The sequence below is a fragment of the Melopsittacus undulatus genome, chromosome 11 (genome assembly GCF_012275295.1).
Source record: "Melopsittacus undulatus isolate bMelUnd1 chromosome 11, bMelUnd1.mat.Z, whole genome shotgun sequence".
Classification (NCBI taxonomy): Eukaryota; Metazoa; Chordata; class Aves; order Psittaciformes; family Psittaculidae; genus Melopsittacus; species Melopsittacus undulatus.
Genome location: NC_047537.1, coordinates 3,650,527 through 3,794,705, shown reverse-complemented (window position 1 = coordinate 3,794,705; position 144,179 = coordinate 3,650,527). Strand labels below are relative to the sequence as shown.

At 47.3% G+C, this 144,179-nt stretch overlaps 1 protein-coding gene across 6 annotated transcripts; it reads right to left on the bottom strand.

Moving 5' to 3' along the window:
* Positions 1 to 39,156: 39,156 nt before the first annotated feature.
* Positions 39,157 to 108,687, bottom strand: MVB12B (multivesicular body subunit 12B). Of its 6 annotated transcripts, none has more exons than XM_034067476.1 (11): positions 101,058 to 101,131; positions 95,619 to 95,730; positions 94,446 to 94,568; positions 89,507 to 89,614; positions 86,679 to 86,775; positions 83,601 to 83,730; positions 83,167 to 83,289; positions 69,751 to 69,848; positions 48,796 to 48,851; positions 47,759 to 47,818; positions 39,157 to 43,863 (listed from the first exon to the last, which is right to left on the bottom strand). In XM_034067476.1, the coding sequence occupies exons 3-11, from the start codon at positions 94,554 to 94,556 to the stop codon at positions 43,777 to 43,779; spliced, it is 870 nt and encodes a 289-aa protein (XP_033923367.1). In that variant the 5' UTR covers positions 94,557 to 94,568; positions 95,619 to 95,730; positions 101,058 to 101,131; the 3' UTR covers positions 39,157 to 43,776. The 6 variants fall into 6 exon arrangements, with proteins under 6 accessions (XP_033923367.1, XP_033923366.1, XP_030902335.2 ...); XM_034067475.1 differs by lacking the exon at positions 101,058 to 101,131 and adding an exon at positions 100,680 to 100,755; XM_031046475.2 differs by lacking the exon at positions 101,058 to 101,131 and adding an exon at positions 98,514 to 98,685.
* Positions 108,688 to 144,179: the final 35,492 nt, after the last annotated feature.

Here is a 144,179-nt window from a genome sequence, read left to right as displayed (position 1 = left end):
TCTGGTAGCAGCACTGTCATTGGGAATTTCATATTTTAGGCTAACTGCTGAATAGCTTTGGAACAGCTTGAACCTATCCCTGACCCAGCCCTTTGCAGCATCAAGACACTGAGGAGAGGGAAAAGATGAGACCAACAGGAACTATGAAGATGCACGGCAGGAGCAGGATGCCTCGCTCTGTACACACACAGCACACCTTCAGAGCTGACCCAGGATTCACTATACCTCTTGCTAAAGATAATCAGGAATAGGATTATTTTACATATAAGCACTCACTTCTCAGTGCCAGTTGCCAACAGCTGTACTAACCCTACATAACTTTGAAAACCCAACAGATCCTATACTCATCCACTCTGCTGAGGCAGACCTCAAACACCGTGGATAACCAGTGCACACAGGTAAACACTCATCCTCCTGAGCAGCACAGGATTCATTCTATTGCAGTCTACATTGCCCTGTGTGGTAAAACAGGTTCATGGCTTTTTCCAGCTCCAGGCTCCCTGCTCTGCCTTCTGCACTTGGCTTTTCTTAGGAGAGATGGAGATTTTACCACTCCAGAGATGCACCAGGCACTGCATGCAGGGCTGGACCCTTACACCAAGGAGGCTGCAGAACAGTCCATGCAGAGGACCTTCAGCAGCGACCAGAGGAGAAGCCCTCCCTCCCCCCTTCCTCTTCAGTTACTAAATCTGTTTAAACTATGGGAGAGGGGTGAGGAAGTGAGACCTTTTGGAGAAGCCACATAGCTGTTTGTTTTCCTTGGGGGTTTATATCAACACCGGTCTTGACATTTTGCCTCTTATTATGTGTGGCTCTTTAAAGGGTGAAATAATATTTTCTTTTGCTTGAGAAAAGGACAAAGTTCAGACAAAGCGTTCAACCCAAAATCATTTTCTTCTTTCCCAACAGTTTACACATTGTCTACACTATGGCTCTGTGTAAAGCACCACTCTGCAAACAAAGGAGACTGGCAGGGAGACGCTGCTGCCCAGGCCCACCCAGACCCATATGGACCCACACTGCTCATGTCCCTGCCTGCTCCATAGGAGGAGAGCACACCACAAACCCACTCTGGTACACTTCCAAGAGACCAACTTTAATAGGTTTCATAATTGACAAAGTGTGCTTTGAAGTTTTTCTCTCTTCCAGTCTAATATCCCTTCCTCTGGCAAAAACCTATTCCCAGCACAAGCTGCTTATCTGTGCACCCACAATGCTAAGGAAGGCCCCAGTCAAAGTGTTTAGTAGCAACTTGGTGGCATCTCTTCCACGATGACCAGAAACAGCATCCTATACCTTTTCCAGCTACAACCTAGAGCCACACAGCTCTGGAGGGGAAACAGAGCAGGACAGGGAAGGGTCAGGCACAAAGTTACTGCTTCTAAGCAGATATTACAGGATCAGTAGGCACCTTAGCCCATAGTGATGCTTAATTAGAGACAATCTAACTCCTGTGACTCTTCATCTTAATGCCAAAGGCAGCCAGAGAAGGCTGACAAGTCAGTGCAGAAACAGTGTCACTTCCTCTGCACCATGGAGGCATGATGGAAGGAACTGAGGATCAAAATTAATTTGATGGAGGAATTCATAAGACAAATATGCAAAGGACCTAGGCCAGAGGAAAGCAAGTTTGGGAAGGACGCTGCTGGGCCTCAGACTTTGGGTATCACCACGGGTCAGTGGGATGGGGCAGAGTGGAGGTGCAAGCAGGAGGGCTGTGGGGAGGAGACTGGGGCAGGGTGAAGTGGTCTGTGACTGATGATGCAGGCGGGAAGTCAGAGACAAAAGAAAGCTCATCTTTGCCACAGCATCCTTTGAACATACATCACACCACAGCACATTTATCTGTCAGGACACACTGCCTCTTCACATGCCCAAAATCTAATTAATGCCCTTTTGGCCATTATAATAACTCCTATTGCTTTTTGTAGACAGATTCTACTTTGTGAAAGATGCTGGAGTTCTCCTGTTTGATTACAGTCATTATAAAGCTAAATATAATGTTTCAACTGCAATATACTAATTGCTATAGATACAGAGCATCATGTTATAAACACGATACATTACTCATTTGCAGAATAATTTTACCCCACCATTTAATTGTAACCTAATAAAATCTGCATAGTGTGAAATCAAGTGAAAACAGACCCAAATAATACTCTGCAAACCTCTGGTAGTAAAATGGGATTTTTCTGTAACTCATGCATTTTTATTTCAGACATATTTTTTTTATTCAGTGTTCTCTTTAGGAATGTATTACACAGACAGTCTGAGCAATACAAGCCCATAAAACACATATCAACAGAAAGTTAGCCAATGTTTTATAGAGTCACATAACTAGTTGTGATAAGAAATAAACACAGGGGCTACACTGTGCTCTCTTGGTGGGATGGAAGGGGTTGCCCTACTAAGTTTCCTCACCACCATATAACCCACCCAAGCAACTCTATTACCTCAAAACAGCTGTTCAAATGCTGTAGGACATGCAGCGGACCTCTGACCCACAGGTGAAGAGGGAATGAATGCAAATCATAATTCCCCAATTATTTGGGGGCGAAATGTGACACTGGAGTTAGTGCTCACCAATCAGGTTAACAAGTTAGCTGAAACTTTATCTTTCTGTACTTAAATTACTGGGAAATCATCTCACTGCCCTGATTGAAGTGATATCGATGATCCCTTGTTTACAGAAGGGCTGCAGGGGTCGGATGCTGTCCCTACAGCATCCCTGGCCCCACAGCACTGCTGGGCTGTGGCTGTCCTGGGCATGGCCCTGGCTGCCCTCACCCCCCCAGCTTAGTCACTGCATCCCACACTTTGCAACCAGGAAGCATCATGTCTTACACATGTGGCAGCTGGAGCAAGCGTAGCAACACATCTCTGGTATTAAAGCCAGAGTGAGCCAAGTGGTCAAGTTCATCAGGCAAGTATCTACAGACAAAAGTAGCTTGCTGCTAGTGAGAAACTCAGCACTCTATGTCTCCAACACATCCATGCCCTCAGTCCAGGATCTCCAGCCTTGTTTGGGAATGGGCAGGCAAAACCGGGAACAGCTCCTAAGTACTCAGATGTAGCCACAGCTCTGCTGAGGAACCAAAGGCTCCTACACAACAGTGCTGGGATGGAGCAGCACCACACACACAAGAACCACGGGCACACCCCAGCACTCACAGAGCAAACCTCTCCTCCCCCAACAACTGCACAGTAATTTAAGGGCCCCGTTACAGCAGTAATGGTATTCTGGGTGAAGGCTGATGCTTCTTTGAGTTTAACAGCTTATGGTAAATATGGTGTATGTTGTCAGGGTAAGATTTATCCTTTCCTTTCATTCTACCAGCTGTCAAATGTGTTTGATTTTTCTCAAGCTTTGAGTGTAGCAGGAATTTAGCCAATAAATACAACTGATGATGATTTTCACTTCGGTTTCAAGCATCTGCCATTCATAACAAAGCCTGATTAAAAATGTAAGAAGATTATTTTTAGTTTTAGAATGTGGCAGAGCCTTGCTGCAAAACATGGTGTGAGGCATGAATAATTAACTTGGAAAAAATCAAGGTATATCCAGCCCCATAAAGCAAATGAGTGAATCCTCCCCGGAGCGCTGCCTGTGTCCTGGGTGCAGTTCAGGGTAGCAGACGTGCCTCCTGCACAACAGCCAACTCCTCAGCTCTCATTGAAATCTGTGCTTTTTCTGTGCCTGATTGGCAGCAAGTTGCAAGTCAGTGACTCCCTGCCCCGTGAACAACTTCAGTTTGGGTTTAGAGCCTATGAATCCTTTGGAAAGAGGAGGGGGAAATGCAAGAGCTGCTCTCCAGGTGGTGGCAGAAGCAGACAAGGCTGCTGGAATTCAGCTTTTCTCTCCACAGGGCTTGGTGGCTCTGTATAGAGAGAGGTTCCTCTCTCTGTCTTTCCCTATTTTCACAGGATGGATGTTAAAAAGAGCTTTTCCTAGAAGCTGTGCAGCAGGTAGGAAGCTGTGGCACAGAGCGAGGACTGTGCCAGGAGCCGATGTGCAATCCCATGGCAGGATGCAGGAGATGCTGGGAGAAGACAAAGGGTGTCTTCTCCACTTCACCACTCTGTTGGTGGCTGCTTTCATGCCTGTCATACTGTTTACTCCCAAATGTTAAATATAGGAAGAGGTAAATAATGAGGGTTGGTTGTTTTAGGGATTCACTTACTTTTACTCATGTTACAAAACCACCTCTTGTCTCTTGGAAGGAATTGACATTGACAGGACTGAATTGTCTGATAATAAATTTATCAAGATGTTAATGATCATCAGCTTCTCTGTGTACTACTTGGCAAAATCACTACAGGTCTTCCTATTAGCTGGAGCTGCTACCCATTTAGGGCTTGCTTTGAAATTTTATCTTTCCATCTTGTTTTCTGTTTCCTCCTTTTTTTTTTCCTTTTTCAGAGACCTCATCTGTTTGCCAGCATTCTCTGATCAACATCTCTCATGTGTTTCCTATTAAGGCTATGATGTGTCTAGCCATTTTACTTCTCCTGCCCTTTTAAGTGGTGTCAGTCTTTTTGCTTTGCTACTAGTTGCCTTTTATCTCTGCAGTCTCCAATTCTCAGCGCACATCATTACCTAACTCTTGAACTATCTTTCTCTTACTCACTATGACAAATCTCAGAGGCCTGTGGCAAACCCTTGCCAGGATGTAGCTAACGATGCTTGACCGGCCATCAGGAGAGGTGGCTTTCCATTAAAATTCAGAAACTCTCTGATTTTGTGACTTCAGCTGTGGATGTAGGTGTCTGCCAGGCATTTCTGCTGCTGGGCATCATCTGAGCATAAGATCTTTGCCAAACTTCAGCAAATGTCTATTGGGACCACAGCACAGAAACCTGTATTCCTCCTACCAGTGCAAGCTGCTGGTGGATGTGGCACTGAGGATGGCAGCTCTGCCAACCCATGGGTGCTCAACCCTGTCCTCAGTTCCCCAGACTCCAGGGTGTCAGGGTCTGCTCTATAGCAGGGTAGCACACTCAGCTAACTTGGGAACTCAAGATGCACCTGAAGGCTGGAGCCCCAAAGACCTTGCTTAAAAAGGGAAAACCCCATCAAACATTATCCAGGATTGATCAGGGGGTTCCTTATGGCCCTGTGAGCTCTCAGAGTGTGAGAACTGAGGTGCCTATTTTGACTAGTCCCTATGCTTTCATGATTATTGTTCTTCCAGGCTTTTTTTTTCACTGCTTTCCTGCATGGTGCACAGTGTACAACCACCTTAACGCCTGGCTTATTTATTTATATTTCACACTGCATTTAATTCAAAAGTGGTTGTCACTAATGATCCACAGACACCATCATCAAGCATCACATAACCTCAATCTGTAACTGACTATGGATAGTGTTATCCTACACCGTTACTAAGAATAGCCTCTAACTATAATAACCAAACCCCAGACTCCAGGGCTTCTCTCATCTCCAAAGACTGGTAATCTTTCCATCCCAGCTGTCACAGCCCTTCTAGCGGCATTAGGCTCTGACACTGTGCCAGGGACTGTCCCTGAGCTTGCGAGTGTTATCTGGTATACGCATGGACAGGATTATTACAGGGCTCATCTGTAGGCAGGGGACATACGTTACCAGCCGCTGTCTCTGCAAGTCCATGGGACCATGCCAGAGAAATCAAACGCTGGCATTCCCTGACTCCCAAAACAATGCAAGGCTGGGAACTCAGCTGGTAGCACACAGCAATAGAACAGGCAAGAGGCCACATGCATGGCCCCTCATGAGGCTGCTGGTGATGGACCCAAGGTCACCTTTCACAGGCTGGCAGAAGAGAACAGAAGGCTTAAAATCAGGATTTGAAGTTAACACAGCAGCTTTTCCCATGCCCTTTGAAAAGCAGTGTGCTCTCCTGAGTAGGACAGTGTTTTATAGCCAAGGTGCTGGATAGCACTTAGAATCAGCTAAAATTCAGTCAAAACATGGTTGGGTTTTTTTTTCAATTTTGAATTGAGAAAAAAATTACAAGAATATCTTCATTATGATAATTTCAGCATAAACCCATTTGTTTTTCTCACACTAAATTATAAATTAAAAAGGCATCTGAAATCCAAATGCAACAACAATTTTAGAGCTTTGTTTCTGAAGGAAATCATAAAAATCCAATCAGAACTGACATTTTCCACAATGAAATTAGTTTAAAAAAAGTATTTTGCCAAAACCCACTTCTGGCATTACTTTATTTCTAACAGCTCTGTTACAAATGTGATGCCCAATTCAGAAAATTAAGAGAAAGCATTCTGTGAACAAGTCCCTGTCATGCTTACACTGGTACCTCCCTCCCATTGGCATGAGCCAGCACTTTCTAAGCCCTGTGTGAATGACAATTGACGGATCTTCTGCTGCAGTGTCCCACTAGGGATGCACATAGAATCATAGAATAGTTACGGTTGGAAATGACCTTAAGATCATGCAGGCTCATGTGCTCAGAGCTCATTGCTGCTGTGGGAAGCTGCAGGAGAACCTCAAAGGTAGCTGCCTGACAGCAGCAAAAAGCTCGTGTTGCTCTGGGTTGGTAGCAGCTTATTTGCACACTTCATTCTGAAAGCAAAGACCTTCCTCTCTGTCCGTAGCTGTATTGGAATCCTGCCCCTGTAACTCAGTCACCAGTGAGGCTGTCACCACTTGTCCCGCAGCAGCATGGGGCCATGCAACACCCATGGGAGCCATTGCTGCAGTGTTAGCACACATAACTCTCAGCAATCTCCAGCTGCTCCTGGAAAGAGCTTCTGTCCCCTGTACAGCAGCACTGCAAGAGGATGAGCCTGCAAAACCCCATCGCCCATGGCCAGGGCTGACCTCACACCAGCATCTGTGCTTGCCATGGGGACCAGATCTGAGCCAGGCCTGCTCAATGCACCCCTGCCTCTGCTCCCCACACAGCCCCATGGAGAGGGCTCCTGGATGGGTCTGCAATCACACATTCCCAGCTTTGGGAGCCTTGGAAACCTCCTTTGAGAATACCCAGCACACCACAACAACGTGCATTGTCACCCTGCACCCCGCGCTGCCTGCTCCCTTCTTATGAGCTTGCCAAGCTTGTGCTTTAAGGATTCACAGATACTAAAGTGGTAATTGGAGTAAAAGCACAGAGCTGCTTTTGCTCTAGCTGGAATAAAATCCACTCATTACTCCTTGGAAAAAAACCCAAAGCTTTCTATTTTTATAGGAATAGGAGTAAGTGAAGTAGAAGGCACCAGATAGCCTCTTTGCACGGCTCTGTGTTTAGTGGGCAAGCGCCCTTAGTTTCACCATGCACCTGGGTGTGCAAAGCCTCTGGCATTTCTCACAATGCCACAGGAAGGGCTGCACAGTGACACCAAGGACGCCGAGAAATCACAAGACAGTCCTCATTTCTCAAGTGCAAAGTGAGTGATAACTGTTTCAGAATTCAGCCCTGTACGCTGAACCAGAAAGGTGTTCCAGCTCAGTTTTCCAGGGGGTATGAAAAGGATTTCCTGCAGTGTGGTTCATTCAACTCACTTTTCATAAGCTAGTTTTCAACAACATCATCCAAAAGCCATTAGTTTCATTGTATGTATCATGCAGGGTTATTTAGTAGGTCAGAAGGAAAATTTAAATGGACAGGTGCTTTAAATTACAAGATGGTGGAGGTGGTTAATAAAAAAAATACTAGAAAACATTGGTTACCTTATTTGGGGCTTGAAGTGGGTTCTGTAACTGATGGGCAAATGGCTTGGAGAAACACCGAGATCTGTCAGAAGTGGTAGGTTCAAAATGCATTCAGGAAATCAAGCTGCTCCCCAGAGATCAGAGCGCAATGTGTGCTTCCCAGACTTCATGCACCTTTAAAACTATTTATTTCCTCTTGGATATTTGCACCGTGGGGACAATTAATTACATGATGCAAATGTCCTTTATGTGTGACACAGAGAGAAACCTCAAAACACTTGTATTTCTTGTCACGACCTGAAAGGTGTGAGAACCGTGGTGGGCTGCCTCCAGGTATGCTGCAGCTGAGATGGGGAGGGAGCAAAACCATCTCTGCACTTGTGTCTTGGCTGCACAGACATAAGAAAGGAAGAGGAGACAGTCCCACGCTCAGGGTACTGTAGCCCATAACCTACCTCCATCCTGCTCAGAGTATCCGGCTTGTACTAAGACTGTGTAACAGGTTCTACCATCTAACAAGAATGAAGCAAAGGGTTTCTTGCAGCTGAGCATCTGTGGTGTGCACTGGCCACCAGTGTTACCCAAAACCCAGCAAATGACCTCATCAACAGCATATGGATATGACACATATGCAAAGGCAGAGAAGGGCCACGATACAGGGACATAGGCACACATGTGCCACTGTACACACAAATGATGCAACTACTCAGAAAATCCAACCAACATCAGTGAGACAGCTCAAGATGAGAGGTACTCACACAAAGGAAGAAAATGCAGGAAGGATGTAACAGGGAGATGATTTAATTATTCTATACATTGGAGGCTACTTATGGAGATGTCTACTGAAAGACTGGTGCTTGTAACTTGCTTATGTATACAGCATGAAAGAAGGGAGAGTCTGATTTGTATAAGCATTCCCCAACATCATCACATCTTATCTGATTCCTTTGGCTCAGAGATTGGGCTGGAAACCTAATGGGAGTCAACTGCTTTCCAAGATGCTTGATATTTCCTAATTATTCCAGGTTGGAAACATGTCAACAGTTAGAGAAGAGATGCTTTAGTATCTATTAATTCCTGGCCAGGTTCAGGCTGTTCCTCTGTTTCGAAACTGGGGGCACAGGAGGAAGGATGAAAACAATTGAGTTGTAGGAAAAACAGTACAGTAGGCAGTAACATAAATGGGCAAATCACTGAAGGCATGACTGGCAGGTAGCACAGCAAAAGGTCTGGGCTGCCCCTCTGTTGCTTTCCACCCTGACCAGGACAGCTCAGGACCAGGGAATCCCCCCAAGACGGTTAAAGGCTCACAAAACCCTTCCACACATGTGCCCTGCAGGATGCTCTCCAGCTTCAAATGCTATTCCCTTTATCTTTATTTGTCTACAGTTTGTCTCGTGGGACTGCAGAGAGGTTAGCATTTTTAACTAGTTCTGTTACTCGAACCTAACTGCACTTCAGCCAGCCTAAACCTTGTTAAGATCTAACCTTGAGGCTGTGCAGAGAGGAAGTCATGAACAACAGGAAATAAAAGGAACAAGCCCCAGTATTTATCTGCCTTAGACACCCTGGTGATGTAGCCTCAGATGATGATGTGCAGCCAGTGTTTAGGTTAAAGGAGAGGATTACTGTCTGAGCCCCAGAAAGCAAGGCTGCGTGTTCTGTGCTTCATTAGACCACTCATCCTGTGAGACATGCTCCGGACTGCATGACTCGCAGCCACTGGAAATTCCAGCTTTCTTCTTTTTCCTCTGCATCTTCCCCCCGTGTGCATAGTTTGCATGCCAGGGGATGAGCTCTCTGCCTGCATGCTTTCCTGACTCTTTGGTTTGCAGACATGAAAAGATTGAACAACTTGTGCCAAGGCGCCATGAAAACTTCTGAACTAATGCTGCAGGAGAACATGATGTTTTGGGCTTTGGTCTGGAAAAGACGCATGCATATTCTGATATGGCATAGCATGCCTAGTGTCATCTCCTTTCTAGCAAGAAAGGATGGAAGAATCTATAGGATGTCTTTGTTTCATGCAGTGCAGTGTATATATGTCATTATGCAGACAACACATACTTTAGAAATGGATAACTACATGCCACAAAAAGAACATGCATTCTGTATCTGAGAAAGCATAGTTTAGTTCGTTGTGGTGGGCCAAATCCCTCTGCTGTCTGCTTATTTGGGTTCTGATGGCACTGGTGAATTGATTTGAAGTTTGAACATACAGTCTAATTGTGAGATGCTAAACACAGACTTCAATCTTACTGAGATGTATTGCAATAAGATGAGAGGGAAAATACTACGCCATTGAGGATTGCATGGTTTTGTGCAATAAATATGCTTTAGAAGCCAAACTTCACTTATTTTATCCCTTCTAGAAGCCTATTGAAAAAACTGTGATATTAAATACTTGAGAAAGGCAGAATTTGGCCTGGAATCTGGATTTTATATCTGAGGTTTTTAAAAACAAAGGAACAGATACAGTAAAATAAAAGAGCCTCTTAAAATGAAGCAATAACACACACAATTTTCCAGTGAGTTCCTTCTAACACTGATTCTGACTTCCACTCTTATTGCAGAAAAAACAATTTCATTATTGCAATGAAGCCGGTCAGTGTTGTCAGAAACAAACTGCAATCTACCCTAGAACTATATTTGTTCCTAATGAAGCTTGAAAATAACATTTCCTTCCTAACTACTCAACTCTGGGGATAACTTTCCCACCTTCAGATTTTAAACATCCTGAATATAACTCCTACTTTTGCTTCCGCATCTAAATGTACTATCATGTGTCAGATCCCCAGATATCACCTACTTTAATCAGTAATTTAGTGCTGCTGTGAATACTGAAAACTTTCAGCTATGCCTATGAACAAGCAGGCAGTATGCTGGAGTTTGAATGCTATTTTAATGTTGGGTGTAACCTGAAGAGCTAATTCCTTTCTATGAGGTCTCACACAGCTGATTTCAGCACAGGGACAGATCCTGACTCTGTCTCTAGGGATGCTGTGTGGGCTGTGACCTGCTGGCTGCTCCTCACCAGTGCTGGTCCCATGGACTCAGGAAGCACTTTCCATAGGCTGGGAGCACATAGGATGCCCCAGCAGCAGCCCTATGGCTCAGCCACTGCCTTGCTGACCTCAAAGCTGCACCCTGGGAGTGTCCTCTGCTGTTTCAATCCCTTCCCCCCAATCAGATTTACACAATCACACTAGATGTTCCTACTCTGATCAAAGAGCTCAAGCTGCTCTCATGAGAACGGTAAATGAGGCATCATGAACATGACCAATTATCATGAAATTGGCAATGCTGTTGGGCAAACTCCAGCACCTGCAGCTGGGGTTGGCCTGTGCCTGTTTCCAGCACTGATGAACAAGCAAAGATGGAATGAAAAGGAAAGGCAGGGCACCCACAGAGCTGCCCCGTGCTGTGGTTGACATTACGGTTAAGGGGGGGAAAAGGGTGGCCCCTAAGGACAAAGCCAGTGGTGAGATCTGCTCCTGGTCCTCACCTATCACCACAGTCATGCCACAGCAGAAGTAGCCATCATCCTAACCCGTGAGCCCATCTGCCTGGCCTCAGGGCATAGAGATTTCACAAGCTTTTCATTAAATTTAGTGTGCAGGACTAAAACCCAAGCAGATTACACTTAGGCACAGATACTGCCCTGAGCAGCATCCTGACATGTTTCAAAGTGAGCCTAAACTAACACGGGATCATACATGGGTTTTGAATGTTTGTGGCATTTCTGTAGCGTGCTCGCAGTGTTTGTACTACTGAACTACAGCTTCCTTCTTTGGGGAAAAAAAGAATATCAGATATTTCTCTGACCTAACACAAGCAGAAAAACAAGTCAGATGCATTTTGCATCCTGATGGTATTTAACTGAAAGGCTCAAGCTATCAGGAAAGTGCAGGGTTGGGTCTGTTCACTGCAACCACCCAGCATGGATTCGTGGCTGAAAAGAGACCTGTTCTCTGGTCACTCTGCACCACTACAGCAGCAGGGCAGCTGCTTTGAGCTGAGAGACAAGGGATGTTAGAAACCATCCTGTCTGATAAGAGAAAGGGGTTTAAGCTGTCTCAGTTGGGGTTCAAACATGAACAATGAGGTTAAGTTTATGAAGTTTCACAGGTTAAAATCTGACATGGGAACTTTAGTGTGCAGAAGAGAAGAGAAAAACTCCTTAGTCTCTATATTTTCCTATGTTTTATCCTCAGAAAATGATCTGGAAAATCTAGCTTCAGCTTTCACTGATTTCTGCACTGATTTGGCTAAGTAACGCTTGTGTTAAGGTGAACCTGTGCCTCATCTAGACTTGAAACTACCACAGAAAAGTGTTTGCCCTGTCTTTTCTTATCAGTAGAAAAGCTTTGTTACTCTTACTACTGCTACTAAGTTTTGTCTTATTTCAGTGCATTCAGTGTTTTTGGTGTCCTCACTCTGCATGCCAGGTAAAAGTTGTTGAAACTTTGGTTAAATAGTTCGTTTTCCTTTTCTTTGATGTTGTTGTTCAAACACTGCATCTTTATGTTACACTTCCTGACAGAAAACATCCCAATTTTCACTAAACATTACTGAAATGAACTTGGATGAAGCCTTGGGTGATATGGTTTAGTGTGAGGTGGCCCTGCCCATGGCAGGGGGGTTGGAACTAGATGATCTTAAGGTACTTTCCAACCCTAACTATTCTATGATTCTATGATAACCAGCACTGCTCAAAATGCTGCATTTACGTTTTGCATTGTCACGTATCCAGTCAAACAGCCTTAAACAAAAGAAAATGAGTGCAAAGTGTTGCTGCTAATTTTCTGATTTTTAAAAGCAAAGAGCAAAAAAATTACTTCCTCTCCCAGTTTTCCTCATGGAAAAGGGAAAAAAATGAGACAGTTCTCCTTTCACTTCCTTTCTGTAAGTTTCTCTTCCCCACTAAGTATCCAAAAGGAGAAAACAAGTAAAAATAAAGTAAAAATTATTTTGAAAATAAGAAATTAATCCTTAATACAAATTATAGAGTAATAAAACCCTATGACAGAATTTATATTCCTACACAAGAATTACTTGAATGTAACAAGATGCTCTTAAAAAAAACAGTTTTGTTTGTTATGGCAAATGGTTAGATGGGGGTTTTGTCTGAACAATCATCTGAGGTGATTTTATTCTACACATAAAGCATCTTCTGCTTCCAAGCATCCTTTCCTGTCTGGGTGCCTATGAACTGAGTGGTCTGAGCCCTGCCACCCTCTCCCCCCCCACTGTGATCCTTCAAGTCCTTAGCACTGGATGACAATCCCATGATTGTGTCATGGGATGGAAAGAGGGTAAAAGGCGATTTAGAAGCAGGGAGCCAGCACACAAACCCCAGACAAGGAGAACAGCAGCTATCCTGTCAATAGCATTAGATGGACACCTTTATTGCACAAGAAAGCATCTTATGTACAAGAAACCTTGTCTCATTCCAGTAGTATTGCAACTGCAAAAATCACACCTATGAAATTTTATATTAGATGGATTAAGAGGATTTCCCTTCTGTAAAACCTGATGAGAGTAAATCTTGCAGTTTTATGGTGTTTACATGTGAATTTTCTGTTCTCTTGATAACTGTTTTCTTGCTCACAACCAGAGCTCAGACTTGCACTGAGCTGGCACATGACAGTCACTAAGTACATCACCAGCCTGTTGTGACTTAAGGCAGAAGCCAGCCCCAGGGCAGTTTGAGCTAGCAAAGTTCATCCAAGGAGGAGTAGCCTCAAATGAATGTTTTTCAATCTGCCTCATTCAAAAAGGCCCCCAAAAAAGTGAAATCCAGAGCCCTCAGACTTGGCTTTATGGATCAAGCTAAAAATAAACCCTAAAACTGAAATGAAGGATCAGGTGAAATCAGTGAATTTTGCCTGGTTTCCATCCAAAGCCACTCAGGTCATACCAAAACTCACACAGGTTCACCAAGAGCTCACCTGGTTTCCAGTTTCAGTGCCAAAGTTCTGCATAGCTTTACAGGAATCCCAATTAAACCCTGAGTGAATCCCTTGTGAAGCCCTAAGTATAATACTACTATATTCTGCCTTTTTTAAATGCCTATACCCAAATTACTGCCAAATCAAGGCATCTATAAGGATTGGAAACACTTCAATTATTTAAGAGTACATGCACAGTGGAGAGTCAATTAAAATCACTGACGTGGGGTTTTTTTGTGTTGTGTTTCCATTTGGAAGCAATTCAACTTGAATTCTAGCAAAGCCCTTCCGAGCATATTGAACTGATTTAAGGAGTTTGCATCCAAAAAATCTGAAATTTAAACAATGAAAAAAAAAGAGGTTAAAAGGCACATTAATGGTTGTTTATAAATCATGCCCTCAAATGTTAAGAAAACACACTACCTTCCTTAGGAGAATAAAAGAACATACAGTAGATGCACAGATGTGGGCAGGGGATTAGGTGAGGCCACTGTGTCCTCACTTCTCCCTATGGGGACAGACGGAAACATGGCCTTGCAACCAACCTGCTGGGACCCATTTTTGAGGGATACTTTAAACCCACATCACTTCTGCTATTCTAACATCTCATTTCCAGACCAGTTGAAAGCAAGCTCCACCAAGACAGAGCCTGAATCCAAGCAGATAATATTAGCACACCTGAACAGTGATTTTCTTTTTTCCCTTTGCGTGCACTTATGGAAAATGAAAGGGATCTGCTTTCATCTGCCTGAAAACAACAATTTCCTATGAAAGATCTTTAGCCCTGAGGGTGCTGTGAGTATCTCTGCCCCTCCCCATCAATATTCTTTTGCCTGCACAAATGCAAAAAATTGGGGCAGCCCCCAGGCTATTAATACTTCTCCAAAGGTTTCTCTCAGAACAAAAAACAAAAGCACAAAGAACGCCCCTAGTGACTGCTGCAGATTATGTATGGAAAATCCAGAGACTTCCCAGAATTGCTCCAAATTCAAAACCCCCTGGGGACACAAGCCTTGTTTTATAACTAGCACCGGAGCTGGTGACTCCAAAAGGGGTGGAGGCACACATGCAAAGAGACACGGGAAGAAATGGAATTGAGGGAATTCGCCCACAGGCTGTGAAGGGGAGGGAGAAAAGGAGGGACACGGGGAATGATCACAGACCTGCTCCGGAGCTCATGGCAGGTGATATCTGTGCCTTTTCTCACATCTGTTCCCCATGGGCACCATCCCTACTACTCTCAGGGCTGTACCAGCATGCTGCCAGAGGGACTGGGCAGGCAGGAGAGGTCAGTGCCTGTTCTGACAGACAGAGCAGGAACGAGGTGGATGTCAAGGGCTGCCCTTGTTCTTACGACTGGGAGTGTTTGCTGCTTCCAACAACTGTCTTGGTGCTGCTGGCACCATTGGAAATCAGGGACCAAGACTCCTGGAGTCCCAAAATTAGAGGCAGCTTGGAAAATGTGCCTGTGGTTAAATAAGTGACTCCCATGGCAAGCACAGCAAAGCCTCCATCTCCCACCTATGCCCTTCATGCAAACAGTTTTTGCTTACACACATCTTAGACTGCTGCTAGGCATTCTGCTGACACCTTTGTGTCTATTTGTGCATCCTGCAGAGCTGCTTAATTACCTTTCTAACAAAAAGCACTGATGGAAGCTTGTGGACAACTCAATGCTTGCCTTGTTCAGTTCTCTCTGTAAGTTTATTTCATTACACATGAGGACAGACACACAGGGAATCACCCCTGCACTGGGAAAAGGAGCCCTGTTCCCTGTGCATCCAACTGCTCCCCTCCTGTTAGGCAGCTCTGCCTTGCTCCTACTTGCTAGCGTTGTAGCAGGCAGGTCACCATGCTCCCCAAACCCCTTGCATCAGTAAGAACCACAGTACCTCCACATACATGTGCTTCTAGCGTTAACAAAACAGCTGCCAAGACCTCCAAATCCCTCCGGCATGGAGAATGCCATTACCAGAGCAGTCAGGAGACAGCTCAGCTCCCTCTGTCTGGCTACAGCACTCCTCTACCTCTCCATTGTGTTTCTCCACTGTCTCTGTGCTTTTCTCACAGCTTGATGAGTGGAGGAGTGACTTCCTTTAAGGTTATCCTGAACAGACCAAAGCTGCAATTCCCACCCTATTTCTTTGCTCCCATTTTCTCCCATCCCTTACCTTTCTATTTATCATCAAAAGAGGGACAATTATCCCCAAAACAATAAAACAGCAATCTGCAAACAGACTGTTTACAAATCATCATTGCAAACAATGGTGTAGTGGGCTACAGGCACCAGCAGACTCTCAGAGTTCCAAAGGGCTTCGCAGTGGGATATTCTCCCTTGTGATATCCCAAACTGGGCTAGCTAGGATTGAACACATGTAGGATGGGGTTCCCCATGGTTTCAGTACTTCAGGCGCATGTTTACTCTTGAGACCAGGCTCACCAACAGCTTACCAACAGCTCTGCTTATGAAGCAGTTGTTCATAGCTGGGATCAGAAAACAACTGAAAACCCACTTTGTGGTGGATTTCCTGGGAAAATCCCATGGTTTCTGAACAGGACATGCCTAAGCCAAGCCCTGAAACCCCCTGTGGTTTGGCATGACAAACAGGGACAGCTACAGCGCTGGGTGATGCTTCTGCATGTGCATGACCCCTACCAAGACACCGGGGCCATCCTGCTGTGCAAGAGCCGCGAGCAAACATCATGCCTGTGCTGAGTCTAGCACAGTGCAGACCTTGGCTCTTTAATCTGCTCCCCTCCTCCTCGCTGTTATTTATAACTGTTTAAAGCACCTATTGAGCCCTGTCTGTAAAAGGCCTGGGTGCTTTTTGATCATGCTATGAATCTTTTCCTCGCAGACTTCTCCTGGACCTATGCCGTTTCCCTGCAGAGCTGCACACACTTCTGTTCTTTTCAGAGGAGGAGTCCCAGGCGAGGATTACGGAGCTATAAAAGCGGAAGCGGACTGCTTGGCAGAGCATTCCTTGAGATTTGCCAGCCTAAGCGCACAGATGTTTCTCAGATGGGTGAATTTGGAAATGAAGATCTACGTGGCATCTGTCAAAGGGCTGGTGTTTCTGATCTGTGACAAACACTGCACAGGATCCTGTCTGTCCTGCCAGGCTAAGGCTGCACACAGCAGATCTGCCCCTCGCTAGAGCTAATCCCAAGTAATTTATTAATCTTCTTGTGCACACTCGTTTGTACCTCATAATTCTCTTGTCCATAATGAAAAATTATCTCTTGTTGCAGTTGTCCTTCCAGAGCCAAGGAGACCTGCAACAAAGGCACCCGAATGCTTTTTGGATGATAGACCACCCCTTAACTACATGTTTGTCTGTACAGTAATCCTCACTGTGCCTCAGGGCCTTGGAGGGAGGCGTTTCTGAATTGTAACTTTCTCAAGGAGTTTCTCACAGAGGAGATGGGCTGCTGCTCTGTCAGACCCCAGCATAGGAATGAATGAAGCAGCAGCACACCCAGTGCAGGCTGCTGCAGGAGATGGAGCTTTTGGGTCTCCAAACAGTCCCACACTTCCTCCTCCCAGTGGCCTGTGCCTCAGTGAGAACAAGACATTCACCCCAAACTACTCAAGTGGTGACTCAAGGTTGAACCACTGCTTGGGGCTGATATGGTGTTTAGGGTCCAGGGCAAGGGCAAAATGGGAACAACCAAGGAAACCCTGTGCTGCACCCACTATAGGATTTCCCCTTGGTTCCCCCACTGCTGAGGGTCCTGTAGGTCCTGTCCAGCATGCTGGGATGCGCATGGAGCTTCCATCCATGCCCAGAGCTGGTTTGCTCAGGGAGAGGGCAGCATCTCCTGCTTCACCTCTCACAAGCACAATGAGAAAGCTGCTTCAGTATGTTCCCTGCTCTGAGCTACAGACAGGGGCACAGCAGATGAAAAGGATGTACAAACACCAGAACACATTTGCTCGTTGCGAATCCCGAACCATAATTCTTCACTTTGGAGTATGCAATAAAAACCCAACTGCAAAGTGCTTACAGTTGTTGTAATATTCTGTAAATCACAAAAGAAAGAGAAAAGAATTAGGCTACAGGTTTCTGAGGAGTTATGAATAATGGATTGTCAGCCTCAGTTCAGGCCCATGCTAAAAGTCTTTTTAACTAATGCATTAACTCTTTCACTACTCCTGCAGATGAAAGCGTTAGGGTCACAAGATGTTACAACTTCAACATCCTGCTCTATTTCATGCAGATACATCATAGGTGCCTGCTGGACCCAACTCCCCTTTCTGCAGAGTGAGATTTCACATTTGGAGCTGATAAGAGTGTTAATTCATCATTAGAGTATTGCAGAAAACCAGAGGGAACTCAAGTGCCTACATAAAAGTCTGCCAAAAGTCATCAAATGAAGCAACCATGAGAAAGGGAAAAGGACTACTGGTAATCCCTCATAATGATACTCAGCCTGCAACATGCAATTCTTGCACAGAGGCTAAAATAATAATAAATAATTATCTATAATTGCTTTGTCCTCAAACAGTGCTGCTGAAGGGCTCCTGTGGTATACTTCAGAATGGCTTTATATCTGCTGCTGAGACAAATGCCCACAATCAGAATTCCAGTCCTGCCTGCGCCCTACCTGCATGAGCTCTGGTGTAGCCTAACACCACGGGCTGTAGGGGCAGTGGATGTGTCTCTGCCTTTGCTGGGTGAAAGTTTGAACAGATCACCCCCCCCCCCCCCCTTGGAGAGCCCAGTTCTGTGCCCTTGGCTGCAGTGAGGAAATGGGTGATTTCCTGCAGCAGGTGAGGAGATGAGTGCTTCCTAAGGTGACCTTGCCTGCTGCTCGCTGCTCGTTTCTCAGTGCTGGAAACCCCATCAGGTTCCTGAAGCCGCTGGATGCTGGTGTCCTGCACTGCAGAACCTGCTTGCTCCCTTCAGGAAGCCAAAAGGCAACCATGCAAGCAAGGGTGAGCAGGGGCCTGCTTCCAGGAAAGCATACCAGACAGCACATCTGATTTCAGCTGCACTGATTAACATGGATATGACTGTCTGCAGAGCATCTAGCAAAGACCAGTGCTGAGTTTCATTCATAAACACTTTTTTAAAGGCATAAATCTATCTGTGAGCTTACCAAGACTCACACTGTGTTCACTGCCCTCCTTCCCCACCAGTCAGGCTGAGCACTGGGCAAGTACCAGTAGCAGAGGTGATGTCTGCTTGGTACCACTTCCTTCCAACTACCCAGCACCCCACATATGCCTTCAGCAGTGCCAGTAAATACATTAAACATTAAAGTAGTATAATGGCAATAGTAAATAGTGTTTTGACCTCACACACTCTTTGATCAGGGGATAACAAACATTTACAAACAGGATTTAGTGAGGAACAGACCCTCCAGTGTCAAGTGCCTCTGCTCTAGACCACACTGTCTCACAGCTGAAGAAACTCACAATATGTTTTTATTTCTCTTATATCTTTATATCTTTGACCTGCCAGAGCTCATTCTGCAAGTGTTAAAAAGGACCACAGTTAAGCTTTGCAGGACAGATGTGGCTAACAGGGAGAGCTGCTCAGAGCCCCATGCAATAGAATATGGAGAGCTTGGAAAGGCCACCCCAACTTATAGGTCACAAAGAATGCAGCTGCAGGATGAAGTGATGACTCCAGCTGAACAACTGTCCCTGGTGCTAATTATAAAGTGATTTCTGATTTTGAAGAGTACTTGTACTGCTATTGTAAAGGCAGCTGGAGAAGCAGCTGCTTGGGCTGTTAAGGGCTCCATCAGTGAGGCTTGGTAACTTGGTACCTCTTGCCTGTATCCTCCAGCCAACAGCATCACCTGTTCTTGCACCTTTGGGAAAGGAGCAAAACTCTCCAGCTTCTGGCTCATTGATAGAAATGGGGATCCCGGCACATGGATACACTCATAACCGGGAGACAAACCCGGACTAGTGCTACGACTGCTATCAGGTGGCTTCTTCCATCAGAGCAGCATCAGCGCGGCTCCGCCGGGCGCTCGGGCAGTTCACCCGACAGGAGGTCAGAGAACGCCTCCAGGACCCTGCCGAGCAGACTGCAGAGGAACGCGCGGGTACCAGATCACCGTGGCTCGCTGCATTCGTTACTGGGGGCTATCACAACAGCCGGGGCTTCTCCCGAGGCCTCCACTGGGCCGGGGATGTGCAATGGGAGCGGGTGTCCCGTGTCCCTCCTCGCATGCCCCTCCGCCCATCACCGCTCTTCGCGGCTGCTCCTCTCCAGGAGCCCGCCATGGCCCAGCCGCAGCCGTCCCTCCTCTGCCACCTAGCGGCCGGTTCGCGACATGCACCGCGCCGGAGCTGTCACCGCTTTCCGGTCGTGCGGAACCGGGAGCCTAGGGATATCCCCTCCGCAAGACCGCCAGGGCAGGAGGATGCGGGAAGAGCAGCAGGAATCCCCCACCCTGCTGTTAGCTCCCATGGGAAGGCGAATTGAAGCTCTACCCACATCTTTCCCCCCGCACACGTTGGGATGAGGAGGGGCTGTGGTGAGTTATGAGCAGCACAAAACTATTCTCTCATATCACAGGTAAGAAAATCATAGTAGGACAAAGACAAAACTAAGACCACCCAAACCAAAGCTGCATGGAACATGTTCTGTTCGTCTGTGTTTAAGTTGCAGTTCCCTTCCCTGGCAGCTTTACAGGTTATGATATACAACTGGTACACAGGGAGATTTATGTACATCCAAATCTTGCCTCTCCTCCCTTCAATGCTCTTGCAGCCTCAGAAGAGGCCCTTTGATGCAAGATGTGTGTTATCACAGGGAGAATAGCCCTGTATCATGTTAGGAAACAGCTCACAATCTATAGGAGGGCTTTAGGCTCTTACAGGTCCCACATTGGCCTGGCTATGGTCGGTGCTAGAGAACTGCCTGGAAGCAGGAGATCCACTGAGGCCAGGGGGGATGGATGCCTTGTGCTGGGGGCTGAAATGTCTGGCTCCTAAAGGCTGCTGGTCTACAGAGCCTGCACCCAAACAGCTCTTGGTAAGCAGCTGCCCTTGAGAAGCATGTCCTGCTGGATTTTCATATCAGCCTTAGCATCCTGACCCCCTGAAGGGTCCCAGATCACCTCTCACCACAAACGAGTGACACAGATGGGAGCACCAGCATACAGCTATTGAGGGTCATGTTATTCTTTCATGCCTCATTTCCCACCAGAGTTTGGTGCGCACTGGACATAGGAGCTGAGGGGACCCGACACACATTTCTCTGGTCTCTACTCTTCCACACTGGCCTTTAACTTTAGTTATCATGGACAAAGTTAGACACAAACCAAGTCTCCTCCTCTTCTCATCCATCAAAGCACAAGTGTTAGTGTCCTTCCCTCAGGGATACCCCCGGTCAGATGAACACTAGGAAAGTCTAGCACCTCTCTGGCAGTAGGGTAACAAGATGCCTATCCAGCCAGATGTTACCTCCAGCCCATGCAGCCCCAGCTGCAGGTGCCAAACTGAACCTGCAGCAGAGACTGGGCAGAACCCACCCAGCAGCACTGAGGAACAGGTACTGCATAAAGCAATCTAATAGGCAACATATGCAATTATTATTATTTATACCATGCTAGAAGCATGCATGCTGTTTTACAGATTGATAAAGGGAAATTCTTTGCCACTGTGGTTTGCAAGTGTAGAGATGCTGCAGTGGGGATCAGTAGAAATAATTAGTACAGTTGATATAGGAGAAAGTAGAAACACATGTTCTGTCTGCAGCATACAGTACTCCCACTAAAGTTACGTTATTTATCTCTAGGTGCAGGTACAGAAATGTTCAAAGCCCATATTCCTAGCAAATATATCTGCTAGTAAGCACCTATGAGCTTTCATCCCTGTGGCTGTGTGGGCTCAGTGGTGCTGTGATCCCCTAAGTGAGTCAGGGCTGGTCCAGTACCTAAAGATAGTCGGGACACCCCTCTCTGTTTGTAAAAGGCAGGGATGGTATTTCACACTGGAAGCCAACAGCTAAAGCAGAACTCCAAGGAACATCAGACATGCAAACCCAAACTGATTTTGGGTTTAATTATTAGTACTTTTTACAAATTCAATGAATAAAATATTCCAAAATAAACCCTGCAAATGTCAGCAGCTGATGGTGCAGAGTTTAATCCAGCCTGGCTGTTAATATCCGAGTGACGCATTGGTCATTCTTATTCATTGTGATGTTCATTAGTACCTGGGGAATTCATTACTAAACACATACAGGTTACCTCCATTGTAGCTACTGGAAGAAACAGGCACTTCTGTCCTCAGTTATATATTTTACAACTGCAATGACATCAGTAAAAGGCATTTTTGGATGGGATTTCAAACTGGAAAGTCAAGGCAAAGCTTAGATGCCGCAGTTGTGAGAAACTGCCACAAATACCTTCAGCAGAGCTGGATATTAAAACCTGTGAGCTTGTTTGGTCAGAGCAAAGTAATAAACCACTATGTTCAATCACATTGGAATGCAAGGGCTGCAGTGAGCGCAGTGATGCCTCAGTGCTGCCATGCCCTTTCCATCAGCTGCTCCATGCAAACTTCCCAGCAAAAAATCTGAAGGAAAAGTGAATTCTCATGCAAAGAATACACAAAACAACGTTGCAAAGAGCAGCAATGACCAAAAACTAATCATTGTGACACTTCAGTATGTATGAGCGCAGAACAAGAGACCTGTTGCTGAGAGGCAAAGGGCAGCTGGGCTAAATTAGCTGAGCAAGTTTGAGTCTGGATAGTGTCATTAGGAGAAAAGCAGAACTATGCCATAAACTCTAATGAATGCATTAATGGATGGCTTGTGCCTCTCAAAAGGGGAAAAAACGGTTTAAATAAAGTTATTAACACAGCCCACCTGTGTTTGGCTCTTGGACTATGTTGTTTAAATAGCCCATTAACTCTTGGAGTAACTAATCTTGAAAGTGAATATAGCCTTTCTGAAGTAGACATTTAACTACATTCATATAATTCAATTAGATTGAGCATTCTTAGTCCAAAGCCAGTATTCTATGCTTTCATCTCTAGTAACGGTGCACAGCAAAGTTGGTTAATATGGTGTTAAAAAACGAGAATTTGTATTTGTAATGGTAACCAAAAAGAAATTGTTGGACTGAACCCTGAAATATAATATGAAATTAAAGTGGTGTGAGTTGGCATTATTATAATAATACAGATTTTAAGGTTTTATTTTATTCTAAAATCAGTATTACACAAGTGAGCCGAGTTTCATGGCTCTGCCTTAAACTCCAAAGGAAAAGTAATGATTTTTTTTTTTAAACTGATATGGAGACAAAGCTTTTTTTTTTTTGTGGGTACCAGAGCTCACATCAGTTCACAGACAATACCCTGGACTGCTTCTGCTTGGGCTTTTGGGGGGGGCAAGGGGGAAGAGGAGGGAGGTGAGGAAGAAGAAAAACAAGTCACGGCCTGAACAAGTTCATCCAGTTAATAAATAGTTAAAGCAAATTCATTAGGAAACAGGAATTTTATAGATTTAGTTAAAGGTTTCTTCCTATTTATGTCACTGAGAAATGATAAAATTCCTTTTATCACTCTACAACTTGTTAATGTTTTACCCCAGGACCACTTCATCTGTAATAAACATCTTAACAAAATATGCATCCCTAGGGAGGAACCGTTAATTTCCTTAAGGCCTCACACATGTAATAGGTTTTTATTGCATGCAGGTGCTTTGTGAAATTGCATTGACTTGTAATAAACGTCCAGTAAAGAGCAGGTAGCACCTAAAAGGGGGAAGTGTTTGTGCACCTGTCTGAGGAGAGACTTAACACACCCTAATCCTCCACGGGCTTCTTCTGACTGCACATCACCGAGACTCACCTTCTGCTGCCTCTAATCACAGCAAGGTAAATGCTTGGATTTTTACAGTTGTGTTTAGCCAGCTTAACAAATCAATGCTATGTGAATTTAATATATATTCAAAGATATTTATTGCTGCTTCAGCTAAAATTGCAGCATAAATTACAATCAAACACACTCTAAAGGGTAGGGGAAATAATGCATGGCAGATTTTCCTTTTTGTTTGTAGGAAGTTGTCTGTGTAAGGCTCTTAATGGAATTAATATGTTTTATTAAACTGTTCAGACTTAAGTATAAAGAAAGTTTAATATAATTCTTACAGGTAATAACATACCTCAGGTATTTCAATGAGGATAGCTTTGACTAAACTGTTTAATTCTGAGCCATTGTTTTGAACAAAGATGCACCAATTATTTTCCAGGGATGCTTATTGAAAAAGGCTATTTTACCTGTCACGGTACTTAACCAGAATGAAAATTGCGTTTCAATACATCTAGCAGCAGCATGTACCTATATTGAAGCTCTTTCTGGCTCAAACAATTGCTTTGCTGATTCTCGGTGTTCCATTGGAACACTCACAATACCTGTGAGCATGGAATTGCTCCCCCTCCTATCCTAGAGGGATGCGATCGGTATGGACAAGAGTCACAGAAAACCAGGGAGTCTGTGACTTTTTATCACCATTTGAGGCAATACAACAGATTTTGTACCTTTGAGGAAATTCTGAGTTAAGTTACAAAGTCCAGAGCTCACCCTGTTCTTCAGTAAAATCTCTGCTTATTTCCTTTCTCTCCCCCCTTTATTTTTACCCTTTCTAAATACAATTCCTCAGTGATGGGAGGTCAAGGCAAAATTGCACTAGAAGCCAAATAAATGGTTCTGGGGATCTCAAATAGCTTGGATTAGAAATCTTAGAGATGAGACTGGATCAAATGCCTCGGTCTGAAACTGCCAAGGCTACAGGGTACCAGAAGCCGCTTGCAAAGGGCACTGTTACAGTCACTTGATGCACCCCTTGGTGAAACGTAGGACAAACATTTCCAAGGGCTCCCGAGACACTTGAAAACCAAGTTTAGCTCAATTTTTCACCCAAGTGCATAGGAGAGCCTTTTGACCTGTAACAGGATCATTACTAAAACACCCAAGATGCTTTTTTTCCATTTCATATTTGGACATTTTGGAAAACATATGCAAGATTAAGAACTTAAATATTTTGACTAGCCCAGACAGAAGGACATGCACTCCATAGTCCAAAGCATCACCCGAAACATTTATTAATGACTGAAACATTTAAGCTCAGCAAAAGCCTGTAAGAATCTGAGAAGTATTTTAGGTGTGTGTTTAATTAAAAAAAAATACCTACTTTTCACCAACACCTTCCTGAACTGGGTACAGAATGTAAAAACTCAGCTGTGATGTTATTGAAGTCAAGAATAACAACAAATGAATATACTAAAATGAATTCTGACTTCTTGAGGGGAAGGTAAATTTGCTCTTTGCTGAGTTATAAGAAAACTATTCCTATTGAAGTGATTGAAAGAGACAAATTTAAAGTGAATAAATAATAAGGGGGAAAAATGAAGTAAAAATTATTTAAGAGCAAATACTGAAATGGTGAATTCTGAGGAAAATCTCCTGGAATTTAAAAGGCAGAGGAAAAACAAAGAAACAATAAGTAACCTCACACCTGAGCTAAGATGGCAAAGAAATAAATAGCACTGCAGAAATCAGGAAAGCATTTAAACACATAAGTCACTCATCCGCAGCCCCATTAAGCTGGCAGGGGCTGTGCACACACAGAGGGCTCTGCTAGAGCCAGGTCCTCGGCTCTGACCCCTGCTGAACACCACATGCCCAAGAAAGCTGATGAATTATACACACAGCATCTACGAGGGCTCATTAGAACATATTGCACTGGGCTGCAGAGGCAGGAGGTCCTGGTGTGCAGGGGATGGTGGGTGAGCAAATGGGGGGATGCTGCTGGGGTGCTGAGAGGCTTTGGGGGTCTTCTACAGTGGGTGATGCTGGGGATGGGGCTATGTGAAGGGGCTTGAGGGCTATTCACTCTGTATCTCGATGCATGTGGGGCACTGCTCTCCTGTCTCAGGCTCAGCCAGGCCAAGTGGGGAGAGCCAACAAGAGGTGGCCATTTGGGGCTTTTAGCCAGGAAAACCCACCAGTGCCGGTGATAGGGCTGGGGAAGGGGCAGCTGAGATGTACATCACTGTGCTGGCAGTCCCAATCTGTCCTGGGAAGGGATGAGTGGTGGAGCAGGGGGTGCTGGGGGCGACCCTACTCTCCCCAACTGGGATGGGTGAGAAATGACTCCCAGGGCTGAGCCCTGCTCAACTTGAGCAGTGTCCTGTGCTCAGTGTGGTGCACTGAGCCAGAGATAGACTGGTAGGACTTAATGATAAAAGGAAAAGAAAGCTTATATTGTCAGTAGGCAGCATTTGGGCATTTTTTCCCCCAAAAATGATCCTAAGAGTATTTCCCTCCACTTGAGCAGCCCCTGGAGGCATCTCCAGGCTGTGCCGTGCGGCTCCTCTCCTGCATCCAGCCACAGTGAGAAGAGCAGGCAGCCGACACCCCAGGAGCACTATGCGACATTTACTGTGATTCCTAGGGAGAAAACAAACCCCTATTCCTGCTGGTTGCTGGTTCAAACCCACCTCCTTTCACCGCACGCACACCCCCTTCCCCCCCCCCCAGGATTTCATTCTAAACCACTGCCACTAGAATGGTTGTCACGGAGCAAAGCAACGGAGCCAGTCCCAGGCCGGCGAGAAGGGCAGAGGTGGCTGTACCGTGTGCGACGGGGCCGAGAGCAGCAACTCGAGCTTCCTGTGGCTCTGAAGAGCTGCTTTTTAAAGGGGTCAAATAGTAGGAATGATCATCTTCAAAGAGAGAGGATTTATAGATGCTGCCAGGTCCCAGGCTTTGCCCATCGGGGCTGTGAGCAGATGGGTGCGCTTTCTTCGCTCCAAATCTCAGCTCTATATCTCATGGAGCTGGCCCCGAGAGCTGTGGTTGCTGAATCCCACTGATTGCCATTACAAATATTCCCTAGGAAAAGCTTGACGCAGCATCTTTGTTTTCCAAAGGGAAAATAACAAACCAACCAAAAACACAAACCAAGGAAAAGGCAGCCCCCCCCCCCCTCAGTACAGAGGAAAAAAATAGACAGGAGTCATAGAGGCAAATGTAATTAGGCAACATATGAGAAGATTCAAAAAAGTTCAAAAGAATATGAGAAAGGAAATGTATAAAAAGTAAATAAAACACATTGTTTAAAAATGTTTCATATTAGACTTCCCCTATAAACATTTTACTTTTTATTTTATAGATTTCATGCTATTCTAATCAACTTTATTTTTGTAACTTCACAACTGAAACTGTAAACCTTACAGCCTGTTTTCACATTTCTGGTGTGTCCTGTCAGTCTTTTATATCTCTCGAGATGGGGGGAAAATAAAGTCAATGAAGTGAGCCAAAAAAATTCTAATTTCAAAACTTTTATGGAAATTTCTGCTGAAGAAACTCAGGCACCACATCATGGAAAGATCATAAAGGTTTGGTGAAAACAGTTCCAACTCCCAGACAAATCAAAGACTAAATAGTTTACTATTGCTTATGAAGAGCATGTAAACTTGTAAAGGATATTAATGAAGGTGTAAACTCTTACTGAGGAAAAACAAATCTTTGCTGTAGAGGACTGGGGTATTAAAAGAAAGCAAACACAACACTTCATCTGCCATGCCTTAAACCTCACCAGAACATCGGAATTAGAGAAGCCAGGTAATCTAAAAACCAATTTAGAGATGCAAGGCTTTTGCTGGCCTGCAGTCATCTGGATGCAGGTCCCATCTCATCTTTACAATCAAAGAGTTAACTCTGATGTCCCAGCACACAAATAAGTAAATGTGGGATAATTAGGAAACAAATTCTGCAAACATCTTGAAAGGGGCTGGAGACCTTTGATCTTTATAGAAAAGAAAACATTACAATACAGTCTAGCTTTTGGGGTCTGCACACATTTTATACCAAGGCAGAGGATGGTATCTTTCTTAAAAATCAAGTAACACCTAATTCCATCATACCCTAATTATCTTAACTGATTTCATATGTCTAAAGGTATTTCACCAAAAGATTAGAGTAGAAAGAGGGACTGACAAAATAATTAAATATGCAATTTGCCAAGCTTGGGCAATATGGCTTTGAAATCACCTTTTCAGGAAGTTTTACAGCTTGTTCATTGACATATATATTGCAGCCTTCAGATTCTTATTTAAGCTCTTTTGATTACTTTAATGGATTAATACCCGAGTACCATCAATGTAAAGTCTAATACTCAAGCCTGTTTCTAATTTGCCAAAAGTTGCACCAGTTTCCTTTTGGTGTTATGATAAGAAAAAAAAATAATCTGTATCTTGATACATTTATTTGTTTTAAAACCCATGAAATTCCTTCTTCCAGAAGAGCTCTGTGAATACAGACATAGGCCTCTGTCTGGTGTCCTTTCTGCCTACATGAAGTGCTTTCAAGTTTTCTAAGGTTTTGGTGACCAAACCAACATCCACACAACCACCAACACAGAGTGGGTTTACCAAAAGAGTACAGAGTCACTGCTTTAATCCTTTCAGATTTATTTTGGGTGAAAAAGCTTGTAAATGAATTAATGTCTGCAGCCCTCACTGCTGCACCATTTGGAAGAGCACACATGGTAGCGCCTATCCTGGTGTCCCAGCCAAGACGTCCAGCTCCATTACCACTGCCCGATCTTCCCTTGTGCCCCAAGGATGCTCTCACTCCCAAAGCCACCACATCCTCTGCACAGGCAACACCAAGGCAGGAAGATGGCCTCGACACATTTCCAGGTCTGATTCGCAGCCAGCTGCAGGGAGGACATTTCCCTGCTCACAGCAATAACAATATTCCTACTTCTCCAAATCTTTAATGATGTAAAGGTTCCACTTAAGATCTGTGAGCTGCTAATAGAAACCATGAAAGCAACCAAAAGAGGTCAAAGCAAGAGTTGTCCAACCAAGACTCTCTGTTACTGGCCAAAGCAGAGCATTACATCCCATGGATGATCCTCCATGACCAAGGAGTTTCCCAAGACACAGGTGGGCTCTGCATCTAGCTCCATCAACTTCTTCCCTCCCAGCTCTCATCACAACCATTCTACTTTTCACAGTACAATGACACCTTCCTCAGCTTGCTTTGCACAGCACAAGATAGAAATGACCAGCATGTGCCTCCATAAGCACACAGCACATCGGCCATCTTGTTATCCGAAGAGCCAGGTGTGGCTCTTCCACCCAGATGAGGCACAGCAGGAACATCACTGAGTTGGAAGGCATTTTAAGGAAATAAAATGAAAATACACATCTGAAGAGCTCAATGATTTGGCCAGGGACATGCAGAAACATCACTATTCAAATGCAATTCAAGCATGAAGCAACCAATTGTGTAGCAGGGAAAAGGCAGCCATTTTCTCTAACACATGAGGCAGTAAAGCTCACTTTATCCAATTCACCCACCGAGGTTTCTCGCTCTGCCCTCAGTACACACAAACACCCATCCAGAATGCCTTGGGAAACAAACCTTCCCCTTTTAACACTTGTTTACCTTCCTGGGTACCCAGTTACCAGCCATGGGCACCCTAAGTATTCCTACAGCCCAGGCCAGTGCAACCAGGGCTGACCCAGCTTCTCCTCCCACAGCCCCCACCATCTCCAGTTCAAGGTTTGTGAAACCAAAAGGAAAACCAAGCTTTAAATACTTAAATAGACAAGAAATTCAAGCTTAGAAACACTCAAGACTCTGGGCACAAGAACAGGGAAAAGGCTTCAACCAATTCTCCAGAAGCCAACATGCATTCTTTAACAAAGAGCAGGTTTTGTTGAGATTTAACACAACAATCCAACCCAAACCAGCACAACCTTCACCTCTTCCCAAACAATTCCAACATAATTACAAACTTCCTCTGAAAGATGACAAAATAGAGCTGATACTCACAGTTTGGGAGAAGACGCAGGCAGCAGCAACCCTGACGCAGCCCCTCCAACACAGAAAATGGCGGCTAATTGGCCCCACACCTCAAGGAGATAACACGTAATGGCTTCCCAAGGAGCCCAGCTCCCCTTCAGGTGTGTCCAATTAGTGTCAGTCAGAGCCGCAGGCTCACACCTGATTCCTTTTCCTTGTGCATGGTCGCACTGGTTCAATGGGGCTCCGGGGTGCAGTGCTGCCAGTGCTCTTCATCCTCCTCCACACACAGACCCAGCTCCAGGTTCCTGGCATTGTTTTTCCATGTTTATTATTTCTCCATTTCACGTTATCATCTGAGGCCATCACAAATGACCCAGGATGGAGGAAGGGCACTTGCTGACCACAAACATGTGTGCTCGGCTCAGAAGGCTGGCTGTGCATTACTGGAAGGTCTCGGAGCAGGGGACAGGGCAATGGTGCTGGGCTCTGGTCTTTGCTGCCCATAGGGCACTGCTCTCCCTGCTGAGGAAGCAGAGGGTCCGCAGGGTGAGCACTGACCTGGCTTCTCCTCTTCCAGGGCAGTGGAATGGGTCTGGCTGAGCCCAAGGGAGGAAACTGGTCTGGGATGCTGGGATTGCCACCAACACAGGGTCTCCAGGGCCATCCACCTGCACCTCTTGGGCTGAGTCCCCATTGAGGGCAGCCTGAGTGTGGATGAGCAGGACCGGTGCTGCTGCCATGATGCTGCCTGCTGCGATACCCATCATTGCTGCACATGGGAGGCTCTGCTTGTGCCATGGCCTGGACAGTACAGGCTGCCAGCAGACTCCTGCCTTCAGGAGGGAAGGTGCAGATGGCTGGGAAAGCAGGAAAAGAATAGTGCTGCCTTGACACAGAGACACAGTTCAGGGCCTGTTTGTTTATTAGTGCCCATAAAGTTTCACCAAGTGACACACGTTAGGATTAAAAATATAGGTGATGTCAGAAATGCTCCCTGGAAGCCACAGTTCAGCAGACATCTTTAAAAATAACTAACTGAACCACAACTGAAAGACACCAAACTGACCCAATCCTTTCTCCTCTTTAAAATCATGTACATACACTATATTTCAGGGTCAATTTATCACAACATGCCCCTTCCTCACTGGTGCATAGCAAAAGCGAGTGCACAGGCATATTTATAGCACTCACTGCTTATCAGATGGTATAAATATGTCCGTGCTAAAATAAATCACGACGTGGATGTGAAGCTCAGTGACCCACGACAAGAAGGAAGTGTTGATGAGCATCCGGACTACGGAGCCTCTCCTGTGGGCATGGACAGGGTGAGTTCCCCTTGGCAGGGCAGATCAGGGGACTGGCCACCTTGTTTTCTTTTGTACTTGCATCAAGGAGCAGATGGAGAGGATTAAAAGGAGCCTTCTCTGTATTTTCTTATTCTGAGCATTCCCCTGTAGCTGTTTACCCAACTGCATTTTGGATACAATGAAGCTCCCCCAGATAAGGACTTGTCTCAGTTTATCCTGGTCAGGTCTTGGACCTGCCTCCTGTGATATTAATGGTAAGGCAGTGGTTGAGGCATGTCATGCTCCTCTGCTGAACTATGGAAATACTGACTGGTTCTCTTAAGCTTCTAGCTGTTACTAATTTACTCTAATCTCATTGGCACTGTCATCCACATTCTGAACATCTCTGCAGCCAAAAAACCCCAAGGAAACTTCCAGATAATATAGGATTACATTAAAAACCCCAACAAATTGGGTTCTTCATTAGATATTGCTTTTAGGAGAGTAGAATTTAGTGCATCCCCAGGTATAGAAATAGGCCCAGCAGTGCATAGGAGAGGTGCAGGGAGACTTTGGATTCAGGGTCCTTTCTTGCTCGATTGTCCATCTTGTGTCTCCTGCAGCCTTGGGAAAGGGAAGGTTTGCCAAACTGAGAATCCAAATGTATTGATGGGAAAACTGGTTTAATTTTTAAACAGCAAAAGATAACAATTCACAAACCAGCAGGAGGCTTAGGGCAGAGCTGCTGGCAGCGAAAAACAAAAGAATTACAGAAACTGCACATATTTGGCTGGTTAGGAAGGCAACTTAGCAAGCAAAAATACCAGCAAACCCCACCAAGACAGAGCTGCTATGTTTCCTTACAGGGACCATTTAAGATAATGCCCACGCCTGTGCCTGGACAGTTGGGGCCTTCTAAGAATAAACTGATTAAAGAACATTTTGCAACCTATAAACCTGGTGCAGTTTAAAAGAAGTCTTTTAACCTTGGAGGTCTTATTTTCCTTAATAAGAAGTTGGGAAAGCCCTTGCTTTCCCCAGTTTGATCAGCTCATTAACGGACTGACAATATCTCAGGAGCTGCTGATACTCAATGCTTTAATAATAACATCTGCTGACTTCCTCAGGGCCCTTTCAGAAGAAATTAGGTGCAGGTTTGCATGCCAAAGAGAGCAGGGATGTCATGAATCTGCATCCAGCTGGGAAAACCAGACATAGCCACACAGTCACCGCCCAAGCAAGCCCCGGCCAGGGGAGGCAGGTTTTGTCTCCCTCCCCTTGTACCAAAAGCATAAACCGGGATTGCAGCTCCTCCTCTATGGGCCCCCCAGCCCCGAGCATCACCCTGTGTGAGACCCAGGAGGGGGGAACCACCAAAAGGGCTGGTAACTGCTGTGGGATTTTTTTAATCTAGTTTCCTATGAAAACAAGGTTCCTGTGATCCCTGTGTGCTTGTCTGTCTGCCTGTCCTGCCCAATAACTTTGAACTCTTTTCTTTACTGATTTGAACCAGATTTCGCAGAGAGGTAGAAGTCTCAAGGATAATTAAGTTCCTAAAAGTTTCATAGAAGGAGGCATTTGGGCAGAAAGAGGAATTTAGAGTTAGAACAGGCAAGAAAAAGTTTGCATTAAGGGCTTTGAGTCCATCGTCTGGCTTCTGCTGCCTGCGCCAGGTCAGTGCCGGGAGACTGTGGGAAAAGTCTTATGTATAGGTGGGAAGAGCAGGAAATCTCTGTGTAATCCAGTTAAAAACCAGTCATAGGAAACCCCCCAGTGAAACAAACTGACCCTCACATATCCCCAAAGCTTGTCCTTGGGTTTTCCCAGCAGTGTGGCCCCAGTGATGGTTTTGCCCCAGTCAGTGCTGGACTCGTTAGTCACTATGAAAGAAAGAGGTGCATGTGGTGGAGCTCAGGCGTTAATTCTCTTGTTCATTGCAATCCATGTGGCTCAGCCCTTCTGCTCCCAGTGCTGTTGGAAGGAGGTGAGGTTACATTGCAGTGGGTTCTGTGCTGGGAGGTCATAGGTTTGTGACCTGGGGAGGTAAGAAAAGCATTGTTCTAGAATCACAACCTGGTTTGGGTTGGAAAGGACACCAAAGCTGATCCAGTTCCAACCCCTGCCACGGGCAGGGACACCTTCCACTGGAGCAGCTGCTCCAAGCCCCTGTGTCCAACCTGGCCTTGAACACTGCCAGGCATGGGGCAGCCACAGCTTCTCTGTGCCAGTGCCTCAGCACCCTCATAGTGAAGAAATGAGCCCAATTTAGCAGCAAGTCTTGGTGTGCTGTCATTAGGTCCCTATCCAGTGCATTTTGCCATAGTGTTCATGCTACATCCTCCAGTGCCTGCACCACACATCCTGACCAAGGCCTCAGGTGCTCCTATAGGGCACACTACATGAACAGCAATAATGGGCTTCTTGCACTACGTTCAGACACTCCTGGTGGAAGCATTTCCCTGGCAGGGAAATGACCTGAAATGACCTTCTCAGGCTCCCTCTTTTCTTGACACTTCAGTGACTCTGTAGGAACCATCCCCCAGCTTCCCACAATCCCAAACATCCCAAATCCCAACCCTTTGCCATGACTGTGGGAACAGCCCACTAGTGTGCTCCCAGAGGCAGGGCACCACTGCACTCCCCTCCCCACAGAGCCTCAGTTGTACCCTGACTACTCCCGTAAGTGCTTAGCAAAGACTTAGACTTGGGACCACACAGCCCTCCCAGGCCTCACCTGTTTCCCCTTTAGGAAGTTTTCCTAATATCCATATGGATTTTCCTTGTTACCATTTAAACCCAGCACTTCCAGTGCTCTCTAAGGAGAGGAGACCCATGGAGGATTATGGGCCCATCAACAAGGAAGTGTGTCCCTCCTCAGCCTCTTCAGCTGATGCTCCAGCAGCTCTGCATGTCCAGCATCATCCCATGGGCTGGGTGCCTCTAGGCCGGGAACATTAAACCTGCCACAGACCCACCCAAACCTGGCCTAATCGAACACACATGCCTGCTCTTGGAAACTAGTAAAACATTTTCAAGCTGAAAGGAAGATTTTGGTTTTTTGCTTGGCAAAATTTGGTCAGTTTGGTCAAAAAAACCTCTGTTCTAGACAATCTGTATCATTACTGTTCCACACCAGATTAGTTTAAATTATAAAGCTATAAACCATAAGCAAACCTCAGGCAGATTCATCTGATTGATGTAGGTGTGAAAGCTGTATAAGAGAGGAGCACAGCCTCTTCTTGTCCTTGCTGCAGCCAGGACCAGGCAATGCCAGGGAGCATGAACCCTGAACCAGGCAGGGCTGTGGCACTCAGCAGGGGTCCTGCAGCCTCAGAGGGCACTGGGCTCTGGGGCAAAGTCTTCTCCACCTCTTCTGTCCCTCCTCCATTTCCCAACTGCTGGATGAACCAGTTTGCTGATTTTTTCAGTGAGAACCAACAGTAAAATTTACTTAAAATTTAACTTTTTTTTAATATCCTCTAAACTACAAATTTAGAGGAAAAGGAATCAGTTCCTTAAGGACAGAGGTAACCCATGGGGTTTCACAGCAGCCTTTTGCTCATGGGGCTGTTTATGATCACTCTGTGAATGATCAATGTAATTCCCAGGGCTTCACACTGCACTGACCAAAACCAATTGTGTGGGAAACTGCCCAGCATTGATTATTCCTCCCCGGGATAGAACCTTCCCTGCTCCGTAGCACCAGGAATTCTGGACTGTGTATGAGAACTTGTGTTATCTGATTCCAGGTTTCTTCACTCACCCGTGTTCGTTTTGGAGGAACCCCTGAGGATTTGCTTTGGTCCTGTTGAACAATGGGTGTTAAACTGGGGGCCTTAAAACATATAACTGTAGCTAACCTGTCAGCTGAGCATACAGCATTTAAAGGCCCATTCACATAAAAGAGGATTACCTGGAGTTTGGTTTGGACTTCTTTTACCAGCATCCCATATTGGTGAGTGGCAGAGAGCTCCTTTGCATGTATATGCATAGAAAGCTACGATATAGAACAGTCTCTACCGTACGAGTTGGTGGGCAGGCTGTAAAACAGTATCTGGCAGAGCAGCTGGATGAATACTCAGTTTAATTTCAGATCCAACACTCACAAGTCAAACTACAAAGTGGTCCCGCTTGGGTTTTGGTTGAATTGAGTGGAATTCTAGAGGTCAAATTTCGTCCTCAGCAGAAGTTTGTCACGAGACTTCCAGCACTTCTGAGGGAAAAAACCCCAGCCTAGAACCCCGTTTCCTCCAGGGAATCGCACTGGGTTTGATCGGGCTTCTTCTCCTTGACACGTCGCCCATTGTATTAACTTCTGCTTTGCTTTAAAAAGAGGCATCTACCGTTTTGCTTCCCTGAAGAAGCTCATAATGTTATAATTCAAGTGTCAGGACAGATTAGGTTAAATGTACTGTATGATTCCCAAAGGAAAACAAACTTCCAAACATACTCTATTTGCCTTGTTACATGTCATGGATTGCATTAGAGCTGAACATGTAATTCTGTCGCCTAATGTGTTAAAGTTGGCATGAATTTTATTCTCTGTGCAAGGTGAGAAATTACTTAGCTAACAAAACATTTCGTTTCCCCCTCTTTGCGTTCCTGCTTTATGAGATTCTGAATGTGACATTTTCACAAAAAATCCCTGCACTTATTTGTGAAAAATGTATATTAAAACCAAAACACATCAAATGGAAAGAAATCACAGATGGTTTTATTCACAAGCAGTAGAATTAATGGCCTTCCCTACTCTTTATAAATATTGGAAGCAGATGAGTTCATTACTATTTCACTCTAATAAAGAAAACCTGCTTTATTTTGACAAGACATCTACTTATCTCATGTTTCTACCGAATAATAAATCTATTTGCTTTGAAAAAGAAAAGAAAGGTGATCAATAAACAAAACCCGGCCTGGAAAGTCTGTCAATGAAGAAAAACCAACCCGCCAAACATCTTCATCTGGGCGAAAGTGCAGAAACGGAATGTGATGGATTTTGAAATGTCACTAATTTCCAGCACAGAAAGTTTTGAGATGTTTACTTTGTGGTTGTCTTCAATTTTTACATCTTTCAACAAAGCAAGCAGGAAAGTGAAAACATCTGAAACGGCTTTGGAAAAGAAAAGAGTCAGCACAAGCGGGATAAAGCTGTGGGCTCCTTTATCTTCCAGAAATCTGCACACATGGAGCGGAGTTTAGGACTCCCTTTTTTTTTAACTCTGCATTCAAACACTTCCCAGGTCGCAATCCCGGCTACGCCGTTTGCCAGACCTTCAAAGTGCCATTGGCAGCCTTTCCTGCGCTGGGATAAAACATCTTACCCTAGGGAAGCAAAAGCTGAGTCATTTTTAACCCCAAACAACATTCACTGATGTGGTCATCTTGTTAGTCATGGAAATCCTGTGTTATTTCTATTTATGCTTCTTTCAACACTTATTAACCAAGAAGCGGGGAGGCTTCATTTTAAACTGCAGAAGATGTTTATCCTCTCCGGGGCCATGACAATCAGTTACATGGCTTATCCATCATTCCAGAGAAAGGAAAAGAGTTTGAGAAACTCCCCAGGCAAGTTAATTTTTAAAGCTGTAGGAGGGAGAGGGGAAAAGAAAACAAACACCACCACCAAGCCACAGGCACACAAAGCCCAACACAACCCTCTAACGCCGCAGGGACCGCGGCTGGCTCCTGCCAGCCCTTGCGCCTGCTGCTTCCCCCTTTGACAAAAGGAGGATTTCCCTGGGGCAGGAATGGGCAACCAGACACCTCGCTGGGGACAAACGGCTGCTGGGCACCAAAAAATCCCTTTGCAGATGAATTTAGTTTGTCCAACAAGGAACAAATGCAGGAGGATGAAGTGAAATATCAGAGATATCCAGGTGAAGGGCGAAGGATGGTTCAGTGGATGCATTTATGTTATCATAACAAAGGAAATGCTGTCCAGGCACTGGTTTGGCCTCTGATGGCACCGAGGAATGCAGCAGGTGAGGCTCTGGGTTTTCTTTCTGTCTGTTTTTATCATCTCCACCAATCTGTGTTTCTGAACATTAGGTCCATGCTCCACCTTTGGTCTGTGAGCAACGCACCTCCAGCCAAAGCACCACACAATATCTGGAGGGGCAGACAGGGAAGAGGGGGAAGGATGCCCTTGCTTCTCCAGGCTTTGAGCATTGCTGTTGCTCCTCATGATGGAGACCCCCTTCCAGCTCATCACCACTAAAAGCAGCTCTTCAGATTACGGCTGTTTTGGGAGAAAAACTGCAGAAACAGCACAGAGATTTGGTGAAGAATTAGAACATTTTAAAGTTTCAATAATTACCCCACAAGTCTGAGCAGCTGAATTAGGAAATGTGAAAAGCAAAACAAGGGCTAGGGATGAGGCTCTTCCCTGGCAGGCATGCCTGGAAGCTCAGCTGTATTCCCAGGCAGCGGATGCGCAGCCCTATGCCATTTCCCATGCCACAGATTCGAGCCCATGTCCAGTGGCAGCAGCTAAATAGGCAGAAGTGGCTTTGATGTCTGCAGGCATCACTTGCTTGGCGATGGCTCCAAGGTAGCTCACATGCCTGCGAGCTGGTGTGCAGGACAGGCCCACTCTGGTTTATGTCCCCCCTGCGCCGTTTCCTCCCTGGCTGGGATATTCAATCAGGTGCCGGTGACGGCTCCCACAGCAGCTCCAAGATGCAGTTCCTTAGTTTTTGGTGGAACAAGTGGTACTCACTTTGAAAAGGAGGTTATAAAAACATGTGCCTGAAGAGGATGTCGGGAACTTGGGTATTAATCTCCTTTAATTCAAAGGCCACTCAAAATAAGGGAGACAGAAATATTGGCTGGGGTGAGAGAAGATGCCAGAGGTCACATTGTACACCACCAGCTTGGGTCAAGTTCAGCAGAAAAGTTAGTACAAAGAAAAACAATTTTCAGTTTTAATGTTGTGCTATTGGCCTCTCTCTAGCTGAGAAGTCCGTTTCCCCTACCAGGGCTTACTGCCACTGGCCATGTGGGTACCTGTCTGCAATGCCACCAGCCCGGCAGCCATTGCAGCAGGATCCCATGGGAAGGGCTCTGCCAGCAGCACAGTCCCTGCCCCAGGTTTTGCCCTGTCCTGCCCATAATGAGGCAGGAACTTCACCCTCTGGCACCACAAGAACAACAGGCACCAGCTCGAGCTGAAGCTGCCCCAGCAGCATCCCTGCCCTTAGAGCACTCAGTGCTCGGCAGAGTGCCAGCAAAGCAGGGCCACGCAGGACACATCAGTCATAAAAGCACAACACCTCCCCTGCAACTCACACTTCCACCCTTAACTGCTTCTCTTAAAACACAGCTGTATTTCAGAGCTGATTATAAAAACCCTCTTTATTTCTGCAGAATCCCACTTTATATTTGCAAAACACAAGTCCTGAGCTAGGCAGAGCCACTTTCAGCCTGCAGCAATGCTCCCTCCCCATCCATGCACAGCCTCTGTCCCATCAGCTCCAAGCCACAGTGCTGCTGGGGTGCAGAAAGCCCTGCCTGCTGGGAGGAGGTGTTGTGAAACACCACGCAAGGTGCATGTTGCTGTGGTCTACTGCATGTGGCTGCAGCGGTCCATTGCTCTTCCCAGCAAGGGCCACCCTGAGCTGCAGTGGCACCAGCATCACTGGCATGGGGTGGCATGCTGGTACAGAAGGGCCAGGGAAGGAGCATCCATGCACCAGTGTGCACATGTTCAAAACAACACAGAAAGCTGATGCTGACAAGTCAAACCTGCAACGGCATTTCCAAGCTTTGAGGCCAACTCCATGACTTTAACTTGACTTCCTCCTAATTATACACAATGCAAATGTTGCAGCTGATACGAGTGACTAACGTTGTTAAACTTCACAGAGGATAAATAAGGTGTTTCACTGATGCTGCTGTCATTTACTATAGTGACATACTTACTGAGACATGTATTTGGGACATGGCCTGTGCGGATGCCACGTGTGGTCCCTGGCTCCAGAAAACGCTGAAGTTGAGCTATTTTGAGTTCTGTGTTTTGACTTTGCAGCACACCTTCTGAGAGAGACATTTTGGACAGACGTTCCAAGGCTTTTTGCATCTCATTTCCAAGGACAAAACCCACACATTACCTACAGGAGGATGATGCTGTCACCTCTGAAGCTGACCCCTCAGATCCATGGACAGTCTGTAGCTGCTTCAGTCAGCCAAGAGACCAGCCAGGGCCACAGGCGATCACTGCTGTTCACCAGGAAGTTGAAGCTTCACAGCCCCTGGTCCAATTCCAGTGATGCTTCTGCTCCCATTTCTTTATTCCTCCTGTGCCTGGAATCAGGTCCCATCTTTTGCAGCATCCTTGGCCTTCCTGGGCAGTTTGCGAGCAGAGGAAAAGGCATCTCTGGTCTTGGTCCTCACATCCCACCAAAACTGTGCAAGAAGGGTTTTAAACTTCTTAAACTCCAAATTTAAGACACAAAGCACAGAAGATAAACTGATTAAAACGAGTTTTATTTAACAAATTATATTAAGAATACAGACTAAGTTATCACACAATGAAACTTCCCTTTGTAAAATACAGGAGGGTCATCTAAAATAAATATAAAACGTAGTAACATTCATAAGATTAATGCACAGTAAATTCACTTCCAATAACCCAACAAAATGCATAGCATCTTAGAAAAACACTTTGCAACTGCATAAAAGGTTTCTCTGTTCCATTTGCAGGATGACATTTAAACCTGTCGCTGTTAGGAAACGATTTCACAATAAACAATCAGAATATCCAAACTGTTTGGTTTCCCTGTACAGAACGAATTGAGCAGCACCTTACTGAGCTTTTCCATGCGCAGGGGAGCACCCTCCCTGCTGCTGTCAGAGTGGGATGGCTCGGGATAACCAACACCGAGGCCGCTCTGCTGCTGGCAATTCCTGCCTGTTTGTCAAGGCTCAAAGGCTGAGGTAATTATGTGAATACAGCAAGATGCCATCGGGAAGAGCGAGATGGGCTTCCCAGGGAGCTGCTCTGCCAGCACCCATGGGATGTACCCATGGCCACCCCAGCCATGCTCCTAGGGATGCTTTGGGAGAGTGGCTGGGGCAGAGCCCATGTCACCTGAGGGCAATGGGGAGGCGAAGGCCAATGTGGGACCAGCTCCAAAGGCGCCACATCCCATTGTTCCTCCCCCAGGTTGATCTTTAGGGCTGCACTGAAGGTGCCCAGACCTGCAGACACATGCCCTTGCCACCAGTGTCCATATGGCACACGTCAGGCTCTTCTCAGGGCTCTGTGGGGTGTGTGGGCTCATCTGGAGAGCTCAGGGAACTGGGGGGACAGGGGTGGGTGTGAAACCAAACAAGCCCAATGCTACAGACCAACAACAACCTCTCACTACACAGGAGGCTCACGGGGGATCCTCTCCTACAAACACACTGCGGGCAAACTCGGTGACAGTCACAGGAAAAAAGCTTGACAAAGTTTATTCCTATGGAACTACAGCTATTGAGATGCTCCCCCAGGGAAAGCACCTGCTACGACTGTTCACACTTGAATTTTATCACAAAGTTCACACTCTACATTATTTTCTGGACTAATTTCTTGCCTTTCCATTGTTAACACATCAGACAGCACAGCCTGGCCTGGATGGCCCACGAGTCATCTCAATACGTGACCTGCTCTGTGCTGTGAGAAATCCAGGAGGCAGCGTGTCACTACTAATTCACATCAGAAGGTGTATTTTACAGTAAGCAAACCCCTCACTGCTGCTTTTCTGTCTCTGTTGCAGATATACGATAATTCGGCAAACGAATTTCTCCATCAGCCACAAGATTAAGATACCTAGAGGGTAGTTCTGTTCTAGAAATAGAGGCAAAGTAGCCAAGTACATCTGGTAAAGCTCTGCAGATCCACTTCTGCTGCTTTCCACTGACTCATCCCTTCCCTTATCCTCCAGAAGGTTTCTCCACAGCCAGACACCAACATCAGGGTCTCTGAGTGGTTACTGCCTGGGCTGATGCTACCACAGCACCTTTTGGACAGGGAGGGAGGGAGATGCAGAGAGATGCTGGTATTGGCTATGGCACATGCCAACAGGGAGGACTTGTGAGGATACAAGGACCAGCCTTGCAGTGAGTTGCTGTGAGTATAAAACTTAATGGAACAGCAAATAAAACCTGCCTGTGGAAACACTGACCTGATGCTCAAGACCTCGGGAATTCAGAGGTGCAATAAAAAAGCTTTCTATAGTGACTGGACTGAGCAGATGACACACACAGCAGCCCCCCTGCACCGCATGTCTCACTGGGCTTCCAAACACTGGCTCTAAGCCCTCTCCCTTTGGAAATGCCCAGCCTTCAGTAGCCAGTCTGAGACCTCAGCTGGCTCTCAGAAGCTGTAGTTCTTTGCTCTAAACACCTCTACTGCATTTGTACCACAAACACTGCTTTTGTACTATTCCTGCTTACAGTACAGGGTATTCTTGCAGTGCCACAGTGCAGAAACACACTGTGAAGATCAAACTGATCTCTCAAGTATCTTTGCAGATGCACCTCTGAAGCAGCTCAGCTAGCCCAGTGTAAGAAAAGTGAGAACCAACTATACAAATATATCCTGAAGGTTTCTTAGATGTTTGTCCCAGCTGCACATCCCGTCAGTGTTCTGAGCCATCCAGTGTTTCTTGTAGGTACTGAAGAGAAAGCTGAGCTCACCATCTCTAGGAAGGCTGAGCAAACATAATTTGCTATAAACATTAAAGCACCAATTTTATCTACTGCTGCTCTGTAAGCTGAATCTCACAGTAAGGGACTTGAGGCTATGGATCCATTACTCTGACATATCCCCACTGATCACAGCTATCCAAACCTGCTCCTCCTGGAGTGCTCCAGCTGCTCCATGGTCAGCCCTGCCCTTGGTGTGGGAAGACGTGGCTTGAGGAAAAAATCCTTGCAGCCCTATTCCCATCTCCCACTGGCAGGAACTGCCCCTTGAGCTCTGCCTATTCACCACTGGCTGCCCTGCACCTACCTGCAGTCGTCACTCCTGCACCACCAGGAACAGGGAATGTCTCTGCAGCTCCTTCAGCCCAAAGCCACAAGGAATGCATTGCTGCAGAGGGCTTCTACCAACCTGCAATGTCCACTAAGCCACAGGAGAAGCTCTAAATGGATGCCACAGAAAACTACAGAACAAATTACAAGCAGAAAAATAGGAAGACAAAAGATGGATGAGATGGACATAGTACTACAGCATGGAGTGGATTTGAACTTCAAGTGAACCTGAGCCGAATGACCAGGCTGCCATGGTATGTTCATTTGTCGATGTCGGCATCATCAATCTAGCCTTTGTGAAGCTTGGCAGTGAGGTCTGGCTTTTCTTTCCTGCAGGATAAATAAGGACTAAAAGTGGTGCTGCAACCTCCAAGTAAACGAGCACTTCCAGGGGGTCACCAAAGCTCCGGAGCTGGTGCAAATGGGATAGCTTTGAGTCTTTTGCTCAAATACAAGAAGACACCTGCAACCACATGAGCCTCTGCTTCCCAATGGCAAAGCCTTGCCTTACAGAGGCAGCTTCAGAAAACAATTTACCTGACTGGAAGAAGTTGAAGCAAAGACTTGAAGTGAGTCTGTCCAGAATGGTAAGGATTTTGTGCTCATTATTCCAGCAATACAGCATGGTGCCTTAAACCCAGAAATGAATCTTTGGACAAGAAATATTTTACATATGTACAAATAAAACATACAAGCTGACAGTACAAAACCTAGTCACCATTAGTGTTAGTCACCATTCTGGCCAGCTAGAAAAAGCAAGATCAATCAAAAGCAGTGCAAAGCAGGTCAGGGCATACGTACGACCCAGACTGAGAGCAACAACACTGTTATTTGTTACTATGGCAATTGCATTTCAATAGGGTTAGGTAATCAGTATTTTACAATATAAAAAATTGGTATGTTTGAACACTTACTTAAAAAATGCCATTGTGCTGCCATGATGTAGCTTTGTTCTACAGCAGAGACTTGAGGAAGCAGCATGGAGTCAGATGGGCACTTCTAAATAACTTATTACAGCAACAGACTTCTCCAAGACATGCATTTGACTCAGGAGCGAGCTAAGGTCAGCGATCACAAGGAGGCTGAGGTCAGGGTTTAATGCATCCCACTCTCATCCTGCACTACGTCAGAGTTCAGTGCTTCCCCGTGAGCACACGAGGGAACAGGCACATCTCTTTTGTTCTAGCAGCTAGTGGGGCAAGTTTTAGAAAGCTGTCTGAAGTGACAGGCAGGTGACAGCATCCAAGCTGTCAGCAGAGCTCCAGCTCTGCAGGAAGCATGCCCAGGGGTCAGCTGGGCGCTGCCAGCATCCAGGCAGGATGTTTGTCACTCTTGGTCCGGACAGACACATGGAGACCCTGTGCAAAGCAGAGGTGCTTCCCCTCAGGAACAGCAGTGCAGCTTCTGCTCTCTGCACCCCTTTGCCTTGCCAGGGGACAGAGCCCAAGGCAAGTCTGAGCAAGCGACCCTGGCTCTGCCAGCTATAACAGATCCAAGTGATCACATCCTGGGGTTGATCCTGGCCATGGTGGAGCTGCTCTGTGCCCAGACCTTGCTGGAGGCAGACAGGGCATCTGTTGTGGCTCAGAGCTGCCTGCTGCAAGGCATTGAGAGCCCATCAGCTCCACGTCAGCTTGGGCAGGATGCTCGTAGGCTCATGGATTAACCAGCCATATCTTTTGTTCTTCCTCACTTTAAAAGGCTCGCTGCTGAGCATTTGTTGATGGTCCACAAGCTCAGGGCTCACTGTTCGCAGCAGTTTGTTACAGCTCTGGTTTTTAACACTGTCCTGCAGCAATGGGTATGAAGAAGGGATGACTGAGGGGCTGCCTCAGGCTCCCATTCACGTACTCACGTGGAGAGGAGCCCGTAGCAGCAAGGGAGGGTGAGGGCAGCTGCCAATGGGTTGCGCAGTCCCAAGGCGTGGAGCAGTGTGTGCAGGAGGAGGTGGTGCAGCACAGGGAGGGGGTGATGGCCGCACAAGCGGAGGTCTGGGATGGCCCCGGTGCCACATCCTGCTCAGTAGTATGCACGCACATCCTGCTCCAGCGCCGGCTGCCCCGCTCAGGACTGTGGGACCGGTGGGCACCTCGTGGGGCTGGGAGGCAGCCGGGCTGCTGCGCTCTGCTCCGTCCGGAAGCTGTAGTCATACTGTGGGCAAAGCAAGAGAGGGAACCATGGAGCACTGCTGGAAGGCAGCCTGGGGCAGTGTGCGTGGCCACGCTCCCCAGCCCGTGCCAGGACAACACGAGCAGAAGAACAAGGTAAGAACTGGGCCTGGAAGCACCCAGAGCTGTGATCTCCCCAGGTAGGGCCATGCTGGGTGAGCATCACCTGGCTCCACGGTGGTAACTGGATCCATTCCCTCCCCTAAAACCCAGCATTAACACAACACCCTAAACACCAACATTAATACAAACATGGCCACATGCATCCTGCACATAAAGCAGCTAGTCAGAGAGGCTCCCCTTTGCTGTCCTTGCTCACACAAGCTGGTACCACAATTAACATTGCTGGGTTGGTGAGGTGGGTGAAAATTCCTATATACATGTCCCTGCTCTCCACAGATGTCCCTGCAGTGGATGGACGCAGCCATGCAGGCCTGGTTGCTGCAGCACACGCTGTAGCAGTGCCATCTCGTGGCACGTGTTGGGCCGTACCCTGACAGCCCCTGAACGCTGCCATGGTCCTTCACCATGCCATAGCATCCCCAGGAGAGGATGACACTGCAGTGGCTGTCCCACGTCGGCTGCTGGGAGTGATGCCCTGGGGCAGCTTGGGCACACAGGCTTGTACACACACTGCTCTGCCTACAGACAGTCCTCCCCTGTGCTCCATGTCCTGTTTGTGGCTTCTGGGATGTCACCAAGATGTTCCCTTGGACCAGGCCCATTTGTCACAGCTACTCACCAGCCAGCCTAGGACATGGGACATGCTGCCAGTGCTACAGCCCTGAAAGCTCAGTGACTTTGCTAGTGCCTGATCCTGGCCGTGTGCATGGGGTGAAGCCACAGTGATAGCTGGGCTGGCTGTGCCAGGGCTGTGGTGCTAAGAGCCCCAGGTGCTGTACGAGGGCCTCATTCTCCACTGGCTCCCAGCAGATGTGGCATTGACCTTCCCAGCTCCAATGCTGAATCCATCCTGGGTCTCTGAGCCCGCTGCGGAGCTCTCCCTCCTCCATCACCACCGGGATGTCCGGAACACGGAGCCCAAAGTCCCCAAAGCCGTTCCTGGGGGCACCGGCGGGGCCTGCAGGGAGGTGCGGGGCCAGCAGAGGGCGCGCGGGGACCGCAGCGGGACCCGGAGGCATCGGGACCCGGGGCGACGGCACCGACGGCACCGGAGGCACCGGGACCCGGAGCGGCGGCCGGGGGAGCGCATCCCGGTGCATCCCTGGCCCGAGTCATCCTCCTCTCGGCCGCCGCTCAACTGACAAACGGGTCTTCATTAAGTGCACCTCAATGTCAGGATGTCGCAGCGAGCAGCACCAGCCCCGAGCTAAACACGCAATAAGCCTCATTTTTCAACACACAAACACATAAAGATGTCAGCTCAAACTGTTTACTAATTAACACTTAAAAAGACACAAATTAGATATGCGTGGCTAAGAGCAATTATAATCAAGACGAATTTCTCTAGTCATTTGGGAACTGAAAAAAATGCCTAATTGCTGGAACCAATGTTTTAAAAACTGAAATCATGCCAGTTAGCAAATATGTTCATTTAAAGAACATTTCATGTGACTACACTCTGGAGAACTGACTACAAACATGAGAACAAGGAAAAATATTTCTGTATAAAATTAAAATTTGAAGCTCTCTTAGATTTACAACTTCTTCATTAAATATATTGGCGAAGAGCAGCCCATGAAAACTTGTAGCGATTAAGTGGTTAACTGAACTGCCTCCCTTGTCAGTTTAAAGGGAATGATTAATATTAGATGCTCACCCTGCTCGCTAGCCTCTCTCCACACTTTGCTCAATGCCAGGCTATGATGAAGATGGGGCACACACCACGAGCACAGGAGGCCCACGGCAGCCCCACGGCACAGCAGCATCTGCTGCTAACAGAGCCACGAACAGTCCCATTGCCTTCACTGCTGCCTGCACTGCTCTGCACCATCCAGAGGCTGCCTTGCCTGCTGGGTGACATTCCCCATGCCAGGACAAGCAGAAGAGCCAGCAGCAGCACTGCCAGAGCTCTGCTCCTCTCCATCCTCCATCCACCAAAACAGCCGTAAGCAAGTGATGCCTGCAGCTTAAACCTGACATTCACCACCTTGCACACCACCACTTCACACGCCCCTCAGGGCACAGCAGTGCAATCCCAGCGCACAGATCCTGCCTTGAAGAACAGCCTGCATGTACAGTACAGGATTTGAGCCTGTTTCCATCAGTTTTCCTGAAAGGCTGGAGTCCTTTCATTCAGCTCGCCTCGCAGCCTGGAGGATGGGTGCATACATCTGCAAATGTGGCGACAGAGAACAATAACTCCTGGAATTCTTTGGGAATACTTTTTTTTGCAAGGCATCTAGCTCCAGGGAAAATGTTCTTGCTGCTTTGGAAATCCAGAAGATTTGCTGTAATGGTGCTATTGCTTGCAAGGGAAATAAAGCCATGCGGAAACTCACAATATTTATATGCGCAGCTATCTATGTGCAGACAAGATGCTTCATCAAGGAATATGGGCTGCATAATTATACTTTTCATTACTCTGAAACACACGCAGCCTTGATGGAACAGGAGGGTGTGGGGAGAGCAGGCAGGTATCGACCTCTCCTCCCAAGGCCACCCAAATGACTCTGGTGCCGGTGTTCCTGCAGGTCTGCATGGGGCAGGGGACAGGGCTGCACACCCCACCCCTCTAGGCAGCATACCAAGCTACCGAAACCCCAGTTGCACCAGGCAACACACAGAGGGCTGTGGAAGGAAATCCAGTTCCACTTTGCTTCCTCTTAGGCGAAAGGGACCCACTGCCCCGCAGCCAGCCTTTGCTAAGTGTTGGGAAGGCATCCAGTGTGCATAGGAGCTGCCAGCCCTGAGCACCTCCAGCTCCCAGCATGCAGGGCCCTCGCCACAGATGCAGGCAGTCCCAGACAGAAGAATGGCACATGTGCAACATGGCAGGACCATAGTGCCATGCCTGAGGCACTGGGTGCTTTGGGCAGCAATGGACCTCGTTGGGCAGTGCCTTCAGAGCACCATCACTGCTTCCTTGGCCTTCCAACCAATCACCTTCTGGTACTCAGACAAAACTTCCAGGCAGAACAGGATGGATTTAGGAAACTGGACTCATAACTGTAATCACAAAGTGGAGAAGCCATGAGGAGTCTGGAAGTTTTGCTTTGCCATCTTCTTACTTGGCTTAACCCAGCTGGTCAGCACAAGAGATGATGTTTGACTGATGATGCCTGAAGCAGCACGTGTTGCTGAGACAAGTTTCCTCCTGGTCCAAAACTTCAGCTGAGAGGTCCAAAGCTTCACCTTGCAGAACAGGTGGCTCCTCAGCACAGTGCATTCCAAGTCATACATGTGCCAAAATGCTCCCCTGGGAACAGGAGACCACCCTTGATTTGATGGCTGTCTCCTCCCCAAGCTCCTGGAAGACCTGGGCTCACTGAAAGCCCATCCTGGTTTTCCTGGTAACAAGTTACCAGCAGCACCAAACTGAAAAGTGATGACTCAGTTTACCTGACATTGCTTAGTCAAGTTCCTTTGCTTCCCTGAGATGCAAGAAGCAACCTAACACAAGCAGCTTGTAGCATGCTTTGTTAATAAGTGATAAAGAAAGGTTACATAAGACAGACATCTGGAATTAAACAGAGGGCAGCAGACTGTGCCATTAGATTCAACAACTAAAGTGTCTTCACCTGGATCATGGAGGATATCCCTAATTCTGAGCTTACTGTTTGACTCTGCATTGACTTTACCCACCAGCAGTGGCTTAGGAAAGACAAGAGGGATTTTTTCCATAAGGGAAGGGATCTTACAGCAAAGTGAGCACAGCTCTCATGATGCTTTTGCTTAGTGCCTGACTCACTACCTACCTCCTTTTCGATTTCTGCAAGGGTTTTGATTGTGATGCCCAAGAGATCAACTGGCTGCATCTGGCAAGAGAAAAGGAAACAGAAATGTTAAATTTATGGGGTTTTTTTTGGTTTTAAGTCAGCAAACACTCTATCACCAGAGATTCAGAGGCACTATCTGTAAACACATACATAATCCTTTTTCTCAGTCCCCTACAAGTGTGGGTTAGGGATAGCAGCTCTACTGCCTTTCTTCCTAAGCAGGGACAGCTGACACTCATATCGGTGTCACTTTGCACAGGTAGATCTTTACCCATCTCCCTGCTGCAGGATGCCTGTTACCAGCACTCTGTAACCCCCTATGGATTTCATATGGCCTCAGGATGTAGGTGTGAGCAGTGCTGACTGTGGGAAGCCCCAACCAAACTGACCATATGGTGGCAATGGTGTCTAAAGGATCCGAGGGGAGGATTAGCACGACCTAATCTCTCTGCATTTGTCCTCGCAGCAGGGACTCCAGCTTTCTGGGAATAATGGCCCATAAACCACCCTTTCAGAAAGCAATGGTTCTGAAAACCATGTCCGGCTGCACATGCAGGTTGCATCAGCAGGAAGAAGAAAGCACAAAGTGGGAGTACAGATGTGAAAACTCAGATACAGCTGATGGCTCAGTGTTTGCCTTAGCAGCTTCTTGTAAACTGATTTTTAAAGAGATACTGTTTTAGAATTGGACAGATTAGGGAACTTGTAATGAGACGCTGAGCCTTTGGAACTAGATCTTTAAGGTTCCTTCCAACCCAAACCATTCTGTGATTGTATGGTTCTATGAAACCTTCAACTCCTGGGACAAATTCAGTTTTAGGAGTGATCTGGCAAAAGCCATTCCCACCCCACAGGGAAGTATCGTTAAGTGCAACATTGGGTCATTTCAAGCATTTATGTATTGGGCCCCATGAAGGAAAAGCTCACAGAAGCAGGTGATTTGTGTTGATGTTTTGTTATTGCTCTCCATGAAAAGATGCATTTTAGACACTGAAAGAACAATGAAGGCAACTCACCCCTTCAGGAGCACAGGCAAACTTGTCTGAAATCATGAAAGGCACTCCATCCATTGCTGAAAGAGACAAAACAAGCAGACAGTCACATTTCCAGCTGACTTCTGACATGCAACTTCACACGGTCCCAGTGACAGATCAAGTATTCATGGCACTGACACATGACTGATAGCTCACAGAAGTTATTGCCAGCCTTTTCCTCACTCTAACCTGCCAGTGGTTTCTCTCTGTTCGAGACACAGCTGGGTTAGTCCCTACCAAATCAGGAATCCAGTGAACCCTCCCTGCTCTACCCATATACAATTTCATGGTCTCAGTTTTGAGTCTTCCAATTTGGTTCAGCTGCCAAAGCAGGCAGTATATGAAACTGAAAACAAACACAAACATTTTAAGAGGACTGACAGTTATTTACCACTACCACACAGAACCACCTGAATGAACTCAATGGTGTCTGAGCAAGGAGACAAGGAACATGACCAGTTCAGGTGCCTTGTACCTCCCCAAGTAGTAACTACTACAAACACCTAGGGCCAAGCACTGGCCTGGCCTGGCTGCTGCCAGCACAAACTCAACAGGGAGCAGCAGAGCTCAAACACTTGCAAATCACAGCAGGAGAATGGAAACCAGCAGAGTGTGAGGCCAGACACAGGGACATGACAGCTCACGGCACAGCCTCACATCACTGGGCCAAGCTCTCTCTGCAGCACAAGCTTAGCGGTACTGTCCTCTTAGATGGTGCAATGGCTCAGTGTCTGTCTTGCTACCACCACCTCAGAAACTTCACAGAAAGCCTCCCACAAGATGTGTCAGTACAAGGGAGACACTTACTTCCCAAACATGTAACTCAGCCATTTCCACACCAGATGGAAAAGGGCACATCTCTAAGGCAGAGTGCAGCCCCAAATACACACGCTTTATTTCAGGTACACATGTAGCATTTTAAGTCCTTAATTTTCAGCTCTGAAAGAAATAAAAACTTTAAACTAGAGCAAATTTAAGCCCTGAAATGCCCTCAGGTAATCTTCAAATAGGTTTTTTTTTCACAAAGCATCTGCACCCACAAACTCAGTGTTCCTCTGCCTGCTGTTTGCAACTTCCATTAGCACCAGTGAGTAACCATGTTAGTGATTTAACAAGGGTTATTTAAGAATACATAGCATTTTACATTTGCTTTTTATATTTCTGACTTCAAAAAAGCCCCCAATTCTCCACTGGGGTAATTTCATTATGAAAGGTGCTATACGGCAGCCACAGTGCTGCATGAACCAAAAGGAAACAGATGAAAAGCAGCATCACCAAATCCAGGAAGTTTTGAACCTGGAAGCCCATCTGCATTTGTTATCCCGACACAAACCTGCTTTGATCAGTCACACGCTGGCTTTGGTAAAGTAATTTAAAGCCTAAGCCATGATGAGCATGCCCGTCCACCCATCCTTCGGTCCTCATGCACTCCAGCCCTCCCAGAGCTCAGAACTGCGCAGCAAAGCAGCAGATGAAAGCAGGGTGTGCCAAAGGCTCAGCAGCGCAATTAGCACTCTCCTAAACAAACGAGCTTCAACAGAGCTGTAATTAAGCAGGCCTGTAATTAAGTATATGCCCTTTATCATAACGATCATGCTTAAAAATGGCATGATGCATGGAAGTGTGTTATTAATGCTGCGCTCCCAAAGCGCAGGAACGTGCACAGGAGCCGCGTGTCAGGCCCGTCACCAGCCTGCTGCTAAAATACATTAAAGGCAGAAATCAGAGAACAACACTCTCGTTCAACAGCCCTTTTCACAGCCAGGCACTGGGAGTCACGAGGACTTAAATACCCACCAGTTCAGGAAACTGTACGGAAATAAAGCACTAGGCTGCACAGTGGCTGCCTCCAGCACTGGCAGCCTTTGCCCCTTCACCCTGTGTCTTGGTTGGACTCCAACCTTCCAGGCTGAAAGATGGCCCTGGGCAAAGCAAATGCTTCCAAGGAAGCACACCCCTGTGTCTTCCACATCACCCTTAGAAGTGCTGCACACTGTCTCAGAGTACAGGTCACAGAGAGAGATTGAAAGCTACTGATGCTTTTGTCACATTCATGAGGACATCAAGGGTGAGGCACACAACTTCCTTTCAGCAATGTAAACCTGAGTCCAAGAGGAATAACAAATGCAGTGACAATTTGCTCCAGCGCAACAATGAACCATCTCATCTTAAGGTTAACTTTTACATCCCATGGATAAGACTGTGTTGTGCTATGCTTCACGAGGGTATCACACGCCACGCTGCTGTGAACAAAATACCAGTTGCAGCAATGCATTTCTGCAGTGATTTCACAGGGGCACCCCTGCACACTATACAGTGATGGGGCTGAGTGCTCTCCCTGCAGCCCTGGTCCTTCCCTGCATTCTGGCTCCATCACAGTTGGTTCAGCAGCACATCTCCTGGCACAGAACTCCCCTTTCCATGCCTCTCAAGTGGAGCATGGCCATGCCACATAAGCCATGACAGGGCTGCACACGTGCAAGCTCAAACTCACCGCTTGTGTAGGTTGAACCCTTAAAAACACTCCTCCAATGCACACCAGCCTACTGAGACTCATAGAAAAGGGATGGAGGTAACTGCAGGGAGCAGCTTCCAGGGCCAGGCATCTCCAGTAAAAAGCAGGAAAGAGCTCCCATCACTGCCGCAGTGTGCTGGGGTGACCAGCACCAGGGTCTGGGTGCCATCGCTCCTGCTGTGCACCATGAGATAACGCGCAACTGCCGTTTACAGCAGCCAGCTAATTTCATACTAAAATTAAATGGAAACCAGAACCGTAGGAGGCTTTTAATTCCATGTCCCTTGTTCTGATGTTGTGCTGTAAATAAACAGCAGCAGCAGCCTCTGATTCCTCCCTTTTTCCTCCGACCGCATTGCTTTTGAAGCATTCCTGGCAGTCTCTGATGAGCAGAGTGCTGTGCTGAGATTCTGCCCAGTGTTACATGGGCAGTATCAAAACTTACCAGCTAGTCTCTGGCCTGGAGCTGTAGTTCCGGTGTTAGTCTGGCCAAGAGCTATTCAACTCTAAGATGTCAATTTGTGTTATGTTCAAGACCAACAGAGAGCAACACAAATGGATAAAAGAATTTGGTGTTGGTTAATGACCAAATACAGCTCTTTCCAAAGGCAACGTGTACCGATGCAGAACAAAAAAGGTGGCAAGGCCCTATTTTTACAACACTACCACTGGTAACATCACTCACACCCCCGCATGAGTAAACACACACCAACCCATGTAGGTTTAACATCTTCAAAAGGTGATGACTTCAAATATTTTTGAAGTCCTGTGAAACATTTGCATCTTGCATGTTTCACATAAAGCCTCCTCACACAAGCAGGCAAAGCTGATCTTGTGAGCACACCAGCAGGACCAGCAGGAAGACAAGCTCACTCCTAAACCAAGCCCTGAAGGATGGAGTCCCCACAATGACCTGACAGTAGCCAGGAGGAGGCTGGACCCCTCCAAGTGATGGGTACATGAAAAAACAAAAGAGGCAACCCCCTTCATCAGTGCAGGACCACTGAAAAGCACAATCAACTTTTAACTGGTGCCTACTTCTTCATTATAATTTACTAGGGCTTACTCTCAGCCTTTAAAGGGCAGGCCACAAAACTGTGCTCTAAAAATACAACTTGTTAGCTGGCTCAGAAATTCTCTTTTTAATCTGAAAAAGTACTGTCACCCTCCTTTAAGCACACGATAGATGCTGCCTTCTGTGCTGTAGACTCCAACTAAATCTCGGTTGTCAAATTAGTAATTCATCTTTCTTGAATAACTATATTTTTAGCAAAGCTACCAGATTTAAATAATCAGACCTGCCAATGCTACCCTAATTTAAACACGCTGACGAACTTTCACAGGCAGCATCAGCTAACATAATGAGTTTCTGGATGACAAAGAACTTCAGACCGTAGTTCTCTACACTACCCAGCGTAATAAGCACTTGTTCTTTTCTACAATGCGGACATAAAAGAGGAATCTAAATAATAATTGCTGTAATTATCTTGAAAAATATGTGGTGATTAATGGTGATTATGAAAATCTGTATAATTGTTCATTGAAATCTCCAGTGATCAGATGCTTTCTTGAAGCAGCCGTTAATGAAGAATGCAGGAACACAAAAAGCATCAAAACTCAAGCCAAGCTCCTGCCCATTTGAAGCGGGTGAGGATGCGACAGCGCACACACCGGCTCGGCTTCCGCCCCTCCCATGAACTCTGCAAGAGGTTCCAAGATGTCCATGATGTGACGCACATGTCACTGCGGTTCAAAGCACCAAGTTCAACCTGTTATTTATGCAAATAATTAATTACTCTTGTATCCAACTAGCAGTTTGTCATGACACATTAATGACTTGATAGACTTCTATGAACTAGTGAACACAGGACAGCAGAGCGCTTTTATCGTCATTTAATTTAAAAACGATCCTGTGTGAAATTATCTAGTCGTGAGTGATGGAAGCATAAAGAACAGACTCAGCAAAGCTTCTTTTGGATCATTGCTTTATTAATGGTAACGTCAGGGAAATGAAAAATGCTAACATTGTCATATTTAGCTCCTGGGTATAGATGAATAGCTGCCTCAGTGCTTGGTGGGTTCAGTTTGCATACTGCAGTGAGCGCTAATTCTTCACACCACTATTGTGGGGATACACAGCCATGGAAGAGTTTATATACCTGAACTCCCCAGGAAATAACAGCTGCTTCTGCATCTAAATTCTCACCATAAGCTTTTATAGCTTTGGATTCCTTTACTGCTATTTTTGCATGGCCTTTTACACTTGAATTTTCAACTGCTGATATTAAAAATATTTAAATTAATAAATCCCCTGCAAAACACTTTCCTTCCGCACTCTGAAAGCTGAGCACTGCTAATCCAAACCAACAAAAAACCCCAACAGTGAATGCACTGTTGCCACCTTGAAAATCTAAATGATCTTAGATTTTAGAAAGAGCTTTCTGCAATACTGCACAAGTCCTCAGATCTCCCCCAGACCCGAAACACTAGTAGAGTGTTTATGTTTTACCGAGATGAATATCTCATAAAGCAGCTTACAGCAATACCATAAACCCAGCACAGCTCACCTGCTTTGAGAAAACTTAATTTTTAGCTTGATAACACCAGAAGCACTTGGAAGCAGGCATGGACCTGGCAGAGGGCAGGCAGGAGTGCTTGGAGCTGGCCCAGGGAAGCTGTGGTCAGACTGGAGAGCGATGTGAGCCTCTGTCCTGTGTGGACATCAAGGGCACGCACCAGCACATAGCACAGCCTTGGGGTGCCTCTGAACAACATTTCCACGTATGCAAGAAAGCACAGCCCATGTGTGCTCCCATCCCCAAGACGAGGAGGGCTCTTGCCATCAGCAGCAAGTGCCCTGTGCAGGGTGAGCCTGTGACTCGGACACAGTCACCCCTCAGCTGATGGAGGTGGCTCTTTCCTGGGGAACACCTGCTCTGCAGTCACAACTGCTAACCAGAGGTTAGGTTAGGCACTAGGCTGATGCTTTCCAAGGAACAGAACAGGGACTTCCCAAGTCCCTGCAGGGCATGAAAGGTGCCAGGTCCAATGCCCACCTGCCCAGTGAGGCTGTTCCTGCCAGCAGCATGGCCCTTCCTGAAGGCCTCGCACAGCTACCTGGCCAGGACAGATTGGTCAGGCAGGGACCAGGACATCCATCACCCCCTTTACACCCTGCCCAGCCCCTGCCTGTCTGCCACAGCCACCATAACACCCTATAGCACACACAAGTCTCTGACTCCCATTCACACCTCTCTGCTTTCCACCAAGTACCCTGGCAACATCTCTGCACACTTGAGCCTTTGCACCCAGGCATGGAGGATGGCACAGGCCACCTGCACGAACCCAGGCGCGTTGTGTGATCTCAGTACAAGGGGAAAAAGTCATTCAAAAGTATGGAAAAAATGTTTTACAACAGTCTGCAACACATCAAGAGAAGGATGCAAGCTTTTCAAAATAAACCACACTCTTCATAATGTGCAGCAAAGCCTCCTACTTCAGTGTTTCTGTACATAGTAATTTAAATAGCAGCCTGAATAGTAAACATGTGTGTGTGCTCTCTGTGCTACCGTGCACCGAGCCCCAGATGGAACACCACCACTCTGCATTTCCAAATCACTAATGATAGCAAAACCTCAGGGGGAAAACAAGAGCAAACCCTCCCGTGAGCTCCTGCCAAGCCGGCTGCAATGGGGAACGCTGCAATGGCCTGAGGCTGCAGACACCGCACCCAAAATGCACACACTTCATTTAAGAAAGCACCCAAATATTAGACAGTGACCCCATTTCCTCTGGCTCCTCTCCAGTCCCTTTTCAGCCTGCCCAGAGCAGCCCTGCAGTAGGGGAGCCCTTGGATGAGGGGCAAGGGAAGGCATAGAATAAGGGGAAGTACGTGTCCAGGACATGCTGCAGTTTGCGCTGCTGCTTGGGCTCACCATCTGTGCTGCTCCCACAGAGGCCACTGATGCCAGCTGTGCCGAGGGGATCAGCAGGTTGCCAGCCCTGTGTGGCCCCTCATTAGTCAAACACACTGATGAGGGCAGATCAGAGCGGCCAGGATGGTCCAATGCTTCACTGAAACAACCTTGCACTGTGGCTGTGCCTGCACACCCAGCCCAGAGGTGCCTCCAGGTGCAGGGCTCAGCTTCCCTTCTCCAGCTTCACCACACCAGGGCATGAACCCAAGCTCAGGAGAGCACCCAAAAGCACCACAATGGCTCCAGGGGTAGCTGCCTGTCCTGCAGCTCCTAGTGGGAGTTTGCACCAGGGAGTCATTGTGGGAAGCAAGAAAGCAGTACCATAGGCCCTGATGGAAGCCCATGCCTGGTGTCCAGGCAGTACAACAGCAGCAGCACCAAACCACACGATGCTCAGCGAGGTGAGCGGGAGAGCAGGGGCCTCCCGGGCTGTGGAAGGAAACCTCCGTGATGGGAAAGGTTTACAGCTTTCCTGTTCGTCCTGAAAGCTCTTTGATTAAGAAAACAGACCTGGACTAAATTTTCATCTTTGCTAATTTGATTGTCAGCCTTGATTCTGTCCGTTTCCTGCATAGCTCACGACACAGCACAATTAGTTCTTTACTGCTAGATCAAGCCACGAAAACACTTGAGAGAATACTCCTGGTTTTGATTATTTTCTCTTTTTAAATAAAGTGAAGGTTAAGTACTGCATGGTGACGGCTAAGTAGTACCTCAGCGCTGCGGCTGTATCAGCACCAGAGAACATGGAGAGACTTCAAACAAAGCTCTTCAAATTGCAAGTGTTTAGGAGCTCTTGATTTTATTATTTTTTAATAAAATGCCCCCTTTGAAGTCTCCGCACCACACTAAACTTCAAAGATCACACCTAAGCATGTGCTACTTCCAAGCAACAACCCTTAATTAATTAGACCAGAGCAGATACAGAACAGGGCCCTCGCGCGGGGCTGTGCAGAGCTGGGACAGGTCCTGCTCGAGGACAGGGAGGTGAGGTGGAGGCACTCACCCCTCCAGCTTGCACTGAAGAGAAACACAGACGCTTTTCAATTACTTTCAGCTCTGGCTGTAATGACAGACAGACTCCTTGGAAGTCATTAAACATGTACCGTCTGTCTGCCGCAGAGGCAGGGAGGCGCAGGCAGGGCTGGGGCTGGAGCAGGCACTTGCAGAAAGCATCGCAGGAAGCACCCACAATAGCTGCAGTGTTCCCCGGCCGGCGGCTGTAAATTTCTCCCTCTTGATGAGAGAAACATCCTGTTGGGTAACAGCCGCTTCCTTCCAGCACTGGTATATTTTGCATCTCAGTCATTTCAGTACTGCAGGTTAGGAGCAAGGGATATTAAAGAAACACACTGCATTTTGTTACAATAGCTGGGCCTGGAAGCTTGGATTTTTCTTTGCTAACAAATCTATGGAGGTGAGATTTTGTACGACAGGGACAGGGAGGTTGTCACTGCAAGAATATGGGACTCCCCAACTGGAAAACCTCTCTGGAGAGGGGCCAGGTCACCAGGCAGTGGCAGTGGTCACACTTGCAATGATGGCTGTGACCCTGCCCAGCAGCAACAGCACCGCGCAGTGTCCAGCTGTGCATTGAGCAGCCAACATCTGTCCCACAGGGCTTCATGGGGATTTAAGCATGCAAAGCACCCTCTCTTAACATGGTTTTAAGGTACTTTAGGGTTCCTTTTAAACATACAGACAGCTCTTTGCTTCTAATAAAAGAGGACAGAAGACGGATCAGCTGACCTGAAAGCATCCTGCTCTCCATACTCCAGTGAATGGAAAGGAGAAACACACCATGAGCACGAAGGACATGCGACTCCCGTCTCCCGCTCACTGATGAACAGGACATACACTCCCAGATGTAACTCTTATCTAGCCAGAAAAGCCTCAACAAGGACCCAAAGCCAAAGGTTGTCACTGCAGGGGAGGATGGCAGGATGGCAAGAGTGATGCCTGTGCTGCATGAGATTCCATCCATTTGCAGGAGGCTGATCCTAACACCAAGGTCTAGGGAGCCAGAAGGACAGGGAAAGGTTTCCTCATTCTCCCAACAGCCAGACCATGGAGCCATGGCGCTGCAGAGCCAAATGCTCTGAGAGGAGGAGCAGATCCGCTGTGCCACTGCACAGCAGTGCAGGATCCAGATCTCCTAATGCAATTTAGTTTTTAAGTGCTCAGAGTCATTAGTGGAGCCACATATTTCTATCAGGTAAATTTCATTTGCATATGCAAATTATATCTAAATACATGGCACAATTAATATGATCACTAATTACATAATAATAGTCACCAATCTCCACACAGATCAAACTTACAGTTTTGTAGCTATTAAGGAAATTGTGCTTTGTAATTAAGATAATCCTCATTTCCAGATGCTAATTAACTATATAATAATTAGCTTCTTTTGCTAATGCAAATTAAGTATTTTCATCCTTATTGGTAAAAGAGTTGCTTATCACTTAAAAAAAAGAGAAACTAGAAATAATCCCTCCTCCCCCTTAAAGGTGAAAAGGTAACTCCATTTTTATCAGTCTCATTTGCAAATGCAAATTAGCCCCTATTAATCAAGTCACAGATAAATGCATCCACTTTGTAGTGTGGACACCTGCCTGGCGCATCCCTCCTGCACTTGGAGGACCAGGATCAACACTAAGACGAGGACCGGGACCTGTGGGTGCTGCTGCTCTATCATCAGTGCGTGGCTCAAGGCTCCTGGCAAGGTCTGGAGCAGTGTCAAGCCCCTCTCCAGCATCCTCCAGCACAGCAGAGCACCCAAAAGCAGCCACATGATGGCTCCATAGGGCTCCCTGAGGTGCTGGGAGCAGCAGTGGGTGCTAGTGCAGGTTGGAGGTGAGTACTGAGCCCAACACCAGTGCCAGCCTGGCTGCCTTGGCATGGCTTGGCAGCGGCTGCAGCACATCCATCAGCTGCAAAACCAATCCGCCTGCTCCGCACCACCATTTGTCATTAATTATGCTAATCAGCAAACCATTACTCTCTGATGACACCACAGCACTTATTAGCTAGTTATGGCTTTTCAAAAGCACAGCTTATTGTGTATGTAAGTGCCGCGCATACATTAGCCTACAGGGAAGAAATGTCCAATTATGAAAAGAAGAAATTTGCCATTATCTCATTCTAACAAACCAATTTACTAATTATAAAAGTCTCTGAACTCAGAAGGATTTTTTAAGAAGAGCTGAGTGATGAAACCAGAGAATTTTGTTTGCAATAACTTTCTGAATTGGAGCTAAAGTGACAATAGGGAACGAACAGTTTTTATTATCATAATTCTTGCATCTTAACTTTAGATGATCAAAAAGCAGAATTTATCTAAAAATGTGTCTGTATTTGGCTCTTTCCTTAAAGTATGTTTATGTCATTAGATACACAACCAAATCTGTGTAATGTTGCAGATATTTACACAGCTCTGGCCTATTCCCAGCCTGCAGTTCTTTACCGCACACTGCTACACCCTTGAACACCCATGAGACGATGTATCAACGAGCAGGGCCAAATGACATCACTGAGGCCGAGGTATTACATGTTCTGGGAACACGGCACAGAGGAGCTGGGACACAGCCCAGTGCTTATGGAGCTAAATGGGTTGGAGAAGGCGTCTGAAGACGCGGTTGAAAAACGTCCTTGTTGGACCATCCAATTAATTTACAATTCCTAAGTTGTTTTGCTCACTGTGAGAGGAATACCACTAGTTTTAGAAGCTTAATATGTGTTAAGAGCTCATTAATATCATCAGAGTAAATGGGCCTATTAAAACATCTTTAAGCAATATCTGAACATAAATCTCCCTAAACTATATTTAATGACTGTACTTAAGATACATTATATGCAAGTCTTAATGAGACATTAGATAGCATTTTGAAGATTAAAATTAGAGAATCCATATAAAGTCTGTCCACTTAATGTAGCCTTAAGCTACACTGATGAAAAGCATTACTACCAAATTATTACTTCATTAGAACAAACATTTTCTAATCATTTCTGATTTATGCCATTAGTTGTCTCCATATATATTATTCGTATATATATAAGAGTATACACAAAACAATTTCCTAGTTCCACAGGAGATGGGAGAAATTTCAAGCTTTCTAATGACTGAGTTAATTACTTGGCTTTTTTCTACTGAGTTAAAAATAAGCACTCTTTATAAAAGTCCATTTACTGTACCCCCACATTTCTAATTGAATTGGAGATTATAAATTCCATTAACCAAAAGGTCATTCTTTAAACATTTGCCGGTTTGCTTTTCAAACAAGCCCATGACATGGCACAGCACAGCACAGCACACACCACCAAAATCATTACTCCTGGTCAAACCAAGACCAAGGGCAGCATTGGGAACCCCTGCCCAAGGTATACCCACAGGATGGGGACCTGCCACCGGGCCCCACCACGGCACAACCAGGACAGCAAGGCAGCAGGATGCCTCCTCCAACCACTGAGTCACAGCCAAAATGAATCGCAATAAACTCATTAGCGAGAGGGCTTTATGTGTGGTTTCTTTGGTATAAACAGCTTTTCATTAGATAAATGAAGCCCAATAACCTTTATAAATGTTTTCAATTATGAAATTACGCCATTGAGATATCCGGATGACGATAATCAGGGAAAACACCAGTGACACCTCTTGATCGGAGTCGGAGCGTGCTGCCGGGATGACTGCTCCTCCCAATAAAACACAGCCTTAGCTCACATCAGTCATTAAAAAAAAATCCTTCCTTATTAGATGAAATCTGTAGCAACAAGACTATTTTCATTTGTTCTGCCCAAGTCTTCTATCCAAAAGAGAGAACATCTCATTGTAACAATTTTGCATTTTTAACTGTGCAAATTAAGCATTCTTCATAAATAACAGCCTGGTTTTCTGCACTAGAACTCCTTTTTATTAGCAGCACAGTAACGAACAATGAGCAATGTGTTCTATTATTCTCTGTCAAATCACAGAATGCTACATTAGAATAACTCTGCTGGTCAATGTAATATAGTAGATTAAATTCAACTTCTGTGCAAAAACCACTGTAAAACAGCATGATAAGAAGGCTATAAAAAATTTAATTTTACTCCAAACTCCATCAGAAAAAAAAAATGGTGTGAAAAGTAATTTTGCATAATCAGTACACGCCATCTGGAACAATTAACCGATTTCTATAGAACTATGAGGATCAGTCATATCTGCTTATTAAAGATCAGAAATTATACAAGTAATAAATCCTTGAAAAAACTAAGCGTACTCCCGCCTGTCAATGCTATTTTAACTTCAAATACTGAAGAATGCCTGATAAGGCTGAAAAGAAGAGATTAATATATGCAAATTACATCCAGCATTTAAAATCCCCAACAACTGTCTCCGCTTTTCTGTCCCTTATTGCTGCCTTTATGTTTTATTCATACACCAACTCACCTGTCACTTCATAAGCTATAATATTATGGGGGTATTATTAAACAGCATAAAGCTGTGCTTTAATTGGAAAGCTTCATTGCATTTTCCAATTATTTGGAGTAAATTAAAAGCAGATGCACATAGTTTAATAAGGAGTCTAATATCAGTTCCGGGAAATCAAAATTCATTGTCATTACTATGCCGTGATAGTTTTGCAAACTGTACTCAATTTCAGAGGTTTTGAAAAGAAAATCTGTCTATGCAATCTGTTAATTGTCACTCGGTTAATAACTGTTTAAATATCCAAACCACAGAGCAGCTTCCTATTTAAAAAAAGAATTAAACTATGGCACTCAGAAAAGCAAAACAAATACAGCACAGCCCGCCTCAGAGGTTGTGCTCCGCCAGCAGCAGTGCAAGTCCCACCAGCTCATCCTCATCCAGCAGCCCTGCTCCAACAGCTGCTGCCGGGCATGTGGAGCGAGAGCAGAGCTGCACCCTGCCCTGCCCTGGCTCCACATCATCGGCAGGGTCCCCTCCAGCATCACCCTCCCTCTCCGTACATCCTTGCTCCAGCATCAGGCGGCTTTCCGATGCATTCGGCTCAGAGCTGCTGGTGTCAACGCCTTCGCCACCGCCCATGCCATGGGTACACCTGCTCATACATAATTCAAGGCTTCGGGGTAGCAGGATAATTCTCTCAACAGAGATCAACAAGCAGCCTCCTCGGAAGGCGACGTGTGATCTGAGAAAAAGCCTGTATGTGTGGTACATTACAGCAAGGCTGCCCATGCTGGCCCGAGCTTTGTACCAGTACGCAAAGAGTGAGATGATGAAGATAAAGAATGCCACTTCGGATGACACCAGGTTAATCAGAAAATCACATGTCTGAGAAATTACACAGGGGGAAGAACTCGTGGCTTCATCTTTCACCATTGGACCGAGCACAGCACTGATAATGTGGGGCAGCACACCGCAGTGAGCACGCAAAGAACCTGTGTATCACGGATGAGCTAGTTTAACAAGAAATACACCTTTCTGAAGCTCATTAAATATAGTATTAAGTAACACTTGAATTTCCCTTTCTGAAATACGCAGCTGCAGCATTTTACTTGAGACTTCAGTCTCCCTGAACTGCTGGATATTAATAGAGCCTTTTATATTTTGAAGATTATCCGTGTCTCTTAGTCCAAAGATTGGAAATTGCAATAGGTAAAGAACAGGCTGACTTTAATCTCAGCCTCAGTAAGGAGGTTTCAATGCAGAATAAAGCTGGTGTCACAACTTGTCTGGCTTTGGACCATCCTGATTAAAATTCAGTGTCACAAAACATAAATTTAGTTCTGCTTCTATTCTTAAGCAAAGAACATACACGTGGGAATCAGGATCAACGGTAAAATGGAGCACAGGGCCTCCCCCTCTAGAGAGCAGGATGTACTGAAACACTTCAACATACACTTGAATACAAGAGGGTATCACAAAACCACCAGAAACTATGCTGGAAGATGAAGATAAAAGCAATTCTTGTGCACTGATCCACAAAATAGCATCTTCCTTTTTTTCAGCATTACCTGTTTTAATAAAGCAGGCACACTGTGCCAAGTGAACCATTTAATTACCTGCAAAAATGATGAAGCAAAACAACAGTTTGCAAAAATAAATGACTAACCCCTGATTAAAACGTCTGTCCTCATTACACCCAGATAAAAGATACAGTATCTTTTAAAAGAAAACGTACATTGGAGAGAAGTAAGTGGCAGTTGTGGCATAGATAACTTGACATTTTGCCACAAGAAAGGAGTTGACATGCAGGCAATGAAATGTAACGAAATCTTTAATTTTTCTTCCATTTCTTAATCTAGAAAGACCTCTGAAAGAAACTTTTGTTATTTAAAAGAAAAAAATGGATTTTAAAAACAATGGTTAAAAAGAAATGGACTAAAATAAAGGGGGGGATGGGGGCAGGAATATATGCAACAAGGCATTCCCAAATCAATTGCTGAGCAGTGGGACACCAAAGCTGCCAGCACCCACCCCAGCCAGCCCAGCTACTGCAGATCTCAAGCCAGGCTCCGGAGCCAAACTCAGCCACACTGAGTAAATCGACTGAGCTCCAGAAACGAAAGTGGGATCTGGAAGCAAACTGCTGCCATAAGAGCAGCGTGTGAAATAAATGCTTCCAACAAAGCTACCCAGACAAATTACAGCTCCCCCCTGCCAAGCTCTGCATTATCCAATACAGAAAAGCAACTCAGTTTCCTCTTCAGGAATCCACTGCTTTGATGTTTTTCCAGATCATTAACATCAGTTTCCACTCTCTGCTGCCTCCAGAGATCTGGATTATAAACCTGTGCGGAATGAACATCAAACCTCCCTGTGTTTCCTAGAGGAGCATCCCCTCCTCCCAGTGCTGTGCGGTGGATGGACCCTGCTTCACTTTGTCTTCACCTCTTGACTGAGCCCCCAGCCCTGCAGGGACCTGTCAAAGGGTCTCCTGCCACTGCAGAACAGCCTCCTGCCAGGGAATCCTGCCTGGGTGACCTGGCAGAGCCACCTCTGCCTGGAAACTACACTTGCAAACATCCCCTTCTACAACCACAGCCTGACTGTCCTGCTTCACAATGGCAACTGCTTTGACTTGCCTGCTCCACGTCACTACCTGCCATCCATCAGATCACAGAATGGTTTGGATTTGAAGGGACCTTAAAGCTCATCCAGTTCCAACCCCTGTCACGGGCAGGGACCCCTTCCACTGGAGCAGCTGCTCCAAGCCCCTGTGTCCAACCTGGCCTTGAACACTGCCAGGGATGGGGCAGCCACAGCTTCTCTGGGCACCCTGTGCCAGCGCCTCAGCACCCTCACAGGGAAGAGCTTCTGCCTAAGAGCTCATCTCAGTCTCCCCTCTGGCAGGTTAAAGCCGTTCTTCCTTGCCCTACAGGCCCTTGCAAAAAGGCCCTCTCCAGCTTTCATGTACCCTCTTTAGGTACTGGGAACTGCTATTATAACATCTCTCTTCTCCAGGCTGAGTAAGCCCAACAGACACCACAACAAACCGTCCAGCTACCCAATCAGACCACAGAGCATGTTTGACCTTTCTGAAAAGTGTCTTAACAAGCTAAATAAACCAAATAAATATTCATAAAACATAAGAATAAACAAACATTTTAGTAAATAGTTACATTTAAGGTAAATTTAAGGTAACATTGCATGATTCCAACATAAACAGATTAGAGATGGGGAAAAAGCAACACCTGCAAAAGCTGCCCATGAAAGCATCCTCATTTATGGTAAATGTGCCAGCCAACACCAAGCTGGCAGCTGGATGTGCTTCCCTTCCTTGGTGCTCAGCCCAGTTTCTCTGGGAAAAATACTTCACACAAGTAACTGTGTTGATAATGTGGTTAAAGACAATCACAAACTAGTATAAAATAGTACTTTTAAGATAAGAAATACATGTAAATGCACTGCTGCATCAAGTAACTGCTTTGAAAGCCCGCCACTCCTAAGCAAATGAATGGCAACTATTACAGCCTTGTTCACAAACAGGAACGTTGCTTTATTGGTAGATAAAGCACATGGCTCGTTTCTGGATGTGACAGCTAAGCTCCTACCCAAAGGACATGGCCTTTTTTCTTTGAAAGAGAATGAAAACCTTCACCTTCAGTTCAGTATCAGCAAAACTGCAGCCATAATCACAAGACAGTCTGAATGTAAAGAAAGGATTCAGTTAACTTTTATATAGTACAGATAATATATGCTTCCAGATACTGGTTTATTTCTATGGATTAACACGACTTTAGGTACTGAACTTATGGATGACATATCAACATCAACTGTTTCTTCCTTTAACTATTCCTTGCACAAATGTTTTAATTATTTGGGGCTGCCAGCTGGCAAGTATTATTTGAAAATGCTATCAAACAACATCCATCAAAGCACATTCTGCTTTTGTTCTGTTGCTTTTTCAGCACAATTTCCATATATAAGTGTTGAAAAATGAAACTCAGTCCCATCCAAGGGTAACTCTGATCATCTTGTTAGCTCCCCGTTTCTGCTAGAACAAAAATCCTCAGAGATAGGTTTAAATGCTCAGTCTGGCTCTGTGATGACAGCTGTAGCAGTATCTGGAAGTTCATACACTTGTTTCATGGAGAAAATTGGTACAAGGTGGCTTTAACTACTTTGTGCACACACCCTGATGGGGCTGTGCAGTACTATCTGGCAGACTCCGTGCAATGCGATGTCTGTCTTGACAGTCTGACAACAGGTCACAAGAAGGTATGAGTATTGACTGTCCTGTATTTAGATGACATAAATTTGTATGCTACAATCAAACAGGGATACCTGCAATATGATGCTGAAGATGGCTACAGTAGAATTTCAAGGGGGGGAAAAACCCCAAGCAAGACAACCTTGCTCAGCATCGTGCAGAGTCACACACTAGCATCAGCAATGGCTTTGCCCACCTGACTTCAGCCATCAAAGCCCACAGCTTGGACCAGCCTGAGTGTCCCCAGAAACCACAGGTGAGACGGTCAGTATCTCATTTTTAAACTAGCTCACAACACTGCATCCTGCCATGTGCTCTGCAAGGTGGTTTAAGCCTTTTTTCCATCCCTAACTCTTTTCCTGAGACGAGCAGGTTGAGCACGTCTCAAACTGGCAGCCTGAAGGGAATCTGGAAGTGCAATCAAAGGTTAGAGCTGGTGCTGGTGTGGGCTGTGCCTCCTGCTGAGGAGGTCCTGCTCGGCCCCAGGCAGGAGACAGATCTCCCCTGTAATCAGAACCTGGAGGGGCTTTTGATGGAAGATTTTGTAATTCAAAAAGGTTTACGTTTCAGTGGCACTTCCATGGCAGAAAACTTATGGGAGGCAGGATCCCCAAGAGGCATCAGCATACTGGTCTGAAACACACTGTTTATTAACTTCAGAGAGAGCTACAGTGGTGTTAGAGCCCATCCAATTAGTGAGGCCTGCAGGAATACCTGCACTCCTAAATCTCTTGGTTTCTGAAAGGGTTAAAGCTTATTATTAGCATATAATTTACAGGTCCCTTCTCCCAGGAAAGAAATAATGCACAGTAAATGCCACATTCATTTTAATAATACATGTTACAGTCTGTGCCCAACATCTGCACAAAGGTAAAGCAGACAGATTTTTTTGACATGTCCCACTCTGCCATCCAAACACAGGCTTTTTGTTTCTTAAGTGACGGAAGGTTTAATCAAGAAAGCAGGCAATTCATCAATCGAAACAAGGCTGCTCACACCGCCCTGACAGCACACACATGGTTTTATACGGAAGAAACCTGGCCACCTGTCAGCAGCACCTTTTACATCAGGATATACAAATACACTGAGTGATCAATCCTCCAGCTCTTCCCATTCATTTCTTCGTTTTCTTATTATATTTTTCTTTATGCTAGATGTTGCCCTCATTCTCTGCAGGGATAGATGGGAGACAAGGCAAGCTATGGCTGTTTATACACTATCATAAAAATTTATATACCCTTAGAGTGACGTATTTCCCTTCCATTTGAGTACCATTATTATAAATAATTTTTCACTTCATTCAGGATTTTTCCCTGTACGTTATTATCTGTGGCTGCCTGAGAGGGCTCCCTCTCTCCCTCACTGTCCTTGTGGCTCTGATAAGCCAAAGTAATATGCAGCCAGAAGATGCTGAAGTCTGAAATGAAGGCAGTATGCAGTCACAACAACATCTTAATTAAGCTGAAGGCCATGAAGAAAGACTATGCTGTGAAATACTGAGCAGTGTCTGTCGACAGGTCTGTCTGGAGCAAGGCATTCTTCTTCCAGCAGCTGCCCGTTCGAACATGCATATTAAACCTGTCAGCTCCTCAGCACCACACGCCCAGCAGCACCCAGAGACCTTCTGCAGATCAACTTAGAAGTAATTCTGCCTTTTGGTCTTGGGTCCATGGCACAGGGTAGGACCAGGGAGTCTGCCAGGCCAGGAGGATGATGCTGGCAGTGCTGCAACAGAACGTGGCAGATTCCCACTGCAAGGTCTGGGCAATGCTTTCCTAAATGCACCCTGTCAAAGAGCTATTCACTAATTCACTGTGCCAAGAGGAGTCTCCCTAACTTTCTGGTCACCCCAATGTCTCATTGCCAAGACTAGAAATAACAAAAAGCTGGTTAAAAATTGCAATTACTACTTTCAGGATCATTTTTTCTCAACTCTAGCACAGTGATAAAGTGCATTATATGCCCCAAGGAGTAACAGGACAGCCCCAGTGGGGATATGGCAATTTCTGCCAAAATGCATTTTGAGATACAGAGTAGGCTCAACAGCCAGTATCTATTTCACCTTTCATAAACAGGCTGAACCCAAGCTGGAAGTGTTGCTTTCACCCACTACTGAGAAAATCTTTAGTGTCCCTATCCTCCTTCGCAGCCTTCCCTGCCTAAACAGCCCATCCCATCCCCACCACAGGAAATCAGACTGCAACACTGGAAGACAGGAGACAGTTCACACGGCTTTTGTTTCCCTGCACCAGGAAGCCTTCCATTTTGCTAAGAGCCAAGAGAGGGAGCCCGCAGGCCTGTCCAGCACCAGGCTGGACCAGAGAGGAGTCCTGTGCCCATCGCAGCCCTGCTCACCTTCCACATGTCCCCGCTGTTCCCATGCTGCGGCTGGGACCCCACCGTGGCAAACCGCATCCCGGCAGAGCAATTAGGGACGCGAGTGGAAGCGCGTTAATCAATTTCCCGTTGCCATGGCACTGCAGCGAGGCGCTCGCACTGCGGCACAGATAAAACTACAAACTACACCCCACCTAACAGGAAACTTGGGAAGGGTTTTCACAGCGCGCCTGGAGGCTCATCTACCTCCGCAATGTCGAAGCGCACAAAGGGGATTGTCACAGCACCTCATCACAGCTGCTGAGAAGGCAGCAGCGGTCAGGAGTTATGTGCGAAGATCCCTGCCAACGCACAGGATGTTTCATATGACAAGGCCCTTTCTTCAGAAACGGTTCGCAGCTGTAATAGCCATTATAGCTCACGTATGCACAACAACTTGTGTAACGTGTCTGGAGGAGAACGTGCAGTTGAGGTGGAAAAAGAGAGTTATTGACCATGAACATGCAGGATGAATGCCATGCCTGCTTTTGCAGGTCTGTATTATGCTGTGCCTATGATTATCTGGTAAAGTATTCAGGTTCTTTGCAAACTAGGTCATCGTCCCAGGCGGCACTGCAAGCAGAGGCAGCCCATGGGAAGTCCTATAGCAGGGTCGTGCTCAGTAACACTCCTGCAGAGTTGTGCCTCACTGTTGGATGCTTTCTGTCCTCCACGCAGGCCTGCCTCATGTGAACACAAGAACATGCCTTCTCTTACATTTCTAAATCTATTAGAGCAGAGGAGTAACAAGAAAAACGAGTACTGACAAGAATTATGCAATTGTTATATTCCATCTATTTAGGAACCCGAAGCTGCAGTTTCAGTCAGAGATTACCTTTTAAATAACCCTTTGATTATGGTACATGAATTAATGCCATGTTCCCATGTTAGAAGTGTCACTCACTATTAATAGCAAGAACCTGTGAATGGCACATTTTTGCCATCTTCTCTTCCCTGATTATGCACCAGCACTACCTATTTATCGTACAGCCCACTGAATCCACTGCTGCTTTTCCTGGGTTTCCAAACTGTCCTGAAAATCTCCTTCAGCCAGACGAAGGGACTGCACTTTCAGGAGGTTTTCACAGAGTCAAGTTTAAAGCCAGTATTTTCCTCCTCTTGCAAAAAGGACATAACAAAGAGAAAACTGTGGCTACGTGTGATTCTGCCCTGCCTAGCACACTCCTGCTTCAGGTGTAATATTACTCAAAAAAAGAGAATTCTAAGCAAAACTCTTGCACCCCAGTGCTGCTCAGCTGAGACCCAGCCTCCGAGCTGGCCCCATTGGAGAGGAGGCAGTTGAAACATGCTGCTGCACCGCAGCTGTACCTAATGCTTGTCTTCAGCTTACAGAGCCTTAAGTCCTTTTGCTGTGGGTTATGAATAGCTTCCAGACCACACAGTGCTCGGTACATCCAGCAGTGACAGACTCCATGAGGTACAATCTCTGTAAAGCATCCCTGTCTCTCATTCCCAAAGGCATTTCTTTCTGGGCCTTGGGAATCAAGCTACCTCCCTTTTTAGCTTACTCCTCCTTCAAGAAAGCCAGCACCAAGAGGCAGGACTGCTCACAGCGGCCTCAGCTCCAAACTGAACCCACTGCATAGTCCTGAAGCACAGTAACAACTTACCCACGAGGGTAAAGGAATGGGGTTGTTCCTCACCACTCTATTTAAACACACATTTTCCCTGCAGACTAGTACTAGTTAAAAATAAAAACAGGCAGTTATTTTCCACACTGACATCTGGAAACTATCTCTATCTCTAGCACTTGTGTACTAGCCTGGAATGGTGAACAGAGAGAGAGCTGCAGCTAGAGACCAAGTATGCATCTGCAAGCACATGTTTCTTAAAAATAACACAGACATCCATCCAAATCCAAACATAGATGTTCAAATTTGCCCTAATACCAGGGAAACAAACCTATGCAGTGCAGGGTTCAGAATACAGAAATGGAAAAAAGATCTCATCTGTTTTTAATGTGTATGTTGACTGTAGCAGAGCAGACTGTGTAGGAAACTCATCCTTGCCAGAAAGGACAAAGCTTCCTGTGAAATGGGCAGAGACGTGGTCTTTTGTGACTCACCTGTGATGATCATGACCAGTATGAGGAGCGAAGTTTGTATCAGTGTTGCTTTCCACCAGAGCTCTCACTGAGCACCTCCACAGGCAGCAGCATCCCTGCCTTAGGCTGTGATCTCCCCAGTGGTCAGTAATGTCTGCTGCCAGTAACGGGTGTTTGAGCACATTCTGGGGTCCCTCTGCCCTCAACGTTTAAACAGCACTGACAAAAGCTGGGTGTAAGTTTCGTGGGTACCACACACCTGGCTGTTTGTACAAGCAGGGCTTGTACTCCTGGTCCCACTCCTGCTCACACAGTGCAGCAGCTTACCTGATATGGCGTACAAATTCGAGTGCTGGTGCTCCAAGTCCAGGCGAGTGCTGTGACTTTTCCCTCGAAAGCTGGCAGGGAGCGTCAGTGAGATATGCCTGAGGGAGAGAGATGGGAAATGGACAGGATGTTATTACAGAGCAGAAAATGCTGCTGCTGTCAGCTCGCTATTCCCTGATGATTTCAGTCAGGTTAAGCAACAAACATCACCTTTAACACTGCTTTCAAAACCTGGAGTGGGCACTAAATGCTAGGGGGAGACTGAGGTGGTGATACAACCATTATAACCAAATGTGGTTGAGCTGCTTTACCTCCTCTTCAGTTCAGCTGTGAGCAAGACTGAATACACCCCACCACAAGCCTGCTTTGCCCCACCAAACAGCAGACCCAGATGACTAACTGAAGCCCTACAGAGGCAGCAATTCTCTCTCTAGCAGGACATGGCAGCTCCTTGTGAGCTGGCACCCAGGGTCAGATTGCATGTCCTCCCCTCTGCAAACACGAGGCTCAACAAAAGGCATAGAGAGTGCCTGAAACTATTTTCAGTCCCTGCAGGACCCAACTGAGTCTCCTTCAAGGCAGAAAGCACTAACAGCAAGAGCCAAAAACTTCTGAGTACATTTGTAAATGGGATCTTTGAAACTCTCTTAATGACCAAGGCCTGCTCTAGACCTGCCCAATGCTAGATGCAGGCTCCCATGCTCCCCAAGGCAGGGGGTGATGAGCTGAGCTCCCCTACACCAGCCCCCAAGGCAAGGGAAGCCAGACTTCACTCATCACCTCCCCGGCTGCAGAAGTGCTCTGCCCAGCATTCCTGCAGCAGGGAGATATTTTTACATCTTCCATTAAATTTTCCTATAAATAGGAAAAAAAAAATGGAGCTCATGGAAGTGAAGCTGAAACTATTTTAAGTGGCTCAGGGCTTTATTAAGAGAAAAATCCAGCACCCAGCAAGCCTGGACACAGAACTAGAATATAAGGTGGGTTGTTGATGCGGGAGTCACGGACAGCGCAGAGACGATCAATGGGATCAAGCAATTGCCGTTTATTAAGTATCAGACATAGTCTCTTATACATAAATCTGCACACTAGTTACATGCTGATTGGTTAACATGCCTTGCCAACAAGCTTTTGATTGGGCATCACACAAAATTTCCTAATACAAGCCGTTACATTTATTTACATCTAGCTTTAACCTCAACATCCTTAAACTGTGGTTTTGCATCCTGTCTCTTGTCTTATCTTTACAATTTCCACTTCCCCACCGCTGTTCCTGTCTAACCTCCCCAAGGCCTGGTACTTTTCCACTCCTAGAGAAGCCTGACTCATGCTAACTAAATCCATACAACAGTGGGTGACCTTCCCTCCATGTGGGATGGGAAGGCAGAGGTGATGCCTTGTTCCCATCAGGCATTTGGGAGCTCTGGGGCTTGGTATAGGACCAGTGAGGCTGCTCAATGCAGTGGACACAGCTCTCCCTCTGCCATCACACTGCTCTCCCTGTACAGCCAGTGTGGCTGCCCAGCCAGCAATGGAGCTGTGAGAAGTCTGCCATGAGAGCAGACTTTTTGCTAGTCAAGTTGCTGATAGCCCACAGATTTCTATGCTTTGATGAGAAATTTGGGCTTTTCTCATTTAATTCCAATATGTACTTTTCTAATGCTGATCCCAGTGATTTTTATACAACATTATCATTAATCTTCTGGACCACATTGCCATATGTAATGAAGATGCTCCCTTTTCCTAAAGGGACAGCAGATTCTGTTTCACATGAGGAGAGCTATGGGACACAGCAAGGCCCTTAGCATCATTCTCCTGCCAGAAAAACAAGGTGGCCTTTATGTCCTCTCAAACACACTGTATCTGTGAAACAGGGCCCTACATATCCTCCATCAAATCCACATTCTTAGCTAGCAGGTTTTATCTATTGAGCAAATCATCTGGAAATTATCTGCCTTTAAAAACCAGGACACATTTTGTGAAGAACTATGTATTTTTAGCCCTTGATGCAACTGATGGTGAACAGCAAGGATAAAATAAGAAAAAGCAAATACGAGTTTGAATTTGCTTGTGCTTCCCAAAGCTCCTTCTAACCAAAAAAAGATGGTGTGAAAATAGTTTTGAATTTGGCTAACAGTTTGCTGTTTAAAACACAATCCATATGAGACTCGTTGCGAGCAGAGGCAGGTTTGTCATGAACACACTTTAAAACAGAAGACCACTGCCTGTAGGCATTACATGCTTTCCATTTGTTTTTTAATAGCAGTATCCAAAAATACTTTCCGAGGCACCAAAACAGCTAAGGGAAAGACTTTTGAATTTTGCTTGTCCGGGAGCTTTCTTCACCCCAAACAAAAGAGCAGGAATTGTTTGGGAAGTAAACAAAGCAGATCCACTTGAAAGGCACATTTCTGAGCAGAGGATTTTAGAGGTTTCCACCAGCTCCTGCTGCAGGTGAGGCTGAACCTCTTCCCTCTGGATCAGCACAGGCTACAAGGGAGGTGATGAGCATCCCTCCAACCACAGGACCATTCCGCAGGGTTCATGGTGGGTGATGTGGGAGCACTGTGGAGGAGCCATCACCTCCATGGTGCAGCAGCTCTCCCAGCCCTGAACCCTTAGCTTGCAAAGGACTTTGTGAACCAAGTCCGAGTCAGTACCAGTGTGCCTGGCAGCTCACATGAGCACCAGGTTTCACAAGTGCCATATGCTGAAGCAGAGCACACGTTCCACGTGTGTAATTAAAATGAATCGCTCACCATCAGAGGGATGCTGACCACACACTGGTGAATACGGCAGCAGAAGATGACTTATTGCTGCCTGACTCCAGGGGGTATCCCATTTGCTCTCCACTTCAGATATATCTGACTATTCAGACATATTCAGACTATTAAGAGGTAACTGTGAGTGGGTGCAGTAACTCTGCTCTCACTCCTGCAACCTACTGCAAGCAGAACTGCCCATTCAGCTGCTGCCAACACTGGCCTGCCAGCACCAGGGTCTGAACATAGGCTTATGAAGGTGTTTGGAAACAAGGGCCCCCCCATCCATAGCCACTTTCCATTTCCAAGGTAGGACAAATAAGCATTCCATCGCTCCCATGGAGCTGCTCCAAGAAGAGCCACGTCTCTCCAAGAACATTTAGCTGCAAGACCACAAGACGGAGGGCAGTGACTGCTGGAAGGAGATCAGCTCTCCCCTTCCCTTTTTAAAAACCATGACATTGTAGGGAAAAACCAGGAAACAAAGTCTAATTTATTTTAAATTAATGCAAACTTTGGCCAGGATCAATATAACTTAAACCTACTAAGTTGATTGCATAATGCATTTTCCTTATGTGTTGTGAAAGCCAAATCATTTTGCATTGTAGAAGACAAAAAACCAGAGAGGCTGCCATTGAAAAGCAAGAAAATCCCAATTACAAAGTCCCCAAGTTCCTAAACACATATCGTGAAAGTATGTGCAGCTCTGTGGCATATGGCAAATCAATTACTAGTTTAAATTTTAAAACAAAAACATGGTAAATGTGTTGCACAAATAATCAAGAACAACGGTTTGGTTTAGATTACAGCGGCCACTAGAGTTTTGAATACAATTAATCATCATTCCAGGCAATGGGAAGCCATATTGACACTTATTCCTAATTTGAATATTTAATTAGGGTGAAGTTCTTCATCAAATTATCACAGAACTGGGAGGAAAGCCTAAAAGATTTAAACAATTACTACTTTAACCCTTCACCAACTACTCACTTGTGAGTACAAGAATCTCTTCCCTGCTCTGCAAAGCAAGGATATGCTCAGAGGAAATACCAAAAGATGGTATTTAAGACACTACAAATACCCTGGGAAAGGCACGTGGACATTTGGCATCCTGCAGGGTTCATTCTGAGATCCCAGATTCTGACTGCCTTTGCTCCTTTATCTTCATCAGAGTAATGTTTTCAGGACAGACCTCCAGTGCAGCATCAAGTGTGGTTCCTACCAGGGCTCCCATGATTTGTTTTCTGGTTAAGTTGTTCTGTTTTTAACTGAAGGGTGCATCCAGAATCATCTACCGCATTCATGTGCTGAGGATACTGCAACACAGCTGCCTGGTCCTGCCTTGGAGGCTTCCCATCCCTGCCCTGCACCAGGAGATCGTGGGATGGGGTCAGACCCCCTGCACCTCCCACCACACCGTGGGCATCCTCCCTCTGCACAGCTCTGCTTCAGATCACTCAAACATCCCTTTATGTGCTGTATTAATCCATATAAGAAAATCTCTTTTAATGAGGAGTGATACAGTTATGAACTCTCTAGAGCCATAATTAGAGCAAACTAATTGAAGTTGTGTTTTGACACACTTTCCAAATTCACGGGTACTGCATGACATATTCACAACACTACTGCTGCACAGCCATGGTGACAGCAAAATCATTAGGCTAATAACGCTTATTTGCATTCTTATCATGCCAGCAGCATGCCGTTAAATACTGCTCCAACCAGTGCTCGTTTACTCTGAAAGTTTCCACTGAAAGATATTAACAGTAATTATTAGTACTTTAGTGGAATCTCTGATGTTAAGGAACGGCAACTCACATTAACTATCCCCATGCCAATTATTTTCCTTTTGAACTGTCACAAAACATACTTTTCTTCCTCTTCATTGAGTGAAAGCAGTGAAGTGGATTTGGTGCTGCAGGAAAGATGGATGGTCCAGCTCTAATGAGGCCACCATCAGGGCTTCAGCCCATGCTTTGCAATGCTGAAGTCCAACACACACTGTTCCTGCATGGGTTAAACACAAGGAATAGTTCTCCCCAGCATACTATAATTTGCAGGCAATTTAGGATGAAACAACTGCAACAGCACAGTTCAGGACTGGGCAGATTTAATTACTCTCTTAGCTTCAGTTTTTCTTTTAGTCATTAAATCTATGAAACAAGTCTACATAGGACAGAAACTGAAGAGGCATGTGATGAGAGAGACCCTTCACATGCTAGCAAAGGCAGTTAGAGGTCTGTGCACATTATGGCCGCTTTCTGACTGGTTTTGGAGAGAAACTCGTATAAAACAGGCCCAGGAATGCCCAACAGTTCCAAACCAGTTATTAATAACTGTCTGCAGGAAGGTGATGAACTGCTTTTGAAGTTAGAGGGCAAGTACTCATAAAAAGTAACAGAGGATCGTAAGGGGAAGTGCCAGATATCAAAGGATGCTTCATAATTCATATAAAAACATCAACCAAGCACAGCAAAAGAACAATGCTAAGGTTTTGCTTTCCAACGGGACTGGATGAGTGTGGTAGGGAAATAAGGCAAAAAACTTTTAACTGACCCACGTTATCAAATGTATTAGAAACCATACTGCACACTGTAGACTGGAGTTGTCCTGTTCTTTGATTACCGCTGCCATGATTGCAATTTAAATGAACTCAAGAACAGTGCTGCCAAAACTGCAGTCTCATAGGCATTACCTTCAAAAAAAAAGAATTGTGTCTTCCATGACTATGCAAAGACCATGCCTTTTGAAACACTGAGGACAGAACAAGTAAATTCCAAGCTGTGGAAAGCTGAAAACACACCTACAAGAAGTTAGGATCAGGTTGTAGCTCCAAGGAATGTGATCCAACTTGAAAGCTTTGCCTACAGAGGGAGGAAAAAGCCCATTTCTAAGAAACACACTGCTGGAGTTCCACTGACAGACATCAGAGGACCTCTCAGCAACTGCTCCCTTTACCAGAATGCATTTCCCAAACTGCAGCTTGCAGACAATGCCAGAGCAGGTATCTATAGCTCCAGTGGTGTCCAGAATCCCATCTACAGTATTTATTCAGTCCTCCACTTTTCCTGTGCTCAGGCACGGCGATGCCAGAACACCTACCTCATACCCCAAAGAACTGCAATGAAAAACAAAACTGTGAGGCAAGAATCACCTCGGGTAATGGACTTCATTCCAGACAATCTATTCTAATCGTGTAAACCAAATATTTAAATACTTTCTAAAACCTTCCTGACCCTTTCCCTAAAACAAGCAACATATGGGCTTTGCAAGCATTTCATCTCATTCCAAGCTACTAAAATATCCTGTTTCCTAAAAATCAATGAGGGCTGGTGCTGCCAGATCCCGATTTTTATAAAAGCCCAAACAGAATGAAAAAGGGAGCGAATGATTCTTTCCACTTTTAGATTTACCCGTTTCATTTTCCCAGCTGCAGAAAGGGAAGAGGCCTGCCCACAGCAGCCTCTGTGCATCCCCTCCTGGCACAACCATGCCTCGGAGACAGGGGAAAACGCTGCTGTGCTGTTCTGTCAAAACTAAAGCCATCACCAGCTGAACAGAACAAGCCCCAGCGATGCTAACAAGGGAGCGTGATCTACGGCAGACCAGCAACCCAAACTGTAAGGCTTAATACAGAATGAAGCTCCTGCAGCTTCCTCTATATGGGGATTAATTTAGATCAGAGGACTTAAGTAACCAGGATAGAACAGCTGCCAAACAATAGAAAAAACCCAAGTAGTTTAATTTACACCGCTTGAAAGTCTGAGCTGCAGCCCATTAAATTGTTATAGGCAGAGGACTGCATCAAAGAACTAAGACCTCATACTGTAAGCATGAGGTGCTTATGAAGTGGTTGTCTTAGATGAGCAGCGCGGCGTCTCTGGAGGCTGCAGTGGGAAGAGCACAGCTTTCCACATCCTTCACTAGCTACTCTCCAGAGTCAGGAGTTTTCAGATAATGAAGCAGTAGGGAAAAATTGCCAAACAGCAGAAATACTCCAAAAAGATAAATTACACACGGTGGAAACCTCCTCGGTTAGGATGTTAAATTCTGTCAAATTAATCAGCACAACAAAGCCCAGGCTCACAGGTCCACCAGCAGCATCTCTCAAAGGCAAGCCCCTTGCCAGGGGGGGACTGCACCCCAGCAGACCCACAGCACCAGGGAGCAGCGGCACCACCCCTGCAGAACCTGTTAAACAAATATTCCACATAAAGACTCATTTGGGAAGAGCACGTTGTCAGCACTTTGTCAGTAATAAATAATGACAGTCCGAACACTTTACTAAAAGCAATAAACTCAAGAAGGGTTTTGGAAAATGGTGAAAGTGATTGATTTAAAGAAGGAAATATCTGAACACAACCACATGCACTTCAGGGTGAAAGCACAGATTACAAATCAACAGTGGCAGAGATCATATTAAATAGCAGACAACACAGAAGTTTTAGGGAAAAACGCTCAATTCCCCCGCAGGGCTTATTTAACAACTCAGTGTATAGCTTCTTTGAATGAATACCTTCGGTTTCTACTTAATGACCCTACTCTATACCCTAAAGAAAACATGCCTCCAGGAATATTACTATACCAGGAACAGGGCTCTATAAAGAAAAATGACTCCTAGGAGATCGAAGCCTCTTCACTCAGAGCACTCCCCAAATTTTTCAACGCATCCTCAAATCAGCTAAATCCATCAGACTTCTTCTAACTACAGTTAATGTCTCTCTCGGCTGCTGCAAAGCATTCTTGTGCCTGGAAACCACTCATATTGTTTAAACATTTTTTCCTAATCATCATTTTCTACCACTAAAACATACTGGAATGTGACCAATTTTTGCACGTCTTCATCCAGCTGAGTTGGACGCAAGCCATATGGTCAGTGCAGTTTCATAACAAATTCCTTATGGGAAACAGACTCTGGATAAATGTGTGCCAGCACCTTTACCCGCTCAAACCAACCCTCATGTTCGGATTTGCACAGCGTATATGCATCACTGATGTTTCATCCTTACATTTTGCTTCTTACCATACCTGCTGGAAAAAGTCTATGGAAATACTTCCTCCTAAATTCAGGTTATTGTTTCAATCTCATTGGGCTTTTTATCCATAGCTACTGGGACGTGAGCCCAGCCCTTGTGCCATCCTTAGCCTCTCGTAGGGTTCGTAATTTAAAGGTAGGAATACTGTACTGTATTTCAGGATAGAAGTGATTTGAGCATTCAAGCCAGAGAATAGGTTTTATTAGTTGTAAATCAGAAGGTAGTTTTACTTTAGAGCTCTTTCAATGAAACAGATTAGAAAATACAACTCCATCAAGAAGGAAACATTCTGTAGAAAGGATCAGACGTCAGAGATCCCACCAGCAATATTTTTCACAGCACTTTCCAGTCAAGCCAGAAACATCCATCCCAAAATACTCACTATCCGACAGCATCTGGCTCTGAGAGGGACTTTAAGGCAGACCCCCACCACTCTGTGATGGCCTCCTGGCCATCAGGCTACCAGTGGTGTCTGCCTCCGGTCCATGGCAGCTCCCTGAGTCTTGGCTTTGTTCCACACCAGAGCAGAAAACCGTTCAAACCCTGGAGCCTTTTCCTCTACAGACTCTCCTTAAAAAGTTATTTTAAATGTATTAAAGTAAAAAAACAAAGATTATTATTTTTAAATAGTATTGTTGCTACTTAAAATAACAGGGAAGGTAAAAGGCTTCCTACAATTAACCCACTGCACAGAATGAGGCTGGCGCACCATCAGGCCAAGTTCAGGTCTCCACCATGCCGCCTTGGTGCTGCTTTATTAGCTGCCACCTATTGCACATCATCAGCCTCCAGCAGAAAGCCACACACTGATCACTTTCCAGGATTACATGACTAAGTTCAAGCACCATTAATAAATCAATTTGAAAAATCAGACTTCCCTGCCTAGAAAGGAAATTCTTACATTCCTTAACATTAAGCTCCACTGGGAACAGAAAACAGGAGCAAAGCACTTCCCTTTTCTAAGGAGGAGCAGTTTAACTATTTAAAAGGTAATTGGGAGCACGAGAAGAAAATTTACACATCCTGCTCTTATTTCAGGGGTTTAAGTAGGACAATTGTTATCTGGTTATCAAAACCAGAGCAGCACTTCCCTGGTGCAATGCTCCTGCCAGATCAGGATTTCAAGGCCTGAGCACTTCATGGCACAGACTGACTGCACAGAAAGGGATGCTGCCAGCCCTGCTCAGACCCACATATGCAAGAGGTTTGAGCTGCAGTGCTTCTGTAGCTTATTAGCCATGTGGATCAGGGAGGAATTACAAGTACAAGAAGATGTATGCTGGGTCCTCAGGTCTGGCACCTCTTCTGCCAGTGCCCATGATGGCTTGTGCCTGGCTGTGCCAGGAGCACGTACTGTGAGAAACCCAACTGAGCTGCTCGGGGTTCCCAACCAGGGAACAGCATCTCCAACACTGCTGGCCTCTCCTGGCCAGGCCAGCCATTCCACCAGCTCTGCCACGCAGTCCAGAGCACGAGTGATCCACTCATGGCTCTGCCTCCTGGATGGCAGCAGGCACTGTAAGCCCCACTGAGACCTGCAGCTTGGGTTTACCCCTGCCCCAGGAGTGTCCTGCCCTCTCCCCTGTGGTTCTCAACCAGAACAGCCACAGAGACATGCCACAGGCATCCCAGGAAGGCACTTGGATGAGTTCTGCCCTTTTGAACCTGAACACAGAGAGCCCAGCCATGATAGCACATGATATGAATGCAAGCGGATTGCAGCAAGATCTTCCCTCTCCCTGGTAAGCCATTAACCTTTCAGATGACAGCCGTGCAAAGTAAATGACTGAACAATTCCCAGGGTCAGCACGAATCTACATTTTCAAAACCTGACATCAACAAGTAAAAGTTGTGACTGAATCCCAGTCTCCCTGCGAGGAAGATTAAACGCCTGTGACACATTATCTGCAATCAGAGTGCTCCATTTCCCAAAGTATCCGTCACAGATTGATAACATCCACGCAAAAAGTTAAGTGCAATTATGTCTGTCACTGTAAAACACACTTCAGCAGCACTGACTGACATCTTGCTTGCAGCTGACAAATTGTGAGAGGGCTGTTTGAGCAACCGTGGTGGAGACTCCTGCAGCACCTTGGGAAGGGATGTAAAACCACATCAGCTACGTGGGCTCCTAGAGCACCATGGCTGTGACTGGAGCCATCCTGCAGGCAGCCACAAGGCAAAGTGGTTCAAGGCTGGCTCTGTGTGTATTCACAGAAGTGGGTGACTTGCTCCCAAAAGGCTGCAACTGGACTCAGGAAGAGAACATTGCACACAAATCCTACTCTAAGAGAGCTTGAGGCATGGAGGGCTGAGCCCCAATACACTGCTCATATACTTGTAACATGCATTTTTCTCCAAGTCCCCAGCCCATGCACTGGTGACAGCCAATCCACAGGCTGTGTGAAGCAAAAGCAAAAGGCCAGGTGAGTTACCCATTACTAGCACCTCTTTTGTGGGGGGGGTTACCTTCCTGCTCCCCAAAGGGATGTCACCATGCAGCACCGGTGACTGCAAGCCTTGAACACAGAGCAGAGATTCTGAGGAAAGTTACAGTAAACTCGCACTGATGACTCAAGTCAACAAAAGCAGTTCTTTAGTAGCAGCCTTCTAGGATGGGAAACTGCAAGTGCATTTCTCCAGGCTGCCATTACTGCCAAGAAGCTGTCGCAGAATTTGGAGAGAAAAGACAGTAAAGCAGCTTGATGCCTTGCACAATGGCACGGTTGTGCTCCGCAGCACAGCATGCCATCCTCACTGGAATGTGCAAGGGCTGCCGTCAGAGACCATTAAGCCAGATGCCTGCAGTAGGAAACACCAAGGAGAAGAAATGGCTGAAAAATAACATATGCAGTCCAGCATGGATATCAGACAAAGCCTCCCCTTGTGCAGTTCTGACTGCGAGCCATAACCCCGCAGCACAAGCGGTGGAAGCAGCATTGCCAATGTGCAGCAAGCTGTGGAGGTCAAACCTCTGACATATGACAAAACTCTGATGTGCTGCCATCCACCGCCATCAGTAACTTACATCATGGATCAGAGGAGGAAACACGGCTGGAGCAGAAATAAACATCTCCCACAGTAAAAAGTCCTTCCATTTAGGAAGGTTTTGCTGTGCAGAAGCTCACTGGTGTGTTTTACTGGTTTAGTTTATATCCCATGCTAGCAATTGTTTTGAAGCACCCAAGCATGCCCTCTTGATTTAAAATTATTTTATAATGCCAGACAGCAACTGAATAGCTTAAATATTTGACCAGCCTATTCAGCACTGCTCATGGATTTCCTCTTAACACTCACAGCAGCATCAGAATATCTCCCTGCTGTTCCTGTCAGGATATATCCACATGGAATAAAACAACAAACTGTCTACTAGTATAATCTCATCTCTCTATGGTGACGTAAAAATAAGAGGTTACTTGTGACTGCAATCTTCCACCAACATTAAGTGTTGAGTAACTTACCATATTGCTGATAAAGTATTAGGAAAGGCTTCCAAGTCATATGTGTTCCCCATAATAATGAAATATTTGCAGAATACACTTTTATATACATTTCTATTTCTTAAAAAATATATTGGATAATAAATAATCAGAGTGAAAAAAACCAGACATGAAAGATGCTTTGAATGATCAGGCTGGTGGTGTAAAAGTTACCTGTAAATCACGCATGGGGCATGAGAGTGGAGCTGGCTACAGACAGGTGGTTTTTACTAGGAGGCATTAATGTAACATTAAATTATTCCACTGCATACTGGCTGGTTTAACTCAGCCAAATTAGAATACATTTTATATTGACTATTTTGACATTTGCTTTATTTGGCAAGTAAAACAAAACTGATCCAATTTCCTTGCAGTCATTGTAAACCATAAACTGTACAACAAGAGGTTATAAAATATATAAGCCTTGTAAACACTTCTTTTCAGCCTGTCGCCGATGCTCTGAGCTCTAATTTTGGCCCTGTTCCCAATAGCTCTGACACTGCTCAACAGCCTTCCCTGCTCAGCCATAAAGTGACCCTTCCACACTTAGTGATTAAGGACTGCCATTGACATTCTCTTGCTATGATAATTTTTTCTCTTTATTGTGGAAATCTGCCCAGGCAGGAATTTCTTGCAGACAGAAAATGAAGATCTGTGCTATAAAATCAAGACATCTTTTTCTCTGATCTCGCATGGCCTGTGCCAGCATGTAGCTTTATGTCCAGTGGAGCTTCAAAACAACGTTATCAGCTCCCAGTGGGACAGCCTGAAAGCTCCAAAAGACTGCTGGCTTTTCATCTCTCAGAGGCAAGACAGCATCCCTGCCTGCAGCACACCTGACAGTACAGGACAGCTAGCAGCATGTCACAGCATGGCAGCCACTGAGTAAAACTCTCTGTGAAAGAAATGCCCAAATGCTTTAGAGATTGAACAGCCACCACAAGACAGCAGATTTAAGTCTGGGTCATGGGTGAAGGCTCAAATGTACACACCTGCCTTCAAAGATACCCAACAGCTTTTCTGAGAACAGTTCAGAGCAGTCTAAGCATCACTCTCTAAAATGACCTGTAAATCAAGACTCTGAAGGATGTCGGTATCACCTATATGATACAGTGACCTTTACACAGAAACCAATCCCCTGGGAATTCCCCTCTGCAGTCTCCTTTGTAATTCTAGCTCTCAACAGTTATTGTAATACTGTAAATGTATCTGCAGTATACCAAATGCTTAGTGCAAAAATACGTGTTCGCTTAAGTAAGCAAAAGCCCAAAGGGACCACAGAGAATGTGCTATCCCCTGGCAATAACCCAGCCCCAGAGTTCAGTGAGTGAGCCTCATCAGGAAGAACCCACCTCACTACAGATGCTGTGCTTTCCTAGCAAATGCCAGGAGCATAAAGCACTCAGTTTAACCTCTGTCTGGGTTGGTTTGTTGCTTAACAACACTATTTTGTCCTGAGAAATTCAGCAAGTAAGCTGTCAATACAGGACTACTGTTACATGCAAGTATACACACAAGTGCATACATTTATACACACACATTATCTATAACACAGGGAAAACAACCTGGACAAACACTATGCCAGCCTCTGGCCAGAAGCATGGCTCCTGTCAGATGAGCAGCCTGCTCTGCATCTGCATGCTCAGTGGCAGCTGCAAGTCTGCAGCACTGTAGCTGGGTCCAAGAAAAGACAAAACAGGGCCTGTACTCCAAACTGTGAGTGCACTGATTCTGGAGAATGAGCAGAATTGTCTCCCTGTATGTTAAAATCTGTATGAATGCTTCTCCCTCCCTTTGGTCAAGGAGACAAATCAGCTTGGCTACTCTCTGGGCTACCCGATACAGATGACCCACACATACTTGTTGGAAACTGTAACATTCCACACAGTTTAAAGCAAAGAAAAGGTGTAGTTGGCCATTTCACTTCCTCTGCAGGCTTTTTCTTTCTTCTGACTTCTTCACTTGTATGTCTTTGTACAATGACAGCCAAAGGAACAATGACACATTCCCTCATTATTGGATCATATCATGTAACCATTCCTATTGATGTGGAACCCTGTTCTTGATTCCATCAGGGAAGGTTAGTAACAATACACTATGCAGCATCAAGCAGAAGGGGCTGGAAAGCAGAAAACTTACCTTGGCAGGTTAGGAGCAGGTGTTGAAGATGGTGCTTGGGAAGGAGGACTTTCAGGCTGTGCAGGCTCATGGTTGCGTGGAACTCTGCCCATCCGGTACCAAATGCCCATGTTGTTCAACTCCCTGTGCAATCAACACAGAAGACATTAATGCCACAAGTAAATAACACACGTAAGTACACATAAGTATGAAGCACTGACATGTTCCACGAACACCTTGTTTAGTGAGAACCAGCCTAATCAGGGGAAAAAAAGGGGGGGAAGGTGTTAGTTAATGCCTACATCAAATCCAGTAACACTTGTACTTATGTAAACTCTTCTAATAACAAGCTTCAGCTCTTACAAACTACTACTTAGTAATTACACGAAAACACAGTGCTTAGCCTTGGTACAACTGAATTTAGGACAACAGCTCCTGGAGCGAGGGATACTTACCCTATGAAGGTGTACTGAGGAGGGGCCTGTTTAGATCTACCCAGGATTCGGATGTCACAGATCGCTGCCTCTGTAGAGTCTCGAGGGATGAATTTAATGCACAGCCTCTTCTTCCTGAAAGCTATTTCTTCTGCAAAAACAACCCAGGACATGGGGTGTTTTTTTATGCAAGATTAGAGTATAAATGTTATTTATTGTCTCTCCAGATATTAGGGAGATAATTATGGCAGGAACTGGAGCCAAAGAACAGACATATGTCAGCAAACCAGACAGTGCAGTGCCATTCAGTGGCTGGAGAAATCTTCTATCAGGAGCAGTCTGTACACTTGTGTGAGATTTGTTATTAGGCACTGTGATAAACCAATACTGCCTACTACTCTCTGCAGAGAAGATAAGACATCACGTATGCCACGGCACCACAGAACAGAAATGGCAGGTGATTTTTCCACTTCCACATACTTCTCACATTCACTTTCTCTTTCCATAGTAATGTTTGCCTTACTGGCCTGCATAGTCGTGGTCTAAATATTCCTCCCATAAGCACTGCCTCTAGGAACATACCTGGAAGCTGCTGACACAACCAGTCAGTTTATTCTGCCAAGTGCTTCCGAACAGCCAACCAAAGAGGAGCAGCAGGCAGGAAAACAGACTGCCACGCGGAGTGGCCACCAGTAAAAGCTGTCTGCCCACGTCTCACATATCCTACATGTCACTGACCTCTCCTGACTCAGTCAGCAAGCACTGAAATGATACTCTGTCCTGGAGTCTTCACAGGGATAAACCAGATTTACAAAGCAGTAATTGCTAGGACCTCCTACGGAGAAACTGTGCTGCACTGACCTGTGTTCAGAGGGTGGATGAATCTGCTGCATGGCCCTTTCCTACCAAGCATCACAGAACAATTTCACTTGTTTCCATGTTATCCATCAAGAAAAACTCAAGCCATCAGAGTTAAGGCTTATCTGTATAATGAATTCGTGTATATGCATGCTGTCTGCACACAGATACAATTCGCATCCAGCTACAGGTCAGTCGCATGACAATGGGTGGCACTGGCACACAGACAGATCTGTGGTGCTTGGAAACCACTGCTTTATCTCACCCTTGAGAGTCTCAACGTGAGCAAGGTGTGGTTTCTATCTGTGAATGCAGGCGCTTAAAAGACACAACAGAAGTCTATGGATAAGCTGAAAATCTAAAGTGCACACACTGAATGAAAATCTGGAACCAACCAACAACTACAAACAAGTGCCTGCAAAATAAAAACCCTTCAGCTTAACATGAATAAATATCCTCCAGCTTAAAAATATGCTCTCACTTCAACAGATGGCAAGCAGCCCTGTCTCTGTAGGCTCCTCCTGTCTTGTAATCCACACCTTGGAGAAAGCAATCCATCCCAGTCTCTGAGATCTGCTGTCACACCAGCACCAACAAATGTAGAGCCAGTGAGAGGTGTGTCACCATACAGCATCTGTGCATGCAGCTTTTCACTTCCCATGCTGCTTTTTAGAGATGCTAAATACCTGGATCCCTAAAGTCTAGTCTCTCCTGCTCTGAAAAACTGGGGCTTTTATTTGAAGTGCCTAAAACTGATTTTAGGAGCCCGGGGATTAAGACTTCACCACCTGGAAATTTCCTCAGAACCTAGTAAGAAGTAATGTATTTAATATATTTACTACAAGTCAACCGTCACTTAGAGTAAGAGCACAGAAACATGTAACTCTAAACAGAATCAGTGCCTCTCATTTGACTTTCACAGACGTACAAAGCTGACTGTTTGCTTTTGTCTTGGGTCTCTTTCACACTTGGCTAGAGTGTGCAGTCTGTAGCAAACTTGGTTTAGGAGCTGGATTCATTAATTACACATGCTTAACTGGAGTTAATTTTAAGTAAACATATTATAAACAGTCAATTGAAATGTGTTCATTCATGCTAATGGAGGCAGGGATATGTACTGCTTCATTAATACAGACAGGGCCTCTGCTTTGAAGATGGTCTGGGTTGCAATGTAATGCATTTAAATTAATTATCAAGTCCCCTTCCACCTTTCCACCAGGACTTTCACAAAAGTTACAGCAGCTCATGGTAAGTGTCCAGCACTCCCAAGAGTGAGCAGGATGAACCTGTGACTCTTCCCCAACCTGCATGTGGCCAGAAATTCTCCAGGGAAAGGGGATGAGCCAGGAAAATGGGAAATGGGCTGTAAAGCCTTTCACTTCTCAGTCACAGGTTCAAATCAGAACCAGGTTGATAGTGACTGAAAAACTTGCTGCAGACCCAGATGAATGAATCCCTGCAAAGCAAGAACTCCTTTCTACTCATAACTAGGCTGGATTTCATTACTGACGAGCCTGGTACCAGCACTGCTCCTGAGCAGTAGCTGTATCAGCACACGGTGTCCTGCAGCCCTTCCACACTCAGCTCCCGTGGGGCTCATCCCCATCCTGCACATTGGAGGCCCAAAACACCTGATGTTGCTGCAGAGCAGAAGGATGCGACCAGACGTGGCTCCAGCTGCCACTGCCACCAGGATCTGAATACACTGTTTGGAGCTGCTGGCTTAAACATTGCAGCAAAGTGACTTCTGCCTTGTAGAAATGAGGGTGGTATTTTCCCTGGACATTCCATTTGTGCTTTCTCTCAGCAAGTGCAAGCATACCCCACCATCCTCAGCACTACCTGACAGGACATTTGCCTTCAGTTATGTAAAGCTGTCATGCATGAATCCTGCACCACAAGCACATGCCCTTCCTTTTGGTATGCATTTGTGAACATCCCTCAGGACAGCAGCTCTTCTCCCACTAGGTCTAGCCCAACCTCACAAAATGAGAACATGAACTACTCCTTCCTGCTCTAGCAGGCTCGCTGGTGACAGCCAGGAAGCAGTGTTAAGAAACCTGGAAGAGTACAGGAAAATGGAAGGCACTGCAGTCCAGAGCTGTCCCAGACATGAACATGTTAACTCCAGAGCACAGCAATGCTGAGAGCATCCCTCTGCCTGGGACACTGCTGCCCACACAGGCACAGGTAGAGTGGCTGCTTGCAAAGTATGGGACTGAAAAACAGATGCCAACTTACGTGTATCAGAGGTCTCCTGGATGGGAATGAAGCCCACGGGTAAAGTGTCCTTGATATCAATGAGCTTCATATCAACCAAGACGTTGCCTAAATGACTCTTTGGAGAGAGAAAAAACAACAGTTAACTATGACAATGTCACCAAATTCAAACCCAGCTTTTCTCACCTGCTGAACCCCAAGACACTGTCATTGCATCTGACCACCAACTTTAAAAATGGTAAGTTGCAAGCCAACACTTGCAACTGTCTCCTCTGCAGGAACTGTGTGACAATTGACTAGGAAATACTGGACAACTGTCAACATTTATAGATTCTTACACCTCATCCACTGCCATACCCCTGGATCCTCAGAAGCACAACCAAATTCTTCCCTCTGGAAACACAGCAGTTCAAAGTATTACCTCTGCTACCTCATCCACTAAGCAGGTCACCTTAGTTCTCACACATTCAACACCTACAATAGCAACATGACATTTCTCTGACAGTAACAGCAGAAAGCATTACGGGAAGATGGTTCAAGCAGACACAGCCAAAGTTATTACATGCATTAGCTAATTAGTACTGAACAGACATGGTTCTAGCTCCAAATACAGGCACACTCCAGAAGAGCAGGCCATTTGGAACAGGGAACTTCATTTGGAGTCCATATGAATTCTGAACTGATGCCTTGTCCGATTAATCAAGGCTTGAAGAGCTCAAAACACAATTCAGAATGACAGCCTCCACAATTGTTTAGAGACCAGATTTTCTTTGCAGTTCTCATTAAAGCCAGCACTGCTGCCAATAATCTGGATTCACGTATGGAAGAAAAACACACTTTAGTTACTGCACAGCCTTTATAAACAGAAATGCAATACACAACAATTAAAATTTCATCCTAAGCCACCAAACCATGTCAGTGTTTTTTATTGTTACTGGTCAATAAGCATCTCCTTTAGTTTTTATCTGGCAGAGTATTTCAGGCAAACCTCTCCTGCGATTATTACACTGAGCTATTTTAAAACATATTTAAATTTGCAGCCATAATAATAAGGGGAGATCAGATCTGAGTTTATTTTTTGGAGGTTCTGTTTCATGGTCAACTCCTCATGAAGAAGGCCACCCGCATGCACCCATCCCACTTAGGCCAAGGCATCTCAGAGCCAGCAATGCTGGATGCTGTGAAGCCTGAGTATATCAGTTAACATGGTCCTGGCACAACAAATGGTAGATGAAGTGGTTGCTGCTGATTCATCTTTCATGTTTTATTTATCCAAACTGTCTGGCTGTGTTACATCAATAAGCAACTTTCAGCTGATCATTCCCCCATCAACAGCAGACAGGTAGGAGAGATGACCTCTGTTAAGTTTGCTAGTTGCTGAAACACTGGGAGTCAGCATCAATGCTCTGCCACAAACACAGCAGAAAAGGGCAGAAAGCCTCCCTGTTTGCAAGATGCACCATTTGGGGCCTCCTCACCATGACACTCGAATACCAGCAATGTCCTTATCTGTCAAATACTGTAAGCTGTTAAGAATGATGGTTCTGATAAAAAGACACTACAGACTGTCTCCGTTATAAACCAGGTATCTGAGGGGCAGCTGGGACCAGCAATCTTCCCCGTACACTCACTTTAATTCACTCCTCATCAATATGAGGAATGTATTCCCAAACCGTGCTGAGCAGAGGATTCATGCCAAAAGCCCAACAGGCACCGACTGAGGGTATTTACACTCTCTGGTAGCCAGCAGTTGCTACTATCCTGTAATGATTTCTGACAACCTCACATTTAAGGTAGCCACAGATAAACTGAATACTCAAATCACCACAAATCTTTCTGTTTAATGCCCTCCCTGCCTATTCTGGGGCTATTACTCCTGCTAGTTCAAGTACTCCAGGATGAAAAACACAATTATTGTCCATCTACCCCAGGAAGCAATATTTCCCATAGCTCTGGAGCTTTATTTTAATGTAGAGACAGGCAGGGAAGCAGATGGAATAAAGCTCAAATGCTGGAAATTGGCAGCCCCCAGCCTTCCTGTCAGGACCCATGATCAACCTCTGAGGTCACAGTCGCTTTTCTGCTCCTGTTATCACCGAAAGCACAGGTACAAAATGGTATCTCCATACCCTAACAACTGAGTCACTGTGAATATCCAAAACACGACAAAAAGCAGGATTACCCACTAGATGGAGTGCATTCATTGTGGAATTAAACAGTTCCTCCAGAAAAGGGGAAGTTTTCACACTAGCCTCAACCAAAACCACTGTACAAGGCATGGGGATCTCATTGCACATGGTCACCTCTCCTCCACAGAAGATGTGGGCAGACAACCACCACTAATCAGAAATTAACCAATGCTTAGTAGCCACACTAGAAGATCGCAAGAACATGATGTGTACAACATGGGCAAATTTGCAAGAATCAGCACCAAAAACCACAAAGAAAGGGAAGCTAATCCTGCAAGAAAGTATCTATGATGCCCCAGGATTCAGCAACTAGTATTTCCTTCATCAACATTCCCTGCAGCATTTGCTCTCTAAGTAGAGTTAGAAATTCATCAGCATCATGAGCACGCAGCACTCAGTGCTAAAGCAGGAAACACAAAAGTGAGGGGGATGCTGAAATGCAAGTGTTCCCTTTTCTGCAGCTTTTATTGCAGATTTCACCAGCAATTTCTTTCAGAGAAGATGCAAATATCCTGCCGTTGCAGTCTGCCTCCTGACTCACCCAAATTCACTGAAGTGCCTGCCTGAATTATAATTGGCTCCATAAAATGAATTATCTTATGGGTAGGAGCATGCCAGGCACAGATGCAAATCATACAGACACTCAGCAAACGGACTTACATTTTCTTTTGAAAACGATCTCGTGAAGCACAGGTATCGTGTGACCTTGGATTTAAATAAGCCATCTTTCCAGAGGTCAGCATCCAAGCCATCTGCTGTTTGTGCAACCTGGAAAGAAGAGACAGGGGGAGAGGAGACATGTGAGCCAAGATAAAGTTAATATATGTGCAGTACTTCTTCCTCAGACCTCTTCTCATTAACGGTAGCCCGAACTCTCACAGCATCTCATTAGTTTCTTCACAAGGTGCAGTGCAAAGAACTTCCAAAAGGTGGTATAAAAAGAAGTTCTAAAAACGCTGTCTCTTGGGAGCCCATTGATTAAAGATGCTCTGACAAAGGCTATTCTAATGAGGAAAGAGCAACTTTGGTTACAGTTTCCAAACAATAGTTTGGAAAAGTCAGCATATCCAGGCTCTCATTACTACCCTATAGGCAAGGGCACATTGGGGCAAGCTGGGAGGAGGGTCCATGCAGACAAAGCACAGAAATTGCCCAATCTCAGTATTATATTCACAGAAGAGGCAGAGGAATTCTGGTTCTAGGCAAAAAGGCTGCTTCCAGCAGCTGGGGAAAGCCCTGGTCACTCATGGACTTCAACAGCAGTGCTGTGTGTGAGGATGCACCCTGAAAACATCTCTTTCCAATGCAGCTCTATGTCCAGTTGAATCAGTGGCACGAAAACGGAGGGCCAAGGAAACAGACTATGGGTCTGTCTGTCAATCTGTCTGACCCTCAAATCACATGGTGTCCTGAAACCATGACACATGGGCACGTGCAAGAAGAGGAAGGCAGAAAATTTCACCTTTGAGCTGATTCAATGAGTGAGCATGAGGCAGCATCATGCCCAGGGAAAGGACTCTGCTCTATTAGCAGCTGGCATCACCCTGCACCACAAGCTGGTAAGAGCCCCTGCCACTGAAGGTTTCTTGTCAAATATGAGAGAACACAAAGCAGCACACACAAGGGTAGCAGAAATAAGATCACCCCACCAGACTAATGCCTGACTGATGGCTCCCAACAGAAGACTCCAGAGACACAGCTGAACTTCTGCCTAATGCTTCTCAGATGGGGGCAAACTGCTCCACCGCAGCTCTTCCAAGTCTAATCTTATTGAGTAAGCCCTTGGCCCCAGAGCAGCCAGATAACAAAGAGCTGACATTTGTTGTCACTGTTTGCACCCATGTTTTGCTGAAGAGAGACTCTGTGCAGGGCACAGGAAGCAAGAGATGCGTGCTGACAAGACCCTCCAATTATCCCAAGTACAGGAGAGAAAAGCCTGTTTATTGTCTGATCAAAGGGAGCAAAGTGCATTGGCTGCTCTCCGCATTTCAGCAACTGCTGTTTCACAAGCCTCTGCTCAGCTCAAGCCCCTGCACGACAGTTTTTGCAGTCAGGTTTCTGCAAAGATACAGGCATAATTTTTAAATACTAAAATCTGAAAACAGGATTTTGGTGGGAATTTTTTCTGCTTTATTATTCCCTGAATTCAACTGTTTCTTAAAGTGCTGCTTTAGGAACATAACAAGATCCATGCACATCTCCTTCCCCTGTGGTTAAGTCTGGCCTGGTGAAAACATATTCAGACAACAGACTGCTTGGAAAAACCATTGGCATGCATGGACCCTCCACTTGGACTCCAGCCCTGTTTAGAAACTGGTTTTAGAAACCATTTCTGCTTCTGCTGAAATAGAAGTCACAGGTGACATTAACCCCGGGCACCCTGCCTGCGCATCATGCCGCTGAAGTCTTCTTCCAAGCCCGGGGAACATAAGCATGCATTAACTTGTCAGGAAACTCATGGGGAAAGAAAACAGTGCAATATAAACAGGCAACATCTTACATCATCTGCTGGGCTCCTGCAGGCAAGGAGGATCCCCACCACCTCCCGAAGCAGAACTGTGCCTGAGCAGTGCTGCTTCGCAATGGCAGAGTGCCCTCGGTGGGGCAACACAGGAGGGGAGCTGGCCTGGAGAAGCCGAGGCAGACCTGTCTATCCTGTGCAGCCCCAGCTCATCCAGTGCTCTGCTTGGCTAAGAGACAAGGAACATGTGCGATGGAGGACATGGAACCCAGCACCAGGACCCAGTGCCCCAGGCACAGGCAATAGTCCTTCTTAGGAGCTGATGAAGACACTCCTCAAGCATGTGCTACAAACACCAATGGTGCAGAACCATCCCTGCTCCAACAAGGCCCTGGGTGAGCAGCATGCTCAGGCTCTCGCCCCAGAGCAAACCCCAAATGGAGCTGACATTCAGCCTGCAGCAAGCAGTGTGGCTGCACGGGAACCACACCTCTCTCCTACCCCAGGCTCCCACCTCTCCTCCCTTTCCTCCCCACCCATACGCTCAGTCTTGCCAGTTTGGGCAGATTTTCAGGAATCTAACTTCAAACACACTGTACATTTTGGCAAAATCAAGTCTTTTGTGTTTCAGCTGTTAAAATACCTGGCTAGTCAAGACAAGTTGTTTTCTAAACAGACACAAAGGCAATGGAGGTTTCTAATTAAACTACTGAGGGAAAAGATCTCTGATCCATTTGCCAAGCTTCTCCTGGGTCTGGTCCCCTGGGCTCTGCCACACTGCCACCTCCAGCTGGGCAGGATGCTTGGACCTGTGCTCCTTGTGAACCTGGATCCATGTGAACCTGGGAAACAGACAGGGCCATCCCCAGGGCATTTAACTTACACCTGGGCTGAAAGCATCCATGCCTTTGCTTGGTTTGTTTTAAAGAGAAGCAAGAGCAAAAGGAAGGAAAAGAGTATACCACTGGTTGGTTGCTGGAGAAAGGACATGAACAAAGAGGAAGTTGGGCAAAGCCTACAAATAACATCATGGTCTCAGAGAGAACTGGACACTTCATCATCACAAAACTCAAAACTATTAGTGAAAGTATATAATCTCAAATTCATTGCTAATAAGAGGAAATACTTTCCCATGCAACTCTGAATCCACTTGTGGAACTGAATGTTGCAGGATGCTGGAGCAAAACACAAATCAATCAGATCCCTATGAGGACTATAACGTCCCAAGAGAAACAGATATTTCAGGAGTACACTTTCAGGATAGAGCTGCCACAGCTGCCTTCATAAAAGCTTTACATCCTGAAGTAACAATCAGCTGCTGGTGTCTCCTTAGAGAAACAGAAGAGGAAACACAGCCCAAGACCACCCATGTCCTCACATTGCCCATGTCTCAGAACATGACTTTCTCTACTGCACTGAGAAGGGCACTTCTGCATACTCAGCTTCATGCCTTCAGGCACAGCAGACTTGAGTTCCACAGAGGTCACAGGGAAGTGACAACCCTGCATACCACACAGTGGTCCAGAGCCCAGACTCATGCAGAGGAGCCACCTTACCAGACATCCAGGCAAGAAAAGTAGCCCTGCATGCCACTATCCTTTGGGTCTGGGTACCAGGACACCCTGTTACATCAGAGTGGTACCCTGAGCAGTTACAATGGAAAAGACACTGACCATGGCTGGAGCTGGACTGCTGATGTACCATACACAGCTCAAGTGTGTGAAAGCTGTGCTTAGGGTAAGACAGCTGCAGACAGCAGGCACTTCCCCACGGCCTGCAGCAGAGACTGCTGGCCCCAAGGTCAGAAGAGAGCTCCTTGTAAACAGAGAGGAAGGCAGAAGAACCAGAAGAAAGGCAGCCTCCTCTCTGTACCCCCCAGGAGAGAGCGACCCACATTCGCAAGCATTATTACAACACCACTGTAATTGGATTAAGCCACAGGAAGACTCTTTTATCTTGCTTAGTTTAAACTGCGTTAGTGCTGGAGCTCCCTATTAAACCACAGACAGGCTATCTGGGGTGAGCGTGCTCTCTGCCCAGTCATTTAAGCAGAATGCAATTCTGTTATCACAACTCTCACATTGTCCCATGCTCCTTTATCAGGGTAAGCAGCTAATTACACAGCCTGGCTCACACAGGTAATGAGCACTCAGAAAAATGCAGTAAATGCAAAAAACCTCCCAGGTCTTTAAGCAGCCTTTTCACAATTCCCTCCCTTGTGCCCCTGCTTCAGCCTGATCCATTTTCTTCTTTCTCACACTGAACTGGGTATGCAATGATCCAGAGCTGAAAAGGTTGAGCAAAGCCTCAAGTCAACTGGATTCCACTCCCAACCACACAAGCCATGCAACTCTGGAAATGCAAGGTGGATGTAGCACAGTCAGAGCAGGATACACACAACAGTGAGCAGAATGACTGCAGGCCAAACATTTCCATATAGAGCTCTGCAAGGTCAGTATTTTCTGCTATTTTACTGTTTGGGACACTAATCTATGCGGAGAAAAATCATGCTGTTTGTTACACAGCAACTAACCCATGGAACAAGCAGCTGTTAAACAGTGACCTCCCTTTATGCATTCACATACTCATCTGTGCTGTATCCAGCTGCCTTTTCCTGCTGCCCAACATCCTGCCAAAACTTGGTTTAGAGGTTTGCATTCTGTCCATCAAAATTATTCCTGCAATTTCAGCTGGATGTGAAACTCTTTGCTTCCCATTCTGGAGTTTCTCATCATCATTGTGCAACGCTGATATGTGGGATTAAACAGCTGATGTGGGATCCATTTACCCAGAGATATAATTTGTGCAATACTTAAGACTCCTTCAGGATGAATGTTACTAGGATTATTAAATTTGCATGCCACAGTGGCCAGCTGTTTCTGAAAACCCATCCTCCAGGTAATTATGCTCCTCTGGAGTGGCACAGATGAAGTAGCACAATTGCACCCACAAACCTCCACCGAAGGAAAGCACTAAGTGCTGTGGGCTGAGAGGTGGGCAGCTGGACCTCAAATTACTTCCTAAAGGACACACCTGAAGGCAAGCCCTCTCTGGAAGAGATGCTGTTCCCAGCAAAGTAAAGCCTCATTAGTGTAGAACCAAAGCATTAGCAATGGCAGCTGGAACAGCTCTACTTACTACATCGTAATCTGTAGGTGCTCGGTTCCGGGATGCAACCACACCAACACCCGTGATGGGATCCATCGGCAAGTCGGGCAAGGCATCGGAGAGGTCTCGCACTTCAGGCATTATGGACTGATCCTGAAAGAAAGGAGCAGAATTAAAGGGCTGCTCATCAGAACACCCCAGCAGAGGACAGAGAGCATCGAGAGCCTGCATGCATGCCACAGTGCCTGTGCTAACACACCACAGACTGCCAAGTTAAACAAGGGATTAGGCCAGACACACCTTCTGCACTTTCATTTGCTTTTGATAAGAGGGTACATTTGTGCAATGCCCAGTAGGTTTGGAATTTGGGCCTGCAGCCTCTTCTGAGATTAATTTTGTTGCTTCCAGGATGCTTAGCATGGGCTGGTCTCCATCTAGCAATGATGGAAAAACCCAAGCTCATTCCCTTCCCTTCCAAACAGAAGGCAAATTTCATCCCAGATAAAGTAGCTCTGCTGTTTCAAGCAGCAACAAATCTGCTCCCAACGGCTTGACTGGGAGGGTCCCCATCCGTAACATGTGTTACACACACTGGGGGTTCCCCACAAGTCTTCAGTCTCACACACCCTCCTGAACCAGACCATTATCATGTAGCAGCACAGATGTATCTGGCGCTGTATGCAAAACTGCACTTGTTGCAGAGAGCCTCAACACCAGGGAACACAGATGAAGCAGCACAGGGTGATCTGATGCAAAGCAGAAAGAGGCCTTGAAGTGGCCTGAGCATCTTCCAGGAGAAGGGACACATCACCAAGTGCTTCACAGGAAGGAGATACGCAACGGAGGATAGAAGCAGGTAAGACCAACCGATTCTGGAGAGATGCTGTTGCAGGAAGCAGGAGGAGAAGACAAGAGAGCTGCTGAAACAACTTGTTGAGGAGGATGGGGAAAGGTGCCACTGCCTCAGCACGTGGTCTCCTGCAGAGGCAGCCAGTCAGGGCAAGTCTTCTCCAGCTTTCAGGCAGGAATGCCCCAGGAAACCACCCCCCACGCACCCCAAGATAAAAGGGCAGTGCTTTGTGTAAACAAGCGTCACTGCTGCGCAGCCAGACAAGCCGTGAACCAGAGCTACCTAATTCAATTCCCTCCTCAGAGCAATTAAACCCCAGCATTTCGAGGCCATGTAGACAGCTGGTTACTTACTGCTTCTAGAAAAGGCAGAGGTGAGTGCTGGTGCCAGTGGGACCTGGGTTTACACTTCACAGTGCCCAGTCAGAGCAAACATCGTGCTGCAGGCAATAAGAAAGTCTGGGCCCTAGGTAAATAATAATAATGTCACACGAACAGCCAGACTACCTGAGGAGTCCAAAACAGAAGCTAGGAACTGGTCATGGCAAAACCACTATTGCTGATGAACCAAACCCAGTGGAAAGCTCTGCCTGTGCTGCTCCACCGGCTCATCCAGATGTCTTGCAAATAATCCAGAACCCACTGCCTAAAACGTGAAGCACTGAGCAAACATAATGTGAACTTAACAAAGAACTTACAATCTGTTCTTCATACAGACACATTTTCTGAACCTTTTCCAAGTCACTCTCAATAATGTGATGACTTGTCATTACACATTGGGAGGAGCTGGGAGATAATGAATGCTGATAGGAGCTTCTCTTAAGCCATTTTGAACTGAAATCCAGGTAAGTGACGATATTCCCCAGCACGCTAAGAACACCACAAGGCAGGTTCCAGCACGGCTGCAAGGAAGCAGATCTGTTCCTCCAGCCTCCACCAAACCCACTCTGACCAAGTGCTGGCTTGCTCTGCAGGAGGGGAGCAGGGGCAGCTGGAATGGCATTGACATCTCAGCGTGGGGAAGCAGGGGCGCTCTGCCCCCTCTCTCAAGCCCTGGGAGAGCCCAGGCATGCACAGAGCATCCGGTACTCCCTCCTCTTCCACAGCAGTGATGGCAAGGATGGTGCTTATGCTGCTGAGCACTGACCCGGGAGGATCCTGAGCAGCAGCAGTGTTGGCCTGGGAAAGGCTGAGGATGGGGCCCTGGGAGTCCCTCGCATCACTGCGGGAGCAGGATAGGTGCTTTTAGCCACAGCCCAAAAGCACCCTGACCTCAGCAGGAGGAAAGGGGGACATTTGTTGGAGCCGTCTGCGGTCCCGCTTGGCGCAACAGGAGGAGGAGAAATTAGCATCAATCCTCACTTTGTCTGGCTCACACAAAGCCCCTCTATGGCAGCAGCAGCAGCCAAGCACGGAGAATGGGGCTTTCTGCCTTGAGAGGGCAGGAGGTGGAAGCTGTGGGGCAAGACACAGTGCAGCACCGGTGCAGGGCCTGGAGCAGCACCCCACTGCAGCGAGGGGTGAGCTCCCCACGGCCACCACTGCTGTGCCCAGTGAGCCTGACACCCTCTTCTGCCTCATGCTCAGGCCTCAGCTGTGCCCATGGCCAGAGAGGATGGGCAGGCAGAGAGCATATGCACACAAAACAAACCTCCAGGTCTCCAGGCAGTGCAGAGCACCCTGCTCTGCAGCACTCAAAGACGGCTGGGTCCATGTCTGGCCACCACAGCACAGCAAGGCTCTGCAGCAGCTTCCTGCTGTGCGGGTGGCATGGAGGATGCATCTGGAACAGATATGGAGCAGCAGCAATCGGTTTGCACACTCGGGTAAATGTTTTTGTGAACTCTGCACAGGTCAGAGGGGAGTCTAGGGCTGGGCAATCCTACAGACGATTAGTTACATTGCCCTTCTCCCCCAGGGCGCCTGCAAAGTTTGGTTTCTTTTCTATCACACCTTTGAACTTAAAACCAAAAAGCAAACAGTGAGAGAAAAGTTTAAATTAAGGAGCAGGATTCTATAAATACTCCTATTAGACAGCTTGTTATTTTAATGAAGCTCTCTTTAAACAACACAAGTTTGACCTGTATGCCCAACTAACATCATGGTGGCCAAGAACTAAACCAGCTGACCAGGAGATGGCCTGTCTCCATCCTGTGCTCAGTGGAGTTCTGCTGAAGAGCCCTGTGCCCCTCTGCTCCCTGTGGGGTTATTCTGGGAGCAGCCCAAAACAATTAGAACATTTTTCCAACCAGTTAGAAGCATGCTCCCTGCAAGTCATTCCCAACTGCAGGGCCACATCCAGCAAAGGGAAACCGGATGCAGGCTCTGATGCAGGAAGAAGTCTGTGGGGCCACTCAGACAAAGCCAGCAGGGAAAGGATGCAGCTCCACTGTGCATCCTGCCAGCACCAGTCCTGAGCAATGCACAGCAGAGCGGAGTAGGATGGCTGCAGGACAAGATGCAGGAACATATGGCTTGACACGCAGCCACCACACTGCTGGCTTTATCCCAAATGCCTTCTGTCCCCCTTGAACTGGCCATGCTGCAAAGCAGGAGACAAAGCAGACGACTGGGGATCTTGATGCCCAGCTGTAGGAGAGACCTTCAGAGCCTCTGCCTCAGCCAAGGCCCTGCTTTATTTTCCTTGCCTCTTCCTGCCCAGAGTCTGGGGCATCACTTGCTCTGTGAGGCACCAACCCAGGTGTGGCCAGACCCAGACCAGCCCCAACCTCTGCAGGCATGAGGTACAGACCCCATCCTGCTCCCTCATCCTGCCATTCCCCAGCCCCAGATGGTGACAGCCTTCAGAGCAAGCTACCAGGTACAGGCAGGGGAGAAGAGCAGAGGAAGTGCATGCAGCAGGCAGTGACATTTAGTCAGGAAGCCACACATGTGCAGCCCAGCCAAGGTCTCGGTTTAACCTGTCACCACACAATGCTCACCAGTGCTCCACTCTGCGTCCTTCTGCTGTGAAGTACCTACTACCAACAGGCACAGCGTGTCTGCTCCCTAGGAGACGTGTAACACAGGGCCTGTGCTGCCCTGGCAGTACAAAGCCCTGTGCCAACTGGCAGCACAGCTCCTCATAGCAGCCTCAGCACCCTGAGCCTTGTACCCTTTGGAGACAGCAAAGCTGAGGGCAGCTCATCACCCCAGAGTGCTGTCCTGCAGCCCATGCTCACAGTCACACACACCTCCCCTTCTCTCAGCACTCTCAAGACTGTTTGCATCCTTCTCGCTTGCTCTCACCCGTTTTCTTGCTAGCTCATCTCTGCTTTTATGTGTTTATCCTAGGCATACTTTTCTGCTGGTTCCACTGTCCGTTTCAAGTACTCCACTGAGGTGACTGACCACACACGCTGCTGTGCTTTGGCTGGGACTATCTATAACAAAGGAATACATTTTCAGAAATGAATGTATTATTGAGTTTGTAGAACATTTTTCCCCCTCGGCATTCCTTTTCAACAAGTTAGGCAAGTTCAAGAGCTGGTGGGTACATGATCAAATCAGGCCTGATGATGTATTTGTTACAGAAGCATCACGCTGCCAGCAAAGCAGGTCAAGTTCTGAAGTTAAATAGCAAGGGACTTGGAGAGAATGGGCTTATTGTTTCTTCCTTCTACTACAAGCCCTGCACTTTGACACTGACTTGTTCTTCCTACAGGCAGAAAAGTATGAGCTAAGCCAAAACTGGAAAAAAATTACCAACTACCTCACCGAGTTCCTGCACCCTGAGGGAAATAACCCCATCAAAGCAAAGCAGACACGTTGCTAAAACCCTTGCTCGCATGCTTGGGCTATCACTCCATCATTTTATAAAAGCAGTGGGTACTGCTGGCACGACACACATCGCTTGGAAGTTACATTGCCATTCTTCTCTGCACGCCCGGTCCACCCCCTGCATCCGGGAACAGGACACAACAGAGCCAATTTTCTATTTCTGTTCATGGAATAGGACACAGTTTCAATCAGAAAACAGGAGACCATGGCAGGACAAGGGGTCAGGGCCCTGCAGGCAGGACTGCAGTTTCGTGTTTCTCCCCAAATAAAGGTATGTTTGGAATCACCCCCACACCCAGGCTCCCATCCTGGAGACAGCTGCCCTGTCTCAGCTGCAAACTCTCTACAGTTTAACTGACCTGGATGGAAACAGGAACTTAAGTCATGGAATGAGCAAAACTGAGATCTTGTATTGCTTCACAGCACATCTAACTATGGACGTACATCTGTGAAGAGCGTCCTGTTTCAAACCAAAATAGGCTTCTATACATAACCAACATTTAAGGAACATTCAGTTCAGTTACTTCTATCTTGGCACATGTCTGAGCTATGCAGTCCCCGGGGGCTACAACAACCCTTGGGCCTGGGATTCATTTTGTCAGAGCAGCACACAGCCCAAGACTGAAGCATTGTGTGTTTTATTCACATCTCCAGAAGCTCAGACTAAGCCTTCATCCCAGCAGGACGAGAAACTGTAGTGGGTAAGGCTACCCCAGCTAAAAATCACCGTGGTGACACTGCCAACCCGCTCCACGACACAACAAGGGATACGTTAGCATGTTCTCATGCAGTTAAAGCAAAACACAAGATGGAGAAACCTAAGTTTCAGCCCAACCAGCTGAACACCTGCTGAGGCCCAGCCTGTCTTGGTGCAGCTGAAGGCCTTGTCTTGCATTACTGTGACCAAGCACAGAAAACACTGAAGCCTGGTAGGTCTATGAGAACCTTTCCAGAAACCACAGTGGAAGCTCAGGAGCCTCAGTAACGCAAGAAGCGAGTCCATGAGACACAACAAACCCAGGATCGCTGCTCTGACCAGTGCTGTAAAGGGAACCCACATTATCACCTCCAGATACACAGAAACATGAGAGCAGGTGAGAAAAATGGGCAGTCATGTAAGCCCATGCTGTAAACGCTTGCAGCTGAAGACCACACAAAAGGCAGGGGTTTTGTTATTGTCTCCAACCAGTCACTAATGACATCTGCAGTAACCCCTGAGCAGGTCAAGGTCACCAGGGCTTTGCCCCACTGCTGATCCCTGCCAGCGACAGCGGAGCGCTCTGGTCTTGCATGGGGTCACCAGGGAGCTCAGGACACGACCAGAGCTCAACGAAGCCTGGCTCTAATCGGTACCCAGGCACCGGCAGCCGCTGCCCGAGCCCGGAGAGCCCCCACCTGCCCCTCCTCAGCGGGCAACCGAGCATCCCGGCCCGCACACCGGGCCCCAGTCCGCCCTCCTCGCCCGGAGCTCGGGCAGTGCGAGCGCTCCCTCCGCCGTGCCCCGCAGGGCCGGGCCGGGCCCCGCTCTCGGACGCGCATCCCCCGCAGGATCCCCGAGCACCCACCGGGCCCGGCCCCGGCCCCAGAGCGGGGCGGCCGCGCCGAGGGTCCGCGGTGGGTGCGGGGACACTTAACTGTTGCCCGTGCTGCGGGCGGCAGGTCGCGGCTCCCCCGGCGCACGCAGAAGCAGCTCCTCATCGCCCGGCGGGGCCGGCGCGGCGCGGCCCGGCGAGAGGAGCGGCGGGGGAGCGGCCTGCGGGCCCGGGCGGAGCGGGGCGGGGAGCGGCGGGCAGGCCGCGGCCCAGCGGAGCCTCAGCCGGCGGGGCGCGTTGTGCCGGGCCCCGGGGAGCTCCGGGGCCGCAGCACCGCAACACGGCGGAGCCCTGGCTCCCCCCCCCCCCGCTGCCGCCGCCGCCGCGCAGGCTCCTGCCCACCCACAACCGGACCGCGGCGCGCAGGGCCCAGAGCCCGCCCCGCACCGCGACCCCCGCGGCCCGGCCCCGGGGCACTCACCGTGCGGCCGCGCTGCTGCCTCCCACCGCCGCAGCCCCGGCCCGGCCCACCGCGGAACCGGCCCCGGCGCCCGCTCCACCCACGGCGAGGAACCGGGACCCGCTGCCACCCCTCGGTCCCCCGAGCGCTGCCCGAGCCGGGGCACAGGGCTCGGACAGCGGCTCCGGCCACAGCAATCCCACCCACGTGCGGACAAGGGCTCACCCGCTGCCCTCCGCCTGGGAGGGGAGTACTCAGGTGCTCGGCCCGCCCCAGCCGGGAGCCTCGGGAAGGTGGCAAAGACCTGGATAATTGTAATTTAGTCAGCAGCACCCGTTCCTTCTGGAACAAATCGCATGTAGGAGACAGGGTCAGCTGCCATGGACTGGGGAAGGGTGAATTGTGTCAAACAAAGCTAGTTTTATTCCTGAGAACACAGTCCCTGGGGTTGGGGATAAGCAGTTTTGGGAGCTGCCTTGACTTCAGTCAGGTATTTGATGCTTCCTCTTGGCCATGGACTGAAGAACAAACTAAACATACATAGTGCAGAGAGGTCAGGGTTTGCCAGGCTGGCTCGGTCCACTTGCAGCGCAGAGCCCATCCTGACCTGAGAGTCTGCAGTAGTCTGGTTCTGCTTAAGGTTATCACAGTGATGAAACCGACAATGCTCTTATTAAATCAGCAGATGATGCAAATCACAACCCGAAACACAAGTATGGCCTGTGCCATCCTCACAGGAACTAATCCTGCAGCTGCCCTGAGTTTGGTTTTGAGCACCTTACTGAAGGAAGGTCATCAGCAATAATCTGGAGAGCAACAAAAGTGGTGTAGGGGTTGATACCAATGGTCTTTGATGGAGGACTGAAAGAGCTGCTAATCTAAAGGAAAAGAAAAAATCCTGGGGTGAAGAATGAAATAAAGGAGGGAGGAAAAAACGTTAGTTAGTAGGTAAATTAAAGGGGAGGGCAGTAGCCTTCAATCATTTGTGACAGACTTAAGAGGTGATGGGTGTGAAGTACAGGAGATCCTGCAAAGATATGGTGAAAAACTTTAGTATAGCAAAGGCACTCAAACAGCTTGGGGAGGCTTTATCTCACTGGTCACCTTGAAAGCACTTACCTGACATCACTCAGTCATTCCCTCGGGGCAGGGACCAGGCAAGACAGCCTCCCAGGTCCCTTCTGGAGCTGGTTTCCTGTTTTCCCTGGTATGCTGCCTGCTCAGAGCCACGTTTTCCTCTGTGCTGGAAATGTGGCCTCTGATTTATGAGAAAGAGCTCATTCAGATGTCACCCAAATTTCCATCCAGTTGTCTTCTTTTGCCCTAACAAAATCAAGTGCTACTTGAAGGTACATTTAATGGATCTTTGTGGTTACAGGATGATTCCTTTTCTGATATTCTGCCTTTACACTACTAATTCACTGATTTCCCCCTCTCCTTTATATTTTTGTTCAGATTTGCTCATCATTTGAGGAGCTCTGTTCAACCTGTTAATTTCCCACCTGGATAAGTGTTTACTTCTTACACCTCAGCTGGACTCTTATCTACGTCCCTTTAGCCAGGCTGAGCTGAGAGGAGCAGTTGAACAAGCAGCCCTTCTGTTGTTCCAGCTCTTTGCTCTTCATTCTGGTGTGGTCAGACTTACTACCAAGAGAAACACTTTAAGCTTTGATTAGTGTGTATTTGAGAGGCTTGTCCTGGAGAGCAACATGCACATTAGTGGTTTCGTACTCACGTCCATAAAGCAAAGTGTTCTGCAACAGCAAGATCCTGGTGTCCCGTTTACTCCTGGATGCAGCTGATTCTCTCCAGTAAACCATTTTAGACTGGTGCTTGCTGAGCCATGGTGATAACTGGGTAATCTTAACTACAGCTCTGCTCCCTGCCCCTCAACCAAGGCTTTCTGGATTCTACCACACACAGCCCTGATGCTGGCAGTGGCTTCTGGGTCTAAAGATTAAAAAAAATATGTATTTTGAGCAATAAGGAATACAATGTTTTTTTTTTTTTTTATTTGGAGAGTAATTTAGAGAGAAGGAAGGATGATGCCTGGTGGAAATGAGAAATATATGTCCCATACATAATATATGCCCCACATGCCCTATTAGAAATACAACAAGATTTCCTGAACTGGAGAAGTTGTTGCACATTACAGTGTGCTAATGCTCCCCCACGGAGATGCTGATACTGAGAGAGTCTTTAGTGTAATAATATTAAAAATCCTAGAGTTTCAATAAGATCCTCCCTGCTACCACGGTGTTAGGAAATGAATTGATTCCAAAGGAAGACTCTAATTGCTGCTTAGTATCCACCAAATATTCTAAGATTCACTGCAAACATATATCCCAACGTGTGTGTGGCATGATCTGTAATAACGTTTTTTCCAATGAGACAGTCTCTTTCCAGCACAGTTTAGCTGCTGCTTCAGTTTTACCCTTAGAGAAGCTGCTTGAGAGAACATCATAGACTTGCACAGCTCAGGGCAAACTCCCAGCCCTTCTGCCTGTAGAGACCTTTAAACCTTGTCAGAGTTCAGAGGTTGGGGAAAAGCACCAGCATCATCATTTGCAGAGCATAAACACAGGCTCTGAATCAGCAAATACTTGCACACTTGGTATTAGATATATGAATAACTGAAGCTGGTTAATCTACCAATGTAAAGTTACTCAAAAGCATAAGTGTTTGCGAGTATAATGTTTTCCTCTGAATATTTTACATAAAGCTTCTTCAAAATGCATTTATTTACTGGGAGCATGTCTTTTCTCATGAGCTTGGCAGTCACATACACACTGTCCAGTTTGAGCCAGTGTCTTGTTTTCAGGACACTGAATAGGAATTTCAGTCACTCTCGGCCACAGTGCTGGAGCTGTGGCTGAATGAACACAGCTCCCTCATCGCCAAGTGGCTGGACACCAGGATTCACATCCTCCAGAACAGAAAACAGAGCCAGTATCGTGATGTCTCCCACGTACCACAGGGGAGCTGCTAAATCTGCTCCTAGGTGAGAGACTGGACTGAGAGATAAGAGATTGCAGTTGAGCCCCATCACCCTCTTTACATTTCAAGCTCCCTGTAACAGTAAAAACTGTCCATTCCCAGACAGCACCTCTGAAGAGCAGCATAGCACAGAATAAAATGCAGAGTCCTCATTTACTATAAGCACAATCTGTGGTGCAGCCTGTGATACACTGCTCCCAGCTCGCTTGGTAAGGCACAGCATAGATGTTGTGTGCTGCACTGATGCCCGGATGGGGTGTGCAGCACTGAGGGCTGGTGCAGGGGGCACTGGCCCAGCTCTACTTCATGTGGAGCAGGAACTCCTTGCAAGAACTGGTCAGGCTTCACCACCAAATAGGATCCCAGCTTGCAGGGGGACAACCCACAAAGGATCCTGCATCCTCATCCTGCCTGTCAGCTCAAGCCCTTGTTGTTTAAAATCCTTTATGCTGCAGGAATTCCTCTCTGTAGCCACATTTCATGTAGCAATGAAATACTGCTGCACGTACCATTTTTTCCATGCCTGCCTTTAGAGAAAAATCAGCCCAGAGTTTAATTTCATGCTGGAGCTGCTGCAGGTGGAGGCTCAGCTACTGTCTGGCTTTAAGGTTTCTTTAAGCTACCTCTTAGTGCACCAGAATGTCTCTTTGCAGCTGCAATTTCTCTTTTCTATTCCTATTCTAAATCTTGGCTTTCCTAAAAGGAATGAGAAGGGCCTTGTATCTCCCTTAATTTAGGTACCTCTAAGTGGAAAGGATGCCCATATGCATCTCTCCCTGAGAAAGCTCTGTGGTGTTGTTTCTAGCAATACCCAGGCAAGATTCACCAGAAACCCTGTGACCTTCCATCCTTGTGTCCTCAGCAGTCCCCAGTGCCCAGGGCACAGCACTGCCCTAGCAGATCAACAGCAGCAGAGCTAAGCCTCCACTTCTACAATAGTGGCAAGTTTTTACCTTGCCCATGCAGGGTTGCAGCATGCACAGGGCTCTTTACAGCACAAAGCTGCAACACTCAGCACCACTATTTATTATATTATGGATCATAATATTTAAGTGGCTTGGATATAATCCTGTAACCAGTTTTTCTTGACAGAACGAGCATTGCTCAGCACATACTTAAGCCTGTCTGTAAAACACATTTATGAAATGTTCATAAATTGCCCATCATAGCAAACCCCCTGTCAAGGCCCCCACACTGATCCCAGATCCCTTGAACAGGCAGGGGCTGCCCATTCCCCTGGGCTCCAGCCTGCCCCAGAGGAGGCTTTTCCAGCTGGGATATCAGTACAGAGAATAAACAGCCCTGCTCATTGAGCTATGCATCCTCATCAGTGTTTCTGTCCTACCTGGTGGACAAGGTGCTCTAGAGGCAGGAGCACCACCTTAGACCTCAAGTGTGGATGGCCCCACAGCAGAGTGCTCAATCCCTCATGCTTCTGTTGCAGCTGTCACTCCCATGCATGGTCCCTCATGGTTGTGTTGCAGCTCTGAGTCCCAGGAGATGCTGCAGCTCATGCAGGAGCCTGCATACAAAAGGACAAAGCTGTATTTAGTGTTATCAGCTCCTCACTTAGCTCCAGGTCAGCAAAGCACTAAAAGCAAGTGCTCAGGCTCAAGCACCTGCTTAACCAGCATCTGCAGGGTCAGTGACTCAATGACAGCCCCAAAGGAATGAGCCTCTGTGTGTGCTTGCTGCAGTCAGGTGCACACAGCTGAGGTGGTGGAGTCACCACCATGTTCCAGCTTTGGCAGGCTCACACAGTGGGGCAAGTCTCCCCTAGGGTACCGCACAGATGTGGGGTACATCCTTACCACAAGTGGGTGGGATCAGAGACTGGTGGGCATTGGGCAGAAGCAAGCAGGGTCCTGGGCTTCTGACTCTTCTCCCCAAGGGGATCATCAGATACCCCAGAACAGGGGAGGAACTTAAACAGGTCAACATCCTGCTGATAACCACAAGCGTGTTTCCAGGACCTTGCATGGGAACTGGCTCTGGCTGGTGGCTGACTTCCTCCATTCCCACCACACGTGTTTAGGAAAATGTTGTTCGCAAGTGTATTCACTACGTGGAGCATCACACTCACAGATCATGAGTGAGCAATGCCTGGAAAGCTACCAAAATAGCCTCTGCAGAAAATTGCTCTGAGCTGTTGTTTCAGGGCTCCAATCTGGAATAGAAAAAGTGATCTGGAAAAGCCACTATTTTTTATTTCCTGTTTGCTTTCCTGTCCTATAGTTGTTACTAAATAACACCTATGCAGTACAAGTGAGTCCTCACATTTGTATTTTAGTCTTTGTTTCGGTATGATGCACAGAACACTAACATATGACACTGCTAGTGAGAACTGTGATTTACATAGGATCCAGCAAGTGCTCCCATCAGGACAGGCATTTAGCTCACTCCTAAAGGGATTCAAGGAATTCCTAAACTGAGGAGGTTGTCCAGGAGAACAAGGAAACCAGGGCCCAAAGCATCCATCACTTGTCTGGGTCACAGGGAGCCAGTGCCCTGAGGTGCACAGGACACTGGCACCATTTAACAGCACAAGTCTGAATTCCTGATCCCTGTTTCAAGGCCCTGCAGCCAGAACCAGCCCTATTTGTTCCACAGAGACAATCCCAGGACTGAGATACAGCTGCTGTTCCACCCAAACGGAAGGCAGAAAAAACCTCCATGCAGCTTAATTACCAAGGAGAGCCACACATCCAGATTCCCATATTATGAATAATAGCCACAGTGAGATGCAAACCTTTGCTTGAATAATTTTGAATGATGAACACATTTGAGGAAATAATGTTTTCTTTGCAAATCTCCTCTGATGAAATGCTACTGCTTGCCTTGCTTTCAGAGTGGGTACTGTCCCAGTGCCATCCCCCAGTGCTGCCCCAGGCCTGGCCAGCACTCTGCTTGCTGCTGTGCCAAGACATTCCCTGTGGATACATGCAGGGAAAAATCCACAGTGTCTGTCAGGGCTGCAAAGCTGCTGCCCTAGGAACACACTGGCAGCAAATAGCATTCAGATGACTGGGTGTTTGCACGAAGGGATGCCAGGGAATGAGTTAATAGGTGACCAGTTGGCAGGCAGCAATGGGAAGTCGGTCACAGTTCAGCTGCCTATGCAAGGCTTTTTCTGTGTCCCTTCTCCATTTGGATCCCAAAAATCTGGTCTTCAAACTCCCCAAAGCAGGGCTGCAGCCAGCACCTTTCATTCCTTTTAAACCAAAAGAAGCAGTTAACAGTGGTTAAACTGCAGCAGTCAGAGGATTAATGCCCCCATTTCAGCCCCAAGCCATCCTCCCTGCCCTGCTTGCCACCATCACAGCATGTGCAGGACCATAGCAGCATCGGGTAATACCAAGGGCTCCATTCCCTCTGGTAAGAACACATCAGCTCCCTCCGTCGCAATTCCCAGGCCAGCTGGCAGCATTCAACACTGTTGCTTGGCTCCTTGGCTACTGCAGCTTGTGCACATTAGCACCCCAGCGAGTTTCCCATCCGTCTAACAGGACTCAGTGTGGATAACGATGCCAAAGCCAGCCATAACTGGACAATTACAGCATCACTGGGAGATCAGAAAAATTGCAATCCAACTATCCTTAATGAAGAGCCAGCAGGAACAGTGAGAGCCTCGCCAGGCTGTCCCCAAACACAAGGTCACCTCCCCAAGGGCATCACAGCACCCTGATGAGTTACACAGCTGAGGCTCAGGATCAGAAGTGGGGTCTTCATGTTAAAACCTAAACCCACCATGACCAGCAGTGGAAGCAGAAGCCCTGACTCTTCCAGGAGGTTCCAAGCATCATGGTGCAACCACAGGCAAAGCCTCCTGTGCAGGCAGCTACAGTGATTCCAGGAAAGAGGCCGCACACTCAGTGCCTGCTTAACATCCTCCCAACTTTACCAGTACCAGAAGCATCACATCTGTAGGATCCCTTGAGAAAAAATACACTTAATCCTTACAAGGAGGCAGATAAAACCAAAATGAAGCATATCAGGCAGCTCCCTCAGAAGGATTTCTGCAGCACTGGGAAGTACAAGAGGATGGGTATCATGTGATGGGAGATTCTACAGATCACCCAGCATCACTAATGAGAAGCCATTCTTTGAATGCATAATTTGACATCCCACTTTGCTTTCTTTCCAGCTTTGCATTTACTCCCACATAAGTTTTGAGGTTTTTGTTCCAGAATTACAGGTCTGTGGATCCCTCAAAGCACATCCTGAGAGCACAGACACTTCTGAAGCAGGACTGCTCCCCTGCTGCCGAAATCATCCTTTTCTTGCTAACCAAAGGGAGGCTCAATGCAAAGCCAGAGCAGCTTTGCTTTCAGGGTGTATAATGTGCATCAACAACACAATAATGAGCTGACATTGGAAAGAGAAGGGCTCTTCCAGCTCCTTTCTAGCCGAGAGAATGCTTGTGCCAAGCACAGCTTTCATATGGAAAGTGGTGCATTTTTTTTAGTGTAAATATTTTAAGAACAATGTTTTATGAGAGAGGAAAAAAGCCTCACCTGAGTTTAACAGGAAGACCTGTTCAGAGTTTCTGCTTTCTCTGTCAAAGACCTTACTGCAGGATGCTCTGCTGCCTCTCTCTTGGGTAGCAGCAGGGCAGTAAGTACTTCTGCAAGCATGTGCACACACAGAGATGCTGGGGCTCTGCTGAGGCAGCAGGGCAGGGATCCCATAGGTACCAGAGGGAAGCAGGCAGGGATGGCCATGGCCAGGGTCAGGGTCAGGTCCTCATCCAACCATCTGGAAAGTCCACAGGTCAGGTTGTGTCCATGGGGACAATGCAGGACCAAAGCCAAGCCAGTCAGAGGCTGGATCCACAGAGTCTGTGAGGCCTAAGTCTGCTACAGAATAGCTCAAGCAAGAGCTAAGTACCCAAGAGCTGAGCTTAAATGGGCTCCTCGGGTGCTTGACCCAGATGGGGCTCATCACAGCCATTAGGGCAATTAGTGCCCTAGGCTCTGGGTGGAGCTTTCCAGGAAATGCTGACATTTCCCATAGGTGTGATGACTTGTGCCTGTCCTCAGAGGGATAGAGGGTGTTGGGTGTTGCTGGGATAACCCACTGAAGGAACCCCAATTATCGCCATGCTCAGGGCACCCTGCCTGCCCTTTCCAGTGACACAGTGATGAGATTCTGACCCTATGTTGGTAAAAAACACCTGAACTGATCAGAGGTTAAGTGAAGTCCTCGGGATGCCCTTGCAGATGGGAATCCCATAGTGCTCCAGTCAGGTCTGGGCAGCAACTGGGAGAGAGTTTGTGTTGCTGGAAGCCTGCACAATCACATATCTGGACAGCAGGAGAATAGGCTGAGAAATGCCTCATCCTATCCCGCCCTGTGTATTGCTGTTTCCATCTTGGAAGTGACAGTAAAACAGCATCCATATTACGGTGACATTAGTAGAATAGCTGCCACAGGGTTGCCTCCTGCTTTATGCTTTTCAGGCAGAGGCCAGCAGCAAGAGATCAAAAACTGTTTTTATGTTGCTTCAGAGCTGTGTTGGCTCAATGAGCCAACAAACCCTGCAGTGCCGGCGCGCGTCCTGCTAGCGCTGCTTAGCACTTGGAGCATTAAATTATTGACAGGATGCTGCTTGTGAACCTGCAGCACTCCTGACCCAGATACTCGTCATCACTAAACCTGGGAGACAGAAGTCTCCAAAATGTCAAATTTGCTGAAATATTCATATTGTAAATACAGATGGTATAAAACCTCCAGCGAGGTTACAGCCTGCGTATTTACTTATGTCAGCTCCACTACCGAGAGCGAATGAGTCACAGCCACTTTATTAAATTCACATGCAATAGCAAGGAAGGCGACGCACGATGTTGAATGGCTTTAGGTGACACAAGCTCCTTGCATACATTACTGCTCCCAAGGAAAAATGCTCCTCTCTCCTCTCTGCTCTGACACGATATTAACTCTGCTTTCTCCATTGCCCTGCTGGAAGCAAGTCAAAGCTGCAGCATTATTACCACAACAGAAGGTGCAACAAGCAAATGGGCATTAATCCTGAATAATGGATCCAGCAATGTCAGGGATGAACATCTCCTGCTCGTGGGGAATGCAAAATCCTGGAGGAGGGTCCCTGGCCAAAGAAAGCACAGCAGAACTGTCCTGCAGGAGTTAAATGCAGCTCCATTGTGGGAAAAGAGCCTCTGTCCCAGGAGGATGGATGGGAGCAGATTTCAGACTTTTGTGTCAAGCCTGGCCTGTATCTGCCCTTTCTGCTGCCTGAGTATTTGGGCAGGAGAAACAAGGGACCAAACCCAGATCTCCTGCAGGGATGTGGAGTTGGGCCAGTCCCAATTAGCACATAGAATCATAGAATGTGGTTTGGGTAGGAAGGAACTTTAAAGCTCATCCAGTTCCAGCCCCATGCCACAGGCAGGGACACCTTCCACTGGAGCAGCTGCTCCAAGCCCCTGTGTCCAACCTGGCCTTGAACACTGCCAGGGATGGGGCAGCCACAGCTTTTCTGGGCACCCTGTGCCAGCGCCTCAGCACCCTCACAGGGAAGAGCTTCTGCCTAAGAGCTCATCTCAGTCTCCCATATGTCATTTTAAAGCCATTTCCCTTGTCCTATCACTACAGGCCGTTGTCAAAAGTCCCTCACCAGATTTCTTGTCAGCCCCTTTAGGTACTGGAAGACTGTTATAAAGTCTCTCCTGATAAATTGTTTCTAAGAACTCTGTAGCATGGCTGTAGCCACAGCACGGTGTATGCCATGCAGAGAGGCTCACTCCTTCCCACGGCTGGGTACCCTGGCCAGCAGCAGCATCACGATGCTGCCCACACTCACTCAAGAAGAAGTCAGGTTAATTCCCCCCCAACACGCTGGGGAGCTGAAAGAGTCACCATTTCCCAGGAGACAGCTTTGATGGAAGCAATGATGAGCAGCACATTGGATCTGCTCCTACCAAATGGTTTCCCAGGCATAACGAGGGTGGGCTTGTGCAAGGTGTGGGCACACATTAACAGAGGATGCATGGACCTAACAAGAGGGACCTCCATGTACATGTGCAGAAGTGCTCATGGGTGCTCTGCACAACTAGGACCCTGATCCAAGGGTGCACAGGGGCACGGCAGCCAGGCAGTGGTACCATGGAAGGAATGATGTGAACCCTTCCCTTGCCTGCAAGCAGAGGGTACAAAGTGAAGCGCTCCAGCTGCCTGTGCCTCGCTGCCCTTGTGCAGTTGTCTGCCAGTTGTGTGTGCCGATTGCTATGAATGCCACCATCTGGTGTGCCACGTGGACATCATAATCTTTTCTTAATTACATTAGCAGTGCAATCAGTTACTGCATTACAAGGCCGGCGATGAGCTTTTAAATCTTGGTGGAAATCATAAATAATTGCACTAAGTACCAGGCGCCAGATGTGAGTGCCAACTTCAGTTGCTCTAGATAAATAGTAACCTTACAACAGTGTTAGATAACAGTCCAGTCACTGCTTTTCATGGCTTAACAGTGGCTGCACTCCCATTTTTTTCCAGGCAGGCTCTATCCCCAGTGGTAAATTAACAAAAGAGCCCAACACAAACCAGACACAAAGCACAAACGGGATTTTTCAAAATGGGAAAAATAACAGTAACATGAAAGAAAAATATGTTCGGGTTTAACACAGTGGATGGGTTCCAAGTATCCCCCGTTTGCTGTGAGCCCCTCATGCTACTGCTGGGGTAGGAGGGGGGTCAGCTGAAATCCAGTGGGACAGAGGACAGACACCTGGATGTATGGACATGGCAATGGAGCCTTCTCATTTCAGGGAAATCTGTGATTTTCTTTCGTAAAAAGAGGATGTCTGAATCATACACAAAGTTTTTTTCCAATTTCTTTGGAGCCAGGAAATTCACTGAAATGAACCTGCCCATAAATAACATATGGCCTGAAGGAAGAGTCTTCATCACACAGGCAGAAGAGCCTCACATGATTCCCTGCATCCCAAACGGGCTGCCATCGCTGTGGCTGTCCTGCTCCCGAGGAATCACATGGACACAGGTGCTGAGGTCAGCTCTGCCATCCATGCGCCCATTGCCAGGAGGATGCCGCAGCACCGTGCACTTGGGAGGAATCAGCTCCTTGTCAGTGAGTGCAGTGTTCCCAAGCTGCCAGCGCAGCTCCATTTACCAGATGCCATTCAGGAACCACCCGGTGCCTGGTACATCACCGGGGAGCTGCTGTCTCCCTGCACGTGCCCGGCTCTGTGCCAGCCCTGCTCGCACCCAGGGCTGCTCCAGCTGAGCTGTGTTCTCAGCATCACTTGGCAATGGCAGGAAGCGTCATGGCTGTGACAGTGCTGTAGGTGTTACGCAGGCACGTCCCCAGGAGCTGCTCTCCCTTGGGAAGCAGGATGCTCACCCCACCACTGCATCCCATGAGCTGCCAGCAGGTACCGTCCCATGGGCACCATCATGCACGCCGGGATCCATCCTGAAGGAGAACAGGAGCCCATACCCTTGCAGTGTTTAAATAAGCAAAGTTTTTGTGCAAAGCAGAGGTTAATGTACTTTATTGTTCAATGTCATGTTTATAGTGGATTGTTGGAGGAAAAAAACGTGATTAATTGCCCAGAAACCCACGGATCTACAATTATTTGGTTGTTGTGAACAAATAAAGGGCTACAGTATTCATCATATTCAAATGAGGCAGTAAAATAAATGATGGCATGCCGTTTATGAACAAAACCTAGCCGTGTTCCCTCACAATCTGAAAATGTACTCGAAAAATTGTAAATGAGATACAGCCATTGTCGAGGGCTCACTGGTGATTTGTCTTTGTGTAATGTTTTGCAGTGCTGACCCATCACTTGCCTGTTTTAATTTATGTCACAATATGCACCTTCATTATGCACTTTATGAAAACGAAGTGCCAATTTGTAATAAAGACTTGTTTTCAATGAAATCTCCTCTTTTTGGTAGGTGTTCTGCTTTTCATTAGCACCCATTTCACCAGGCCTAGTTAAAGAGCACAGGTACAGACTAAATATGTCCGATCATTCATCATAATTTTGCTTTCCACTTTGTCACAGCTTGGGTATTTAAGGAAGATAGATGATACAAGATGTTGTCTCCTTTTCAGACTCTTTATGCTCTGGTAAGTGTGTCCGATGCAGAATTATTTTGCCACTTTATTATTTTCTAGTGAGTGTTTGTCACAGCCGCTCTGCCTCTCGGTGCGGTGCTGGTGTTTGCTGTCACTCACCAGCATCACACCGGCCACAGCAGGGCTCGGGGCCGCACAGCATCCTCGCTGTTGGCAGCTCCACGCAGAGCTGAGCCCAGCACCGTGCTGCTGCTGGCGCTGCCCGGTCATGGATGAAGCCAAAACGTTGGTGCCTGTTCCTTGGGGACCTGATTCTTCTCACCTTGGGCAGCCATGTGTGGGTGACACAAATGCTCTCAGGCAGCTCTGTCTGAAACGGTGTTGCACGGTGCTGGGGGTGCCCAGCCGTGACTCAAATCCATCCATGGACATCATAGAATCACAGAATTGTTTGGGTTGGAAGGGATCTTAAAGCTCATCCAGTTCCAACCCCTGCCACGGACAGGGACCCCTTCCACTGGAGCAGCTGCTCCAAGCCCCTGTGTCCAACCTGCCCTTGAACACTGCCAGGGATGGGGCAGCCACAGCTTCTCTGGGCAACCTGGTGAGCACCTTAAAGGATGGACCCAAATCCCACACCACCCTCAGATACCTCCAGCAATGAAGGAGGGAGCAGCTTGCTCTGCTTTCTGTTCCTTGGTGGGTGATGACAGCAAAGTCAGGAGAGCAAACTTGCCTCTGGGCTGCTGCACTGGAGCACCAGGAGCAGATGAGTACATCACCTGCACCCGCACCTTGCACCCCTGCACCATGAGTGCTATTGAGCTAACAACTGTCTCACAGGTTTGGATAAGGAGCAGCACACTGGAGCCAAAGAACCGCTCCTGACTCCGGGCACCACAGCACAGCCCCTGTGTGTGCCAGGACAGGCACATCCAGGCATAGTGTGCTCTGAAAGCTCTCCCATCCTCTCCACTTGGGAAAAGCTTTTGGCCGCAGCTGCTGAGCAGTGTGTTGTGCACAGCGGGACCCAGAGGATGGCGGCTGTGGGGCTGCAGGGCTGGCTGGCCCCCACGCTGGCATGCAGCAGCAGTGGCACAGATGTGCAAGTGCAGATAGAGCTGGAGAGCAGAGGTGCCAGGAGGCTGGAGGCTGTGCCAGCTCTCATTGTGCTGCGGTGGAAGGGTCGCTGGCAACGAGCTGCAGCCTGCTCAGGGCAGCAGCGATGCTCTTCACAGCACAGTCCCAGCGGCATCCGTGGCTTTGTGTTTTTAATCTGCTTGTCGCCACGTTCCTCTGGTCCTTCCCGGCTCCTGCTTTCCTGGCACATGTGCTCGAGCTCATCAGGGCTCATGATGTAGCACCAGGTATTTCCATCCACTCCTGTTATCGCCAGAGCTTTTATGTTGCAGGCACTCTGCCTCTGCACGTACAGTGGCTCTCCCCAATCGGCAGAAGCAGAAGGGGAGAGAGCTGGGGCTCCCTGAAGGATTCTTCTCATGTCTGGAGCCCTCCTTGATATTTAGACACTCACCAGCAGATGCACAGGCAGTGCCCTGAAGTCCCAGGTACAGAATGGGGTTTGCTGCACAGGAGAAAGGAGACGGAATACATTTTGCCATTGCTCATACTTACTTGGTCTGCAAAACTCAAAGAGAGATGTGTTTAAACTCCTGAGTGTCAGGAATGGGAGATCCTCAGGCAAAGAGTGCTTCAGGGTCAGCAGCAGGGGCTGTGGTGCTGAGGGGCAGCTTGGAGGGGGATGCTCTGCTCCAGCTGGGCCCATGGCTTGCAAAGGCCACAACCATGGAGCTTTGGCCAGGGCTGAACAGGAGGAATGTGGCTGTGAGCTCAGAGAGGTGTCACACAAGGGCTGGTGCCAACCTTCAGGACAGGCTGGCTCCTATAGATCCTATAGCTCCTGCAGTTCCTATAGCTCTGCAGCTCCTTCCTGAGTGCAGCACAGACTGTATGATCATTTTAATTCCACTTCTGAAAGTGTGAGGGGAAAAAAACCCCATCATCAGTGCAGCTCCCAGCTCTGCTCTTGAAGTATCATATAATTTAGATTAACAGATATTTTGCAGATGCCACCGAACTTGACAAGATATAATTATTTTTAACAAGAAAAAGTTGTTTTTTTCAGCTGCTCTCTGAATGCAGGGCTGTTCCCAAACACTAATCATGCTGCGCGTTGTGCCGAGAGAGAGCAACTCTTGTAGCAGAGCTGTAGAGGCTCCATTTCTATTTGCATGGAGTATTTATGCTAATAAATAAGGTGTCCTTGAAAAGACTGCGCAGCTCCTTCCAGGGACTGAATCTCTGCATGCTTCGAAGCGGCACCTTCCTCTTCGGCCTCATCCTGCCGCAGATGGGACTCACAGGATGGGCACAGGGAAACGCTGGGAGCATCCCAGGCAGTGGCTGGGCAGAGCACGGAGCTCCCGGGAATAAACGGCCGATAATTGACCTGAGTGATGGGAGAGAGGAGGGAACAGGACCGGGGAGCGGTGGAGGAGAACGAGGAGAGGCAGGAAGTGGAATAAAGGGGAAACATGGAATTGCGGCGCCGGCGACCTACTCCCCTTGCCCTGTCACGCGTGTGGCGTGCAGTGGCCACCAGGGGGTGCTGTCGAGGGCCGCCGCCGGCGCTGTGTGGCCGGTGCTGCGGGGCCGCGGTCCCCGACGTCCCTCCGACGCCCCCCAGGACCCCACAGACGCCTCAAACTCTTCCCAGACCCCCTCTCCGACCTGTCCCGATGCTCCCAGATCCACATCCCATCCCAGCACCATTTGGAAGCATCCCCCCTCCTCCCTGCTGTGTGGAGAAAGCTCGTAGATCCCCATTAAACCATAGATGATGTGACATCCAGAGACGTGACAAAAAGGATGTCTGGTTGGACAAGATGAATTTCACCTAAAATTTGTGACCAGTCCTAATGAAAATCCATCTTGTGATGGTTATCATTTGACAAAGCTACCTGGGGAAGCCATAAAGCTGCCTGCCCTGTGCCAGGGTGGTGGTTAGTTGGGGAAATGAGGTGCTTCTTCTTGACGACCACCAGAAAAGCACCAGCACAAACACATCACACAGCACTGCAGCTCTGGCAATGCAGAAACAGCCAACTTTGGGGATTTCTCATGTTCTAGAGGTCATCTGCATCATTGCTTCAAACATTTTGCGTTTCAGTCTCTGTAACATGACAGATGAGAGGCAAAGGCAAAACCAGCTCTTTGAGGAGAGACAAAGCAAACCCTGGGATGATTCACGGCAGGGAGGGAGGGAATCCGGGGCCATTCCTGTGCCCGGGAAAGTTGCAGTTAGCAGCAGATAGAAAGGGTGAAATATGACTGTGTGCTTATGGCTCATACCTGCACAGCTCAAACCTCTGCTATCGCCAGCGTTTGAGCCACATCCTAACAGGAATGACATTGGAATGCTATTTATGTTTATTATGTGAACTATTAAATCTAACAGCATCAAAGGGGGAAGAAGCAGGAGCACACACAGGTTCCTGTTGCCAGCACTGAGTCAGACCATGGGTTCCCCCACCCCTGGGTCCCCCCAGACCATCCCAAGATGTCCCATCTAATCCTGTCCCCCATGTGCTCTACCTGCCTGTGTTTGTTGTCCCTGCAGGTAAAACCTACCTGTATTCAGAGCAAAGAACAGCACATAAGTTGTAGTTAAACCCCAATGTACCCCAAAATCCTGGGCTAGGTCACCCTGCAGCTCCCCTAAGGCCAAACCCAGCATCAACACTTGGGTTTTCTTTTCCTTTTCTTTAAGGAGAGCAGTTTTCCATCAAGGAAAGCATTTCCATTGAAATGGAAATACTCGTGGGGATGTCAGATTTGATGACACCTTTGATGGGAGAAAGATTAAACAATTTTTTCTTCCTTTTTATATTTGGTTGAAATTTTTGATTTGATAAGGTAAAATATTAAAACCCAAACACACTCAACTGCTCTTACTTGAATTACTCTGGCTTAAAATTGTGTATAATATTAAATATTTAACATTATAATATATAGCACGTTGTATTTGATAATACATTTTTATACATAATGAAACAATTCGATATTATCAAGAAGGAGCTCAGATGCTTCTAAATTAAAATTGGGGTGTTTTTTCCCCTGTTTATGGTGAATGTTTAAGATTTGTTCCAATTGAAGAGGAAAATGCATTGTGGAGTGCTGCTGTGTTCCATAGCCCAGACACGCTGTTCTCTGACCATCTCCAGTCCCAAGGAATTGTGACTGGAATTGCTCCCAAGGAACTGTGGCTTTAGGATGGCACGTCCCCCATGCTGGGGTTTGCTCTGCCTCTCCCCCTTTAGTCCCCCTTGCCTTAGTACCCGCCAGACTAAGGAGTAACGTTATGCAGAATGATCTCAAACCATTGCTTATTAATAACCGTGTATTATGTGAGATGCTCAGTATTGATTTAAACCCACGGGGCAGCATTGGGTAGAGAAGGTTTAATTTATAGAAACACTGATGTTTGATAGCAATAAATAATTAGGGCGCTTGCAAAAAGAGGGTTCATAGGGCACTGCCCTCCAACTCCAGCTGGCTGCTCTTGTCCTGCTAATAAATTGGTTAATAAAAGGCAAGGGAGAACGCCTGGATTCTAGGGTTATAAAAACAAATGACATTTGTGTGTGTAGTGGACAGGGAAGGAACGGGAAGGCAGAGGAGTCAGCCGGGTGCACCAGGAATCACTCTGTGGTTCGCAGCCTGAATTCCTTAATGACATTCTCATTAAAAGTTCTCGCTGCCAAATGCTGTTTGCTTTCGCCTTCAGAACTGTCTGCATTAATAATGAGTAACTCCGCTTGGAAGTTATTTACATAAAGTATTGTTCTCATGTCACTGCGCCGACAGCAGCGCCAGCCTAGGGAGGGGGACAGCATCCGGGGAGCCGAAACAGCAGCACTTAGTGCTTGAGATGTGTGATCCCACTCAGACCAAGCGGCCGTGCTGGAGGAGGATGAGGTGAGTGGGTCTGAGTAGTGTGGTGGAGGGACCCCCAGCTCCCCATGCAGGGGCTGTGGGCAGTGTTCATCTCTTGCCCTGCAGCAGGTTTTATGTGTGTGAAACCTCACAGAGGATCAAGAGTGGCAATTCCTGGGCCCTTGGGGATCCCAGCCAGGGAAGCAACTTGTTATTATATAGAACAAAACTGTAAGACCCTTTTCACATGCAAACTGCTGATATTCCAGCAGCCTCTGCACTGAGATTGGGCCATGGAGGTCCCTGCACAGCCCAGGGCTCCCACCAGCACCCTTCTTCCTGCCTCACCTCCCCCATGAACCAGACATGCACAGTGCAATAACTGTGCACAGCTTTTGGAACAGAACCTGAACACTTGGTACCTTTGCCACCAGCCCATGGGGTTTTGGGGAGCAGGCAGTTAGATGCTGACATTTGTTCACACACTGGAGCAGCCGTGTTCATCTGCTCCTTCTGTCTGTGACTTGGGAGAGGATCTCTGTGTCAGATACTGGAGAGTGTTTGGGCTCCTTCTGCTTATCAACCTGAAGGATGCTGGAATACGCCAACAAGGGTGGGTTTCGTGAATGGAGTCCACAGTGCTCAGTGGATGAGGAGGAGCTGAGCTGGGATGAGCTCAGTGGGATGAGGAAAACCCAGGGCATGGTGGTCCAAGTGCAGCACAGCAGTTAAATTGTTAAGACTGACAGGGTTAATGGTTGTCCTCCTGGGACCATCAGAGTCAGCTCTGCCTGCTAAGAATAGAAACTTACTGAGTTTTCAAGGTTCCATAACAAATAGAGAGTTTCAATTGAATGGTCATGAGCAGTGGTGAGAACCTGAGGACCATGGGGACACTGCACACTGCTCTGATTCAGCAGACACACGTGGTGGGTGCAATTACCCACAGTGATGCCCACCCTCTGGAGCCACAGCCCTGGAACACACCATAGCACCCAGCCATGTGTTGTCCTCTCGCCTTCTGCACCCACTGATCACGTATGATCAGGGTCCCTGCTGGTGCACCCCATGCTGCACTGCTGCTGCATGCTGGCAAAGCAGTTAAAGTGTCCTTTCCCAGGGACAGCATCCCATACCCTGCAATTATAGCAGGGGGACGGTACTCAACAAACCTCATTTTAAAAGGTTATGCAAATCACTATCGGCACTGCGGTACCATCACTCTGACAAGCTGCAGGCAGCCGAGGCTGAAGCACTACCCTGGGCTGCATCCGGCTCTTCTGGAAGCTCCTACCAGGTTTACTGTCACGCAAACACAGTCTGAACTGGGCTCATACATCCCTAGATAATATTATCATGTAGTAGTATAAATGTTGGTACTTACAACAGTAAAAATAGCAACCCCAATGGGAAATAGGAGACCCTAGCAATAAGCTGGTGCAAAATGGAAAGCCAGACCTTACCACCCGAGAGATTAAAGCTGGGCTGGCAGAGGAGCCGATTCCTGAATGGTGAGGCTGTTCTGGAATCTTCCACTGAACAGAACTGTGTGAAACGTCTAATTTCAGGTCAGCAGAAATGACTTGTTTCAGGAAAATTTAAACTTTTAATTCCAAAGTTTCACTCTATTTACATTTTCAGCACAAAATTGAAAGGAAACATGAGGCTGGAGTGGGAAATTGAAATGTCCTGCTCTGAAAAGGTTGAAGCTGAATGTTTGACCTTATCAGGAAAAACCTCCCCCCACATCCCCAACTTTTCTTTCAAAACAAATTTTTGTCAAAAGCAACACGTTCCTACCAAACATCTTGCTTTGATGGGCTGGCATTTCCCAATGGAGGCTGCCCAGCTAACCCTAACCCTCACCCTGCAGTGATCCCAACTGGGAGAAGCACAAAGATACCCCAAGGTGTCACCCATCACTGGGTACCTACAGAGAGAGCCAGGCCATCCTGTATCTGCTCTGCAGCATCACCTGCATGCCCCAAAGCTGTGGCATTCTTTCCAATTATATTACCTCAGCTTAACCTTTCCCTGCATTTTACCTTTCCCTGCAAACCTGCCCTTGCCATAGAGACATCAACACCTGGAAAACAACACCCCACTGCTATATTGTGAAAGCTTTCTGAGTACAGGCACATCCACAACCAGCATGGGCTGTACTGAGCCAGACCCGACTCACCCCCAGCCATGTGAGACTCCTCCACGGGCTCCCCGGTGACCATCACTCCAAACTGCCCCTGCTCCAGCAGGTGCTGGGGATGTTAATTCCCAGTAAATTGTGATGCATTGTGTTTACTCCTGCTCTGACTGGCAGCGCCGTGCCCATCCCTGTGGGTGTGCTCAGCATCACCTCCCGAGCACACACCGTGGCTGCTGCCGGCTCGGTTGCAGCTGAGCACCATCGCCTGCCTCCCCAGCTGCCTCCTGAGCCAAGAAATCACCTTCTGAGTCCTGCAGGTGTTCTCACTCCTGCTCCTGGCACGCTCTGCCCAACCACCCCAGCCACGTCCCAGCCATTCCCACAGTGATAGCCCCACACTGCTGCCATATGCACGCAGCTCTGGGGGCTCTTTGAGAGCCCTGGCCTGGAGATTTGCCATTTCAGCATCCTCAGTGATGCCATCAGCTTATCCACAGCATCGCAGTTACTGCCAGCCCAATGGTACTGTGCAAACACACTGTGGGACTTCACAGATCAGCTATCAAGAACCTGCAGACAGGGAAGGCATGTGCCACCCAAAGGCTGGTGAACACCCTTGTGCACTTTACATGGCTCACAGGGGCACAGAGCAAGCCGCAGCATAGGGCACCCTCTGTGTGCATGCAGGGAGCTGAGCAGGCTGTATGCTGCGATGCACATGCAATACACATGTGATGCACACACGATGCACACAAATGCACAGGCAGGCACAGCCCATCTCACAGCATGCCCGGGTCCCTGAGCCATGTCAGCAGTGCTGCTCCCCTATCCGCAAGGAAAGCTGCGCACAAAGGGCCGCAAGGAATTGCCCAGATGCAGTGAGAGATTTTCATGGCAAGAAATCAAATAAAATGTTCCTAGTGATGAAGTGAAAAATAAAACATGCCTTCAGAAAATGGTCCTTTTCTTCTCTGTGCCTGGAAGGAGGGGGGGGCCTGAGGGGGAACAAAGACAAAGGTGCCGAAGGTCTCAATCATCTCACCACTTAATTATTCCATCTCTCAGAAGGCATCTCCAGGCAATTAGAATAATCATTCATGCCTGTGCTTTAGCAGGGACTCTTGCATTCTTCCTGTGAAGCATCAGAGCTGGATTGTAATATGGAGGGTTTTTTTTTTAAACTTTAGCAGTGACCTGCAACTAAAGGAAAAATAAAAGTTTTTTGAAATATTAGTTTAATAAGACATGAGAATAATATTAAGGATATGAGCCTCCCTTATTTATTATTTATATGCATAGTGTGATTTAGAGATGCACTTGAACCAAACAAGTCACTACCAAAGAGTGGATCTATCTCTCTCTATATATATTAAAAAAACCCTACAATATTCGCCTGGAGATTCTGTCCACATATTCGGAGATTGTGATTTAACATACACAGTTTATCAAGGCTGGTGTGCTGCACAGAGAGACTGGAGTTTTATGTAAGGGTATAAATAATCAATGCACATAGCAACTTTAAATTACTGCTAATGTGTTTTACTTATGTTCCCACTAGAACGATATGTGAAATAACGGGGAGTTGCTAGGCGCACACTTGACAAATAATATCCATGAGTTTCCATTTTTATTATTTTTATACATTTCTTATTAAACCAAGCGGGGTAGTTCAAGCCCATGCAGCCAGCCCTTACTGGTGGATGGCAGTAAGCATGTGAAATGGGGAGTTAATGCTGCGTGGCTCAGCGCTGCCATAGGGCTGGGCCGAGGCTCCGAGGGCTGTGCCGGGATTGCTGCAGGCACGTGAGCCTGTAAATCCATCGGCAGAGCCAGCAGCTGACCTGCCTGCTCTGGAGCATCCTTGTGTCTGAGCTGCTCCATTGCTCTGGGAGGATGTGAGCGTTCACTGCTCCAGTGGGTTTGGGCTGCAGCACCAAGGTGGTTTCAGACAGGAGCTGGTCCATGTGGCTGCTGCTGTGATGATAACACTGGGATCATGGCTAAAGTGATTTCTTGCTTTTAATTTCATTTTCAAAACTGATTTCTTCTCCACTTTTCCTCTGTCAGGGATCCAGGACCAGCTGCCTGGCCAGGGCCACCCCTGACTTGGGGTGATCCTGTGGAGAAGTCACTGCAGCTGCATGTTCTGCCCCTTCAGTAAGGAGGATGTTTGGATGCTCTAATGCAAAACATCCCCTGATGTCTCTGGATCAACCTGAGGGTGCAGCAGTTGTGAGGCAGGGAAGTGCTGAAGAACAGTCCCACAGGCTTCACGGTCCTCAAGGGCAGCCGGGGCTTCCGCTCCCTCTTCACTGAAACCAGTAGCGATTCCCTTAAGCAAAGTCTCTTGCTGACTTTTTCATCTCCATTAGGGCTTTGGCACAAGAGGAGTGGCACATGGGCCCCATCCGCCTGGTGCCTCCATAAGCTGCTATGAAACCACAATTCCTCTTTTCTCTGCTGCTGCCTACCTTATACAGCATCTGTAAACATCTTTGCTGGACCAGGCATAGCTCGCAGCGGTTGGAGCTCAGGGCTTCTCCTGGAGATGGCTTAGTCCTCTCCTGCTGGGAAGGGAACATTTAAAGTGTCATCTGTTGCAGGAGCTGACATGGATATGTATTGTTTGTAGAAGCACAGCCTCACCAGGCGAGCTTGAAAGATGCCATCCACAGAAATCCAAACATTAAAATGGCACTGATAGGAAAGACACTTGAATAGGCGGGAGGAAGGATTTGCTTTAAAGCATGCAATCATCTGGTATTTGGGCACTGGAGCTGTTACAAAAACCTTTTCTGTGCCTAAGTAATTGGTACATGAGAAGCAAAGAGCATGCTGCTTTGGGACTGCCCACCCTGCATCCACAGCAGCACTGTACCAAACCCCAGCAGGGAGCTTCCCTGTTTTCCATTACAACTATTTAGCAAACAATAACTATTTCTTTGTAAACAAGTCCTTCAGTGTTTATTACTGTGTCACTATCAAAACCATACAGCTTTGTTCTGTGTTTAATGGAACAAAATTAACAGAGTGTTTTAAAACCCGCTCCACTAAGAAATGCTAAAGTGGCAAATGGATTTCCCAGGGGCTGGCAGGTTGGGGTTGTCCCTGGGAGCAGACTGGTGCCTCTGCTGACATTGCCAGTGATACAACATCCCCCTTGCTGTGCACATAAGCAGTAAAGAACCAGCAGCCTTTGCACAAGATGCTTATTCACAAACCAAATGTCATTCTTTGCAGGGAGAACAGAGCCCAGTCCCACACTATTTATGTTAATTGAAAATCTTGCATTAACCTCAGTGAGAGCACAGGCAGACTCATAAACACAAGACCTAAATTAAATGATTGTCATCTAAGACTAGTAGCTTACAGGTCCTTTTTGCAGTGGATGAGCTAGCAACTGTCAATAAAAGGTGTAGCTGGGCTGTGGAGCTGGGAGCAACAATATTAATTTGGTCAATATCACTGTCAAGATTATCCTTAAAATGCTTTTCCAAAGAGTGAGCAACTGTGACCATCCACCACAGCAAAGCATCACCCTCACTGCAGGGAATGGGGCTGCTCAGGGCTGAGCCACAGCAGTGCCAGCATCTGATGACAACGGCCCTGTCGGGCTGCAGGGGCAGCAGCAGCTATTTCATGGTGCACACACAGCGTGGAGGGAAGTTATCCTTCAGCTCCGAATTTGGATGGGGAGGGGGGGAGGAAACCCCTATTGAAGTGAAAAGCGGCTTTGGATCTTTAATTAAAAATCAGGGTTCACAGCACCAGGGCATTGACTTCCACTAGTTAATCTCCATCACTTCATTTCACCACCAACTTCCATACTCTACAAAACTGCTGGAGACAATTTTTATTGATTGCTCTTCAAGCCGTCAAAAGCGTCCCTGGCTGATCATATGTTACCCCCAGACACCTTGTGCATTTCAGATAATAACTTGGTGCTCTAGAGAAGAAATGAATTGGATGTGCAGTCAGTAACTGTCCAAGTGAATCATGTTACTATATGTCAGCAGCCCAGGCTCTGACTATCATTTTAACAGAGAGAAATCCGCTATTTTCATGGCTGTTTGAAATTATTTTCCAGATGAATAAGATATAACAACAACTACTTACAGTAAAGAATAATACAGGGAATCTATTTGCTACTCGGAAGCAAATCTTTCAAGTGTAATACTGCTAAATATTATTTAATCTGTAACTGCAAACATGAAATTTGGAAACTGGCTTTCGTGTAGTACAGAAATCTCGTGATGGGAGAGAGTGGGAAGCTGCAGTTGCTGTGGGTACTGGGTGGTATTTTGTAGCTCGTAATTGCAAATATAGTAATTCATACAGAAAATGGAGCATTACTAAAATACTGTCGACATAGATGTATACTAATGCCAAACAGCGCCAGTGACAGTTTATTTTGCATAAACAATTACCACATACAGAGACTATTCCCTTATTTCAGGTGTGTTTGTCAGTGTATGTTTTGCTTAGAACTGCTATAAACAGCTGCAAATGGATTTTGTGATGTTAAAATAAGCAAATAATGTAGAGGCTGTTATCAAATGGGTAACTTTAACTACATAAGCCTCACATTTGTAATAGAGCTGTATTAGTGCTGTTCGCTTGGGTTTCACGCTGCACTGGTGGCTTCCCTTTGTGCCCTGCTGCAGGCACTGCTGTGCACAACTTCTAAAGGATGTTGAAAACAAACCATGAACATCTTCAAGAATGCCATTTTACAAGTGGCCAGGATGTGTAAGGATGTGCCCATGTACCTGTGTCACCATGAGGTAGTGCATCTGCATCTGAAGGTGCTGTAAGCATCGACCCTCGCTTGGTGGTGTCTCTTTCAAAGCACTTTCAAGAAGATGAGAAGAACACATAAAATACCTACATTAAACAAATGCAGCCTCCGACTGCAGCTCACCCTTGCCCAGTGGTGGCAGGGTGGCTTGTGGGGTCTTCAGTGCTCACCAGGCAGTGCCAATTGTTGGCACAGGGATGCTGTGCAGGAGCAACTCTCAGCTCATGGGTATTTGAGCTACTGGGCATCAGAAGCAGGAGCCAGCACAGGCACTGCCCATGGGGCTGGACTCCAAGCACCTGCTGGCACCCTGAGTCTCTCTCTGGGTCTCCCTTGGGCTGAACACAGGGTGCTGGGTGTCCTGGTGCAGATGGATGAGTGATTGGAGCCCTGCGCTCTCACTGCTGCCAATGGAGCTGTACCTGTGCCTGCTGCCAGCACCCTTCCCATGGGAAAGTCCTCTGGCACTGACAAATCTGCTGCAGGAAACCCCCACCCAGCGCACAGCCCAAGGAGCAGCTGTCCCTTTCACTGCCTTATCTCCTGTTTTACACAAGACTAATGAGAGGGATTATTTGACTGATACCAGCCTGCTTTCCCTGTCCATCACATGTGGCTTCCTCTCCAAGGGCTGCAGGCTCTATGAATGGCTTTACAGCCCCCGTACAGGCAGCTGCCTGCAGGATCCTGACCGCGCCATCCCACCCTGGCTTTTTGCAGGAAAAGGGCACAAAAAGGATGTTCCCTTCTTTACTATAAGGGTGCTGAGGCACTGGCACAGGGTGTCCAGAGAGGCTGTGACTGCCCCATCCCTTGCAGTGTTCAAGGCCAGGTTGGATGGGGCTTGGAGTAATCTGCTCTAGTGGAAGGTGTCCCTGCCCATGGCAAGAGGTTGGAACTGGATGAGCTTTAAGGTCCCTTCCAGCCCAAACTCTCCAGCCACTTCTGCAGAGCCCTGAGGGGCTGAGCCCACGGGACCCCACTGATGCTCAACCCCACAGCATCCCATAACCCTACTTAGCCTTAGGGAAAGCCATCAGACTATCCCTGATCTGGTGTGGCACCACCCTGGGACACAGTGACCGGATGGGGCTGAGCAGCTCTTCACACCCAGATGTTCTCAGAGATGTGTCATACCTGTGTGTCAGAGCAGCAGAAATAAAGCGAAGGATGTTTGGTGACGTGGAGGAGGTCTAGCGATGACTGCAGCTCTGCCATCAGCAGGGGCAGAGGTCACAGCCGCTTCGTGTATTAGCTCATCATCTCTATTACTGTTGAGTTATTATACTGAAATGGTTAAATACATCATGGGACATAACTGTTGAAAAAGAGCAATTTAGTCCTTTGGTGGATGAAAAATAAGTTGAGGAAAACCATATTTAATCTGAAGAATTCTGGGGGTTTTATGAGTCCAGAGACCAGGATTTATTTGCATACACATTAGCATCCATTACATGAAAGCAGCCATTCCAACGGGACACTAGGAGCACTTTAACATCCCTTATTCTGATACTCCAAGAGCAGTTCAAGAGATTCAACCCTTGACTAGTTACACCCCTCTGAGCACAGCCATGTTGCTGCAGGGTGCTGCTAAAATAATAAGCTTTCCCAATAAGCCTTCCTTTTCCTTCACTGCTCATCCAGCACACTCTGGGATAACATGGCACAGCCTTGCCCAGTGCCAGGGAGGGAGGTGTGGGACCGGCCAGGCATGCACCAGAAGTGTTTGGCATGATGGAACGCCACCACCTTCCCTCCCTCCCTCCCTCAATCTGTTCCCTGGCTTCTCAGCTTCCTGTGCCTGTCCCTGATGTTCTGTCACAGGCTCCCAGTGGGAGCTGGAAGCAGAAATGCTGCTGCCACTCGCGACGGCTAAGCCTGCTCGTGTTCCAGCTGGTAAGTCATAAAGCAATGGTAAAACACAACCCCCTCAGGGCTGCTGGGAGCCGGAGCGAGTTTTTCCATCTCTCCCCAGGGATGGCTCTTTATTCTCACACTGACAAAACTAATGGCCTCACCATGTCCGACAGTGACAAAGCAGCCTATGGCATTGGCCCCACCAGTGCGGTATCACACGTGATGGGGCTGGACCCCCATCCTGGCCTGGGGATGCCTCTTGCTCGAGTCCCGCTTGTGCTGATTCAGGCCCAGGCTTCTCACAGCTAAAGCTCATGTTTCCAGATAAATATTTAATTCTAAAGAATTAAATCTTAATTACTACACCAGGTTTCACAGCGAGGCTGTAACACAGGCATGTGTTGGTATGCAGTTGGGTTCCCTGCACTCACCACAGCATCCCCACACCACTCAGTGTGGTGTGTTTAGGGTCTGCAGTGTGGAGGTCCAAGAAGAGACGAGTATGTGCCTGTTGCTGCTAGGGGAGGCACTGCCACCACCATAACCATTGCCACTGCCACCACCACTGCCTTGCTTGTCACCTCTTGGGGTTTCCTGCACCCATCAGGTTCATGCCAGTGGCACTCAGTGAGGCCGGGCAGGTGGATGCCTGCACACGGCGACTCCTCCATCATTTAATCTGGAGTGATGCATATAGAAATTTAGATCAGGCAGCTTGACATTCCTGACTGCTGAGGCTGTGAATCGATGGCCTCTCTACTCCCTGCCGGGGAGATCGATTCCCCAAGCACAATGGATTGGTTTCATCACTTTGGTTTCACCTTGTCAAAGTCATGTCTGATTTACTTTAGTCTGGAGGGCAGATTTTAAGTATTTCATTGCATTTTGTAATCTCACTGCATGTCTTGCTAATTGCCCTGTCCTCTGTCTGGCACTGGGGCTGGACAACAAACACCCCCCAGGTGGTGCTTCCAGAGGGTGCTTCCCTCTTTCCCACACATGGTTTTTTCCAGCACAGGTTTTCCCTGCACCTCTGGATGCGCCTGGCTTTGTGCACTTGGCTGTGGCAGTGCTGTGGATGCAGGACCTGCCTTACCTGTGGGGCTCAGACAGTGCTGGGAGTGCCCCACAGCCGCCCTACAGCACAGACCCCACTGCTCAGTGTTTGGTCCATGCATGGGCTCCGGCTGTGGTGGGGCGGCTGCTCCACTGCAGACTGGGCTTGATCTCACTTCCCACATGGATGAGAGAGGAACAAACGTCTTGGTCCAGGTCAGAGCATCCCTGGGAGTCAGAAACACTACCAGGACTCAGAAGCAGCTGGGAAACATCCCTGGAACTGGCATGAGGAGTCCTGGGGCTGTCCCGAATGGGAGGATGCTCAGTCCAGCCAGAGTGCTCAATCTGGTCACAAACCCAACGATTCAGATCCTTCACCAAGAGGAATGACAATAAAACCATTACTGCAGTGAGTGTGGCTGTAAGCTCACCTGGGATGGATGGTGCTGGTCCTGCGAGCTTCCTGATGGCTTGTTGTTAGCAAAATTATTTTCCCAGTGCTCGGTTTGGCCCAAATTCTGCTTTGTCCAATTATACTCCTGGGTGAGTTTCCTGAATGTAAGTATTGATCACTCTTCAGACAGGTTTTCTGCCTGTTCTGTACATTACCTCTGCTCTTCTTCAGGTAATCAATTATATTTTTATAGCTACGGGTATTAATCAATATACAGTAGCTGTCTTAATTGATTTGTCTAAGGCCTTCAATCTGCAGCCCATCAGTTATCTGGGGCTGCCTATGCAAGCAGAGTGGGGTGATGTGAAGCTGGTGCAGGAGAGCGCCGGCCCCAGGCCCCTTCCACACGCCTCCATCACATTCCTCCCGTGGTCCCTGCCGGGCATTGACGCTCTGACTCCTTCCCTGCTGCTCATTATCATTATTTATCTGTTACAGCTGTATCTGGAGGCCACAGGAAGGGTCAGGGAACATCCGTATGGAGAATTAGCAGTAATATTTCAGGGGGGAAATATATATCTCCTGCTTTAAACGGAGCAAGGAGGGGAAAGTGGGCTGGGAGCTGAGCCTGAGCATCCTGATCTTCCCTCCACCTGGTCCATCTGTCACCCTACAGCTGCCCCTGCACCATGCACTCGAGGTGACATGCACCTCATGCTGCTGGTGCTTGTATTGATGCCAGTAAAGCAGATGACTTAAAGTTTTGATACCCACATGGACAGCAATGAATATTTGTGCTGGGGAAGAAGCCTCGTGGTGCTTCCATCTCCTGGGGTGACGGGAGAAGGCACCTTTTGGAAGTGCAGTAGTCCCGGCGCTCTGCCCACAGGGATCCCAGCCCCTGGAGCCGGGCATGGACCCCATGGCACTGGCCTGGGCAAGCAGCAGAGCGGGAGCCAATGGGCGTGTGAGGGTTAATTTGGGAAGATCTCTGTTGATAATAAAGCTGCTTTTTTCCTGGCGATGATATGATCGGAGAGGGGTTGCTATGGCAACGGTGGCTCTAGAAACCCCCGACCATGGCGGCAGCTGCCGGGTGCTCCCAGGCCGGGATGTGCCCATCCCACCACCCCCTGTCCACACCAACATCCCCTGCCCATCCCCTGCCTATCCCCTGCCTATCCCACCCACCCCTTGCCCACTGCTAGATCCTCTGGGCACTTCCCCATGTCACATCTCCCACTCCATCCCGCACCACTGACCCATCCCCTGCTCACCACCCTAGTCCATACTCACCACCCTAGGCTCATGGGATGGGCTCTGGGACCAAGCCCTGGGATGCTGCCCAGCTGCTCTGGGACAGGCAGCTCTACCCTGCTCCTGTCCCCCTGACTGTTGTCAGGGCATGGCCATTCCCTATCCGCAGAGCATCCATGCCACTGTGTCACCCACCCCACAGACACTGCAGGCAGGGTGTCCAATGGGTCAGCCCTGGTTACCCTTTGCCTCGGCAGACGGGAACTGGCCATGACCCCTGATGCCACCACAGCACAATGCTCCTGCATGTGGATGGTGGCAGTGCCAAACTGCAGGACACCGTGGGCCAGGCTGTCCCCATGGGGTCTGTGCTCCACTCCTGCCTCAGTGGCTGTGCTCACCCCTGGGTCCTGCTGGTGCTGGTGCTGACATGGCACGTGATGCGCTGCTCACTAAATCACGCATCCTCCTCCCTCCTCTTCCTCCCTCCCTCCCTCGCCCATTAATGAAATGAAATAAATTTTCCGTTTTAAAACATGAAGTTTTATCAAAAAAAATAAAAAAGCTGCAGTTCTGCGAACAAGCAATTCCCAGCGGGAGGGGAGAGCGAGGAGCGCGGGGCCCGTGTGCTAAATACAGAACAAAGCCTTCTGTCTGAAAATACCTACGAGGAGCTAACAAATGCTAATGACAAAATAATGTATGGGGGGTTTAACGCTGGATGCTTTTTATCAGCAAATTAGCACAGTTATTATGCTGTAAATGCATTTAACAATAATTTGTTTCAATAACTGTAGAACTGGTATTTTAAAAAATATACACCATATTTAGAGCACTTCATCCATGAAGGACCATTATTGTTTTTTTCCTCCCAAGAGAGTTATAAAGGTCTCTCTTACAAGTGAAAGAAATACAATCATCACCCTTCACAGTTCAGTTATTCTCCTTTATTTTATTCAGAGCCATTTAAAGTTTGTGTTTTTAAAGGAAAAAGAGAGAATGTCTTTAAAGGGTCAGGGCTGGAGAGGGCCTGGGGACCCGTGCACTGTGCTTGGGTTTAAATGGCATTGCTGGGGCCAGTGAACGGGGTAAGCCAGCAGTATTGCATGAGCAGGGTGCTGGCACGGGGTCTGGGTCAGCCAAACCTCACCAGGTCTCCAGGGCCCTGGAGCAGGGCTGGAGCATGCAGAGGTTTCTGAGCAGGGCATACAGATACACACTGCTGCCCACACTTTGACATGCTGGGACTCACTGGCCATGGGATCAAGGCAGGGCTCTAGCAGGACGTGTGGACAGGGTCCCCAGTGGGGGAACTCGTGCCTGAGGTCACCTCCCGCAGCCCCCAAAGGCAGGAGGCACATCCCCCAGAAGGAGAGCATGGAGGAGCAGAGCAGCTTGAGTGCAGACATGAGGTTTTATGAACTCTTTGCTATAAAGAGTATTAAATCACAATGTCAGCCCATAGATCCCTTATTCCAGGGGCTGTGCAGGTGGGCAAGTCACTGGGAAGATGCATATGTGATGCTGGGATGTCCCCTCTGCCAGAGGGAGAGCAGGATATCCCAGCTAATACAGCCCCTTACAGATCACTGAGGATAAAGAAGAGCCTTTTGCTACTGAGACAGTGTCGATGGCCCAGCAGCCCTCACCTCAATCAGCATGTCCTGGCACCAGCCCTGTCCCAGCATGGATGCACTCAGCAGTCAGCCAGCCCAGTACCCTGATGTCCCCTTTTGCCCACAGAGTGGTCCAGCAGTGCTGCTCCACGCTGGAGCTGCTTGTTTACAGCCCAGCTCTTCAGTCACAAACCATTAAGGAAGAGAAACAGCTACATAGACACTCACAAGAAATAGATTCCTGTGTAAATCAGCTGCTTTTAAAATTTCACTGAGCATGAAAGTTCACCTTTAAAATCTACATAAACCACAGCTGTTCCCAGGGCATCCGAGGAGTAATCCCACACGGGAAAGGAAGCATTTACATGCTTAACACAAGAACAGGGTTGTCAGAAAGCTGAGCTTGCATCCACATCTTTAAAACCCCTTCTTGCATCAGGTAGGTCAAGAGCCAGTGGTGGTCACAGCACCCAGCACCAAGCACCCAGCACCCAGCACTGGGCAGCCACTGCTCCACTGCTGGCTGGCAGAGCGTGGGGAGACTGAACTGTGATCTGGAAGCAGGTCAGAAAAGGATGCAGAGTTTGGTTTTGGGGGAGATATGAGCAGCACCCTTGTCTCCATTGCTGGCACCACTGGCAGAATGAATGCTCATTGAGGCTGTGCTGGGAATTCCCAAGAAACACACCCCTAGATATACATGGCACTATCTGAGGCCTTGGGATGAGCTTTGGCTGTGTTTTGGCTGCAGAGCCAGCTCACTCTCGCAAGCACTGCTGATTTATAAAATCAAACAATAACTTTTAGGACAGTCTACTCACACCATAAACATCTGAAAGAAAATCCATCTCTTCTCCATGCAAAACCACTGATGAGTTCATGAACTGTACTGTGCAATAAATCACTTTTGCTTGTGCAGGAGAGCTGAGGTTTTTTAGGTTCCTAATAGGCACTCTGACAATGTGATTGCTCCATATTTCTTTGTAGCTGTCACCTTTGCAGGCCTGTCAATGCTCCTAATCTTTTTTCATTGCGATGTCAAGTTTTGGTAAGTGAAGAGGTGGGAGGTGGGATGGGATGTGTGATACTGGGACCACTTCCCAGCATCACTCCTGAAGCCCTGTCCCTTCTGTCAGGAGCCCACGCATGTGAAAGGGCCTTGGGGAGGCTGCAGCACCCAGGCAAAGTGTCATCATGGGTCTGGCATATTGGGATGGACACCGGCTCCAACCTCCCTTCCTGCTTCCCATCATCTTTCCTTTCTCCCTGTCCTTATCAAAGCCAACCTCCTTCTTCTCCCCCTTCCACCAAACCCACAGGTTCAGGTGACGAAACAGCCAGCTCTGAGCTACTAATGCATACAAGAAAACATACTTTTAATATTCAGCATCCAGATAGACAATAAAAACTGGGACAAATAATCTAGTTGAGGCAATTACCTTAGCATAAATGTATATATTATTTATAAATGTCTTTGAATATATAAATAATATCAATCAAATTTGCATGAGTAAAAAAGAGACATAATTACCAAATGACGCCTCAGAGCAGTGGATCCTGCTGGCTGTTTGCTGCCCTGATTCTCATTCTGAGGGACTCTGCCCAGCCCTCAATACACGACATACACACTAAACTGAGCTAAAAACTAGATGCTAATCCAAGTAAACCAGTTTAGAGAGCTGAGCAGCAGGGGCTATGGGCTCCTACCACTTCCCAGCCTTCGCCAAGACCCACAAGGAGCTTTACTAAAGTTAAATTCACCAGCAAAGTGAACACACGGATGAGCGCAGCCCTTGGCTGCTTTGCGAGCTGCCGCTAGATGAAGTTGTCTGCGCCTGGTGCATCCCACACACCACACGCAGCTCTTTAATAAAACTGGCTGAGATTTGTTGATAAGCCTGAAGCAAAGTCAATGTGAAGTGTCAATCCTGCCGTTCGCGGGAGCCTTCGGGGGTCAAGCTGCTTCCTCGGTATGATCGTCGTATCAAAGATATGTCAGCCGCGTGTTAACTGTTTTCTTATGAATCGCGCTTGAGATCAGACACGAAGCGCAGATAAACCAAAGCAAAGGGGCTGGAGATGAGCTGTGCTTTGCCAGCCAAAGCTCATGGTGGTCTATGGGGTCTCTGCAGTCCACAACCTGCACCCACACCAACCAGGCCAGGGCAGCAAAGGGCAGCTGGTGGCACAGGGGCATGCGGGGATGATGAATCGCGAGGACGCAGCCGCTACATCCCATTTAGCCCCATGGGTGCCACTGTGTGCCAGGCTGCTCTTTGTGGGATGAGCATCTAATGGCTGTGCAGTCTGCACTAAGTGAAGCTGAAAGAGAAGAAATCAAAAGAAGTGGGGTTTAATTAAGTATCAACCAAGATTTATGCAACTTTCTCTCCCCTCCATAAATATTAATAAGGACCAAGCAGTGGCTCCGTGTGGCAGGCACTGTCGAGCCATGAAGGGATGTTAATTCCAAGCTCTTTGAGATGGACTAAGCGTGACACAGAGCCTCTTTGATTTGGAATATTCCTTGGGTTTAAAAGTTAAATAACATGAAGAGGGATTTAGTGGGTAGTAAACCATTAGTGAGCCCGGGATTTAAACTCCAGCATGCATGTAGTGTATTTCACGAGTGCCAAACTGATTAATAGAAGCGTTGCTGGAGCTCCCTCACCAATGCCGAGCACATGCTGGTGGCAGGGCCTTCATTTCCAGGCTGGTGGCAGTGGAAGATGAGCCACAGGGGTGCCTGTGCCATGGGGGGGGGGCAATGGATGGGATGGGGAGCAGGAGCTGGGGCACTCAGGGCCATCCCCATCCTTGCACGCCCTGCAGGCAGGCAGTTATTAAAGGTGACACAGCCAGCTGAAGTGAGGACTAGCAGAGCCCACTAAATCTCGAGCCATCCCTTAAATAAAACTTTATGCTGGCTAATAAATTTTAATGCCACTTGTCAGCACTTGATAACTGCAATCATTTAACAGAGGAGGAGAAACCCCAGGGCTGGAATGAAGCGGCTGTGCCACGTGCGGTGCCCGCGGTGCTGCCCCTCTGTGCTGCTGCTTGCCGTGTCCATTGTGCCAATCTGTCCTACCCAGCAGCATCCCCATTCCTGGTGAGCAGTGAGGAACAGGCATCTTCTAGGGCTGGAAAACAACCACGGCCCGAGGAGAGGAGCAAAGGAGCAGGTGACATTCACACTGAAGCTTAATGACAGCAACACCAGTGTGACACAGCTCAGTGTTCCTCAATGCACCACGTCTGCTCAGTTGATGTCTTGATTTCCTCATCCTCAGACTGCACTGCCTGGTTATGAAGCCTGCTGGCAGCCTGACCATCACACAGCACAGACCCATGATTTCAACACCAGCTGAGATTAAGAAGTGTAAGAAGTGTGTCTGTGAGGGTGAGGTCTGTCCCCTGGCATAACGTGCACAGTGGGGCTCTGGCCCTTGGCTGCAGCTGCTCAGCTACACTGCAATAATCAATAATGATAATAATTATTACAGGAGCAGCATGAATTTCCTATCAAATTAAATCACACAATGAATAATTTTCATGTTTTATTAAACAAAAGCCTCTCTCTGGAGAGGTTTGATGGTGCCGCAGTGTCTTGGGTTTGCTGCAGCAGGGTATCATGACAGACCTGAACACAAGACTGCTCTGGAGGGATAGGGGCAAGTGCAATCCAGGTCTCAGCATGGCTTTAACCCGGTCAGAATTAGCACAGCTTTAACCCACTCATCCTCTGGCCATCTATTCTTAGGAAATATATAAAGCTTGGAATACAAATATCCCTATGTGGCCTGCAAGCTGAGGCACCAACATGGTTGTTATGTTGTTATATGTATGTATACATATAACATATATGTATGCTATATGGGAGTGCCAGCTTCTCTCTGCAAAGGTCTCACAGCCTGTGACTGTGGGACAGGGAGATAAAGATCATGGATGTGTGGCTGGCAGTGACTTGCCCTGGTCCTGAGCTGTGCCAGATTGGTGCTTGAGCCCAGCCACTGACCTGGGCAAATAATTGTGTTATTTTCTAATTTGATGGTTGAGCAGGGAGTAGAGTGAAAAGCAGTTTATGCCACCTCAAACTGGGAATTTTCAGTGTGTTTGGGGATAGAAAATAAAAGCATTTGTTTTTGGAAGAATAGAATTTCATGTTTGGAATTTTGGGGGGAAATGTAAAGAATGTAAAAAATGTAAAAAAGTTTCAGTTTTCAAAAGACCACTTTTGAGGCCAACAAATTGGTTGGGTTCCACAAAATAATGCACTAGCCCCAGAACTGGGTTTTTAATCACTAATTCAAAACACTCTCCCAGCTTAGGACCCAGGCCTGGGTTAACGCTAGAGTTTATCCAACTGCAGCATCTCTCAGCTTCCTCTCATAGGTGCCAGAGGCGTCCAGGACCTGGCTGCTTGGCCAAGGTGGCAACTGCTCCTGGGAACGGCAAATCTGACCCCATCCCCATTCTAGACGGATATTCCTGCTTATGGGGTATTTAATTTTTCTGTCCTTATGGTACAATACAGCAATGGTTATGGCAGCCCAGCAAAACCCAGTGAGAGGAATCGCCTTGGAAGGTGGCACGTGTGAACAGATTAGATTTAACCTGCTGGACAGGGAAGCATCACACAGGCAGCAGATACACGTGGAAAGGATCAGCTCGCTTTGCATAATAGCATTTCCTTCCTCCGCTCGCCTCACATGCTGCCTTGCAGCACGGCTGCACACTGAGATTTCATGTAATTTTGTTTTAGTGCAGAATTTAATGTTAAGTTTAAATATGTAATTATCTTTAATTGAAATTACATCCATGCTTTTCATTAACAAGATGCAAAGAGTGAGCAGTATAACGCAGAGAGATGTGAGATCCAGGCTGCACGGCGCACCAGGACCCGGCTGCGGGATTGCTGCTGAGAAGACATGGGTGAAGTCCCATTAACTCTCCTAAGAAGTTCCTCAGATGGGTCCTGGTGCAAGGAGCTGGTGGAGCCCCTTTCCCTGGACACAGCCTTGAATGTATCCCAGCACCAATCCTTATGTGTACAGGGGCTTGTGCCCCCCCCTGCTGCACCCCAAGGTGCCCCTGGCCAGTCCTGTGGGTGCCCACTGCAGCCACAGGGATCCCAGCTCAGTCGCTCCCTTTGCCCCACCAGAGGATGAAGCACAAGGACAGACACTGCAGCTGCTGTTGGGGCTGGTGGGACACTGGTTCTTCCAGTGAATCCATTGGTCATGGCAAGGAAAAGCCCCCGGGGACATTGCTTGGTGTTACTCTGCATGTGTACCCACACATCTCTGGGCAGATGCTGGAGCAGCTTCCAGTGCCTAAAGGGGCCAACAAGAAACCTGGAGAGGGGCTTTTGACAAGGGCCTGTAGGGATAGAACAACGGGAAATGGCTTTAAACTGAAAGAGGGGAGACTGAGCTGAGCTCTTAGGCAGAAGCTCTTCCCTGTGAGGGTGCTGAGGTGCTGGCACAGGGTGCCCAGAGAAGCTGTGGCTGCCCATTCCCTGGCAGTGCTCAAGGCCAGGTTGGACACAGGGGCTTGGAGCAAACTGCTCCAGTGGAAGGTGTCCCTGCCCGTGACAGGGGTTGGAACTGGATGAGCTTTAAGGTCCCTTCCAACTCAACCATTCCATGGTTCTATGAAATGTCACAAATGGAAAGGAAATGCTCCCTGTATTGTGTTTATTACACCTGCTCACCTGTAATTTCTATCCTCAAAATCCACCATAGAATCAGAGAATGGTTCGGGTTGGAAAGGACCTTAAAGCTCATCCAGGTCCAGCCCATCTCACGTGTAAGAGATTAAACCGAACACAAACCCAAACTCTGGTTGCAGAAGCTGCTTGGACACCCCCATCCACACCATGCAAACCTCCTCGAGAAAGAAGCCCTGTCGAGTGAAGGGCTTGTCTGTGCCTATAGAGCTTGTTCAGAAGTTCCTCGTGTTACCTGCAGAGTCCGGGGTGTGCGATTGAGCATCAGGGCACAGCGACGGCCGCTTCCTGTCTAGCTCTGTGCCGAGCGCCGTGTGACGGAGCGGGGTGAGCCTGCGGAGCAGCGCGGAGCAGCGCGGCTGCGGTCACCAGGGGGTAGCATTGGTTCGGCGCTGCGCTCCTGCCGCGGCGGCTCCGGCAGCGCCCAGGGCCGGGCTGCCCCTCCTGGGAGCGATGCGCTTGCAGCAGCGAGCGGACAATTGCATCGGGAGGTGACCGCGGCCCCATCGCGTCTGATGGGAAAAATCATCTGTTCCCAGAGCGGGTCCTGATCAGACCTGGAGGTCAGCGATTCAAGTGGGCACTAAACTAATGCAGCCAGATAACGCTGTTACAATCGTCTGGTGGCTCTTCTGCAACCAATGGGACCTTTCAGATCCTCGTAGTTCGTTTAGAGCTGCTCTCCTTGGCAGCTTTGATCCCTCGGGGCATGCACCAGCACACCAAAACCTACATCTGCTAAAACCCAGACTGGTCCGTGTTGTATTTATTCTGTACTTTTATAGTTCCAGTGGGGTAATCCAGTTCATCACCTTGGCACTGGCTGAAGGGGGTGCAGGGGAGACAGTCCCCACCCTAGTGCTGGCTGTTATCACTTAGGAGCCCTAGTTTCTGTGAAGAAAAGGCTTGTCAGAGTCATATCTCAGCAGCCAGAGCTTGCCACAGACCTTGGTTCAGGCTGGGAAAAGCATTCTACATTTTTGATGTAATGTTTCCTAATGTTTCACCCAACAACCCATAAATTTCCCAAGAACAAGCTATAAAGGGTTTGTTTGAGGAGAAAAGGACAGATTGTTACAGGCTGTAACTGCAGAGTGAAAGAGAGGCCTTTAAAGAAGCTCTTGACAAACAGCAAAAGAAGTGATGCATACACAGAGAACTGCTCATCCTGCTCTCCCCATCCCTGCATCCAAACCTGTCCCCTCTCCCTGAGGCCACGGGGATTGACCTTGGGTCTGCATCAGTCCCTCTGACAGTGACAGCACTTGGACAATGCATATTCCAGGTACAAATCAGGGCATGAACACTTGAGAGTAGCTTCCTGAGCATAGAGCAGAGCACAGCACCTTGCTGGGCCAATGGAGCCAAGGACACTTCTTACCACAACTAAGCAGCTGCATTTAAATTCCCCTAAACAATGACTTTAAAAGCAAGGAGAAGGACCTTGCTGTGTGTGAATGATTGCATTGCTCACTGACCGTGCTCCATGAACTCAGGCCTCTGTTGCCACCAAAGCAGTTTCTGTACCTTTTTGCACGCACAGTTCCTGTGGATTTATACTAAATGCTCTTCAGACTTGTTAGTAACAGTCAGCAAGGCAATCAGCACATGCTAAAGTCCTGCTCTGACAGTGCAATCAATTAAATATCAATTAATCAGTTAATCAGTATAGAGGATACACAGAACAATGCTGGTGATGGCTAGTTTCTAACACTGAACGTTTCATGCTAGTTCCATGCATGCAGCTGACAGGTACGTTAGTTTTTGGGGATGGACTTTCAGGCAGTGGGATTTCCAACCTGCAGGGCAAATGCTTTCCCACACGTGCTCATTAGAACAGCTCAATAACTCCTTTCCTCCACACCCCCTGTGTTTGTATCTTCTGCCATGGTCATTTTCAGCCAATATCCTCACAAGGGAAATTTAGTAATGCTCCTAAAAAGCACTTTTTAAACTCAAATATCCCCAATAACTGCATAAAAGATCATCAGTATGAAGCTGACACTCAGATGTATAATCACTATGCTGTCTCCTTGTGCTACCTATATAAGATAGGAGGAATGAGAAACAAACCATGCATCCTGCACAACTCAGCACCAGCCAGGAATTCCCACTGCTGACCTCAGGCTTTCTTGCCCTGTAGAGCCAAGGCTTTATCAGTGCAGAACATCACAGAGAGAAAAAATATGTTCAAGAATTTAGGGATTTGCTTCTGAACAGGAAGGAACTAAATTTGCCATGGAAGCTGTCACAGATTCCTCTTCCAGCTGTGGAGATAGGAAAGATGCCAAGATCCTGGTGTACCAGATCTCAGCATCCTCCAGGACTCTGGTTGATACATGTTTCCCACATGCTCTGCAGAGCTGAAGGGATCCAGCAACCTCCATCACAGCCACCCCAGCATCCCTCTGCCCTTTTCCTCTTGGAGATGCGCTCTGGCCCTGGGAGAAGCTACCCCAGGGGTCAGTGCTGCATCTCCATCTGCCCTTGGGACCCTGGCACCAGTGGTTATGTGAAGCGGGTCCTTGGCACTGACATTTGCAGCACTGTTGCTTCAGCCCTGGGGAAGCTGCTTGAACAGTTCTATTTCTAGAGCACTCCTTATTGCTCCTCCTTCCTTTCTCCTCTGGTCTATTGCCCCATCTGCACCCTTTTGCCCTATGAATGCCCAATACTTCTCATGGTAAAGCCAGGATAGGTGGCCCCAGAGACCTTTTCACCTCAAGCACGTCCTGCCTATGCCTTAACCTGATTTGGACGTGTCTGTGATGTGAGTGATACACCTACCCAGAGCCTGAGACCTCCAGAAGCCACTGCTCGTTTCCATAGACCCCCATAAATGGATAACTGGCTCTTTTAATCTTGTTACTAAATTGTAATGGAATTATCCCTCTAATCCTTTGGAGCAAGAGCAGAACTCAGCCACCAATATAAAATTAAAGAAACCCCAACCCTGCAGTAAGCATAGATTTTAAAAGTATTTATTTTGTGCCGCTCTCAGATAGGCTGTATATAACATTTTATTTCAGAGGAATAATGCCATGTAGTGCACTTTGTGGCTGCTCTGTGATTAAGTCCTTTTTAATCTGCTGTGTCGGGTGAGGTGCAGCGCTTTCCCAGCACAGCTCCCTCCATGCCAGACTCTCTATTAATGGGGTTACCGGCTTATCGGAAAGAGGCGGAATTACCCAGCTACAGGAGGTTTTTACTCTGATCTGCTTAGAAACCCAGGCCATGTGAGGGCAGGGAGGGCTCAGGGGAGTTAAGCCTGTTTCTTCCTCAGGACCATGTGCCCCTCACTGCTCTATTTTTCTTGCAAGGAACTTTCTAGCTGGTAAATCTGTTTAGAGCAATTGGTTCCTGCTGCTGCTCTGTCTGTCTGCCTCACAATGGGCAGCAATGGGATGCTGTCAGGATGAGCAGCTCACCCTGCAGACTCTGGGATGGGGAGGCAAAGACAGAGCCAGCAGACAGGTCAGCAAGTGCCCAGTAGCTGAGGCTGATGGGACACAGTTGTAGTGAACACAGCAAAAGCATCATTGATAGAATAAATCACTGGCAATAGGATGGGCAAATGCAGTTGGCTCTGGAGCCCTGGGTACCTGGTGCCATCAGGAAAAGGCAGCTGGTGCTGCTACGGTGCAGTGCACGAAGCCATCCTGCTTGTAACCCTGCTGCAGCATCCTCCTCCTCTCCAGCAGTTTGCAGTAACAGGTCCTGTTCCTTCCTTTTCAACCACAGCTCCCAACTCTTGACTCTCAGAGGTGGTGTAGCAGGGATGGGGACTGGGGCAGCAGAGGCTGTGGTCAGGACAAGCAGAGCATGGCAAGAAGGGCTTTTCTTTGTGCAGCACAAGCCCAATGCTATGGGAGCACAAGGAAAATAATTTGGCTGATGCAAAAGCATCCTCTGGAAACAGATGTGGCTACAGACAGAAACAGGTCCCTGCCTGTGCAGGGGCTCGTAGCAGTGTTTGTACGATGTAAAGGAAGAAACGTCAGCACGAGGGACCTGAGGTCCTGGTTTGCTGTGCGCCTGGTGCGTGGGGTGAGGCAGGGAGTGGGTTAGGGATGCGCTAGCATCTTGTCACAAAGCATTTGCTGACCTTTCTGTAAATATTTCTCAGAAAAGGCTAAAAGCCCAGGTCAGTTCAGAGGGTGCTGTGCTGTGATCAGCACTTTGCCTGGGGCCGCGGCCACGGCTGCCTTTGACAAATAGCACTTGACCCGAGCCACTGCGGGCGCAGGGAGCTGCACGGCGTGGGGCAAGCGCGGCCCCGCAGCACACTGCCGGCTTCACCGTGCCTGCTGCTTAACACCGTCCCTTCCTGCAGCAGGCAGATGATGGTTTAGGGAATAGAATGCAGTTTTCTCCTTAATAAGGTGAATGCTGCAGAACACAAGACATGTACAAAGTGCTGCTTCTCATCTGATGACTTTGCCTGGAGTTTGTACCCCCAGATTAAAGAGGCTTTATCCCTTCACTTCGCAAATAGCAAATACGAAGTGGAAAGAGCTTCACGTAAGGTTGTGTCATCTGACTTAAAGCAACATTACAGGAGGGCAAAATAAAGAAGGGTTTCACAAGGATGATTCTAAATGTGAAGTGTAGGCCTTTTGTTGTTTGATGGCAAAACCCACTGCATGGAAATTAAAGCTTGGAGATTCATACAGTGAAGTCTCACAGAGCAGACCCCTGCAAATACTGTACTGCTAAATACAAAACACCCCACAAACACCGTTTGTTGAAGGATGCGCTGTGGCTGGCATGCTGTTTTATCAGTTCTACTAGTCCATGAAAAACCTGCCCCCGTTTCTTACACTGCTATAATTCTGGATCGCGTTAGACCAACTTGCACTGAGGAAAAGGAAACTGATGTGATGGAACCTGGGAGCAAATGTTCACAACAGCATTTGAGCTGCACTAGACCAGTTGGGCCAGGGAGCAGTCCAGGGTCAAGAAGACAATGAAAGACTTGCTGCACAGCCAGCCTTTGACATGCTTTCCTTTGCATGCTAGGTACCTGGCACACCATTGCTTTCCTGAGCTACCTTCTGGTCCCACTCTGACCCAAATGCTGCCTGCACTGTGCATGGCTGCTGCTTGCTTGCACCCACCTCCTGCACAATCACTGCCCACTGACATCCTCCCTCTGCTTCCCAGAGACACAGACACAGAGAGGGAATTTGCTAAAGGTGATGTCAGAAGTTCAACACCCCCATGGCATCCAAAATGCTTGGGAAAGAAACACTGGGGAGGCTGACACGAGCATCGAGGGCTTGGCATGCCTCCATGCACTGACACAGACAGCCCCGCACACGGCTCTTGTTCCGTTACGTGTGTGCACAGGAATGTGTGTGCATGTGTGCGTGGGAATGCCTGAGGCCCCCAGCCTGCAAAGATTTATGTACATGCTTAACTCTTAGCAGATGAGAAATCCCACTGAGACTATGCATGTGCTACAGGTTAAAGACAGGCATAAAGCTTTGAAGAGTCTAAATCTTAGATTATAAAGATTATAAATTTTAGGAGGACAAGGACAGCCTATGTCTGTGCAGCTTATCCTGCAGTCAAGGGGTGAGCTTCCGCCTGCAGTTGCACCACCTCACCTTAGTCCTGTTGGCTGGTATCAGCACAAAAGGAGTGCACTGGTGTGCAGTCCCTGTGAGTGCCAAGCACAGCCTGGGGAGGATCTGGGCAGACTGGTGGTCATGGTGTGGGCATCAGGGGAGCACATTTCTCAATGCGCTAGCTCCAACAATCCAAAAGAAGAGAATGCAATGAGAAACAGATGATACATCCATTCCTCTTTCGGCACCGGAGCTCCTACACTCATCAACAGCACCATGGAGTGAGTCACAGGCTGCTGGCAACACTTGCACAGGGAAACCTGCAGATCCGGGGGCTCCTCATGGTCATCAGCCCCTCTTCTGCCTTAGCAAGACCTTGAGGAGCTGATGCAGGAAGAGCCAAGTACAGAACATGGGGATGTCTGAGCCTTGTCAGAGCATCCATGCTGGTGATAGGCAGCAGAGCCTGCAGTGCAGGTCTAGGGGTCTGGGGGTCCCTGCTTACCCCACCACAGGGAACAATGCAGCACGCAGGTGGCACCAGCCATCCAGCTTTACTTGGTGTAATTGCAAAGGGACAGGGCAAAAGGAAGCTACTTCCTGCTACTCTGTATTTTTAATTCATATTTTCACAGCTCTGCCTGTCCTAAATCCCAAGCAGATGGTGCAACTCAGCCCATCTCCTGCAGCAAGGATGATCCCCGGGGCCTCCCTGCAGAGAGTGTACATTTCAAAGGATAATTCCATGAGCGCTTCTTACCCTGATCCGGAGCCTTCTGAGCATCCGCATACTCCATCACTCTTCACAGAGGTCTGCCCCCGCCTCGAACCAGCTCCCACTGGTGTTTCCTTTTCCCTATTGAAAGGTGAGCAGAGTCACAAGGACTCAGATGTGGCCTTGGAAGCAAAGGGAGCTGTGAAATGCAAAAGGCAAAAGTGAGAAACAGGAAGGAAAACAAAGGGAAAAGAAGGAAAATTTCTGCATTGTTTCTTTGATTTATAATACAAAAATGGGAACCATCCCCACACCTTCCACATGTGGGGGTGACCCCAACCTCAGCTGAAGCAGCAGCAAGGGAAACCCCTTTACAAAGCAGCCCTTTCCCCTCAGCACCTTTTTGTGCTCGTGAGGCATTTCTGCACTAACAAATCCCTTTTGATAATTGTGTTGCAAAAGCCTCACTCTGAATATTTAATAGAATTATTGCTAGTTATCAGCACAAGTAGGCGATAAATCACAGGCGCCTTTCCCCAACAGCAGGCAGAGCCATTAGGGGGTTTCAATCACGGTTCCCACCCTGCCCCATGTCAGAATGACCATGAATTAAAAGGAAAACCAAACAAACACCCCCCCCCCCCCCCCCCCCCCCCCCAAAGGAAGGGTTCAATTCCTTCAACAAACAGACACAGAAGCTCCTTCAAGCTGTAGCCTGGGCCCCACTGTCCCTATGTGCCACAAGCCCAACTTCTGGGTACCCTCAGGTGCCACCTCCGCAGCAGAACCCTCTGGCTCTGCCCCCCCTTTGCCGTGTAGGAACGAGGTGATCTTTTAGCTGCCCTTTGTCTTGGAAAAAGAATTAATTCTCATTTGCATTACCTCAACTAAATGTCACCCACCGATATTTTGTTAGACATTAGCAGCGCTGGCAGAGAGGGGCACGGGATAATTGCGTTCTGCCTAGCGCTGGGATTTACATAATTTCAGAC

What these genes read in the sequence shown, in the direction of transcription:
- MVB12B (XM_034067477.1), bottom strand. Translation starts at nt 100,742, where the DNA reads ATGAGGAGCTGCTTCTGCGTGCGCCGGGGGAGCCGCGACCTGCCGCCC. An exon ending in CCAGGAGACCTCTGATACAC is followed by an intron (nt 83,731 to 86,678) that starts GTAAGTTGGCAT and finishes TTGTTTTTGCAG; the next exon opens with AAGAAATAGCTTTCAGGAAG. An exon ending in CCTCAGTACACCTTCATAGG is followed by an intron (nt 83,290 to 83,600) that starts GTAAGTATCCCT and finishes TTGATTGCACAG; the next exon opens with GGAGTTGAACAACATGGGCA.